General features: G+C 46.6%; 2 protein-coding genes and 1 pseudogene across 6 annotated transcripts; 1 reads left to right on the plus strand and 2 right to left on the minus strand.

Annotated features, from left to right (window-relative positions):
* Window positions 1-1348: 1348 nt before the first annotated feature.
* On the minus strand, window positions 1349-98996 carry Fam178b (family with sequence similarity 178 member B). Of its 4 annotated transcripts, XM_090336445.1 has the most exons (18): window positions 98770-98996; window positions 97641-97720; window positions 89331-89400; window positions 88763-89169; window positions 87131-87192; window positions 83338-83445; window positions 76276-76428; window positions 68152-68257; window positions 64525-64609; window positions 46921-47035; window positions 40673-40766; window positions 40183-40359; window positions 39875-39972; window positions 25903-25990; window positions 17990-18115; window positions 3480-3557; window positions 2983-3135; window positions 1349-1736 (listed from the first exon to the last, which is right to left on the minus strand). In XM_090336445.1, the coding sequence occupies exons 3-18, from the start codon at window positions 89374-89376 to the stop codon at window positions 1704-1706; spliced, it is 1929 nt and encodes a 642-aa protein (XP_090192571.1). In that variant the 5' UTR covers window positions 89377-89400; window positions 97641-97720; window positions 98770-98996; the 3' UTR covers window positions 1349-1703. The 4 variants fall into 4 exon arrangements, with proteins under 4 accessions (XP_090192571.1, XP_090192573.1, XP_090192572.1 ...); XM_090336447.1 differs by lacking the exon at window positions 97641-97720 and having other exon boundaries at window positions 88763-89130; XM_090336446.1 differs by lacking the exon at window positions 97641-97720 and having other exon boundaries at window positions 1349-1662.
* Window positions 98997-107899: 8903 nt separating this feature from the next.
* Cox5b (cytochrome c oxidase subunit 5B) lies at window positions 107900-110010 on the plus strand. Of its 2 annotated transcripts, none has more exons than XM_090336449.1 (4): window positions 107900-108059; window positions 108730-108803; window positions 108997-109096; window positions 109818-110010. In XM_090336449.1, exons 1-4 carry the CDS (start codon window positions 107957-107959, stop codon window positions 109928-109930), a joined length of 390 nt encoding a protein of 129 aa, XP_090192575.1. In that variant the 5' UTR covers window positions 107900-107956; the 3' UTR covers window positions 109931-110010. The 2 variants fall into 2 exon arrangements, with proteins under 2 accessions (XP_090192575.1, XP_090192576.1); XM_090336450.1 differs by lacking the exon at window positions 107900-108059 and adding an exon at window positions 108291-108491.
* A 2614-nt stretch (window positions 110011-112624) lies between these two features.
* LOC150060295 (small nucleolar RNA SNORA40) lies at window positions 112625-112725 on the minus strand (annotated as a pseudogene).
* Between the last annotated feature and the right edge of the window lie 7233 nt (window positions 112726-119958).

Raw genomic sequence — 119958 nt, forward strand, 5'->3', positions numbered from 1 at the left:
GAGTAGGCACAGGCTAATTTAACAGGGTAATTTTTAAATTTAAAAAAAATTGGGGGGCCTGGAGTTTGGCCTAGTGATGGAGTGCTTGCCTAGCATGCACGAAGACCCAGGTTCGATTCCTTGGTACCACATATGTAGCAAAAAGCCAGAAGTGGTGCTGTGGCTCAAGTGGTAGAGCCCTAGCCTTGAGAAAATTCAGGGACAGTGCTCAGGCCCTGGGCCCAAGCCCAGGACTGGCAAAAAAAAAAAAAAAAAAATTGTCAATCATGGGACTTGAACTCTGGGCCTAGGCATTGTCCCTGAGCTCTTCAGCTCAAGGCTACTACCCTACCCCTCGAGCCACAGTACCACTTCCAGTTTTCTAGTGGTTAATTGGCGATAAGAGTCTCACGGACTTCTGTGCCTAGACTAGCTTTGAGCTGTGATCCTCGGATCTCAGCCTCCTCGGATCTGGAGCTAATAGGGAAATTGAAAAAAAATATTTATTATTATTTATTTATTTTGCCAGTCCTGGGCTTCAGTTTAGGGTCTGAGCACTGGCCTGGGGTTTTCTTAAGGCTAGAGCTTTACCACTTGAGCCACAAGCACCACTGCTGGATTTTTTTCTATGTGGTACGAAGGAATCAAACCCGAGTCTTCGTGCATGCTAGGCAAGCACTCTACCACTAGGCCAAACTCCTAGCCCTAACAGTAATTTTATGCCATTTTCTGGCCACTTCCTGCAAAATTCCGGCCCAATCCAGAAATAGGACAGATCAGACTAGCCAAGGATTCTTAAGAGTGGGCAGACAGAGAAAGTGGATGCTCAGGGGCTCCTGGGGACACAGAGGACACCCACTTGTCAAGGCAAAGATATCCAGTACCCTGCTAGGGATCCAGACCCATGAAACTGATCTCACCAAGGCCAAGGAAAGCAATGGCAAGATCTGAGACTGTAATAGGAAAGCAATGGCAAGATCTGGGACTGTAATTTGGACCCACCCCCACCCCCCACTCCTAAGTCTGGGGAATTGATTTCAGAGCTCTACAATAAATTGAATTAAGCATAATTACAGCCCTGACCCATCATCTCATTCCACATGGCCTCCCCAGTGAGGGTAGGAAGTAGTTTCAGACTATATTCAAACAAATGTTCCTCATCTCAGCTTTGAAGCTCCTAGCAACTCTTGGACCACAGGACTAAATGCTCCTTGGTGGGAATTTACAGTTGGGGGGTGGGGGAGGGGAGGCTTGAGGCCATCACATGAGTGTCAGAGGTGAGAATTCAGTGGTGCAGAGGGGTTTCAAGAGATGGGACACTGGGCAGTTAGCCCTTAGGACAGGGATTGAAGAAAGGCTCCTAAACCACTGATGCTGAAACAAGACTTTAATGTGCACAAAGGAACCTCACATTTGTGACAGGGAGAAAGGAAGGAGATGGGGGAACTGTGGCCAGTTAGGAACGCCTGGGAGGCCTCAGGAAGCCAGAGCTAGGGAGCCTTAGGGAAGCAGAGAGAGCTAGGTGGGGTAGGAGAGCTGAAGGGGGTTGGTCGAGCAGGGAAAGGCTGACCCCTACAGGGTAGGGGCTGGGATGTGGTGGTGGCAGGCTCTTGCTTCATCAGGCAGGTCAGCATCTGGTCTCCTCTGGCCTCCATTTTCTTGTTTTCTTCAGTTCCCTGTTCCCTAGTGAAATGAAGAGCTCTGGGCTGCCTTGCCCTTGCTCTTTATGTGCTTTTCCAGAGACTGACATACTGAGCCTAAGGAGAAAAACAGGCTATGATGTCTGATCCTGGGTCCTGGCCCCTGTCCCTGTCCATTCAATATCCATTCACAGCCTCTGCACAGGGGGTTATGTGAGCAAAACTAAGGCAACAGATCACTTGCCCACAGTGCCAAGAGGGGGCTGCCAGCGTGCCTTGACACACAGGTTCTGGGAGTATGGAAGGACGGTGCCTGCACCTGGCCACCAACCGATAAACCACTGCTTCCCACTGGATACTAGTTTAATCCAATTCCTAGAGGACTAGGGTTAGGTCTACCTTCCAGCACTATCAAGGACTGGGTGAAATGTGAGCCCTAAGCCACATCCTGTGGCTGATATGTCAGCCCCAAGTCAGAGGTTAGAGGGAAGGACAAGAGAAGAGGCAGAAGAGAGGCAAGCAGGGAGCCCTGGGCAGAGTGGCAGGGGCGGGGGAGAGGGGGGGAAGGGAGCTATGGAAATGGACCTGCCAGGCCCAGCTACTTCCATCAAAGGCTGGGGCCGTGGGGCTGGAGCACTCCCCAAGCCGGCCCACCAAGGTGCTGCTTGTTGGGCTAATGGCGGCCAGAAGGGAAGGTATGCGTGGAGACTGCACAGTGCCTGGGAGTCCAGCTGGCTCTGGGCCCTGATTCTGATACTCACAGGACGGGGCAAGTTATTCAGTGATGAGGGGCCTCTGGTTAGCTTGCTCATCTATATAATGGGTTTCTAACAACCCTTCTTTGTGAGGATCTTATGGACTCTTGTTGAAATGGCTGCTTATCCAAAATATTTTAGCAATACATGGTATTACCCCGAAAGTCAAGCGTAAAAGTTGCTGCTACCGTAATCAAAAAGTCTAGGAGTGTGCCTCCAACAGAGCATGCGGCTAGCCAAGGCCTGCAGGCTATGTGGGCGGGGTGGAGGTGGATAGCTGGAGCCCCAGCGCCCTTTACTGGTCTTGCTCAGGACAAAAGAATCCAGTCCCCGGAGCTCTGTTTCTGTTTGTATTTGCTCAGGAATAAGCTTCTCTCTATCTGCCACCTCTCCCCCACAGAGTACCACCACCCTGGGCACAGGACTCTTGATAAGCATGATGAAGGTCCCTGAGGCATTTCCATCCCTCCCCACCTCCTGCCCTGTCTGTCCAGTCCCTTTGGGGCTTAGCAGCTGCAGTGGGGGTGGATGTACTGCTGGCTCTGGCTAGCACTGCCCAACTGACCACTTCCTTCCTCTCCTAGGTCTAAGGGGTTAGGGGGTACCACCTGGGGCTGGCAGTGGGCCAACAGCTCCTGCCAACGGATGTAGATCTGGGTGGCCAGGTCCTTGAGTTTGGTGCGGTGCATGGCCTGCGGGCTCTCCCGGATATGGGTGTTGATGTGGCGGTCCAACTGCATACACAGCAGCTGCAGCTCTCCCTGTGGAGGTGGAGACTGTGGGGAGGGCACGGCAGGGACCAGGACAGCGAGAGGAGAGGACGGGCAAGAGGGACTGCCAAGGCAGAAAGGGAGGGGTGTCTGAGTGACCGCTTGGAAGTTGGGCAAGAAAGGGAGGACAGGGCTGCGACAAGTACTCAGGTCAGGTCAACATTTGTGGGATAGAGGGGGAGGAAGAGGCTCTGGCACCCTCAACATGCTCGACTCCTCACGCTGCAGTGGTTGAGGGAGGGATGGCTCCGTTCTGACCCATCCCACACAGCTTGGTGGAGCACACATAGCCGAACGCCCCACCCTACTGTGGCCCAGCATCTTGGGAGACTCACCCACTGGTCTGGAGTGATGTCCTGGCTGCTGACCACCACCCCAGCCAGTGTCAGGAGACTGTGGCACAGGTAGCAGACCTGGGGAGATACGACAGACGCATGCTTCCTTAACTTTGCCCTGGCCCCAGCAGGTTCCTCCTCTCAGTTCCAGTGACCTGAAGGCACTCGGCCCCTCAAGGAAATCCAGTCACAACTTCTGGGAAAGGCATCTTCAAAATAGACTCAAGGAAGTGGAGGTATGGCTCAAGTGGTAAAACGGCAGCTTTGAGCGATAAAGCTTGTGAGAGTGTGAGGAGCTGAGTTCAAGCCCTATCACTGACATGCATGCACATGCGCGTGCGCGTGCACGCACACACACACACACACACACGCACGCACGCACGCACGCACGCACACACACACACACACACACACACAGTGGGCTCGGGACTCACACAGAACAATGAATGTTTGCAGCAGATAAAGTCCAGAGAGGTCCTGCCACTCTGATTTCTATAGTTTTGTATTTGCTGAGACACCTATCCCCATGGGTGCTGCTGGGATACCACTGTTTCATATACAGCCATGAAGCAGTAAAAGGAAGCCCCTTTAGAGGAGGGGGATATGGCCCGCAGCTTCCAGCTTCTGCTTACCTCTCCTGTACAAACCTAGGCATGGCCTTGTCTGGCCAGGCTAAGACTGTGAAGGCATGTGAAGAGAGGGGAGGCTGGTGGGAGATAATCTGGGGTGAATATCCCCATACCTTTCCTAACAACTCCACCCTCGGGCTTGTTAGTGGATACTTCAGAGGTGAAACAGGACAAAATCCCATTCTAACTGATGAATGATTCACTCCCTGGGGAACAAGCCTTGTCTCTACTGGTACCCCTTCATCGAGGGGACATTTGTCTGCTAAGTTCCAAGAATGAGCTATGGGACGCATTCCAAAGGCAGATGCGGCTCCTGATACAAGAAGGCAGCCTTCCCCTGGCATTCGGAATTCCTATGGCATACCAACCCTCACCCAGAGGTTCCCGCTCCCTTTCTGCTCTGGCTCCTTAGGCCTGAGATAATGAGAGCAGCTGGCAACTTCTCTGTGACTGCCTGTGGCAGATAAGTAGCCCTGAGAAAGAACTAGGATGGGAAGAGGAGGCTCCAAGGACGGCTAGCAGAGCTTCAAACCAGTGGAAGGCCTCCTGCCCCCAGCCATCCAGATCTTATCATCTACCCTCTTAGAGCACCAGATGGTCTCCAAAGAATAGTCATAGACCCTTTGAACCATCCCAGAACTTCCCTAGACAAAGCTGGAATCATTTTGTGGGTGTGTGTGGGGGGGGGAGAATCAGTAGTGGTATTTGAATCAGTAGTGGGACCTGAGGGCTGTCCCTGAGCTCCACAGCTCAAGGCTAGGGCTGTAACTCTGAACTTTCTGGTGGTTAAAGATATGAGTCTCAGGGACTTTCCTGCCTGTGCTGGCTCTGAACCATGATCCTCGGATCTCAGCTTCCTACATAGCTAGGATTATAGGTGTGAGCCACCGTGCCCAGCTGCTGGAAACATTTCTGAGGGCTCCAGCTTTGGCACTGTGAACTAACTTCCAAAATCAAATTCCTGATGAAAGCTGCCACCCAGGACTCCCACCATAAAACCTTGCCCTACCCACATGGTTCAGCAGAGCCCACAGGGAAAGTGATCACTGGCTGACCAGATCAGGGGGCTCTGCACTTGGCAGGCTTCTAAGAGGGCTTCCCATAACCAAGCTTGAGATACCCAGCCTCTCCCAGCTCTGCTCTATCTGCTAGGTCCCCAAGCCACCTGTGTGATGGATGTCCAGCTGGTTTGTCAGCGTGTCAGAGCTTCCCCTGTATATTGGGTTCAGTGGATCCCTGGGTACCCTTCCCTCCAGCCTGGCTTTGCCCTATGGAGAGTCCCCAGCTCAGGGACTCCATCTAGCTCTTGCAGTCCTGGTAAAGAGTCATTGCTTGCTTTTCACAGCAGGATCACTCAACTGCCTCTTGTCTGACTGAGATACAGCCTCACTGGCTTAGGGAGCAGAAGATGCTTCAGGAAGACAATCCTTTGGTTAATGGATTTCACCTCTCAGCTTCCCTCTGAACTGGAAGAGGAAAGGGTCCTAGTTTTGGGGCTGTGAGGGCTACAGCTCAGAGGCATCAGGGACTGAGTGATGAAGACAAAGTAGGATTCAAAACCAACACAAGCCAGGCATCAGTGGCTCACATTTGTAATTCTAGCTGTTCATGAGGCTGAGATCTGAGGATCTCAGCTCCATTCGAGTCCAGGCAAGAAAGTCCACGAGATTCTCATCTCTAATTTAAAAAGCCAGGTGTTGAAGCATGGCTCAAGTGCTAGCCTTGAGTGAAGAAATGAAGAACAGAGTCCAAGCCCTAAGCTTAAGCTCCCAGGACACACACACACACACACAATTTGAGGGGGAAAAAATGGCCCTATGGAGGCAGAGGCTATAGATTACAACAGCAGGAAGATCCTAAGAGTTGATGGAAAAACAAAACAAAACAAAACAAAAACAGAGGGAGGCAGGGCATCCTGGGGAACTGAATGGCCAGGTAGCCAGATGGGCTGGCATGGGAAAAGGAAGCAGCCTAGGACAGAGAAGGCAGTGGAGTCTGGGGAAGGTAAGGTAGTGAGAGAAGCTGGTGATACATGACAGCCAATAGGTGGAATGCCTCACCTCTCAGACCTTTCATTTTTACTTGTAAACACCCTTGTCCCGTAAATAACCCAGGCACTTGAAAGGACAGCCCAGAGCTCCTTGCAGGAGGTCTCTGGTTGCAGTGGGGCTATGGAGTTCATCTTCTTAGGAGAGGCACGGCTAGGAATGCCTGGGAGGAATACCATGGAGGAGGAAAATCTATCAGTGGTATTTACGCAGTGCTTCAGGGATTTGCTGAAGGAAAAAAAGTACACCAGCTCTGGTTTCACAACTTCGTTCTTAGGCTGATTCCCACAATTGCATTTGCAGGGAAAACCCCAGAAAAACGAGTGTATTTAAATGGAAGGAGGGCTGGAGAAGAAGAGACAAAAGTCCAAAAGAAAATCCTCTAACCACAATTTATAAGCCATTTTTCTAAAGAAGACAAACCTGCTTCAGCCTGAAGGCTGGCACAGGTCTTCCTTCTCTGGATGGCACTCCCTAGAGAGGAGTCTACATGAAGGAAGGCCCCTAAGACAGGGCTAGGGTTCTAACGATGCACAGGAATCATGGCTGATGCTGGGGTCCCTGGTAGTGCTTTAGAAAAACTAGTTTCCATCTAGGGCATTTGCTCAGCGGTATAGAATTTGCCTTAGCATAGGCAAGGCACTCTCTAGCTTCAGTGTTAGCACAAAGCAGGCCTGACCTCCAATTCTTTTTCTCACTGAGGATCTTAGGGGGTTATGAAAGAGTCTCAATCTGTTTAGACCAAGTGCAGTAGGCCTGCCTCCTTCCAACTGCTCTCCTCTGAGTGCAAGTCAGAGAAGTGCCCCATTACTTGGGAACTGGGGGGTTCTGGGATAAAAGCAGGTTGAACCTAAGCCTCCTCTCCCACTGCTTGGGAAGACTTGAGGCAGGCCAAGGGTGTAGAGGGCAGCCATGGTAGGCAAGAGAGGGGCTGTCCTGCAGTATGTGAAGTAAACAACAGACGTGAGACAGTGCTTCCTGCTGTGTCACAGTGACCAATTTTTGAACTTAGCAAGTTTGCTCCTGTCCTGGCTGGCACCACAGACACCAGGCCTCCTCCCACCTTTCTCTCTCTCTCCCTCTCCCTCTCTGTCTCTCTCATTCTAGTACAAAGCAGTGGCCATGGAGTGGTCCCTGTTATGCTAGTCAGATTTCAGCTTTTGGGAAAGTAGTGATGGCTTCAAGGTCAACTCCATGCAGGTAGATGGAGCTATGCTATTCAGGCCTCAGGCCCTTGTCTGACGTCAGACAAGCTCAGAAACTCAAGTCCTAGGTCTTCGCTCATTGAAGTAGAGGACAGAAAAACAAATGGGAAACAGCACGCAGGAAACCTCAGTACGGACTTAGAAGACAGAATGGAACATGCCTGGACCCAATGCTGCTGAGCCCAAGCGGGCCGTCCTCTGGCTGCAGGCCTGTGTTTCTATTTCCTGGGTCTCTCCCCAGAGCCTGGTGGGCTGGCTCTTCTCAGAAGTGCATGTAGTGCATTGCTTCATTTCTGGCTCTGGAGACCTAAGGCAGGCCCTCCCCATGCTGGGAGGATGACAGGGGTGAGAGATGGCAGACAGCCCACTGGACTTGTTACCCAGCAGGAGAAGGGCAGCTTCTCTGTGTTCTGCTCCAGCTAGCTCTGATCCCAGGAACCACTAGCCAAATCATCCCGCTCAACTGCGTGCCACCCATTCGCAGCACTTGGTTTATGAAACAGAAGGGAAAATGGGTGGACATTTCCCAGGAACTTCATCCACAGGAAACCCCCTCTAGCTAATGCCAAGGGAGGAGCCTATGGCCTGGTTACCGCCAAAGACAGGCAGAGAAGAGGGGAGTTCTCAGGATTCTGTTTGCCATAGCAGAACAGTACAGTTCCTTCCAAACTCAGGTCATGACAAGTCTTCAAATGGAGTCCTCTCTCTAGAGGCTGTCAGGCAGGAGAGGAGGGCAGGTGTTCTATGTGCTAGAAGACTGTGGGAGCAGCTCCAGTGAGGCTTCAGGACAGCTGCTGGGGTTGAAAGAGGACAAGGCTGATCCAGGAACACCTGCTAGGGGGATGAGATTGACTCACAGGCTGTGGTGCTTCAAGCCACAATGCTAGGGCCTAGGAGCTCACTCCACAGATGTCTGTGCTCCCTTACTGGGACACCAGGACCCAGTGCAGCCTCAGAGGCGTTAGGTGGTAGCTGCCCTTGGGAATATGCATTCAGCCTGTCCTTGAAGACCTGAGGTCTAGTCCAAATTGACAACTAATCTGAGAAAATAATTCTGTCTGAAGCTGTCTAGTGGCTCATGGCTGTAATTTTAGCTTCTCAGGAGGCTGTGATCTGAGAAGGCTCAAAGCCAGCCCAAGTAGGAAAGTCTGTGAGACTTTTTTTTTTTTTGGTGGGTCATAGGGCTTGAACTCTGGGCCTGGGTGCTATCCCTGAGCTCTTCAGCTCAAGGCTGCCGCCCTACCCCTGGAGCCACAGCACCACTTCCTATTTTCTAGAAATTAATTGGAGATAAGAGTCTCTTAGTCTTGGGGCCAGGAGTTTGGCCTAGTGGTAGAGTACTTGCCTAGCATTCATGAAGACTCAGGTTCAATTCCTTGGTACCACATACATAAGAAAAGCTGGAAACGGTACTGTGGATCAAATGGTAGAGCTCTAGCCGTGAGAGAGCCCAAGGACAGTGCTCAGGCCCTGCGTTTAAGCCCAGGTGTGGCAAAAAAAAAAAAAAAAAAAAAAGAAAAGAAAAAGAAAGAAAGAAGGAAGAAAGAGTCTCTCAGTCTGAGTGCCTGGGCTGGCTTTGAACCATAATCCTCAAATTTCAGCCTCCTGAGTAACTAAGATTACAGACCTGAGCTCTGAAAAGCATATCAAATTAACTGCCAAAAAGCAGGAAATGGAGCTGTGGCCTAAACTGGTGAAGTGCTAATCTTGAGCAAGAAAAAGCTCAGGGACAACACCCAGATCCTGAGTTTAAGTTACAAAAAAGAAAAATTCTGCCTGAGATGGGAACAAGTGCTCTATAATCAATCTAGTCTGTACTGACTTGCCTTGGGCAATTTTAGACCTAAGGTGAGAGTGGGCCATGATGCTTTTGCCTTTATATATAAATTTTAAAATTTAAACTAGCCATCAATTTAAAATGTACTGACCCAGTAGGGCATGTTAAAAAAAAAAAAAGCCTGGTGACCCCACTTTTTAGCAGAATGGAAGCCAAGGTTATCCTGGCATGGTTGGGGATGCTCTGCTCAGCCTGTGCCCCAGGGCATGGCCCATATGCTTCTCCACGGGCTGGGCAAACCAAACAATAACAATAGTCAGTAGTAATGAGTAATCCTGAGGTAAGGCTACTCTCGGGCCCCAGGCCAACGCTTCAGCCTGGGGAGAAAGCCAGGGCTCTTCTGGCTAGTGAGTCCAGAACACAAGATTAGAGGGCATGCATTTTTCCAGGTGTATCTCATCTGAACCTGTTCTGGAGAGTAGCACTTATCACTGAATGCTAAAATGTCACTTCTTCCTTGTCCTCAAGACCAAACTGATGACCTACTACCCTTGTCCATATCGCTTCAATTCTAAGGTAAGCAGGAAGCAGAGGGCTGCTTCCAAAGCTTTGTCCCTGAAGTAAAGCTGACTTTGGGAATGACTCTACCCAGAACAGGTCATCTGTCCTGTTTTAATGAGAAGGAAATGGCAAGGACACATGATCAACTGCTAGGAAATGAGGCACATGACATAATATCTCTTTCTAGCCCAAGGTCCCTGAAGACACAGGGTCAGAAGGCCAGAGAGCAGACGTCATGGGTAGAGGCTGCCAGATCCATGACAGGGTTTGCTGTGAGGGACACTCTTCTGTAAATGAAAGTGGCTGTTTGGGTGTGCAGGCGGGTGGAGCCCGAAACATGGAACAGGGATGAAGCTGCACTAGGGTGATGGGAGACAGGCTGGCAGCCTCTGGACAGGAACAGGACTTCCGGCTCAGCTGCTGGGAATGGTCACTGCATGGAAAGTTGCTCTCAGGGCCCCAGCTGGGTGGAGAAGCAGGAGGTCTCTTCCAGGCTGTTGGAGAGCCTTGGGAAACCCAACCTGCACCCACATACTTCTTTTCCTCACAATGTGAGCCCTGCACCTGCACGTGTAGTCCCCATAGAGTTCAGAGGCGTCAGGCTCTGTTACACTGGGATTCTCTTTGAAGCTCTGTTCCAATTTTGAAATTGAGCCTTGAGTAGCCCTAACTCCTACTGTGGATACAGAGGACAGAGTGGGAAATCGGAGGCCCTGATACAGAAGGCTGGGGTGGAGCAGTGATAGGGGCTAGGATAAAAGCAGGAAGGCTCAGGGCCTTTTCTCCCTGTACATGTGCTGTACAGTGGTCAGTGTCTAACCCACTCCTGCTTTGTGGGAACCAGCAAGGGGCTGTGGGCAATCCTTGAGAGAAGGTTCCCACCTAACCCTTCCTCTGGGGCTTCCTGCTGGTGGTGGGGATAAGCTAGATGACAGGCAAGGATACTAGGTTCTTCCTGCTTCTGCAGCTGGGCCTGGAGACCTGGACCCTTGAGGGGCCTAGACCAGAAAGTCCCAGCTCCTCCACTGGCCCAGACAGTGAAAGTAGATATGTGTGTGTGTGCGTGTGCGTGTGTGTGTGTGCGTGTGTGTGTGTGTGTGTATGTGTGTGTGTAGGTGAATCTGAGTATGAGAGTAAGTATCTGGGGCTGTGTGAGGAGAAAATAAAACCAGCTCCAAGGGTCTACACAACCACAGAGTGCCTCAAAACTTTCCTCAAAAGAAAAAAGGAACCCTTCCCTCCTTCTCTCTCTCCCTGTCTCTCTCTCTCTCTCTCTCTCTCTCTCTCTCTCTCTCTCTCTCTCTCTCTCTCTCTCTCTTTCTCTCTCTCTCTCTCTCTCAGTCCTTGGCTTGGGCTCAGGGCCTGAGCACTGTACTTGGATTTTCTCAAGGCTAGAGTTTTATCACTTTAGCCTCAGCACCACTTCGGGCTTTTTTCTATGTATGTGGTACTGAGGAATTGAACCTGGGTCTTCGTACATGCTAGACAAGCACTCTACCATTAGGCCAAACTCCCAGCCAAAATGAATCATTTCTTCCAAGGCCTTTCTTATTTACTGCAGTGTCTCACTAAGTGTTGGCATGGCTTGAACCTGGGAAGAACAGCTTTCCTAATACTTTCCAGGAGCCCCAAGGTGTAAGGCCATCACCTATAACTAAGAAACAAGGTGTGCTATGGAATCCAAGGTTTCTAGGTCCCTGGGATTTCTTAGAGCAATCCAGTCAGTCTCTTGTCCCTCAAGGCAGGTCTTCAGCTTCAAGTCCAGCCTTGGACACATGAACTCAGCTAGCCAATCACTCATTACATGCCAGCCTGGGTACCTAATTGGCAGGATGGGCATATGGTCCAAGCTAAGCCAAACCAATGAGATTCCACTCTGGGACAGAAGCTCTTTCTTTCCCCCCTAGCTTGGGTGACTGAGGAAAAGAGGCCAGCCTGGAGTTTCACACAACTATCAGAGGAAAGCCTAAGAATTCACCAAAAAGGCAGAGCAGAATGGTGGGGAGAATGATGAGGGCATGGTGGGAATGGGGGGTTCATGACCCTATTTAGCCCTAGATTTAGCTAAGCCTGATGGGTTGTCTCTGTATTTTCAGGACTTGTTTACCTCGCTGAAGGAGTCCAGCAAAGGCAAAGGAGAAGGGAGGAAGAGGGTGAATGGGCAGGGAGCAGAGAGAAGGGAGACAGTGCAGAGGGAACATTCCTACCCATCCTCGCCCTAAGTCAAAGCTACATAGATGCTACAGAGAAGAAGCAATCTTTTTTTTTTTTTCTAATACTCATATTGGTGCCTGGACTCAGGGCCCTATGCTCTTGCTTAGCTTTTTTTGCTCAACTGGAGTTCTACCACTTGAGCCATACCTCTACTTCTGGCTTTTTGCTGGTCAACTGAAGATAAGAGTCCCTTGGATTTGTCTGCCTAGGCTGGCTCTGAACCACGATCCTCAGATCTCAGCCTCTTGAGTAGCTAGGATTCCAGGTGTGAGCCACCAGAGCCTTGCCATCAGCACCTCTTGAGTAGATAAGCTCTAGGGTCCCGAGGACATACAGGCAAGCTGCGGACTGCAGGAAAGTGGCACAAGGCTAAGCCATGGTCACAGAATGCAGGGCTTCTGGGAAAGACAGTCATGGCTTGGATTCAAATGGCATTTGATTTGCAGGGATATAGCTCATAGATGGGGTAGAGCCAGCTGGCAAAGGCTGAGCACCGCAGGGCTTAAGTATGATGGGATAGGTCAGCACGGGAGGAAGGCAATCCACAGAGCTCTCCAAGAGGACATGAAGGCTGAGGAAACCCATTAGGATTGTTAGGTTAGAAGCAGATGAGTCAGCTACCCAGGGAGAGAGACCCTAAGGTGTCTGTCTCCTGGAACACTGCCTGGCTAGAGTGAAGTACAGAGCAGATCCCGATGTTTCATAGCCTCCAGCTGCCTGAAGAATTCCAGCCTACTTTCCCTTCATTCCAAGACCTGAGCCTCTCCTCTCTCTTTACCCCACAAGGTAAGCTTCTTAGAGGCCACTGTTTGAGGCTGAAGTCAAGATATGTCTGGTGCTCCTCTTTTTGGAGGAAGTTAGACAAAACCAACCACAGACTATGAAGGGGAGGAAGTCAGGAATCCTGAATGTCTATTTTCTGTTCCTCAAATCCAGTTTTTTTCTTTCTGTCCTTTTTTTTTTCTTTTTTCTTTTCTTTTGGTCCATCATAGGGCTTGAACTTAGCACCTCTGTGTTGTCCTTGAGCTTTTTTGCTCAGGCTGCTCCACCACTTTGAGCCACAATGCCACTTTTGGTTTTCTGGAAGATAAGAGATTAGAGTCTGGCCAGGAGTATGGTCTAGTGGTAGAGTATTTGCCTTGCATGCATGAAGCCCTGGGTTTGATTCCTTAATACCACATACACAGAAAAAGCTGGAAGTGGCTCAAATGGCATAGTGTTAGCTTTGAGCAAAGGTGCTTAAAGACAATGCCCAAGCTCTGAGTTCAAGCCCCAGAACTGGCCAAAAAAGAGTGGGGGCGGGGAGAGAGATTTGAGTCTCACAGACTTTCCTGCCTGAGCTAGCTTAGAACTTTGATCCTCAGATCTCAGCCTCCTGAATAGCTAGGATTACAGGTATGAGCTATCAGGGCCCAGCCCAAATCCAGTTTTCTAATCTGCAGCCCTGTAGGACAAGAGTCTACCCACTGTGCCAAGTAAAGACCAGAAAGACCTATGCTTCACCAGGTGGAAAGGCAGACCGCACAGGGGAGAGAAAGAGACTCCAGGCGCACTTGTCTTTGAGGGTGACACAGGGAAAGGGGCTTGTGTTGGAGCCAAGCCCTAAGGGACATCTACCCCTTTACTGGGGTTAAGAGTGCCAGAGAGAGCAGAGGCAAGCAGAGAGCTGCCAGAGGGCAATGACACCCTCTCTGTCCTGCCCTGCCCTGCCCCTGAAGTGAGAGTCAGCCTCGCCCCACCACAACCACCCATTAAAGCAGCTTCTGGCAGGGTCACCAGCACAGGGACTCACAGCTGCAGCCTGCATTTGCAGAGCAAAAGCAGTAAAACTTGTTCATCAACTCTCTCAATACACACACACACACACACACACACACACAGCACACTACAAAGATTTACAGTAGACGCACACAACACACTTGCACACAAACACACAGCAAGCCCCACACCCCATAGAAGCCAGACTGGTGGTTAACTGGAGCTTCAGAGTTTATGCAGCTGGCAGGGCTCAGGAGGCTCAGGAGCACACGCACTCCCACAAAATCACCCTTCACAAATAGGCATCTCCGTGAATTCATGGGCCCAGGCCTCCGCAGCTCAAAGCCAACCCAGGATCTTACTGAAGTACACCGGGAGGAAGCAGACTGCAGCCATGAGAGCTTAGCCCACGCTGACAGCTCCGCTGACTGCCAGTGGCTCATGGTTCTAATCCTAGCTATTCAGGAGGCTGATGTGTCTGGATTACTGTTCAAAGCCAGCTGGGGAAAAAAAAAAGTCCTTGAGACTTCACGTCCAAACTATTCAGCAAAAAACCAGACTGCAGGTATGATGGAGTACCAGGTGTGGGTGGGAAAGCTAAGAGGGAGAGGGAGCCAATGAGTTAAAGCCTTGGTACTGGCACAAAGCAGTAATCCCAGATACTGAGATCTGAGGATCCTGGTTCCAACCTACCCTGGACAGACAAATCCAAGAGACTTTTATCTTTAGTTAACTAGGAAAAAGCTGCAAGTGGATGGAGGCATGGCTCAGGTGGTAGAGTGCCAGCTTTGATTAAAAAAAAAAAAAAAAAAAAAAAAAAAAAAAGGCTGAACAAGAGCATGAGGCCCTGAGTGGAAGCTTCATTACCAGCACACACATACACACAAACAACAAACCCAAACCCCTTGACAAGCACGGAAAGGAGTGAGGCTCCTAGAGTCTTCCTTCTGTTTTGATTCTACCCTGTCTTCCCATTCTTAGTTTTCTTCTCCCACACGAGAATCAGTTAACTTCCTCTAAGACCTTATATTTAATCAACTGGAGAAAACCTTGCATTCTACCATAAGTATTCTGATTCCTTAGATCTTCCAGGTCTTAGTAGATAGCTCTATCAGACAGGACATTAGATTTCAAGTATCTTCCCACCAGACGTTCTCTGGGTGAACCCAGCCAGACAAGCCAGGGCCAAAGGATTCAGCACTTCTTTTCCTTCCGAGATGATTTCTTGCTATGTTTCCCAGTCTGGCCTTGAACTCCTGGACTCAAGAGATAGATTCTCCTGCCTCAGCCTCCTAAGTAGCCAGTCCAGATAGCTCAGTACTTTAAAATGCTAGAAGTATTCCAGTCAGCTTCTGGAGAAGCAGGAGATTCCATGGGAGCTCTTATTTTCTCTATATGATTTGCTAAGCAGCTTTAACCCAGCTGAGACAAATAGCCAGCTATGAGAACCCAGTCTGTCTGTTCCTCCTGACCAGCTCGTCCCCTACCAGCCTCTTTGCCTCCTCACAGAACTGAAGCTTGAGCATGCTGCTTCTTTTCTTTTTTTTTTTTAATTTTTTTTATTGTAATTAGTAAAAGGGTTACATGATATTTGCCAGATAGAAGGTGCATTAATTCACATACATTGATACCCTTTCACATGTCTTGGTACCCATTTCCCTCCCCCCCCACACCCCCTGCTTCTTTTCTTAAAGTACTCCATGGTTAGCTTTCCCATACAGGAACCTCACTAACATAATTACCAACAAAGCACTATGATTGGTTCTCTCAGCATACCAGGTAACACTGCAGAAACACCTAGGCCCTAAATGCTTTCAGCCTTAATTATACAAGGACATTAAGAGACCTGGGGGCCATTCCTGGTCAGAGGGCATGCAGAGAAGGAGGGCAGTTTCCAGAATGGGAACAGGAGAGTAGATGGCCAGAACAAGGTGGAAGAAAATTCAGAAAGAGAGAAGTCGGGGTGGTTACAACAGAATTCATTCATTTTGTTCATCAATTCATTCATCTAGTGACAGAAGTAGGATATAGGGCTAAGAGAGATGGCTGTGCCTACTGTCTAGCTAGGCAGACAAGGAAAGAAACAGGGTGCTTTGGGTCTCTTCTCTGGGAGGAGGAGGAGGAGGAGGAAGAGCAGGAGGAGGAGGAGGAGGAGGAGGAGGAGGCTGAGGAGAGCAGGGGAGAGGAGCCAAGCAGAAGTGTTTATTTGCAGGGTTTGAGAAGGCTGTGACCAATCCCCTGCAGTTTAGGGCAGGAAATCTCCCAGACAGGAGTGAAATGGCCAGGGGAGGGGGAGGGGGCTGAGCCTGGCAACTTCAGAGGCTGGGAAAGTGGCCACTTCCTCCTTGCTAAATCACCTCTGCCTGAACTGACTCTGGTCTCAGTTTCCCCACTGCACTCAAGGGGCAAAAAGGCAAAGACTTTGAGCTCCGTGGATGAAAGGCTTATCCCCAGCCCAGACCACCACTCCCTATAAAATAGGGCAGATGACGCCGCTGTGCTTTTTGGCTGGTGAGTAGCCCCATCTCGTCTTTGAAGATGAAACACACTCAATCCTAATGAGGAGTCAGACAGTAAGCTGAGGTGGGAGTGGAGCCCAGTCACCTGCCCTGCCTGGCCCCTCCCAGTCTGCTTAGAAGACAGAACTTGGTCCATTTCACCCCTTTCTCCATTCTCACTGCCTCCATGTACCCTCACTCTTGCCTTTGTCTGGCCTTGGGTACCTGACCCTCAGAGCCAAGGTGAAGGCAAGCCCAGCAAGCCCTTACATTGTAGTAGCAGGCCTCGGAGAGCTAGGTCAGCATTGCCTGCCCCTTCCAACACCACCGTTTGGGGCACTGAATGTCCCCCAAATGTGCAAGCCCTTCTCAGCTCACAGGCCAGATCAGTCATTTCCAATATGGCGGCCAACCAGTGGTTTAGCTTGGAGGGGACTTTCCAGAGCCAGTGAGAGAAGCCCTTCAAGTAAAGGATGCCTTTAACCTGCTCATCCCCACCCCCAAGCCATCCTGCAAACACCTTCTGCACCACTACCAGACAGACTCAGAAATGTAGTGAGCCAACTGGAGGCCTGGGGCTGGTAGGAGCCACATAACTAGTTGGTGAGGTCCAGGTAGCCTGGAGGCTACAGTCTCCACTCGGCCAGACCAGACACAGCCTCCTCTTTGTTCTCATCTCTCCCCTGCTCCCCCTGCCCCTAAGCCTCAGTTGTCCTGCCCAGACAGAACACCTCCCCAGGGGCTTACCCGGCTCTTTCCAGAGTCCCAGAACCAGCCTCTGTAACAAACCCCTGCTTCCTGGGAAAATATTTGGCACAGGGGAAGAGGCCATGCAGACAACTCACACGCTCTGGGGAGGCCACAGCCTCGTAAATGCACTAATATGAAGCATGCCTGAAAGATAGCCTTCCCTATATATTCTGGAAGAGGAATTTGCACCTGGGGATTAGCATATCTTCTTAATGGTTCATTTGTGTTCATTAAGTAATTGTTTATCTGATTTGCAGAGTGATGCCCAAAGGTTGGCTTTCTAGATCATCAGCAGTCAACTCCAGAGTGGTTTGGGAATGACTGCCTCCCTGGTTAAGAAGATTCCTATCTCCACGCTTCATCCTCAGCTGTGGAGATCTGCACTCCTCCTGGGCCCCCTGGAGCTGGGCTCGGGGCATCACTCCAGGGATCCACAGGTCTTCCTGTTCCTAACGCTGCAACCTCCTGCTTCAGGAGTAGCCCACTGGCCAACTCCCACCAAAGTCTAGCTTTCGGGAACGCTGGACCATGTCTGAAGAGTCCGTTAGGAGGAACTGGGGTCAAGCCAAAGGCTCAGCCTCAGTCACAGTCTGAGTGGAAACTAGGAGGGAGGCTGAGTCCAGCTCTATCCTACAACAAGGGACAGCAGGACTCCCCCCTAGCTACATGTTCTCTGAGCTTCTAAACACACTCCCTCCTCCCTTCCTCTAGCATATTTTGGCTCCTGCATCTTTCCAAACTCTACTTAAGACAGCTCGAGCAAGCAGGGCCAGGTGATTCAATGGCCTACATGCCTGTGCATACAGCCTTCCTTACATCCAGTGCATGGTGTGGGCAAGGGCACTAATTACACATTTTGGAAGGATGCTGAGTATCTCCTCTCTGCACAGAAGGCAGCCTGCTGGTCTCTGTCCTAGCATGGCCTGAGGTTCTGGGAGGACTGGCAGCCATGCTCCCCCCCACCCCCCCCCCCCCGCACCCCGTAGGCTGTGCAATGCAGACAACCCTGCCTTTCCCGCTACATGTAGTGGCACTGCCTTGGCGGAGGCAGACAGATGCTGGGCACTTACCTTGTGGTCTAGCTCAGTACTAGCTTTATGTTGTGGCTTCTGGCAGGGTGGCAAATGCTCAGAGACCAGGTACTGCCTGAGGGATGATGGCCTCATGAGGCTCAGGAGCTGACTGAGCAAAGACAGCTGGCAGGAGAAAGGATACTGTTACTCATGGAGTGAGGGCACAGGGGTTTGGGGACATCCTCAATGTGTCCCAGCACCAGTTTCTACCATCGGTGTCCACATCTCATTCAGGAGCTGGGTGGCCTGGTAGATGAGTATTCTCATCTGCAAAAATTTCCCTTTCTCATGCAAAGTCAGAGCAAGGTGTTCTCTCTCCCTAAGAAGGCCCTGCCTCCCAGGGCTTCTCCTCACCTGCCAGCCCGTTCTCCCCTCGGCCTTCTCTTTTTACTCAACTTGTCACTGTGTCATTTTTGACAGACATGAGGAGAAACAGCTGCCCCAAGCCCCTGTCTGTCCTTGAGTGGTGCCTACAGTTATCACTGTTTTGCCTGCCTGTTTCCTTTGCCCCACTCTGTCCCCTTCCTCCTCCAGAATTCCAAGCATCGAGCTGTTTCACTCATAAGGAGCAAGAAGATCCCTCCAATCATCCAACAATACCAACACCAACAATGCCATTTTCCTTCCTTCCTTCCTTCCTTCCTTCCTTCCTTCCTTCCTTCCTTCCTTCCTTCCTTCCTTGCACACCCCAACAATATCATTTTCATTAAAAAGAAATTTCCTTTTTTTCTTTTTCATTTTGAAAACACAATATCATGTTCTTTTTTGTGTATGTGTGCCACTACTGGACCTTGAACTCAAGGCCTGAGCACTGTCCTTGGGCTTTCTTAAGGCTAGAGCTCTACCATTTGAGCCACAACACCACATACGGCTTTTTCTATGTATGTGGTACAGAGGAATCAAAGCCTGGTCTTTGTGTATACTAGGCAAGCACTCTACCACTAGGACAAACTCCTGGCCCAATAAAATTATCAAGGAATCATTATCACCGCACACTTGTGTTCAGTTTTCTCCGATTGTCTTAAAAACCTCTCAGGAGGCTGAGATCTGAGGATCACAGTTCAAAGCCAGCCCAGGCACGAAAGTCTATGTGACTCTTATCTCCAATTAACCACCAGAAAACTGGAAATGGTGTTGTGGCTCAAGTGGTAGAGTGCTAGCCTTGAGCTTTGAGCTGAGGAGCTCAGAGACAGAGTCCAGGCTCAGAGTTCAAGCCTTACAACTGACCAAAAAACCAAAACAACAAAAAAAAACCCTCCTCCTCCTCCTCCTGCTCCTCCTCTTTTTTTTTTTTTTTTTGCCAGTCCTGGGCTTGAGCTCAGGGCCTGAGCACTGTCCTTGGACTTTCTCAAGGATAGAACTCTACCACTTGAGCCTCAGCACCACTTCCGGCTTTTTTCTATGTATGTGGTACTGAGGAATCGAACCCGGGTCTTCGTGCATGCTAGGCAAGCACTTTAACCACTAGGCCAAACTCCCGGCCCCTTCTTCCTCCTCTTATAGTAAGGCTGCTTATAGGGGGATTTTCTGAAGGTCCACACAAGCATTGGGCTGAAGTGTCAATCTATCTACCTCCCATTCAGCTGGGGAGCTATTACCCACCTACTCTGAACAAATTGGCTCTGAACTCCTTGGAAAAGCACCAGGTTTTGGGACAGCCTCAGATGAGTCCCAGCAAGGACTGCTGGCAGAGACAGGCAGGCTTCCAAGCCCCCTGGTCCCTCCGTGTCAAGTGTGATCCCGGGGAGAAGGAGCTGCGGGGCAGGGGCAGGGGCAGAGGCAGAGGCAGGGCAACTCACCCAACACTGTCTCATTTTACACCCAGCAGGTGCACTGTGGCCACAGGCTAGGCCCCTCAGCCCAGACTCCTGCTTGAGCCCAGCTGGGCTGGCACACCTGGCTCCCTCCTGTGACTCATTTGCCAGCACCTGCTCACCACCTCAGCGAGTCTTGGACTTAGACAGTCCACAAGAACAGCTGGGCTGGAGGCTAGGAGGCAGGCGGGCCTTGGCTCCTGGAGAAGAGCCAGGACTTCTCTGCCTAGAAGGGGAGAGGAAGCAGCAGGAAGGAGAAAGACGACTCTGGGCAAAGAAAGGCTTCATCCAGGGCTGCACTGCTTTGCCTTGCTAAGGCCTCCTGAGTCTGGGGAGTTTCCAAAAACAGCCTTGCCTGCTGGCTGGAGGCTCACAGCTGTGCAAGCACAGGGGCTGGCTCCCCAGTCCACACCCCCAACAGCAGCCTCTGGCAGGCTGGCCTTATGCTAGGCCAGGACGCTCCCTACCCTAAGAGTCCTGGGTGGGGCCTGAAAAGCCAAGCACACAACAGTGCTCACTTGCTCACTCCTGAGTTTTTCCTTTCACTCCTTGAAAGCAACTTCCTTGTGCTCAGCAAGCTGCTGCCTCTGCAATCTGACTGCTAATTTTCCTTTGTTTCCAGTTCAGCCCCTCCAGCCAGTCTCCTTCCTGGATTGGGGCTTGTTTGGGCCATGTGGGTCCCATCCAGGCCAGGGCTGGACCAGCACCCGCCCTGCCCTCACCGGCTCCCTGGATGCCAACTCAGCAAACACTCAGCATATTAAGGCAGACACCCGGGGCAAGATGATCAGCTCAGAGGACAGGCCTCCACCAGTCTTTTCAGCACCTTGGAAGACATTGGCAGCTCTAGTGAAGCAACGTCCACACAGCATATGTAGCTCCCATACACAAATCCTGGTGGTGGATCCTTTTTACCCAGGGAGGCAGCCAAGATGGCTCCAGCTCACCTTGCCAGGGGGCCTGTCTACCTGAACTCCTCATCCAACCTGTGGCCTCTGTGCCCATCACATTTGCCAGCCCCTCACTATGCATTTTGCTTTCCACACCACTCCCCACTTTCTCCCTACCAGGGAGCTTCTTTGCTTATGTTGCTAATTTTCTACCAACCCTGAGCACGAGCCAGAATGTACACTCTCTGCGGGCAGCTTTGCTCACTGGGTTAAGAATTTGTCAGGTGTCTACATGAACAGCTGGTCAGAGCTGCAGATCACTTCTTTCTAGGGCTGCTAACATTTATTCCCTCCGAGTTTTGCCACTTGAAGTCCGTGCTTGCCAAACTAGAAGACACAGTTGGCTTACTACAGAGTATGACACTGGGGGAGACAAGGAGGATGGGGAATTTTACACTAATCTGGGCTACAAAACAAGACTCTCTCTTAGACACAATGACAACAAAATTGGTTTGGTGGCTACTCAGGAGGCTGAGAGCTAAGGATTACAGTTCAAAGCCAGACCAGGCAGGAAAGTCCATGAAACTGTCTGATCTTCAATTAACTACCAAAAAAAAAAAATTCCCACAGAAGTAGAACTGTATCTCAAGTAGTAGAGAGCTAGCCTAAAGCAAAACAACTAAAACAACAGAAACCCAATAACAACAACAGCCCAAAAAAAACCCTCCGAAACAGTGCCTAGGTCCTGAGTTCAAGCCCCAGGACTAGCACGCAAGAAAAAAAAAAAAAAAAAGCAAAAACAAAATACAACGCACAATTGCTTGGTTGTGTTGCAAGAGGTGGCCTGGGATAAGAAACAAACTCCTGGTTTCCTCCCAAACCTGCTCAGCCTGTGTCTAGCCTGGCAGGGGAAATGAAGGGCTTTCTATCCAGTCCTGCATCTCCTGAGAGCTCTGGTCAGCTTCCTCTCTCTTCCTGCTGGTCATACTTGGGAAATGACCACTTCCCAAGCATGCATCACCTCCCAGGCCAACTATCCCTACAATTCCTTCCTTCACTACCCTGGACCATTTCATTTCAATGCAGCTGTCAAAGTAAACCTAAAACTTCACTCTCTCCCTCTCCCTCTCCCCCTTCCTCCCTCCCCCCCCCCCCCCCCCGTCTCTGCCGGTCCTGGGGCTTGCACTCAGGGCCTGGGCACTGTCCCTGGGCTTTCTCAAGGCTAGAGCTCCACCACTTGAGCCACAGCCAGAAAAACTATTAATGTGGTACCGAGGAATCGTGCATGCTAGGCAAGCACTCTATCACTAGGCCAAACTCCTGACCTAAACCTAAAACTTTTTAGAAATCAGATTTTGGCTATCCTCCATTCCAGATCTTCCAATGTGTCCATTTGTGGCCAGTGGCTCACATCCATAATCCTTGTTACTCAGGAGACTGAGATTTGAGAATTGAGATTTGTAGCCAGCACAGGCGGACAAATCCACAAGACTCGATTTCTTCTTTAACTGGCAAAACCCAGAGATAAACATATGCTTTCGTGGTAGAATTCATTAGGTATGCACAACAGTCCAACAAAAATGTGAGGCCTCAGTTCAAGTGCCAGTACTGGTCAAAATAAAACAACCACCTTAAGGCTGAACACCATGGCCTTGAGCCTCTGGCTCACTGAGCCTCCACTTGACCTGTTTGACCTCAACAGATGCTATTTATTCTACCCTCAGTCCTCTACTCTTACCTAAGCAGCCTTTGTCTGCCCCAGGGCCACTGCACTTGCTATTCCCTCTGCTGGGCTTGCTCTTCCCTAGCCTGTCTCATTTAGGTCTGTTCGTAATGCCTCTTTCTCTGCTCTGATAAAACTGCATCCTCCCAATACTCTCTCTCCTCTGTAGCTTGCTTTATTTTTCTCCACAGAATATATCACCATCTGGCACTTCATCCCAACTGTTACTTCTTTCTCTGGGCCTGTGTGTGTGCCTTCCTCTGACTAGGAATGTCTCAAGAGAGGGGCTGAATTCTGTTCTGCTCCATCTTCCATGCCCAGAGCAGTCTGTAGCACATTGGGGCCTGAAGCCAAAACATTGCTATTTCTGGAATAGCCCCAGTACTCAACAGAACAACAGGAATTACTGATTAGACCCTGGGACTCTCCTGGAAAATTCAACCTTGGGGTTGCTGCATCCCAACTACTTCCTGTTCCTTACATCCAGTTCTCTAGCTGGGGTCTGGGATTGCAGCGTGGGGCAGTCACAGGGCAAGCTGAGGACCCCTCATCCCAGCAGTGCTCTGGAGACCACCCTGCCTACCTCCAAACTACGCTTCTATTTCCACAAGAGTCTCTTTCACCTTTGTGGTGATCCTCTTCGCAGAGGATCGGCAGGGCACGTTCAGCACCAGGCCCCTGAGGTGCCCAGGCGGCACCCTGCAGTGGTCACAAATAGTACTTTCATCCCAGCTCATCTGTTTTTCTATTATGTAGCACTGGGAAGCTATCCTGCCTCAGTTTCCCCATCTACACAATATGGATTGGAGCAGCAATCCTTAAGAGTTCAGGGCTGCTACCAGGAGTCGGCACTGAAACCAGCACCAATACCTAGTCAGTGCTCCTGCATGGTGGCGACCTCTATTTCTAGCTGGGGCATGATGGGAGAAAGGAAATGGGGGCAAGTGCACAGGCAAAGCTGCCGAGGCGGGAGGGCGGGCTGAGCTGTGAGGAGGCTAGGGAGGTCAGCTGGCACTGGGCAGGCCAGCTAGAGTTGGGAATAGGGGCCTGTGGGCTTGGGGGTGGGATGAGAGGGCCCTGGAAGGCACGTTTCAAGGAAATAGGTCTGACAGACCAGACTGGAGAGCGCCTGGCAGAAGCAGAGATATGAGGCAGCTGTGGAGCAGCCGGGGCTTGTGAAGAGGAAACAACATAGGTTGTGGGCAGGCCCCTGCAGGTCCTTGCTGTCCTGAGAGCCACCATGACTGTCACTGTCTCTGCTCTTGGCAGTACAGGCATAGACTCATCCCTTTAAGACCCAGCTTCAGAGGCCATCTCACTGTCCTCAGGCAGATTTAGTCACCTGGCTGCAGCCAGGTTGCTCACCCATCTTTCAAGGTTGTCTGGTGCTGTCTCCCCACAGCCTGTCAGTGCCTGGTGCTTGAGGCAGAGCCTGGGAAATGGGCCGCCTAGCCACTGTCTAGAGAGCAGATGTGAATGTGGCTAGGCACTGAGTGGATGCAGGCAGATGAGTGACTGGTGCAGTGAAGGGCCTTGAAGCTGGGAGCCCGAGACTATGGTCCATCTTGTTTGTCTCCTGAGCATCCTCTATGTCCTGAATCCCTAGGGAGCCAGCTGATGAGCCTCCTCAAGCTCTCTCTCAGTGGGAAAGGCAGCATACTTGATGGGTCCTTGACAATTGCCTCCTCCTTTGTAACTCCCCTCCTGACCCTTATGGCTTCATTATGTACTCCTCAAGGAAAAACATGCAAGACTTGAAACCATCTGATCTCTTCAGTCATTTCCCACAAAGCTCCTAGGCAATGTCCTCCCTGTACTCTGCTTCCTGTGTCCCCTTCCCCACCCCTCTATTCTCTGTAGCCTCAGTGACACTCCTCCACCCCCCAACAATGCCTTAAATTGCCATCTGAGCCTCCGGAATGCCTCTGGTTTGTGTCCCATCACCAAATCTCTGTGGTTCCTCACTCTAAGTGGGGCCCCTGTCATGAAACCATTTGGTCTCTCTGTTCATGTACTGGCTATCCAGTGACCTCCACACTGATATCCCCTTCCCTGGCCTTCCCAAAGATAGCCAGGGGTGCACCGTCTCTTGTGTACCCTGACAATCCACCTTGATGTTTGCTCACCCCTCAAGCATAGACTGACTGCCTCCATGGTTTGTATGCAGTGAACAGAAACAAAGGATTTCCCTTCCTCAAAGATCTGGCACTGAAAGTACAGACACTGAACATTATCAATGGAAGACCCAAGGGATATGAACCATAATTACTCTAAGGAAGAGAAACAAGACTGAGGCATTGGGTTGGAAGGTCACCTCTGGAGAAGGAAAGACAATAGCTCCAGATACAGGGTCTTTGCCCATGTGCCTGCCTCTTCTAGTATGGCTGTACTAGGAGCTCTGTTGGATCCTACAGCTTTTCAGGAATTCCTGGGAAATTCCTGGGGAGATGAGACTTTTCAACCTCCTTAACCCATCCTTAGCATCTCTTGGGCCTCTGAGCTGACAGACAGCTCAGATACCTAATGTGAGTACCTAAGGGGCACCTGGAGGGAACAGCTTTCATTTGGTTGTGTGTGTGTGTGCATGTGCATGTATATAGCAGCACTTGAGCTTAAAACCAGGTTCCTTGCACAGCTGCTTAGCTTTTTCCTCTCAGGTGGCTCAACCACCTGAGCCACACTTTTACTTCCAGCTTTTCAGTGTTTAACTGGAGATAAGAGTCTCATGGACTTTTCTCTCTAGGCTAGCTTTGAACTGTAGTCCTCAGAGCTCAGCCTCCTGAGTAGTTAGGATTGCAGGTGTGAGCCACCAGAGCCCAACCATTTGATAGTATTGTTTTTTGTTTTTTCCAATCATTCATTATCTTTTTTTCTTTTTCTTTTTGTCTGTCATGGGCTTGTACTCAGGGCCCCGAGAGCACTGACCCTGAGCTCTAATTGCTCAAGGCCAATGCTAGTGCCACAGCACCACTTCCAGTTTTCTGGTGATTAATTGGAGATAAGAGTTTTACTGATTTTCCTGCCCAGGCTGGCTTTGAACTGTGATCCTCAAATCACAGCCTTCTGAGTAGCTAGGATTATAGGCGTGAGCCACCTTGCCCAGCTTGAAAAAAATTTTACATTATCTGACTGGGGCACCAATGGCTCACATGTGTAATCCTAGCTACTCAGAAGGCTGAGATCTGAGGTTCACAGTTCAAAGCTAGCCCAGGCACTAAAGTCCGTGAGACTCTTATCTCCAATTAACCACCAGGAAACTGGAAGTGGCACTGTGACTCAAAGGGTAGGGTAGTAGCCTTGAGCTGAAGAGCTCAGGGACAATGCCCAGGCCGAGTTTAAGTCCCATGACTGGAAAAAAAATTTTTTTTTTTTTCAAAAATAGGAAAATTCAGCTTAACTCTTGGAAGAGTCTTTCTGGCAAAGCTTCAAGAATGAGCAGGCAATCTGCTACTGGCCTTCCTGCTCCAGCTGAGACAGACTTACCTGGGTCTTCTCTTGCCAGGGAAAAAGTGTGTCTTGCTGGCCCAGCATCCGGGTGATGACAACGAGGCTGAGCTGGCTTCGAAGCTGCCTGGGAGAGAAGAGCAAGCAAACCTGAAAAGAGGCTAAGAGCTAGACTGGAAGTCAGGGAGCCAGTGAAGCAGAAGTCTGGGGATAGCAGGACACCCACAAAGAGGGTAATGTCAACTCTATATTCCTATGACTGTGTAGATATGATAAGCAAAGGATTGTTCTATTAAAAAATGATTAAAAGTATGTGATTCAAGTGGAAGGATGCAGTCTAGCAAGTTAAGGCCCTAGCACCATCACAAAAAAAAAAAAAAAAAAAAAAGGCTGAAGCTGGGCACAGTAGCTCATGCCTGTAATCCTAGCTACTCAGGAGGCTGAGATCTGAAGGTCATAGTTCAAAGCCAGCCCAGGCACTAAAGAATGTGAGACTTTTTTATTTTGGTCCCCAATCCTGGGCTTGAGCTCGGGGTCTAAGCACTGTCCTTGGGCTTTCTCAAAGCTAGAGCTCTACCACTTGAGCCTCAACATCACTTCTGGTTTGTTTTTTTTTTTTTCTATGTATATAGTGCCAAAGAATCAAACCTGGGCCTTCCTTCATGCTAGACAAGCACTCTACCACTAGGTCAAATTCCCGGCCCCAAGACTCTTATCTCCAATTAATCACTAGAAAACGAGAAGTGGCGCTTGGCTCAAAGGTAGGGCAGTAGCCTGGAGCTGAAGAGCTCAAGGACAACACCCAGGGCCAAGGGTAGGGCGGTAGCCTTGAAATGAAGAACTCAGGGACAGTGCCTAGACCCAGAGTTCAAGCCCCATCTCTCTCTCTCTCTCTCTCTCTCTCTCTCTCTCTCTCTCTCTCTCTCTCTCTCTCTCTCACCCCCCCCCCCACACACATGCTTAGTACTCAGAGGTAAAGGTATGAAGATTGTGAGTTCAAAGTCATTCTGGGCTACACAGTGAGACCATGTCTCAAAAAAAAGGGGGGAGGGTTGTGCTAGGCATAGTGACTCACATGTATAATCCCAGCTATCTGGCAGGTGGAGATCTAAAAGGTCTTGGTTTGAGGCAAGCCCAAGCAAAAAGTTAGCAACAATTTGAATAAAATATGCCAGGCACTATGGCCTGTGCCTGTCACCCGGCTACAGGGTGGGCTATGGTGGAGAAAGACTCTTAAAAAATAGCCTGAAAACAGGGCTGGGAGTGTGGCCTAGTGGTAAAGTGCTTGCCTAACATGCACAAAGCCCTGGGTTCGATTCCTCAGCACCATATACACAGAAAAAGCCAGAAGTGGTGCTTTGGCTCAAGTGGTAGAACATTAGCCTTGAGAAAGCTCAAGGGCAGTGCCCAGGCCCTGAGTTCAAGCCCCAGGACTGGCAGCAATAAAAATAACAACAACAATAATAACCCCAAAACAAATAGGGCTGGAGGCATGTCTCCAATGGTAGAGCACTGAGGTGAAATTTTAGCACTGCCCCAAATCTCAACTAACATCCAAACTGGTTCTACATCCCTGTCTCTACAGATCTTATACATATCCATACATCAAGAGATAAAACCAGGCTTGGAGTAGCTCAGAGGTAAAGTACTCTCTCCTAGCATGCACACAGGAGGCTCTGGGTTCCTTCCTCAGTACTACAAAACAAAAAATATTTAGATAGAGGAGGAAAACAATTGAAAGAAAAAAAAATGTCTTTAGATAGAGGAGAAAATCAGCTCAGAAGAATGCTCTTGGTTTGTGTCCTCCCTGATGCTGGTTTACAAGTAAGCCAGTGAGTAACCTGGCTCCATGGGGATATACTTTGTTGTTTCTTTTACTCAATGTAGAAGAACCTAGAACCTTTCCCTGGGAGATCCCACCTTCCCTACCCCAGTTTGTTTTTCCATGGTGGGCAAGGGAGTGACAGCTACCAAGATGTCCTCAGGGCCTGGCTAGACCACTGAGAAGTATGTCTTCCCAGTGGCACTGCTAATGTGACAGGTTACCAACCCACAGTGCTGGTGGCCATCTTGTTTCCAGTGGGCAGAGCCTGAAAACAACAGCAGGGAGGCAGACCCAGGACCACCCCCCCCCCCAACCGCCAAAGAAAAAAAGAACTGTGATTTCATTCAGGAGTTAGGAGAAAGGGAAGAGCCAGGCACTTGTGGCTCACGCCTGCAATCCTAGCTACTCAGGAGGCTGAGATCTGAGAAGCAAGGTTTGAAGCCAGCCTAGGCAGAAAATCCATGAAACTCTGATCTCCAATTAACCAGCAAAGACTGGCAGTGAAGGTATAGATCAAGGCATGGCGTGGCAGATAGAGTGCTGGGGTCCTGGGTTCAAGCTGTAGTATCAGCACAAAAAGATAAACAAGTGCATATATACCTTTCCCTGACCCTGAAATGCCATTCTAGGTAATAGGTAAAAGAGAAAGAGGTACTAGAACATTCATACAGGTGGAAGTACCTGCATAAACACACTAACTAGGCTAATCTATACAGATAACTCCCACAGGGAGTCATGGTTATGCATGAAGAATGATTACTTCTAACTGGGCCCATCTTCACAGTACTGTGGGAAAGAGGTTAATACACACACACACACACACACACACACACACACACACACACACACGCTCAAATGTAGGTGGTCTGAGATCAATTACCTAAAGTCCAAAATAGACACATTTTAGCCTGCTAGATACTGGTGAGAGGCTTGGGTCCTGTGTCTTCTCTTGACCTAAATGTCAGTTTCATATGTGTTTGGCTTTTGAAAATCCACTGAGTCATACATTTAATGCTCTGTGTGCTCTGTTGTGTTTATATGTTGCAGTTCAATGAAACTATGATTTAAAAAAAAAAAGAAGAAGAATTTCAGCTGGAAGGGTAAAGTAGACCTGGCTGATTTAACAAATCTAGATATAGGATGATCTATTAAATCTGAATTTCAGATAAATGATCATTTTTATTTTAGCACATTTGTTCCATGTGATACCATCCTGCATCTGGCAACCATAAGAGCAATCAATCATTCCCTCCATTCTCGACCATTGGCCTGACAGGAATATGGAGTCTGCACATAGCTTTGGTGGCTTCCCTGACATCTGTATACACCTGGGAAAACAGGGTGGATCCTTCACTATCTCCCTTAGCCATGACCTCTTTCTGCAGAGGGCTGCCAGGAACCCCCTGGACTAAGGACAGGCAGCCGCCCCTAAGGGATGGTGAGCAGGAACCTCCACCTCTGCTCCACTCCAGGCCTTAGTGGTGCAGGGCAGGCTTTGCCTGAATCCTGTACCCCCCACCCAGCAGCCTGTTCCACCTCCTTGCCATCAGCCAGGACTTGCTTTCCAGCTGTTTAAACAGCAGCTGGGCTAGGACACAGTGGGAGGTAAATGGCCCCTCCAAGCTGCCTTTGCTTGCTCTGAAGCAAACTGTGGGCCAGTTAGGAGTCCTGCATCTGGGCTTCGTTAATCCCCCCAGCCTAGGCCTGCAAGGGATCCTGGTCACAGTGGGCCTGGAAAGAGGGTGAGAGCTGGCAGGCCCACAACAGCACTGGGGGTGGTTCCAGAAGGGAAGAGGCGGGTGTAGGGAGGAGCGGAGGTCAGGCCAGGGCTGTTATCCAGAAAGGACAAAAAGAAACAGCACCAAGGGGGTGACTGGATGCAAAGGAACCCACATCTGAGGGAGGGAGCGCCTCCTTTCAACCCCATACTGCTGGCCAGCCCTCCCACTGTCTTTTATCCTAACAGCCCTCCCTGTCTTTTCAACACAGACCCTACGTTCTCAGTTCCCACTGGGACCTAAGGAGAGGGGAAGGACCACCTTTTTCATTTTACGAATGGAGAGCTCATTCTGCAGAGGACAAAAACAAGGGCCTCAGCCCAAATACCACCGTAACTGTGCAGCACACTGGCAAAGTGCCCAGTCCAGGCTGGCTGCGGGCTCTTCTTCCCCAGAAGTACCCGGAACCCCCAGCCAGAGTTCAAACCAGGCAGGGAAGAAAGATGCCGAAGCCACTGGAGCCCTCCCAGCCACGTCTTATAAGGCAAGGGGCTCTAGCACACAGACTCAGGGCAGGCCAGCCTCAATCTCCACCCGGCCCGCCTCCATGGGCCTCTGTAAGACCAGGACACTGGATTAGCACTCAAGGAGCCTAAGGCACAAAATCATTTGGAGACCACTTTTCGAGACCTAAAATACAGAGGATTCTAGCCTGCTGTCGCTCTGAGTTCCCAGAGGGCACCTGGGGCTGAGCACTTTGTAGGAGCCTTCAGAGAGGCAAAAGCATCAGCAAGTGTAGACAGAGAAGCAGATCAGGACAGCCCCACGGTGCCAAGGTCTTCACTCTCCAAGGGAAACCAGGGCCCAGCTGAGGCTGAACTGCCCTACAAGGCTGCCAGGCATCTGGCCAAAGGCGTGAGCTGCCTTTTCCACATCTCTAGGGCAGCTCAGGAAGCAAAAGCAGTGGCCAGTTCTGCTATGGAAATGCTGCCTTATGGTGTCTGCCTAACTTCCATCTCTGAGGAGATCTAGAAAACACCGCATGGTCCCCTTTAGAGATAAAAACAGGCAACACAGGGGCCAGGAGTTTGGCCTAGTGGTTGAGTGCTTGCCTAGCATACACAAAGACCGGGGTTCAATTCCTCAGTACCACACACATAGGAAAAACGCCAGAAGTCGCGCTGAGGTTCAAGTGGTAGAGCTCTAGCCTTGAGAAAGTCCAAGGACAATGCTCAGGCCCTGAGCTCACAAATCTACAAGATGGAAGGTTACTGGAAAGTGGTTTCCTTTGTCGAGGGGAGGGGCCATCACACACCCTCGCTTGTGGCTGAAAGGCAGTCTGCACTTTCAAGTGCACTGAGGCTCTCTACCTTGTGAGATGTGACCTTTGTTCTGTGTGTGACCATCAGCACCAAACATTACTTCTGGACAAATAAAACCTCCAATTTAGGGGATACCTTTTCTGTCCCCTAGACTAATGGCTTACATTTCCTCCCTTACTAGTATCCATTTTAACCAAAGAAGTGTCATGTCTGCCAAGGCAGCCCAGATCATTCACTGGACTAAATAAAGGAAGTTGCTCCCATACTGTGCCAAAATCTGCCCTTCTGGGACTCCAAACCAGAGTCTGGAGTCTGTGCTCTGGGAGCTTTCTGCTGCACACCAGTCATGCACTGGTGCCAAACTCCAAGGCTATTCCTTTTCTAGGCATTGCTGCCCCACTTTTCTATCTTTTGGCCATTTTCCTTGTGTCCTCCTAAGGCCCCAGGGCTGTCAGTGTCCCTCTTCAAATGAGCCATTCTGCTTGGAGGACTAGAATCTGATGCTCATTTTCTTGGCAGGCTGGAGATGCCAAGCAGCTAACAGATTGAGCTGGAGCCTTTTTTTTCACACATCTTGCCATCAAACCCCATTCCCCAGATCCTGTTTTTAATTGTATAGCTGGGCTTTTGTTTCTGACTCAGCCCATCCTTTTTGTCTGCTGAGATCTGCAATCTTCAGTTTGTTGTATTCTTGTGGCCTGTGAATCTGACCATTGTTCTACTAATGGCCTCATCCAAGATACTAGATCTGCCCTACCTCCCTAGTTAGGGAAGAAAAAACTCAGGCTGCCCCAGCTGCCTGCCCCGTGGGTGGATTCTCATGAGTCTACCTAATTCTACCATCTTTCACATTTTTCCATCCCCAGGATGGGGTGACAGCCTCATCAAATGTCCTAGAAAGCTGTAGACACACATACATACAGAACTCTCCAGACTGTACCTGATTAGCCTATCAAAAGATAAATTAAACTGGGAGAGAGTGAGGGAAGAGGTGACTTGTCAAAAAAGAAATAGACTCTTTACCTGACTTCCGTAACTGTAACCCCTCTGTACACCACCTTTATAATAATAAAGATAAAAGTCATCAAGTGGAAGTTCAGGCCTGTCTTTCTTAAGTCCAGGCTCAACTACTGCTCCCTGAGAATGAAGAGTTCACATGGAACACTATGGCCCTGTCTGTCTGAAGCTTTCCTATCTCCAGAGGCCATTGCAGGGTCAGCATCCCATCTGCAAATCTCCCAGCACATGAGTGAACACATCTGGGATGCAGGGACTGAGCTTTCCTCCCACCACCAGGGCCCAGACTCCTCTGAGGCTGCTGCCTCTGGTGGTCACTTTTGAGTCCAGGTAAAAAATCATTTCTCTTTCACAAAGTAGACAGAAGCAAAATAGGAAGTATAAGCTGCTGGTTTGTGTTGATATGTCACAGTCCGTTCAGAATACCTGTTTTTTGTTTGTTTGTTCATTTTGTCTATCATGGGGCTTGAACTCTGGGCTTGGGCCCTGTTCCTGAGTGCTTCAGCTCAAGGGCTAGTGCCCTACCCCTTGAGCCACTGCAACATTTCCAGTTTTCTGGTGGTTTATTCAAGGTAAGAGTCTCACGGACTTTTGTGCACAGGCTGGCTTTGACCTACGATCCTCAGATCTCAGCCTTCTGAGTAGCTAGGATTACAGGTATAGCCACTCAGTGAGCACTAGAGAGCAAAGCCACAGCTCCTGTCCTTACAATGCTCATAGCTAGCACAAGGTACAGCAAAATAAGCTAGCAAGGACAGATCAAAGTCCTGAATTAGGCAGAGGATGATAGATAGGAAGAGGCCTTCTAGGAAGGAGGAATGGACTCTGGTAAATCTGGGAAGCAAATGTTCTTTATGGGTTTAAACGGCTACCAAGTTTGAGATATGGACAACAGGAGAGGGGAAGCCTGCTGAGGGCTCAGGCTGGAGGAGAATAGGCCCAAAGGCCCTGGCACACTATGCTGGGCTGATTGAATTTCCTTTCCAGGATAAAAGCCTGAAGGACGGATGTACACTTACAGGATGGTCAGACTGCCAGACTGCACAGAGATAGGAGAGCTTGGAAGGAGGAGCTGGAGTCTCCGCCAGGAGTTCAGCACTCTGGAATTAGAGCCTGGTCTGGAGAAGGCAGAATTATCTGGCTCTAGAGCTGGGGTGTAGTAGACAGGGAGGAGGTGGGTCTGTGAAAGGCAAGGCATGGACACTGATGTTGGGAGTGCAGAGGCTTCTGTGGCAGGAAGTGTTGTGAAATCTAAAATCTGCTGAGGGCCTGAGACAGGATACCCAAAACCCCCAAAGTGGCTCCTGGGCGGCCTGAAGGGGTTGGGGCCTGGATATGGACAAGGGGAACTGCTATGGGTGTGTAGTTTCAGGGTGACAGATTTAAAGCACACGCTGGAAGGGAACTATATGGCTGGGAAAGAGATCTAGAAACGGAACCAAGGGTGAAACAGTGGTGAACTGGGAGAAAAAAGGCTGGGTGCTCTGGTCCTGCAGCAAGAGCCATGAGTGGGAAGGAAACGAGGATGGCTCTGGCATGCTCCCTCTGATCCTTAATGCACTAAGGCCTGATGAGTTTGAAAGCTGCTTCCTCCCAAGGTGCCTGAACTGCTACTCTACTGGCCAGTTCCTCCTGGTGGTCACACAGTACTTCCGTGGCTGGTAGCCTTGGACAGAAAAGATGCCGAGAGGACACCGGGGTCCAGGCAAGAGCCTTGTGGAGGGAGACACTGGTGAGGGCTGCTGTCCCTGGGTTCATGAGCTTGCAATTATATCTGGCTCCCAGGAGAGGGGACAAAGGATCATCTGCCATCACTGTAGTGCGGAACGGAAGGCCCTAGAAGCCATATCTCCCAACACAAGAAACATGACTATGTTCTGGGGACTCCCTTGTCCCCCACAAACTGTGCTCATTTCCATACACAAAAGCAGAGATGAGAGAGCCAAATACTGGCACTGATTGTTGCCCTGCATTTAAGGCTCTTGCTGATATTCTAGTCTCTAAAATGGGGGTCTCTTGTCAAAGTGGGATCAGCACAGGGAAAAGCAGTGAGCTGGGGCCACATCTTGAAGGTGTTACAAGCCATCTTTACTTTTAAAAATTGGATTGAATATAGAGATTCCCTTCTTGTTAAACACGTCATTTGAAATATGATGTAAAAATCAGTGTTAATAAAATCTTTAATAAAAAAATTGACAGTACTGGGACTTGAACTCATGTCCTCATGCTCATGTTGTTTTTTTTGTTTTGTTTTGTTTTTCTCATAACTAGCACTCTACCACTTGGGCCATGCTTCCTTTTTGGTGGTTAATTGGAGGTATGAGTCTCATAGACTTCTCTGCCTGGAATGGCTCTGAACTACCATCCTTAGATCTCAACCTCTGAGTAGTAAGGATTACAAATGAACCACTGACTCCGGATTTATAGCTCAACATCCTTCCCATTCTTCTCTTCTTTTTCCTCCTCTTTCTTCTCCTTCCTTCTCCAATCTCTCTCTCTCTCTCTCTCTCTCTCTCTCTCTCTCTCTCTCTCTCTCTCTCTCTCTCTCTCTCTCTCTCTTCTCTCCCCCTTTCTCTTTTTCTCCCTCTTTCTGGTGCTGTGGGCCTGGTGCACGCTAGGCCCTCTCTACCACACTACCATCTCTACCCCTGAACTGTATTGGTAGTTAAACAATCTGTTAAACAACTTTATCAATAAATAAATGTCTGCCCATTATCTATTTCCAGGTTTTGGAGTCATCTACCTGATTTTACCAAATTGTCTTCCAGAGTACCTGGGGCAAACACACAGTAAGCACAGGGCCTGTTTGTTCACACCCTACCAACATCATTGTATTATTCTTTACAATTGTGCTACTTTGACAAGCATACAGTGCTATCTTGTCTTTAGGGTCTGTTTTGTGGCTTTTCAGACTCCTCCCCCTCTTCACCATCTTCCCAGACTGTCTGTTTGATTTCTTTCTTTTTCTTTTTTGGCAGTAGTGGGGATTGAATTTAGGGCCTTCTGCTTGCTAGGCAGGCATTCTACCCACTTGAGCCATGCCCCCAACCTAGCCTTTAAAACTGGTTTCAGCTTTCCTTCTACCTGAAATGCCATTTGTGGCACTGCACACAGCATATTTATTAAGCAGTTGTGGTTGGGGAGGGAGGTGGGTTTTGAGATGAGCAACATCCCTAACCTCTTGATGGGGGCTTCTGTGTGTGGCTGCAGAGATTTGTTATAAGTGCTTGGGCATACACTAGGGACCACTCAGAAGCTTGAATGGCAGCTTCCTGGGGCCACTGGAGGAGAGTCACCCTTCCAGCAGGGTTCTCCCCAAGAGCCTCCTCTGCCATTGGCCCCATTTCAGGTGGTTTCTCTAGTATTTACTTTCACTTTTCTTGCTTCAGTTCAACTCTTTGTCATGATTGTAGTACACACACCCCCAAGTCTCCATGAACAAGGAAGGGGGTTGGGGGGCACATTTCACAATCGGAGTTCTTGCTTTGTGCTTAACAAGTCAAGTAGACCAAAAGTGTGACAGCCCCTGGCACAATAATCCGCCCTTCTTCCTGGGGTCAGTCTGGGCTCTGAGCCCAATGGGACAGCCACCAGCAAGGGCAGAATGAGGCAGCCAACAAGCGCCTTTATCACTACCACAGCAGGGTGAGGGCAGCGCTAGCTAAGACCTACACAGAATACAGCAAAGCTGTAAAAAGTATTAGAAGCTTTTTATGACCTGATTTGGAAGGACTGCCAAACATACATTGAAGTGAAAAGAACTGGCAGGGACCCATGCATGTACACGCATGCATGCACAGTGGCAGGCGACAGGCTGTGCCGCCAGGCCACAGGGCTAGGATGGGTTTTCAATATCTAGTCACTCCTTGAATTTTGTAGCCCACACATGCTTTAGCCATTAGAAAGAAAAAGTAAACTTGAATATCCTTCTCTCTCTCTCTCTCTCTCTCTCTCTCTCTCTCTCTCTCTCTCTCTCTCTCTCTCTCTCTCTCTCAAAGAAGGTAAAATCTCATTGCATAGCCCAAATGAGCCTGGACTTTGCAGTCTTTCTGGCTGAGCCTCCCAAGTGCTGGGCTTACAGACATGTGCCACCATAACTCAGCTAAACTAAAATGTCTAAGTAAATAACACCCATCCCAATGGGGAACCCTCTATCCTAGCAACGCTCCTGGCTCAGGTCATTATTATCCTGTTCCGGTGGCTGCCTCAAAGCCAGGTAAGGAATGTTCCATTTCATTCTCTCCTTAGCACTTAAAGGATACTAATCACAAGCTGTGAAACCACAAAGAGAACTTGAAAACTACTTCCCCAAATCACAGTTTACCAGGCATAGCAGATGGAGAAGCAAAGTCATAAATCTGGAGTACCACAAAGGTAGCTTCCAATCTACTATAGGAAAAGAGTGGATAATTAATATAAACAATTTGTGTGTGGTATACTGAGCCTTGGGGGTAGATATAAAATCAGCTTAGATCTTTATCTCTCATGCCTAAGAAAAGTAGACTCCAGATAGGGTTAAGACCTGACAGAGCTGGGTGCTAATGGCTAGCTACTCAGGAGGCTGAGATCTGAGGATTGTGGTTCAAAGCCAGCCCAATTAGGAAAGTCCATGAGACTCTTCTCTCCAATTATCCACCAGAAAACTGGAAATGACTCAGAGTGGTAGAGCACTAGTTCAGGGATAGCACCCAGGCCTGAGTTCAAGCCCTAGGACTGCCCCCCCCCCCAAAAAAAAGACCTATCAGGAACAAAATTCTAGATGTAAATTAAAAACAAATGAACAACTACAACAAAAAAAAGTCACCTTTTTTGTTGTAGTCTTAGGATAAGGAAGACCTCCCTAGTCAAAGATTCAAATCTGCTACTCATGACAATCTCCTACAAATCTGAAAATCATTGAGAATTTAAGGGTGTGGCTCAACATTCCAGCAGGTCCTCTTAGCATTTATGAGGTCTTGGGTTCAATCTCCTAGCATGGATAGGAGTTAGTAGTAGAAAAGCAGTCAGTCAGGGAATTGTGGCCTATAAAACTTGGAGAAGACAAGATTAGTTGATAAACCAAAACCTGCCTGACAACCAAATAGGGGTGGGGGTTAGGGGGGAAATGAGGAAATAAGAGTATGACAGTAAATCTTTTGCCTCACAACCTTACAGGAAACAGAAAGGAGACCTACCCATGAGAAGTCATCTGATTTTCACTAGGTAACCAAAGGCCAAGCTCTGTAACAAAGACGTACAAGATGGCTGACTTGAATCTTTCCTATAGCAAAGCCATGCCACGTGCTCTCTTTCTCTGACACTATAACAACACATTTCTCTTCTAATAAACTTTCCTATCACCTGTACTATTTTCATATCTTGCTTGAATTCTTCCCTTCCCAGACACAAGGATGGATACTGTTCAGCTTTCTTAAACTTTTAGCAATATATTTGGTGCATTTGCCAGCAAATTAGTGATTAAGTATGTCTTTTTTCTGACTCGACTCATCCAATAGTTATAACAACACTCCCCTAATACTGAAAAAGTGAAAACAAAACGATGAAAGACACCATATATAAAGACTTAAAAAGAACAATGTACATGGCTGTGCTTGCCTATAATGTAAGGAGGCAGAGGCAGGAGGACTTTTAAGTTTGATGCCAGCCTGTAGGCTACCTAATGTGACCCTGCCTCAGAAGAGGAGAAAGGGGAAGAGAAGGAGGGGGATGACAACAGCAACAACAATTTACAAGCACAGGAGAAAATAGTGTTCACAGCATATATAAATAGCATGTAAATCAACTGAGTTAATAAGAAGATAAATAAGTAAGGAAAACCCGATAACAATCTGTAGTAAAAGAAATACAAAAGGTCAATAAGCATGAAAAAACATTCAATTTCACTGGCTATCAGGAGAATGAAAATCAGAAACACAGGATGAGATCTTCCATTAACTAGTCTGATAATTAGTTAACTAGCCTGACAACAACTTAACAATGTTAATGAGAATGTGGAGAAACTGGCATGGTCATAACCCCTCGTACTAATCTTTGGTCCACTTTTGCTCTTTGGAGACCAAGCTTTGTATGTGCATACTTTAGGATGACAATTTCCTTTGAAGGAGTGGATATTTTTGTCTCTTAGAAATATTTATAAGAATACCCAAAGCTCCTACACATGGACTGAATGACCGGTATTGAATGACTGAGTCCTGCCTTGTTCCCTAGCGTCAAGTAAAGCACCAGGTGCATCTCACGTGCTTGTCTGCAGACAAGTCACTCTGACCTTGGCCTTCAAGAGACAATAGTCCCCACACCCCAATCAGAGCATTCCATTCTGGCCCTTGGACCAGCCAAATTCTATTTTCTGCTTCCTTGTTAAGTCCTATATAAGCCCACCCCTAAATCCAATCCCCATCCCCCACAACCTCCAATTCTGCAGGAAGGTCTGTGCCCCACGCTGTTCTTCAATAAACAGTCCCTGCCTGTTGACAATCCAGTCTGGCCTATTCCTTTTCCATTCTCCATTTTCCTAACAAGGATTAGGGGGTTGTTTTTACATATACCACAGGATACTATATAGCCATGAAAAGAAATAAAGGCCTATCTCATGTGCATGTGTGTATATGTCTGTGAAAAACCACTACAAACAACACAGCCTACATGGAAAATTAAACTGGATTACTAGGACTTTGGAGACCATGACCATGCCTGCTATTCAGGCAGTGGGCAGTAAGGTAAGGCAGAGGGGCAACAATGGTAGTTCTCTGCAGACTTTAGAAGAAGAGGGAGAGACTGATTGCCTTGCTCCCTCTACGTTTCATAGGGAAATGAAAGCAGGGAGGTGATAAAAGTGATGCATACAAGGCACCACTGTCTGAGGATTTTCTGAAGGCAGAAGGCAGAGGATCTGGGTTGGGAGCATGGCCTAGTGGTAGTCTGCTTTCCTGGCATGCATGAAGCCCTGGGTTCCATTCCTTGGTACCACATACACAGAAAAAGCTGGAAGTGGTGCTGTGGCTCAAATGGTAGAGCTCTAGCCTTGAGAAAGTCCAAGGACAGTGCTGAGGCTCTGAGTTCAAGCCCCAGGTCTACCAAACACACACACACACACACACACACACACACACACACACACACACACACACACACACACACGTAGACTTTGGAGGGCAATCTAGTTGGGGTTAGGGCCACTGAGTGTGAGCTAAGTTGGGTGAGGACCACAAGCACCCAGGCACTTAAGATACCTCAGACAAGGGCTTCCAGAAGTCTGGTTCTTTGAAATGCAGAGCAAAACCTTTCCTTTCAGGGCCAGATTCATAACAGAGAGCCTGAACCTGGAAACTGGGCTTGGCATGACCATCATAAGAGGAGAATTTGCTCAGCGGCACAAGTGCTCTGGCCCTGCACTCCACACAGCACATGGGAGCAGCTCCTGGGAGGGAGGTGAGCAAGGGCCCACAGAAGTCTTCTAAGTATAGGAATGGACAGTATGGGGAGGCAGAGGTGGGAAAGGGCAGGGATCTGCTCAGGGCAGCCAAGTGTTCTGGTCCTGTGGGCCAGGAGAAGGAAGGTGGAAAGACAAGAGAAAGCCAAGAAAGCCAAGTCCAGCCAAGAGGTCTCATCTCGAGTTGTTCAGCTCCTTCATCATCCAAACGCCTGTACCAACAGCCTGCCAGGAAGTGACCTGGACTAGGCACGTGCCCCAATGAAGTTGTGACTCCAGAAGCAGCCAGAAACTAGAAAACACATAGTAAGATAACTTCTGGCAGAGATAAATGTGCAGAAAATAAACAGATCAGTGAACTGAGAGCTGGGGAGGGCTAAGGGAGGAGGATGGAGCAGCTCAGCGGCTGTCTGAATGATAAAGGGGAAGCCAGCCAAAGGCTGGGGAGGAAGCCCCAAAGAAAGGCAGGCGGGGCTCTGCTCCCGGAAGATAATTGCACTAGGCAGTGTTTTGCTAATAAGACCATGTTAAGAAAATTAGGCTTTTTCATTTGTAAAGAACTCATTAGTGAACTGTATTTTTAGTTCTTCCTCTGAGGTTTGTTGGGAAGAAAATGATTCCTACAAGACTCCTTAGGGATGGGGGGGGGAGAGTTGGGGGGGAGGGGGGGAAGAGAAGGCAGAAAGGGAGAAGCACCCACCTGCCTCGGGAGGTCACATTCGGGAAGAACTGCACCAGGGCCAGCAGGTTATGGTGATGGTTGGACACCCAGCTGAGGGCATTGCACAGTGGCTGGAGCTGTGGGGACAGGGACACTGGTGGGCTGCCGGAAGAAAGCCACAGGACCTGCTGTGACTCAGCCACATGAGGAAACCAGGGAGTGGATCCTGGAGGTCAGGGACATCCTTATGGCCCACAACCAGGGCTGGCCTCATTCAGGATGTTCGAGGGGGTGCTGTGGTTTCCAGTGGCTGAGTGGCAGGAGTATTGCCCTGGGCTACACAGTACCTTCCCAGGCCATTCACAGATGCTTTCCAGGAGTAGGAGCAGGAGCTGCTGGAGATCCGTCTTGGGCAGCAGTCGCAGCCCCACATCCAGGCCTGAGTGGCACAACAGCTCTATCAGCTGCAAGAGGCTCTGGTCGGTATAGCAGCCCGGCCGCATGAGGACACACAGCGTCAGGAACTGGAAGGAAAGAGAACTAGGGGTGGGAGGCATGTGGTGGGGGAAGAGGGGACTGAGGAACTAGTTCCCTGGAAGATGACAGACAGGAAAGGACTTGTTCTGTAAGCCCCTTAGGCTGCACTAGGTAGAGGCAGAGCAAACCTAGCATGGCTGGACTTGAAGCCCAGATAGGGTGAGGGCATTGTGTAGCACTGTGCTACCAATACGGCAACAATGCTGAGCTCGCTGGCTGTGTGTGACTGGGGGAGCCGCACTGCTGACTAGGTCTGGATTCTGAGTGCCTGTGGGATGAGGCAGGTAAGGCTTGACTCACCTTGTAGATATAGCTCAGGCTGATGTCCAAGGCTACCTCTTGTGGGGAGTTCTCCTGCTCCTGAAAGCTCAGGTTGATTTTGTTTTCAAGCATTCTGGGGTAAGACAAAAACACCCATGGCACAGATGACAAGGGGATGTGGGAACAGAGCACAGAGACAGTGAGAGGCAGAGCCAGTGGCCCATGTGTGCTCAGGGGAACAGACAATGCACAAAGCACTCACTCCTCTAAGGCCACCACTGCCACGTGTGCTGTTCATCCACCGGGATATAAGTACCGCCCCCTCCACACACAAGCTTATTAAAAATACTTATTAAAAACTTATTATCTCAGGGCCGGGTACATGGCCTAGTGGTAGAATGCTTGCCTCGCATGCATAAAGCCCTGGGTTCAATTCCTCAGTACCACATACACAGAAAAAGCCAGAAGTGGGCAAGGGAGTTTGGCCTAGTGGTTAAAGTGCTTGCCTAGCATGCACAAAGACCCAAGTTCGATTCCTTGGTACCACATACATAGAAAAAAGCCAGAAGTGGTGCTGAGGCTCAAGTGGTAGAGTTCTGGCCTTGAGAAAGTCCAAGGACAGTGCTCAGGCCCTGAGCTCAAGCCCAGGACTGGCAAAAAATAAATAAATAAAAATGAAAAAATAAAGCCAGAAGTAGTGCTGTGGCTCAAGTGACAGAGCACTAGCCTTGAGCAAAAAGTGTCCAAGGGCAGTATCCAGGCCCTGAGTTCAAGCCTCAGGACTTGCAAACAAAACAAAACAAAACAAAAAACAACTTATTATCTCACACAATTTCCAAGAGCCAAGAACCAAGGGAAGCTTAGCTGAGTGGCTCTGGCTCAGGGACAGTTCTCAGAACTTTGGGTGGAGCTGCAACCATCTTAACCTTGGTCCAGCTGGGGAATGTAGCTCCAAACTTGCTCACATGGCCATGGATGGGCAAGCCCCAGTGCCTTGTCACATGGGCTCTCCCGGGCTTCTCAACGTGGCAGCTGGCTTCCCCAGAGAGAGAGAACAGGACAAGATGGAGGACAGGCAGGGAGCAAATGGAAGGCCCAAGGCAGAACACAGTCTTTCCTAACCCAACCTCAGGTAATATCCCATCACCCCTGATGATTCCTGAGTCACATAAGTCAGCCTGACAGGGAGGAGACCAGACAAGAATAGAGACACCAGTAACTAGAAGACTACTGGGGCATTGGCCTCCAATGCCTGCCAGTTTTAGTTTTCTGAGACATAGAAACCAGAAAAAATAGACCTTCAATTATCCCAAAGAGTCTTTCTCAAAAGCATTATGGGGGACTTATATGGGGCTAGTTTCTAAAGTCAGCAAGGAAAACAAACAAAAAACAATCCAAACAAAAACAATCTTGAAAACCCTTTCCAAAGGTGTTGTACTGGATAATACACATTGTCTATGGATGGACAGGTCCATCTGGCCAGTTCACTCAGGGAAGCTGAGGTAGTGAAGAAATCCCTCTCAGAAAGACCAGAGCCGCACACAGGGTGGTAAGATGGTTCTAGCAAGGGCACCAGTAGGCAGCAGTCACACCACCCCTCCCACAGGCTAGCCAGGCCACCCTGTGATTCTTTCAGGCCAAGTGGACATTGCTGATTTCAGTCACTGATGTGAGTCCTGATAAAGCCCCTTTGCTGTCTGTCTCATCTGCTGAGGAAGACAATGTGGAGATTTAGGGTGCCTGGTGGTCACCTGGCCACGAGCAGCGCAGAGCATTGGTCCTGAAGCTCAGGGAGAAGTCTCTGCACTTCCTCACTTTTTGTCCCTGTTGCTTCTCAGAGAGGAAGGAGAGCCTGTGTCTGGATGTCTGTGAAGCTGGTGCCAACAAACCAAAGCTGGCAGTAGGGAGGATGGTGCTGGACACAGCCCTTCTTCTGGAGTTTCGCATTTATCAGGGCCAGAGGCTGGTACTTGGGTGCCCACTGGACCTGTACCAGTGTGTGAGGAGACGTCCTGGTCCGTACCAGCCTGTGAGCAGGCACTTGGTGCGCAAGCATGGGAGCATGTTTTCAAATGTTCTCCAAGGGTGGGGCAGACACTGGCAGCTTTAGAGAAACAGTCTTTCAGACAGTTTGCTTCTGCCAAAGCTCAGAGGAGGAGCATAGAAAGTGTGAGTCCGTGACACGTGTTCTCAGAGCTAAGGGAAATGAAACTTTTCTAGCTCTTCTCCTAGGATCAGCAACGTAATGGGGGTTCTTCAGTCTCTGCCTTTCAGAGCTGTTGCTGGACTAATTCTTGACATCTGTGCCTGACGTTTGTATTTGTGTGTGTGTGTGTTGGTCCTTAGGCTTGAACTCAGGTCATGAGAGCTCAAAGCTAGAACTGTACCACTTGACATGCAGCTTTACTTCTGGAGCATTTAGTGGTTAACTGGGGATAGTCTCATGGACTTTTTCTGCCCAGGCTGGTTTTGAACTATGAGCCTCAGATCTCAACCTCTTAAGTAGTTAGGATTACAGGATTAGCTCCTGGTATGACTGAAATCCGAAGTGTAATTTAAAAAATATTATTTGACAATGCTAAGGATGCAACACAGCCTCATGCATGCTAAGCAAGCCCTTTATCATTGAGCACAATCCATTAGCTGCTACTCTAGCTGTAGTTATCAGCAGGCCCAAGGACTGCACCTATGCTTCTGAAGAGGACACAGAGCAGGAGAATTTGGAGTCCATCAATGCCACTGCCCTGCTGACATGCAAGGCTGAGTAAGCAGATGGTCCCATGGTCAGCTCTCCATTCGTCACTCAGTCCTCTGCCCTAACTGTGGATTAGATCCCTCATTCTGTGACCAGCATCTAGGACCTGGAGTTTGGATGCCACACTGACTACACTCAAATTATATGTGCTACATCACTGACCTCTACCTAGGGCTCTGTATTTGTTCTCCTTGAGGGTAAAAAAACATAATAAAGACCCCTCTATATAGTACTGCCACATTCTCAGAGGGAAGATTGTAAGTGTATGAGCACTGCTGCCACTGTAATTGGGAGACATCTGTTAAGACACAGGGGGTCCTCCCAGCCTCTACCCCAACACCAAACTAAAGCTTCCACCTCCTGCAATGAAGAGCATTTGATGCTGAGCCAACAGAAGAGGGCAAGAAATGAATTTTACCTGGAGGGAACTGAATCACACTGCTGTAGAAAGGTAGTTTCCAGGCTGGGAGTTTGGCCTAGTGGTAGAGTGCTTGCCTAGCATGCACAAAGACCCAGGTTCGATTCCTTGGTCTGCACACATAGAAAAAAAGCCGGAAGTGGTGCTGAGGCTCAAGTGGTAGAGCTCTAGCCTTTGAGAAAGTCCAAGGACAGTGCTCAGGCCCTGAGTTCAAGCCCAGGACTGGCAAAAAATAAAAAAGAAAGAAAGAAAAAGAAAGGTAGTTTCGAACTGTCTCCATACTGGACAGGATATCCTTTCAATGTGCTGTCATTTATTTCTGTCTTGACTCTGCCCAGGGTTATTCTAAGAACTTATTGAGCCACTGGCACCAGCCAAGAGCACCATACTTCTGGTTTTGAAGAGTCAGGCTGGGCATCTGAGCAGGCTCTTCAGATGAGTTTTTATTATGGTTTGGATAGGAAGTATCTCCACAAAATGCTCACATGGCTAGTCACGTGATTGGATCATGTGGTTAATCCTTCATCAATGGATTAATCCATTCAATTCATAGCTGGCTGGGTTTCTAAGGAGGCTGTGCTGATTGGAGGAAGAATTCATTCGGAGTGTCTTGGAAGGGTAGAGCATGGCTGTGACCTCTTCTGATCTTTGCCTGGCTTCTGAATACCACAAGGTAAATGACTTTCCTCACCATGTCCTTCCTCCTTATGATGTTTTTGCCTTACCACAAGCCTGAAAATAAGGGAGCCAGCTAATAACAGGAGACTAGACTGTGAGCCAGAGTAAATTTTCTACCCTTAACTTGTTTTTTCAGGTATTTTTCACAGTGATGCAAAACTCACAGATTTGTCATCAGGAAGCAGCCTTGAAGGAGTAGTCACAGCCCTATCTAAGGATGCTCTCGATTCCTAGGAAGCCTCTCTGAGAATACCAGTGCTTTAACTCCTCTTTTCAGTTCATGTTTCCACATGTTTCAGATGAGATGGGGATAGAAAACTGACATGCAGAACAAATAGGAAAAAAAAAACTATTTTTCTCACAAAAACTAGAGACAGATCCTGGGGTCACGTGTAGAGACATCTCAGCCCTTCATTTCTAGCCTTAGGAAGAAGAGCAGAAGGAAAACCGTGGCAACAGTCAGGCGAAGGCCTGGGGCCCAAGTACAAAAGTCCAGAGGTCAGAAGTGCATGTCTACGAATGAGACTGTGAGGCACTGGCCGCTCTCTGGCTCTGTCCTAGTGACAGCATGGCTCTGCCCTCTTGCCCTGGGCTTTGAGACACCTGGTAAAGCTGAAGTCTGAGTGCAGGTTAAGTGACACATTGAAAGGGCCCCAATGTCAATTCTCCTCATTGCCCTCTCCTACTCTGGAGACTGAAGATTTGTTCTGAAGCAATAAGGGCAGGAAGAAGCCATTCTTGGAAGAAGCAGGAAAGGTGAGAGAGGAAAGGGGCTTTTTAAAGAGTGGCTATCACTGGGTGGGAAAAAGCCCCCAGTGCCATCTCCTACTTTCCTGGTGTGCTAATATGTGTAGCCATCACCATGGCTCTTCCCATCTCTTCCAGCAGACCATTCCTCTTGGTTCTCTGAGTGCGATTCAAATTTCCCCCACTCATCCAAGGTGGAGGTGTTAGGAAGCAGCAAGTGGCTTGTTGAACTAGATATGAAACGCTGAGCTCCAGAAGGGAAAGGGGCAGGAGTGTGGCAGGCTGGCACATGCATGGGGGTATTTATAGCATAGCTGAATGTGGTTTGGCTTGGCAGACAGTTACTAAAAGCAGTCGTGGAACAGGTTCTTAAGAAAGCTCCAGCTTTCTCTGCAGAGGAACATCTGGCAGCCATCTATCAGGAAAAGGGGTCCTAGCACCTCCTGTGGTGAAGGGACTGCCAGCCAGAGGCATGGTGGTAGAGGGGAAGCTTCTCAAAGAAAACCTGAGATGTGCAATTCTCAGGAGAATAAGAATATATGACACTTTTCAAACCTTCGTCACGTCACCACACATCCAACAATAGTTATTTATGTATTATAGGACTCCATCCCTCGTGACCAGGGACACTGTATGTGCAAGTTGGCACTACCACACCAAACCCAGTCACAAAGGAGACACTTAGAAAACAACTCTAAGTATTATAGAAATTACCTATAATATTGTGCCTTGTGTCCAGGAGCTGGCCAAACAACAGACTTGAAGAGATTGGAGCATGCCCTGGGAAATACTCACTGAGTGAGAAATCTGGGTTTCACCAGTGAGAGAGGGCAGCAAAGCCTTGCTCAGTAGGTAGATGGGCATTAGATAAAGCAGAAATGTTCAACCACCTTGTTCTCTGAGCTTGGGAACATAGAGGTCCTTTTGCCACTGCTGGAATGATACTTGTACTCAAGAGGTAGACATGTGGGCTTGTTCTGTAATTTCTCCTTATAGGCTAAAGCCAGAGCCCATTAACAGCTAAACAAAAGAGAGTACTTGCTAGGTACCAGTGGCTCATGCATATAATCCTAGTTACTCAAGAGGCTAAAATCTGAGGATCAAAGTTTGAGGTCAAATCCAAAAGACTTTTTTTTTTTTTTATCATTCCTAGAGCTTGAACTCAGGGCTTTGGTGCTGTCTGAGCTTCTTTTATTCAAGTCTAATACTCTACCACTTGAGCCACAACTCCACTTTCGGCTTGTTTTTTATTTTTTACCTCATAGGTGTATTTTTCTTTTCCTTCTTTCTTTTGCTGGTCCTGGGGTTTGAACTCAAGGCCTGAGCCTCTTTGTGTTCAAGGCAAGTGCTCTACCACTTGAGCCACAGCACCGTTGCTGGCTTATCTCACTGGAGTTTCTGGGATTTTTCTGCCTTGGCTGGCTTTGAGCTTTGAACCTTGATCCTCAGATCTCAGCCTCCAGAGTAGGAAGGATTACAGGTGAGAGCCACCAGCTCCGGTCCCAAAAGGATCCTATCTAGAATCTGATTCAGGACTTGGGAAACGAAGGTGTGGCTTAATGGATAAGAGTGCTAGCCAAGAATAAAAGCAGAGGATAAGAACCCAGAGTTGAAGCCCAGTGGTGTGGCAAGGAGGGAGAGAGGGAGAGAGGGGGCGGGGAGAGGGGTGGAGGAAGGGGAAGTACCCACCTGCCACGGAGCCGTAAGGGCTCCAGTGTGCGGAGGCCAAGGCTAGGGGCTCCTAAGCTGTGGAATGCCTCTGCGACCTCCTCCAGTGAGGGACACCACAAATGCATGTCTTCATCTGTCAAGTCAAGGAAGGGCAGTGTTAGACGGGGAGAGGAGGAGAAGACTCGGAACCTACTGGGGTGGCTGGTGGAACAATCTAAGGCCTAGGTTTCTGAATTCTCCAGCATCATGGGTATTATCTATAAAAACAAAGCAACTAGTGGGGTTTGTTTTGTTGTTGTTTGCTGCTTTTGATTTCCAGATACATTGGAACTTTAGGAACAAGTGATAGTCTCTTCTCTCGTTCTTAAGGAATAGGTGTGCTAACATGTAAGGAGCTGAGGATGCCATGCCCTGAGCATGCATGTGAGAGGCAACTGGGTTTCTAGCTGCCCGAAGCTAAACAAGGTGAAGAATCCTGAGGCTCTCATCACCCTTGCTGTGACTCCTGGGTGCTCCCTGAAGCCACAGTCCTGCCTCCTCCTGCAGCTTGAGACCTGTCTCATTCAGTAGGTATGAGCTGTGGGTAAGTCTTTTTTTTTTTAAATATTCTAACAGAACATGAATGACAACCTGTCCACAAGAAAAACTGTGTACTCAGGGCTTTGCTTCTGTCAGACCATTTAAGGATATCTTCACATGAGATGGTGTCACACTGGCCTATCCCACATGGTTTTTTGGTGCTGTGGCTCCCCATACCCTCACTGGGAGACAATCTAAGTCTCCACCTTGTTATGATTTCTCCACGTTATCTTGTCAATTGACTTGCTTCTTGCCTGTCTTTCCCCATTAGGATACAAAATCCAGAGGCTAAGGCCACATCTGGAGGCCCAGGGTGCAGAGTAAACAGAAGGAATGAGGGAAGGAAGCCTGACTGAACTGGCAATGGTAAGCAGATGCTGTCAAATGTCAACAAGGCACCGCAGGAAGTAAGACCGGGAGGCTGAGGACTGCTCACTCGTGAGTAGTGCTCACTTGAACCTTTGCTATTCTAGAGGATGAGTGTTTCACCCTAAAGGCTCACTTCAGTGAACCCACCATTTCTTGGGCAGGAGTTAGCCAAGGTGAAAGGTTAGAAGGGATCTAATGGAACCCCTGCTCTCAAAGGAGATGGCAGCCCAGGAGGCAAGGAGTCAGGCAGAGGAGTACAGTCTGTGAGAGTGTACCTACAAAAATCCATGCAGGCAAAAGGTACAGAGCCTGCTCAGAGGAGGAAGCACTGAGTGTGGGTAGAGAGGGAAAGGTAAGGCACCTGCCACAGGGAGCACTGGTGTCCCCTTGACAGAGGGGCAGACTGTATAAAGGCAGGAGAGGATCAAAGAAAAACAGCTGGTCCAGAGCTAGGAGGCAACATGGAAGAGAAAATGTGGGCTGGGGGACCTCTGCATGAGTCGTTTCCTCAGATCCAGGGGAAATCAAGCAAGCCTCACCCGCTGTGCTGCCAGCAGACAGCAGATCAGTGGGCAGAGGGTCTCGGAAAGCTGTCCAAGGACATTTCTTCATCAAGCATCAAGTGTCTTGCTCTTTGGAAATGTATATGGGTCGGGACTCACCAAACGAGTAATTAGACTCTTGGAGAAGGAAAAACTTTCATTTGTTTTTGTTTTTTTTCTTTTTTTCCTCTGAGGGAACTTAACAAGTAAGAGAGCGGTAATGATAGCCTGTACAGATGAGATGGGCAGAAAGAAGTCTACATAACAATGCACATCCACTGGCAGGAGAAGGCTGTTTACAGCGTTCCAGAGGCTCATGTACGTGCTGGTCTGTGTGGGCAGTGGTGGACTGTCTAGGGAGGGGAAAGAATAGACCCAGGGCAGGGCAAGGCCAGGTTGAGGGTAGCCCAGCCCAGCTGGAACAGGCAGCCAGCTTTCAGACCCCAAAGGGGTGGTGAGCAGCCTCACCTCGGCCCACACAGGTGCGGGTCTGCTGTAAAACCCCTGGCTGGACAGCAGTGCCGGCCCTGCCACATTAAGCAGGCTGCTTGTCTCTTCTTTCTCCTACTTAGAAATGACTCCACACCATGACTGAACCAGGCTGAGGTGTCAGCAGCGGTTTCTGAAGAGGGGGCCCAGGGTGCCTCTGGGTATATCGGTCCCCACCAACAACCCTGGAAGCTGGTTACATGATGACAGGAAAATACCACCCCAGAGCCCATAATTAAGGCTGCCTATAAGTAGGCCATGTGCTCAGCTTTTCCTCAGCACTGTTTGTCCCAAATGAGGAATTTCTGGAGAGCTGACACAGAGGAAACCCAGATGGGCAACGGCAGGGCTTCCTCCCCCTAACTCAGTGTCTCCATACTCTGACACTGTCACTTTAGGCTGAGGTGACTCCAGCGTCAGTGCTAGCAGAATGGAGCAGAGGGGCCTCTGTCTAGAAGCTGGGGCTCAGGCCCTTCCTTGGCTCTCTTTGGTTAGAACTGATGCTTGGCGGTGGCGGGAGGGAGCATCCTGCTTAAAATAAAAGTGCCTCTTCCATCTGTGTCATGGAAGAAGCTGTTACATCACCACTATGGCCCCAGCCGGGGTGACAAAGGATGGGAAAACCACACACACCTCTGTGCCCCCACCACATTCTCCCCTCCTCTTCTGCTAGATCCTTATCTTGAGCCTGGCAGGTGTGAGGGCAGCAGGGTAAGCTCACAAGGTACCAGCATCTGTTCTTGTCCCCTTGCCCACTCCCAGGTGCAAAGGCTGAAGAGGACGGGGGGGGGGGGGGTGGCACCAGGAGAGCCAGGCAGAGCTGTCTGCCTAAGTTAGGGGCCCCCCAGGTGCCTTGGGGGAGAAGGGCTCCCCATCAGCTTAATCAAGGAGAGGTGGGTTCCTATAGGAAGGCACGCTGCACACCAGACAGCCCACCATCCTCACTGGATTGTGGGGCTCAGGACCTTCACAGGAGGCCTAACATCATCTCATCTGCTAATCCAATTCTAATTACTTAACTTCCCTTGGTACTTTTGTACTTAAATTTAAACTTGTTTCAATGTCCCTGCTTTAGTCAATTAGCTTCAGCTTCAGTTGTTTAAGATGGTTATTCATTCAGCAAATGTTAATTGAACTCTGGGCAGGAGCTGTTCTTTATGTGCTGGGGACCCAGCACTAAACAAAAGGGACCCAGGAACGGATGGGTTTGGTTTGGCTGGGGAAGGGGAGAGGCAAACAACGCATATGAACAATGAGCATAATGAACGGCACAGCCACGCGCTCACAGGCCATGGAGGAAGGAGGTCAGGTGAAGCTGGAACAGAGATCTCAGGGAAATGGTGACGGAAGACCGCATGAGCCTGGAGACTAAGGCTGGTCTCAGGAGCCCAGAGTGCTAGACTGGGCGCCTGGTGCAGAAGCCTGCGTGCGTGCGTGCGTGCGTGCGTGCGTGCGTGTGTGTGTGTGTGTGTGTGTGTGTGTGTGTGTGTACACAGGTGAAAGAGGGCGAGAAGCAGGGCAGGATGAGGGGCAAAGGGAAGGATGAGGGGTAAAGGGAAGTATCTGGCCTTGAGAGGAGATCATGGAATCTAGGCACTCAATGAACAAGGCAATTCCTGAATCAAGTCAATATTTTAGCTTCTTTTTCTGTTTTCCCTTTGGTGGGGGAGAGGGAACCAGGCCCACACATGCTAAGCACATGCCTTAGCACTGAGTTTTGAGTCTTCACAGTGAGTGCACAGAACAGCTTGCCCCGCTCCCCCAGGAGACTGAGGGGTCTTCATTCCCCCGCTCTCTTTTTTTAGACGGTCTTGGGGTTTGAACTCCTGGCCTTGGGGAGGTTCCTGCACATTTTTTTTTTCAGGGCTAGCACTCTATCACTTTGAGTCACATCACTACTTCCTGTTTTCTGGTTAAATGGAGATAGACGTCCCACAGGGACTTCTTGACCGGGTTGGCTTGAACTGTGATCTTCAGTTCGCAGCCTCCTAGGTAGTTAGAATTACAGGTGTGAGCTTCTTTTGGACCGTTTTTGTTTGTTTCACCTCTGCCCTCAACTAGCTCCAAACCTGCTTTTGTTTTCCCTTTGCTCTCCACTCAGCCTGGACTTGAGATACTCCCTTTGGTCACACACACACACACACAGCTTCTGCCTGTTGATTTTTGGGAGTGTGGCCAGGGTAGGTGATGCAGCCCTGCCGTCCCCAGGCCACCTCTCCTTTCTCCTGCCTTTTGTAACTCACACCACTGCCTGGTGTCACTTAACACTGACAAGTATTCAAGGCCCCCAGTGAGCAGGACAGACTTGCATTGTGCCCAGTCATAGAAACACTCAGTCCTGCTAGAATGAAGTTCAGGTGCGAACAACAAAATGCCAAATAAAAACGACAAAAACAAAAGGAAAACCAACCCAGGCTTAAAGAAGCTCAAAATGTATGCCTCCAATGAAAAATAAAGTCTAGAGTGGGACAGAGACCAGGCTGCATGTGCAAGATCTTGGGTGCCCATCTTTTGGTTATAACCATTTTCTGCACCCGCCTCTCATTTCAGGGCCCGCAATGGGTGCTTGAATCCAGTCATCACATCTCAACTCCAGGCAAGCATTTTCTTTGCTACCCAACCATGTACTACTGGGATAGCTTCAGTGTGACCCAGGAGGAAAGGACAAACAATCCTTCTACATCTGAAAATCCAGAATGTGAATCCAGGAGTGTTTTTAGAAGAGGCATGTCAAAAATTGGAAGCAATGAACAGATAAACAGATCAATTGTTAGTTGGTGCCAGTGGTTCACACCTGTAATCCTAGCTACTCAGGTGGCTGAGATCTGAGGATCAAGGTTCAAAGCCAGCCTGGGCATGAAAGTTCATGAAAATCTTATCTCTAATTAACCACCAGAAACTGGAAGTGGTGCTTTGGCTTAAGTGGTAGAGTGCTAGCCTTGAGCTGAGGAGCTCAGGGTCAGCACCCAGGCCCAGAGTTCAAGCCCCACAGGAACCAAGAAAAAACCAAAAACGAAACAAAAAAAACAGATTAATTGTGGTATACCCATATAATGGACATTATTTGGCAATTCAGAAAAAGAAAAATGGCCAGGTGTAAGTGGCTCATACCTATAATTCTGGCTACTCAGCAGGCTACTAGGATTGAGGTTCAAAGCTAGCCTGGGCTAGGAGAAGTGTTCACATCTATAATCCTGGCTACTCAGGAGGCTGAGATCTTAGGATCAAAGTTCAAAGCCATCCCAGGCACAAAAGGATCTGAGACTTTTATCTCCAACTAACTTCCTGAAAATGGGAAGTGGGGCTTGGCTCAAGGCTAGAGTAGTAGCCTTGAGCTGAAGAGCTCAGGGACAAGGCCCAGGCCCAGGCCCAGGCCCAGGGGTAGGGTGGTAGCCTTGAGCTGAAGAGATCAGGGACAGGGCCCAGGCCCAGTTCAAGTCCCATGACCCACAAAAAGAAAAAAGCTATCCTGGGCAGAAAAGTCTGTGAGACTCCATTTCCAATTAACCAGAAAAATGGTGGGCTGGAGGTATAGCTCAAGTGGTAGAGAGAGAGCCATGAGCAAGAAAGCCAAGGATGTATGAGACTGAGTTCAAGCTCTTGCACTCCCCCAAGAAAATCAAGGCAGTGAGGTTGAAAGAGAGAAAATGAGATCAAATGAGCTGGACAGAGACTCATCAATCACACTGTGATTGATGCTCAGGTAAGCTCAGCCTCCAATTATCTACAAAATAGTAAAATAACAGTATCTACTTATTGGGTAGTTGTGGCAATTAAATGAAATGGGCAAAATTGTGGTCTGGGAATCTTGTACAAATTAAGCTCTCTCTCTCTTCTCATGTGTAATTATCAGGTATTGGACAGTGATCTGTTACAGACAAGGGGCGAGATCAGTTAGGAAAAGGCACAAAAAGATTTCTGGGAGTGGGATGGATAAATTCATTAGCTTGATATTTTATGAGTATGGTATATAGATATGTAAAATGTAAATCCTGTGGGAGTCAGGACTAGTGGCATGCTGATGATTCATAGACTTGGAGACAGAAGGATCTCAAGTTCAAGGCCAGGATAGGCAAAGTTAGCAGGATCTTATCTCAGAAACAGTAACAACAATAAAAATACAAAAGCAGAAAGTCAGTGCTGACGGCCTGGTTGAGGAGATAGAATGATTACTTAGCATTTACAAGACCCTAATTTCAATTATACCTCAACAAAGGGTGTTTGTTTTTTTTTAAAGAATGAATCAAAATATAACTATGTACAAAATTTGATTTTTAATAGACTACTTATTAATATTTTTTGAACATATAGGTTTGAACTCAGGGCCTCAAGCACTTGCTCTGCTGGTACTCTACAACTTGAGCCATGTCTCTGGGGGTAATGGTTATTTTGGAGATGAAGTCTTGCAGACTTTTTTTTTTTTTTTTTTTTTTTTTGCCTGAGCTGGCTTCAAATGTAGGTCTCAGATCCTCAGGTTCTCAGTCTCTTGAGTAGCTAGGATTACAGACACGAACCACTATTACCCAACTTTTCTTTTTAGATGGGGTCTCACCATGTATCAGGTTCCCAAGTACTAGGATTCTATGGGTACATCACCATACTGTTCATTTGTGTTTGAGGTTGAGCCTTGCTGTATATGCCAATCTGCTTTCCAACATCAGGCATCAAATGATCCTCTAATTCCATCCCCTGAGTAGTTAAGACTACTGGAGTGCCATTATAGCAGATAAATCATTTTTTAAAAGAAAGATAAGCTAAAATGTAAATATAAGCATTTTCTTTTTGTACCCCAATGATTCATCTCCCTCCTACTTGGAGCTCTAGTCTGGAAGGTCTACTTGACCTTCTCTGTGCATGTTGTGGCCTTCCAGATGCTGAGGGAAGAGGATTTACAACTCCCAGCAGAGAAACTCCCACTGGTGGTAATTTCAGATAGACGTCAATGGGCCTGAGAAACACAGATAAACGCAAAAACATATATAAAATGGGATTGGGCAATCGTTGTGTTCCTGGAAATAATTAGGAAAAATTACTAATGAATCCTTAGTTGGTAGAAGTGGCTATGGGGAGAAGTACAGGGTGGTTGTGGGGGAGGGAGGAGGTGGGGTTCTGGAGGCAGGTTTTCCTGCTATTTTGGACTTTACTACTTGAAATTGCTAAAGCTGGTATATGGAATACTTTAAAATGCAACAACAAGACCTACCTAGGAAATAAGACTTTTGACTGTCTAGTTTTTATTTTATTGTATAAGAAGCCACTATGAACAGTATCTAGGAGGAAAGGAGTGGGGGAAGAAGAAAGAAGAAAGTGACTTGTGCAAGAGAGCCTCAAAGCCCCAATAACTCCCACAGGGGCAAAGGGATAAGTAGGGACCAGGAAAGAACAAAGTGGCCAAAGACTATGCTCAGGAAAATAAAACGAATGCATTCTTCTCGCCCACTTTCAAAATATCCAAAGAATGTACTGGACAGGGCCTCTCTAGTTTATTGTACCCCTTACTCCTACACCAGTACTGTACAGGCCACTGGAGAGTAGAATGGGTAGGTAAAAATGAATGTTTTCTCAGAAGCTAATGACAAAGAACTCTTACACAGTCTGTCCCTTCTCTAACATGCTTTGATCATAACCTAGCTGATTGGCACTGAGATTGGCAGTGTGGTAAAGGGCAGTCCTACCCTGACGAACACAGCCAAAACATGTTTGCTAAAGAAACATGAGGTAATTTCTTGCAAGAAGTTAATTACCCAAGAATATGTTTGCTTTCAAAACCTATTTTTACTACACACGTACAAAAACAACTATTAGAGCTAGTAAATTAGTTCAGCAAGGCTACACACACACACATACACACACACACATCTTTTGTGTTTTTACACACTAACAGTGAATCATTTGAGAAAGAATTTTTTTTTTTGCCAGTCCTGGAGCTTGAACTCAGGGCCTGCGCACTGTCCTTGGTCTTTTTCCTCAAGGCTAGTGCTCTGCCACTTGAGCTACAGCACCACTTTTCTTTTTCTTTTTTCTTTCTTTCTTTTTTTTTCCAGTCCTGGGCTTAGGCTCAGGGCCTGAGCACTGCCCTTGAGTTTTCTCAAGGTTAAAGCTCTACCACTTTATCTACAGCACCACTTCTGGATTTTTCTATGTATGTGGTACCAAGGAATTGAACCTGGGTCTTCATGCATGCTAGGCAAGCACTCTACAACTAGGCCAAACTCCTGGCCCTTGAGACAGAATTTTTAAAAATTCCATTTGTAATTGTACCAGAAGCTGGATATACCCAAGCACTTGGGAAACTTGAAGTAGGATTGAGTCTGAGGCCAGCCTAGGACACTCAGTGATAACTTGTATTGACATAAACAATGCTGTTATTATAGCACCAAAAAGAATTAAACATTTGTGAATAAGTTTGATAAAAGAAGTATTAACAGCCAGGTACTGGTGGCTCATGCTTGTAATCTTAGCTACTCAGGAGACTGAGATCTGAGGATGGAGGTTCAAAGACAGCTTGGACAAAAAAGTCCATGAGACTCCTATCTCCAATTAGCCATCAAAAATGCAAAAAGATTTGGATCAAAGACCTCAATGTCAAACTGGAAACCATGAAACTGCTACATGTTAGAGTAGGACAGACACTGGAACTCATAGACACAGGCAAAAGATTCCTGAACAGAATCCCAGGGTAACAGCAGATTGGAGAGAGACTCGATAAATGGGACTACGTAAAAATAAAAAGTTTCTGCCCAGGTAAAAGCATAGTCGCAAAAGTAGAGAGACAGCCAACCAACTGGGAAAAGATATTTACCAATAATACATCTGACAAATGCTTAATATACAGTAGCTACAGGGAATTCAAGAAACTAATCCCCAGAAAACCCAATAAACCATTCACTAAATGGGCAAGGGAACTAAAGAGAGACTTATTGAAAGAAGAGATTAAAATGGCAGAAAAGCTTATGAGAAAATGTTCATCATCCATGGTCATAAAGGAAATGCAAATAAAAACAACCCTAAGATACCACCTTACCCCAACAAGAATGGCCAAGATTTTGAACTCAGACAATGACAGTTGCTGGCGGGGCTGTGGAGAAAAAGGAACCCTACTACATTGCTGGTGGGATTGTAAACTAGTTCAGCTACTCTGGAAAGCAGTGCGGAGGTTTCTTAAAGAACTGAAAATTGACTTTCCCTACTATCCCACCATACCACTTCTGGGCATCTATCCTGAACATCAAACCCAAGATATAAGGACACCTGCTCAGCTATGTTTATCTCTGCACTATTTATAATAGCCAGGCAATGGAAACAATCCAGATGCCCTACTGCAGATGAATGGATACACAAAATGTGGTATATATATATACACAATAGAATTCTACAATAGCCAACAGACAAGATAAAATAATGGCATTTGCAGGGAAGTGGATGAATCTAGAGCGAATCATGTTGAGTGAGACAAGTCAAGACCAAAGGAACAAAAGGGGCATGGTATCCTTAATATGTGGCTATTAGATCCAAACAGTACAAGAGAGAGGACTCAATATTTGCATACCCAATGCTATGGACATGGTACTGGAAATATAAACATAACTACATAGACATAAAAACCTATGACTCTATAGCCATAATGTTTTATTTCATAAATTAATATATATCTATGATATACAAACCCTTAGCCTAATTTTGATCATGTTCTAAAAACTAAGTGCCAGTGGTTGTATATAGATTCCCTTCTTGAACACTTGTTAAACATGTCATTTGAAATATGATGTAAAAATAAATGTTAATAAATTCTTTAATAAAAAAACTGAATGGCAAAAAAATCAGAGGATGTAAAAAAATGCAAAAAAGTGGCTCAAGTGGTAGAGTGCCTTGAGCTTTAAAAAGGTCAAGTAAAAGCTCAAGGTCCTGAGTTATAGCCCCAATATTAGTACACACACAAAAAATGTTAACATGTATAATGAAAATGGCAAACTACTGTTGAAAGAAATAAAAGATCCAAATAAATGGAGACCTATCCCATGTTCGTGGACTAGAAGATTTAGTATTAAGATGGTGTTGTGGTTTGTATCTACCACATGTCCCCCAGGATCTACATAATGGAAAGTTAATTTATATTACCACTATGTGGTGATTGATTAAGTCATGAGGGCAAAGTTCACAGGGGTGGACAGCTTTGCGCCTGTGGAACTGACTTATTTCAAAAGTAGGCACCAGATAAAGAATGAATTCAGCCCAATTCTCTCTAAGCGTTCTCGCTTGTTATGTAATCATGTTCTGGGGCAGGGTGGTAGCCTTAACTGAATAGCTGATGGACAGTGCTCAGGCCCAGAGTTCAAGCCCCCAAACTGGCAAAAAAAAAAAAAGAAAAGTGATTCAATATTTTAAAAGAAAGAAAATATAGAAATGGCAAGTGAAAAGATGCTCAGCTTAGATCTACAAATCTAAAAAAGAATGAGGGGGCTGGGAGTTTGGCCTAGTGGTTAAAGTGCTTGCCTAGCATGCATGAAGACCCGGGTTCGATTCCTCGGTACCACATACATAGAAAAAAGCCAGAAGTGGTGCTGAGGCTCAAGTGGTAGAGCGCTAGCCTTGAGAAAGTCCAAGGACAGTGCTCAGGCCCTGAGCTCAAGCCCAGGACTGGCAAAAAAAAAAAAAAAAAAAAGAATGAGATACCACTTCACATCTGCTCAGATGGCTAGTGGAAAAAAAAAAAAAGAGGGAAGAAAGCAGATATGGACAAGAAAAACTAGTACATTCATATACCAATGATAGGAATGCAAAATGACACAGCCACTCTGGAAGACAGTTTGGCAATTCTCAAAAATCAAATGTAATGTGATTACTGGATCCAGCAAGTCTACTATTGAGAGTATGGTAAACAGAACTGAAAATATGTCTACATAAACGTGAATGCAAGCACTCATAATATTTGATAGTTCAAAGGTACTCATGTGTCCATTAACTGATACATAGGTAAGTGCAATGTGGTATATCTATACAATGGAATATTATTTAGTCATTAAAAGAAATTTCTGATATATGCTAGATCATGTACAACTTGTTAAAAAAAAACAATAACAACAGCAGCAAAAAAACATGCTGAGTGAGCACTGATGGCTCACACCTACAATCCTAGCAACTTAGGAGGCTGAGATCTGAGGACTGTGGTTCAATGTGATTGGGAAAGTCCAGAAGACTCTTATCTCCAAAATCCCAAAAATGAAGTTGTGGCTCAAGTGGTAAATATGCCAGCCTCAACTGAATAATCTAAGGGACAGGGCTTAGGTCCCGAGTTCAAGTCTTGGTACTAATGCACATATACACTCAGGTGCATACACACAACATGCTAAGAAGCCAAACACAATAATCACATGGCATATGTTTCCGTTTATATGAAATATATTCAACAAATCAATCCAAAGAGACAAAAAGTAGATTAAAGGTTGCCATGTTGGGGAAGCAGGAAATAACAGGATGTGCCTGTTGATAGTGTTAGAAGTATCTCTGAATATTGGGTATGGTAGACAGAAATTCAGAAAAGAACTCAGGTAGGCAAAGACTACTTCTGCCCAGAAGGCTCATAAAGCCAATCACACAGGTGTGCGGGTGGCGGTATTCTGCCTTTATCCTACCACATTGAGCCCCACCTCCTTATCTGGATTGGTCAGCTTCAGAGCTCATAGTCTCTCATGACTGGGTAATACTCAATATTTAATCCAAAAGGGCGGGGGTCTTTTTAAAGAGCAAGGGGTCCAGCAGGAAGGATCTGGGCAAGTCTCCTATGCTTTATACATTGGTGGGTAAGTTTTACAATATAAGAGAGATGGGGCTTAGCAAAGCAAGAATCTGGAAAAAGAACCTGAAACAGGGCACATGAAACTGGAGTGTCACACAGTTGATGGACTATGTGCTACACTGGATAGAAAATTTCTTTTTGGAATAATGAAAATGCTCTTTAGACAGTAGGAATAGCTGAATAACTCCATGAATGTCCTAAAGAGCTATGGACACACACACCACAGAAAGATTATATGGTATGGGACTTACTATTTTGTTGGTGGTGGTAGTCACGAGTCTTGAACTCTGGGTCTGGGAGCTGTCCCTGAGCTCTTCTGCTCAAGGCTAGTGCTCTACCACCTTGAGCCACAATGCCACTTCCGGTTTTCTGGTGTCTAACTGGAGATTAGAGTCTCACATACTTTCATGCCCAAGATGGCTTTGAACCATGATCATCAAATCTCAGCCTTCTGAGTAGCTAGGATTACAGGAGTGAGCCACCAACACCTGGCTTTGATTTTTTTTGGGGGGGGGTCGGTCCTGGGAGTTGAACTTTGGGCCTGGGTATTGTCCCTGAGCACTGAAGTTCAAGGCTACCACCCTACCCCTTGAGCCACAGTGCCACTTCTGATTCTCTAGTGGTTAACTGGAGATAAAGAGTTTCTCAGGACTTTTCTGCCTGAGCTGGCTTTGAACCTTGATTCTCAGATCTCAGCATCCTAAGTAGCTAGGATTACAGGTGTGAGCCACCGACACCTGGCTTGAATTAAATATTTTTAATAAAAAATATTGTATGTGTGCCAGTCCTGAGGCTTGAACACAAAGGTCTTTGCCCTGTCCCTTAGCCTTTTTCACTCAAGTCTAGTGCTCTTCTATCAGAGGTATAGCTCTACTGGCTTTTTGCTGGTTAAATGGAGGGAAGAATCTCATGAGCTTTCCTGCTTCAACTGCAATCCTTCTGAAATAGCTAGGGCTTGAACTGAGTTTGTGTGCTGCCCTTGATCTTTCTGGAACCAGTGGCCCACTTCCAAGGTTTTTTTTTTTGAGTTTTTTTTTGGTTTTTTGTTTGTTTGTTTTGGATGCTTAAGTAGAGAGTTTGTTTTGGATGCTTAAGTAGAGATAAGAGTCTCACAGCAAAAACCTGGGCTGGCTTCACTTGTGATCATCAGATCTCAGCCACTTGAGTAGCTAGGATTACAGGTTTGATCCACCAGCACTTGGGCTTGTATGTGTTGGTACAGGAAGCTGAACTTAGGGCTTCTTTTACTTGCTTACTTTTTTTGCTCAAAGGTTAGCGTTCTACTACTTGAGCCATAGCTCCACTTCTAACTTTTTGTTGGTTAGTTGAAGTTGAATTTCTTGTAGGTATTTATATAAACTAGCTTTGCATCTTCAACTTCAGATAGATAACAGCTCCTGCGTAGCAAAGATTACAGACATGAGTCACAGGCACAGAGATGAATTGTATCTTAAAGAAAAAAAAAAAGCCCCAACAATTACATCCTGGTCTCACTGAATACCCCAACTATCTTGATGGCTAACATAACTTTCAGTCTTATTTCCTACGACTTGACCCACAGTCTTTTGTTATGTCTTTTGTTTGCAACACTGGGGATTCAACTCAGATCCACCTGCTTGCTAGGCAAGTGATCTAAGCTCTATCACTTGAGCCCCAGCCCCAACCCTTTTGTTTTTACTTTGTTTCTCACAGAGAGTCTCACACTACCACTTTGCTCAGGCTGGCCTAGGGCAATGAGCCTCCTACCTCTACCTGCTGAGTATCTGGGCCCATAGGCATATATTATACCTAATTTTTTTTTTTTTTTGCCAGTCCTGGGCTTACGCTCAGGGCCTGGGCACTGTCCTTGGACTTTCTCAAGGCTAGCACTCTACCACTTGAGCATCAGCACCACTTCCGGCTTTTTTCTATGTATGTGGTACCAAGGAATCGAACCCGGGTCTTCGTGCATGCTAGGCAAGCACTCTACCACTAAGCCAAACTCCCGGCCATACCCATTTTTTTGTTTACTTTCTTAGTTCTGGGGGCTGGACCCAGGACTGAACATGGGTTAACACCAAGCTGCTCCCCGCTCAACCTAGTCTGCACTCCCTTTTATTTGTTCTTTTCAGGGTGTGGAAACTAGGGATTGAAAACCGGCAAGTGTTCTAACAGGAGTGCCAGGCCCACAGACCTTTTAGGGAAGTTCTGTTCTCCCTTCTTATGTTATTGTTGTTTTAACTCAATTAGTTCCAAGTGCAGATTTCACATAAACATCCATATTTGGCTGTAGCAGATTCTGCTGGCTGTCTCTGGGACAACCATGCACTCTTCTACTGGTTTTGTGTTGGTATCTGCACAGGGAGACAAGTTCCCCCACTTTCCCCCAGAACAAGAGCCACTATGCTCCCCCTACCTTTACAGAGACTGATCTAGTCAGAGCTCTGAGCCTCTGGCAACAGAAACAGTGTGGCTACATCAGCAGGAAGCAGGTTTAGTACCTGCCAGAGGCCATCTTACCAGAAGGCTAATAATAAGCCAGGGCTCCTGGGCACCTTACTCAGCTAGTCCCCTGTGAAGAAGGAAAGGCAGGGCTGTCATCACCTAGTGTTTCCTTGTGTGCACGTTTGGAAAAGAAACCCCTCCGAGGGGTTTATTATTTATTATTTCTTTATTCACTTCAAATAAATGCTCACTTTTGTACTGAGTCCCTCATGTAATGAATTAAATAACCCAGATGTTTGAATTGCAGACAAGGATGAAACGCAGCTGTTACGGCAACTATGCTCATGGTGATAAAGAAAAAATGAACAATCCCTTGGTATGGAAAAGAGAGGTTGGTTCCAGGATCCTCTGTGGAGGAGCAAGATCGGAGGATCTGTTTTATCTGTGTCCTTTATATAAAACAGCATGGTGTTTGTCTATCATTTGTGCAATCCTCCCATGTTCTTTAAATCATCTCTATGTTACTTCTAATATCTAACACAATGCCAAGGTTATATCTGTATTGTTTACAGAATTAGTCAAAAATGAAAATTCCAAATATCTGAAAGTAGGCTGAGAAAGTGCGTTTCTTTGTTTCTTCTCTGGAAGGGGAAAGGCTCAGGAGGTTAGGAATCTTTTCAGAGATAGCCAGGGTGTTTAGAGGACAACAACATCAGACAACATGGCAAATCGCCAATCAGAGTGTCTTGATGGCAGTAATAAAGAGGAGGATGAAAAGCAATGACTGTCATGCCCTCTTGATCCTGGCTGCCTTGAACTGTGTCCCCTCTGCCTGGTGCTCCGGCAGCCATTCTTCATGGTTGGAGAAAATCATGAGAAGGCAGTCACAGGAGCCAGGGCCCTGTCACTGCAGATCTGTTTACCACTCCGTGGTGCCACCCACCTCTGGTGTCTCTTATTGTATCAAATGATAAACGGCTCCTTATTGGAAATTTGCTACTGGTAATCAAAGTATAGTCTAATTAAACAAGGGTAGAAACAGAAAATCTGGTGATGCCAAATCTGCATTTACCACATCAAAACTGGGGTAGATGGCCACTTTAGGCAGACAGGTAGGAGTTGTGTCCGAGCCTGCTTCCTCCCTGCAGGCAACTGAGTTTACAACCCTTGTCCTGCACATTTTCCAGAGATGTCTCAACTGTTCTCCTCCCTGCTTCCTGCCTCCTGTGGGCTAGCCCTGCTCAGGACCCTTCTTCTTTCCTTTTTCTTTTTGTTTCATTACTGGGGTTTGAACGAGGGGCTTCATGCCTACTTTACTTACTTACTCTGCTAGTTATCACTTAAGCCATGACTTTAACTTTTTGCTGGTCATTCTGGAGATGGAGTTTTGTGGACGTTCCTACCTAGGCTGGCCTCAAACCTAAATCCTCTAGATCTCAGCCTCTGAGTAGCAAGCGTCACAGGTGTAGACATCAGCACTCTGTTCTTCCCCTCATCTCTGATGGCAGTTGCTGTGGTCATACTGTCCACCTTGGGCCCAGCTCTCAGAGGATGGAGCTGTGTCTCATTCATGCCAGTTCCCTGTTTTCCAGCCAACAGGTACTTGGAGACAGGCGATACCCCATGCCTCTGTGCTGAATAAGTGAGTGAATACTCCCTGAGCAGGCGCATTGTTTCAGAATATTCCATTCTCCAAGCTTACTAACACCTTTACATTGGTTATTTGTGGCACTTCTCATTCTAGGAAAGTATTTGCCATTATGGGCCCTCCCTTCTGTACATCTGAGCATTCGTGCATCTGACTTGCTTAGGCCCTCAGTTCCAGTCACTGCTGGAGCATTTCCATAATAGGTGACACTCTGACACAGGTCTCATGCTCTGGGTCTTGACTCAGGAAGTGGGCTAGCATACCATCAAATGAGCTGAGACTGTGAAAGCCTCTCTTCATGACAGTGACAGTCATAAGGAAAGAACTATCAGTTACCAGAAATTCCAGAGAAGAATGAGAGTTCACAAATCTCCCTTGTTCCTCCTCTGTGGTAGGTCAGATAACTCGAAAACATACAAACGCATGCACAAACACATATGTCTTGGGTGCAGACGAAAGGCAGGACAAAGTTCTGCTGTCCCCAAAGACATGCTAAGAGCACCCAGACTGAGGGAGAGCCCTATGGAACATGGCTTCATCTGTGCCTGGCCTCAGGCATGAAATTCTCCAGACCAGGCTCCATTTCCCTGGGCCTGGGACAGAACCCTAGGGTGACTCTTAGGTATTGTTTACTGGTTAGAGATGAGCTGGACAGGAGGCCTGTAGGGGGCTGTTTCACAGCCCCTCCAGACAGAGGGTGAATCAAGGGCAAAGTGGCAAGAGGCCAAGAGCAGGGCGGGGGAGACACATACCACTGCACAGAGGAGAAGCTCAGACAAGAAGGCTTCTGTTCTCCAAAGGGCAGGCATGCTGCACAGGCAGCCCCAGGGGCTCAAAAGGGCTGTGTGGGCTGCAGGGGCAGAGGTTAGCAAAAGGAAGAGCACGTTGTAGGACTGTGCTTAGAAGGGTTGGTGGGAGTGGCCCATGGGCAATCTAGAACACTCTGATTTGATTGATGGCTCCCAGTCCAGCCAGTCCCTGAGCAGAGAAGCACAATACAGTGACACAGAGGGCTGAAGTCTCATGGTGTCCACAACTGTGGCCTCAGAGCTATGCTTGCATGCTTCTGCCCTAGGGTGGGCAGACCCTGGCTAGGCAAAGGGTCTGTCCAGCCATCCATGAATCCCTCTCACCTCTGCTATCAGAAACTTTCAAGTTGTCACATGATATATATTTTTTTGATGTTGATCTGTTCATGCACCAAATTAGTTCGGCCACTAGGGAGAAATGAATTGCTCCTGTGGAACTCTGTGTGAAACGCAACTGCTTAAATGCTATGGTAAAGGCACATACTCAAGGTTCACTCTAGATCAGACCAAAGTCAGGGGTAGTGCTGATGTTTGATGGGCTAAGGACAGCTGCTGGTGGGAACTTGCTTTGAGGTCCTTACTCTTGGGGTGACTCCAACCCAAGTTACTACCTGATGTGAGCTCTGAGGAGGAACCTGGAGCCAAGCCATGCTCTCACACCCCCTGCCAGCCTGGGTCTCAATTCACCTGCCTAGACTGTTCCTAGACTGCTTGGGGATCCCAAGAGTCTGTGAGGTCAGCCTGAGTTGCCACGGTGACCTGGACCTGAGGCCAGATAGAGGTGCCAAGGAGCCTGACAGCTCAGCTTTTTAATAACACTGGAGCCAGGGCCAAAGATGCATGGCCTGATGTCTCCACCATGGATGATGCCATGTCCTGCATGCTGAGTTCCAGGGGGCACTGAGAGTCATGCTCTATATTCAAGATTAAGGGTTGGAATGCTTTACTCTGCACCTTAGGACCTACCGGACTGACAGAAGAGCCCATCCATACTGAGATCCCAAAGGAGACCAAAAGCTCTTGAAGAAGTTTCTGGAGGCCACGTTAAAAGCTAGAAAGAAGAACAAAATTTTTAAAGGTTCTTTCTATGAAATAACAGTAGCAAACTTTGTCTGCATGCATGCATATACATTCATGTATGTGTACATGTATATACATACACACATATATATAGCTATTAATTAAAAATGAAATCAGCCCTCCCATATCGACACAGCAGAAGGATATGCTTATTGCCATCACTTTACAAATGATGAAATCATACTTAGGAATGTCAAGCAACTCCTTTGGGTTCACACAGCTACAAAGTATAAAAGCAGGATTCAAGTCCAGGTAGTGAGTGTGACTTGAAATCTGCTATATCCATTGGTATGGTGTTTTTTTTTTTTTGTTTGTTTGTTTGTTTGTTTTTTTTGTGTGTGTGTGTGGGTTATGGGGCTTGGGCGTTGTCCCTGAGCTCTTCAGCTCAAGGCTACTGCCCTAGCCTTGAGCCAAGCCCCACTTCCCGTTTTCTAGAGGTTAATTGGAGATAAGAGTCTCAGTTCCTTTTGTGCCGGGGCTGGCTTTGAATCTTGATCCTCAGATCTCAGTCTCCTGAGTAGCTAGGATTACAGGTATGAGCCACCACATCCAGCTCGGTGTGGAGTTTTGTCTTTATGTCCTTCATTTCCTGTGTTGATAGCTATGCCTCCACCGCCAGGCCACAGGCCAGTGTGGGAAAGCAAAAGGGCTTGCAAGCACTGACCATTCAGCTGGATAACTAGTGTTGATCCCATTCATGATCCTCCCATCATTTCTAGGAAAATGCCTTAACTTATGTCATCTGAAGGGGCTTGGTACCTGAGCAGATGTTTGGAAAAGTAGAGGGGTAGTCACCAACCCACCTCATTCACTTTTTGAACATTCTCTGAGGGTTGTACACTGGGGACTGGAACAAGGAGAGTGTGTCACATGGAGATGAACTGTGGGATAGCATCTGCTCACAGTGCCACCTGGTCTGAGAATACTTGGACAAAGTCAGGCCTCAGTAGTAGGACTCCTGCCCACAGCCAGTCATGCTAAGCATTACCCACCTCCTCCTGAGAATGCTGTTGGGGGGGGCAGGGCCATACCCCCTTTTGGGTATACTCCTGGCAATAACCTGGGGGACTGGGGGCTGGCTTAAGGTTGTGCCCCTCTCCAAGTCTGCATCCAATAACTGGCAGATGCTGTGGTCAGGATCCCCTGCCTCAACTGCAACAACTCTAAAGGTCACTTGCTCTAGTGCATATTTCTTTCTCCAACTATGAAACTGCCTGGGGCCTTCTTAGGTTGCAATGAATCACTAGCTGTTCAGCCTCTACCTCTTCAGGGCCTCCCTTTCTCCTTCCTTTTTTTTCCATATATTTTTATTGTAATTAATAGAAGGGTTACCTTATATTCACCAGAAGGTGCATTACTTCACATACATTGATACCCTTTCTCATGTCTTGGTCCCCATTTCCCTCCCCCCATCCCTTTTTTTTTTTAATCACCCTTTCTCTCTCCTAAATGTGGTTTCTGAGAGCTCAGCCCAGTGAGTCTTCAAAAAAATCTTTGCCTCAGAATCCATCACTTTGCCTCTCTCCTCTACTCCTAACTTGCCACTTTTTCAGAGTTGAATATTTTTAAAGTCTACCTGTTTTTGTCTACCATCCCTGGAAAGGCCCACCAGTAGGTGTACATAAAGTGTCAGTGACCAGCAGTGAGGCCAGAACTTGTCCATCCGGGCCCCCTGGCATGCTCGGGAACAGAATCCCTGAGGAAGGAGGTGGCACAGGACTCAATCACCATGAGAACCAGGATGTCCTCTCCAGTGGGACAGGCAAGTTATCAGGGTTAGTGAGACCTGACTGTCCCAGCCCCTAGCATCCAGAATAGACCTCAGGCACACATGTAGCTCCAGCAGCCCTGTGACCTGCATACTTAGCTGCCTTTCATTGTAGAGGTCCATCCGGCCTGTTTTAAGTTAAGGACCTTGTCCTTTCTGGGCATTATTCAGGTTTGGGAATAATGCCCTGGCCATGGAGCCTAAGAAGGAGACAAAAGTGGAGACCTGTCCAAGAATCCTGATCCTTCTCCATTTCCGGCTCCAGCTCCTCCCAAGGCCTTGCTGCATCCTTACCTGGAGTTTCTGAGCCACCCTGAAGCTCTGTGAGACCTCTCTCTCTGACTGGTAAGTCTGGGAAGACGCTCAGGATTTCTGCTTCTCACTAGAGTGCACCTCCCAGGAGGCTTCCAAAACCTCATTACTCTGGCTACAGCAGAGAAGGGAGGGAGCCTCTGTATGCACATCATTCCTTGAGGACCATGCCCAGGCCCTACGAAAGCCAGGGCTATAAGGGGCCATGGGGCCAAGGCAGCTTGCAGAACTTACTATCTAACTTCTCCATTGGACAACTGGCTCCAGCATACAGAGATGACACTGACTTGCTCAAAGCAACAGTACTAAGAGGCAGAACCAGTGCTGGCATCTGTTCTCTGCAGCTTCAGGCTGGGTTCCCCAGCTGCTCTCCTCTGTGGGGCTCTTTCCTCCTTGTCAGAAGGATGAAGGAAAAGAAACAGGGAAGACTCGCCCATATCACTTAGGGCTGGGGTTTTAGAACCTTGTAGAGACAGAGCCACCAACGGGGCAGGCACTCCATGCCACGTCAGGGTCACACAAGGACCCTCTGTAGGCGATGTCTTAGAGGAGCTCTTTGTGTCTCCCAATGCCTAATTGTGTGTTTTGCCATATACTGTGCAAGGAGCAGAGAGAAACTGCCCCAACTGGGTGGAGAATAAAGGCCCACTGTTCCCTGATCCTCATCCACTGTCTCACCAGCCCCAACCCTAGGCCTGGGTGGGGGCAGGCACAAGTGTCCCAGAAGCCTGGCACCCTTCTTTGGGCCAAGGAAGAACACGGTGGATGAGCCCAGAGGGAGGCAGAGAGTTTTGGAGGGCTCTTTCTGGAAGATGGCCAGACAGCACAGGCTGAAGAGTTCTTTGAATAATCCACCCCACATGGTAGCTCTTATTTACAGCTGGGCTCCAGGCCCCAACTGGCAGTACTGGGACCAGCTGAAACTTGTGACCTGCCCATCCCCAGACAGGGACAGCCCTGGGTGAGGGCCAAAACTAGACTGGCATGCTGGGCCATGTATTCAGACCCAGCATTGGCTCCTGGGATGTCTGCTTTGCTTCTCACAGTCTCTCAGTGCAAAAGTTTCCAGCCCTGGAAGAATGTGTGTTTACCCCAAGGCAAAATGTTCCAGCAGCAGCCAGGAAGTAGGAAACTGGGGCAAAAGAAGCAGCTGCTCTAGGCTTTTTCAGCCCATCTACAACCACAGAGAAGGAAGTGAACAATCCTATCCCAGAGCACTCTCATCTCTGAATTCATGAGTTCCCAGCTGGCCACAACCAGTGGTGTCACAGAGACCAAAAAGGACCAGGCAGGACTGTGTCTCCCTGACCTTGATGTTCCTAACATTAGTAAAGACCTCCTTCCCTCCTCTGGGCTGAGTCAAGCCTCATAGCTTGCCTGGACCAGTAGGCTGCACTACTCCTGCCACCTAGTGGTTGGGCTGTGGTTCTCACCTTGAACAGCCACTGGAGCAGAGGCACAGGGCAGTCAGAAGCATGCAGGTAGAGGTTGTTCAAGAGGCCATTCTGAAGGAAGCAGAGCTGCTGGTCTGGCCGGGAGCTGTGAGACAGAGGGGCCATGTTAGGGCAGGGTCTACACTGGAAACACTACAGCCTTTCATAGTAGGAGTCTTTGGTATACCTGTCTCAGTGACACCTCAGGAGACTGTCCTGTTTCAGCCTTAATCAGATCGCTGTGAATATGACATGATGAGAATACGACAGGCAAGTCTAGTTTTAGAATCTTCAACATGAATTACCTTCAGAAGGAAAACTACCTCAAGACATCATTAGAGTTGTTTGCTTTACTTAGTGCTTTCTGTGAACATTCCTCAGGATGTTTGGTGCCAGTCCTGGGGATGAAATCAAGGCTGTCCCTGAGCTGTTATGCTTTACCACTTAAGCCACAGTTCTACTTCTGGCTCTTTTGTGGTTAAATACAGATAAGAGTCTTACTTCTCTGCCTGGGCTGGCTTTGAATTGTGATCCTCAGCTCTCAGCCTCTTGAGTAGCTGGGATTACAGGTGTGAGTGACCAGTGTTTGGCTCCTTATGATGTTTTAAATACATGACTGAGCACATTGTTGATCTTCCCATTTGACAAAGGGAGAAATCAAGGCATCTAGCAGGGGATCCTGGCCAGGTGAATGGAAACCCTGGAGCCAGGCATGCCAGGCTGGGGCTCTGGGCTGGCTACAGGGGGGGAACAGGATGGCCCACTGGTGCCACTATCTTTGAGTATGGTTACACAGAGTGCTTCCACTTTAACTTGTGTTTTTCTTACTCAAAGAGGACACCTGAAAGGATGGGAAAATAACAAAAAGGGGCCGGTACAGGGAAATTCTGGGAAGGAAATACCCATCAAGGGTTCTATGCAGACACCACGTGAGTCCTTGTGGTGAGAAGGATGGTGATCAGACTGGCCATGTGGCCATAATCATAGCCTCAGTGTGTGTGTGAAAGAGAGGGGAGAGAGAGGGGAGAGGAGAGAGGAAGGGAGAGAGAGGAAGGGAGAAGAGAGAGAAGAGAGGGGGGACAGGGGGAGGGAGGGTGAGGGAGAGAAAGAGAGATAGGGAGTGAGTGAGTGAGAGAGGGGGACAGGGAGAGGGAGAGGGGGGAGAGAGGGGGGGAGAGAGGGAGAGAGAGGGAGAGAGAGAGAGAGAGAGAGAGAGAGAGAGAGAGAGAGAGAGAGAGAGAGAAACACACGAGCAAGCCAGAGCACAAGCTCTCACACCAGGCTCCACTCTGTAATGGGAGAGCACCTCTGGCAGACCACCTTGACCTATATAAGCCCAAGACATACCCAGGGACAACACCCAAGCCCCTAGTTCAAGCCCCAGGACCAACAAAAACAAAACCAAGGAGTTCTGTACTCTGTACAGTTGTAGCGCCTCTAGTAGAAGCCAGTATGGAAGTCAGTTGGGACACCTTCAGAGAGACCAGGGAGATCTCCAACTCCCTGTACATTTTTTCCTTCTCTCTAGGAAGGTTCTGAAGATGGTCATGTGAATTCCAGGAAATTAAAAAGTGATCCTATGTTTGTTCTTTGTTTCAGTTGCCAAACTAAAAGAACACACAGATAGCACTTGTGGTCATGACTCTAGAAACAAGTATCTTTGGCCACTTCACTCTCCTCTTCCTTCTTTTGAAAAAAGAGACATCATACTTTAATCTGCCAGGACCAAAATGCTCCAAAACCAAGTTTTTTCTCTGAGCCAAGCTGCTGTCTTTTTGAGTACGCCCAGGCAATTTTACAAATTATGTATCTTTTCGTAAGTTATTTAAGTTTAGAAGAGAAAGAGGCTTTGTTCCCGAGGTGATAAGGTTTCTGGCTCTGACACAGCCCTTCTTGTGTGCAACACACACAGGGACACATGGGGCTGCCGGCTCTACTCCACATGTCTGCTCACGTGGATGTGCTCATGGATGGATCCTGAGGTGCAGAGTACAGGTGCAGACACGGCATCCTAAATACAGATGATATCCCCAAGGAACAGCAATGTGGGAGGAACCCACACGGTGCACTGCAGGACTCAGAAGAGCTCTGGCTCTGACAGTCTTCCTGAGGGGAGGAGGAGGGACTGCCAGGTTCTCAGTGGGTGAATCGACTATACAAGCCCCCTCTGGCCTCCAGTAACACATTTCTAACTGCAGTTCAGAAGGAGAGATCCCTGTGGTTGCAACGTCTTCCTTTTGTTATCCTCGCCATGCAGTGCAGTTTCAGCCAGACAAATGACAGACCTGCCTTTGAGTTTATTGCTGTTGATTTCATTTGTAAGATGAGGAACACGATAGCCACAGAGGGCATCTTCCTGCTCTGCTTTGGAGTAGATGACTTTCAAGGAATTATGAGCTGCAGAATGGCACATGAGGCAAGTGTGGGCACTCGCTGCCTGAGGAGTACTGCTGCTCAGGTAACCTGAAGCCTCGAGCAGGTACAGACACTTCCCTGCCTTTGGGGAGAAGAAGAGGCTTCTTATGAGCACCCCAGCACCCAGGCAAGAGAGTATGGGGGGGGAAAGGAAAGATGGTAGCAGGTGCACATGGTGAAAGAACAAAAATCCTTAGAATTATCCATTGTCAAATGTAGGAACTCCTGTGTGACAGCTCCACATCAAGTACAATGATGTGGGGTCAAGTGGTGACTTTGCCAGCGCTGAGGACAGGAGTTACCCTGAGAATGTCTGAGAACTCTTACGGAGAAGGGGGAGGCTCAGCAGATGCCATGCTGCCCAGCTGCTGGCTCGAGTCCCCTCCTTGGAAGGTTCCCAGAGGCCCTAAAGTTGTGACTGAAGATGAGAGACTGGGCACAGCCAGAGTTCCAGCACTGCTAATTCCCAGCCATGGAGCTGTAACTACGTCCACCCTCACCTCTGGGATAGAAGGAAGGACAAGGAGGAAATCTACAGAATGAGTGGACACTGGGTGCAACTGGCTGGGTCAGCACGTGGGGCTTTCAAAACAGAATACCACCCTTGGAATTTCTGGTCCTAACAATGTCCAAGGGAAGATTCTTGAAGCTTCTAGCTCTTCATCCATTTTATGGTCATCCGTCCCAGCAGCAAAGTCTAAATGCCTTGCGAATCCCAAGTGACAGCAGGATAAACACCAAGGACAGTTATTAATATAGCATTGGCTTCTGGGCTCTAGCCAAGTTCTCAAATGAAAGTTTCAATAAAATGCCTGAACTGCCAGGTACAGTGGCTCAAGCCTATAATCCTAGCTACTCAGGAGGATGAGATCTGAAGATCAAGGTTCAAAGCCAGCCTGGGCACAAAAGGACCTGAGACTCTTATCTCCAATTAACCTCTAGAAAAACTAGAAGTGGGGCTTGGCTCAAGGGTAGGGCAGAAGCACTGAGCTGAAGAGTTCAGGGATAGCGCCCAGGCCGAGTTCAAGCCCCATGACCTACACACACACACAAAAATTGCCTGAACTGAACAGAACAAATAATGATTGAAGCCTTTTCCCATGCTATCCTCCCAGAAGCCCAGGTATCCCAGCATTTACCCAGTTAGTCATTTTCTCTTTATTCTAGGGGCACCTGCAGCCAGCTGAACAGGTGTGCCTTGTCCACACTCCCAACTGGTGGTTTTATTTCATGTGGCTTCCACCTGACATCTTCCTCCTAGAAGTGCACAGGGCAAAGCAAGAGCTGGGTCTGCAGCGCCTCAGTGGGATGCAGGGCATAAGCACTATTTAGGCAGAGGAAGCTCAGGCTCACCCACCTCCTACTTCTTCCTGCCAGCTTAAGTAGATGCAGAGGAATGTCCTAAGGGACATGTGTAGCCCCTGATACCTCAGTGGTCACCCACGAGGTCCTATAAACAATGCAATAAGGCATTGCTTCCCTTGGAGCCTGCTTCTGCTGCATGTGGGCTCCAGTCCTTACTCTCTTCCAATCCTGCTCACTCTGGAGGATCAGATTTCCTTTTGAACTGCTGTCAAGGGAGCAGAAAAAAGTTCAGCCCCTGATATTTGCTGGAACCAGCTTCTGTCATTAAGTCACATAACTTTGATCCCAGAAAAATGACCTGAGGTCACACCAGCAGCCTGGTGATAATCAACAGAGGCTTATCTAGTCCAGCTCCAGTTGCATAGCCAGGGCCTAAGAGGAATCTTCCTGCGTGCAAACCTGTGAACTTGTGTAAGACCAACGGAGGAGGCCCCTTGAACGCCCTCTGTACTTGCTTTGCTTTGTTGGAGATGGACAGTTTGCTTGATCTGGGCTGACATTTTCCACTTTTAGGAAAGAAGGATTTTTTTTTCCCTTCAAAGGGCAAAAAGTGAATCTCAAGAGGTGATTTTTAAAAAAAATCCAAAAAGTAAACCAAAAAAAAAAATCCTCACCAAAAAAACAAATCCAGGTCTAGGAGTTTGGCTTAGTGGTAGAGTGCTTGCCTAGCATGCATGAAGACCTGGGTTCAATTCCTCAGTACCACATACATAGAAAAAGCTGGAGTGGTGCATTGGCTCAAATGGTAGAACTCTAGCCTTGAGAAAGCCCAAGGGCTCAGGCCCTGAGTTCAAGCCCTAGGACTGCAAAAAAAAAAAAAAAAAAAAAAAAGCCACATTCTTTTTCTCTAATAATGAAAACGATACATGTTCATTGTGGAAAGTTTGCAATATGCAGAGGACTGCAATCAGGAAGATAAAAATGACTTATAAGGGGGATGGGAGCATGGCTTAGTGGTAGAATGCTCACCTAGTATGCATGAAGGCCTGGGTTCGATTCCCTGGAACCACATACACAGAAAAAGCCGGAAATGGCACTGTGGCTCAAGTGGCAGGGCACTAGCCTTGAGCAAAATGTGTGCAAGGGAAGTGCCAGGCCTTGAGTTCAAGCCCCAGGACTGGCAAAAATAAATAAATAAAAAAGAAAGAAAGAAAATGACTTGGAAGCCCTATAAAGCATTCTTTTTTTTTTTTTTTTTGCTAGTCCTGGGGCTTGAACTCAGGACTCAGGGCATGAGCACTGTTCTTGGGCTTTCTCAAGGCTAGAGCTCTACCATTCGAGTCATAGCACCACTTCTGGCTTTTTCTCCATATGTGGTATGGAGGAATTGAACCTAGGTCTTAGTGCACTCTACCACCAGGCCAAACTTCCAGCCCCAATGCATTAAATTTCTGTATGGCAAAACCTAGTGTCTTCTTCCAAGGCTATGTTCTTGGCCAAATACTGCAGGAATGGCTAGACACACTTGTGTCTAGACTTGAAATCTTTTGACATAAACAGGAAATGGAAGATGACTCAAAGCTAAATGATAACTTCCCAGAGGTAGCCTTTCCCCCTGCCCAGCAGGAACCTCCTGACAGTGTCTCATAGTGCTGTTATGTGGTGGCCATCCCTCCAGAAAACTGCATGCAGATTCCCAAAGCCTCATTTGAGTGACTGGCAACACCAGGTCTACTGTGCTCATTAGCATATCTGAGGGAGGAGGGACTGAATTCCTCCCCCAGGGAAGCTAGGCAGCCACCTGGCCCTGTTTGGCTGAGCTGCTCGGATCCCAGGTCACGCCTCCATGAGCAATCTCATCTGTCAAATACTTCCTGCCAGTTAGCCAGTGCATGGTAGAAAACCTGCTGCTGGCACCAACCCTGAGGCTGAGGCAGCACAAGAAAATGTCCTCCTTTTCTCCTTAGTGCCCTGATTCTGCCCAGTCCATTCTTCATTCTTTTCCTTTCTCAGTTAAACTATCTTTTCCTTCCTTCTTTTATCTCCTTGTCATCAAGTTCTTATTAAATCTCCTTTCACTAGAATAAGGAGAACCTTTGCCAGTGCTCATATATTCACACTTGATAATCTTACACTGAAGCTTGAGACATTGTCTAGACCTCCAGACAAGTATTTATGTGTTGTTTATAACAGAGAAGATCTGGAAGTAATGTGTATGTCCAAAAAAGCCTAGGAAAATGGAAGAAAGAATTTTATGTGCATAAACCAGTACAGTGCAGTATTATTTTACTGATAGCTGTCTAATTGCAATGCTTGGACCTTATTCAGATTCTGATTGGAAGGACCTGCAAAACACATTTATAAGGCAGCAATCTGAACAATAATGGAAATGAATAATACACTACTATTTTTAGCTGTAATAAAAGTATTGAGCTAATCTAAAATGAGAGTACTAGGTTTTAGAGACCAATTCAACATTTAATAATTATTAAGCAAAATATTTATAGATTGAATTATGTATGTCTACTTTTACCTAATCCTGGGGGGATAACACTGCTTAGCAGTACTAATAAGAAGACTGCCTTTGCCGGGAGTTTGACCTAGTGGTTAAAGTGCTTGCCTAGCATGCATGAAGACCCGGGTTCGATTCCTTGGTACCATATACATAGAAAAAAGCCAGAAGTGGTGCTGAGGCTCAAGTGGTAGAGCTCTAGCCTTGAAAAAGTCCAAGGACAGTGCTCAGGCCCTGAGCCCAAGCCCAGGACTGGCAAAAATAAAATAAAAAAATAAAAAAAAAGAAGACTGCCTTTGAGTTGGTTCTGCTGATATTGAGAGATGGATAACAGAGGTAGGTTATGCTGTTCACTTAATTTTTACAGATCCTGCACACGCCTCTTTGGTTGGGCATTGGTAGTCCTTTGCTCACATCCTCAGCCTGTGAACACCAGTAAAAGCTACTGCGCAGAATCCTGCAGGTGTCTCGTTCTCTTATTCTTGGACCTACTGCTCACAAGTACAAGTGTTAGAGAGTATTATGGTAAGGCATTTTCTTACAAAGTAATCTAGTAGTGATTATGGGATCATTATCATGAATTTACTTCCCAAACGAAGAGAAACAGAAGAATGTCTTAATGTTACTGAATGTGCTTTTGTGTGGGGACAAACTTTTCACACAAACTGAAAAAGTGTCATGATTCCAACAAACATAGTGGGCCCTCATCCATTCGGACAGAAGACTTCCAATGGACTTCTGAAATGGTGGACAATACCGATAATATTCGAACGCCTTTTGCAACTTAACTAAGCAGCTATTAGATATTATGGTTGAAGTTTTTGAAGGTACAACAGCAAAATTAGCATGAATTTTTTTTCCTCCTCCACAATGAATGACACAGATTTGATTTTTACCTTTGATCTCAGCCATTCAAGCATACACTTTTTTCTTTCTTTTTTTTTTTTTGCTAGTTGTGGGCCTGAGTGCTGTTCTTGGACTTTCTCAAGGCTAGAGCTCTACCACTTGAGCCTCAGCACCACTTCCAGCTTTTTTCTATGTATATGGTACCGAGGAATTGAACCTGGGTCTTTGTGCATGCTAGGCAAGCACTCTACTACTAGACTAAACTCCCTGCCTCCTTATTAAGCTAAGGCCATTTACCTTTTCATTGAAAGGAAGCCCTTTATGATTTCTCTTTAGCATGTCTGGGTTCTCAGAACCACTGTACTTGATCACTACAGTCATTAAGTAAAATAGGGGTTACTTGGACCTAAGCACTCTGATACTGCATGCCAGTCAGACAACGGAGTGACCGATGGATGGGGAAGATAAAGAATGTGATATGCAAAGACGATGCCTCCCATCCCAGCATATACAATGGCACAAGATTTATTATATTACTTTAAATGGCACACAAATTAAAAGGAGTTATTTGTGGATTTTTCCATTTAATACTTCCAGATCACAGTTGACTTCAGGAACTTAAAACCACAGAAAGTGAAACTGTGGGTAAGAGGTGCTACTAGTATAGATGGAAGCAGCTATCACGGGCTCTCAATGGCCCAGAGATTGCCCTTGGTGCAGATGGAAACACACACCTAGGCCATGTTACGTTCTCAGGTTATGCTGAGAAACTGGGGTGTGGAGACGGAAGAAGCCATGTGAAACTGTAAATGCACAACCTGATATTTGCTATATGTAGAATTTTTAAAAGTTTGTACACCTAAATTCGTAATTGTGTAAGCATACACACAAGACTATGTGGCTTATATACTTAAAAGGTGCTCTGTTCACGTTGGGTAGAACACAGTTTTGGGTTTCTTCATTTGGGGTAGTCCTTTTCCTTGGACTCCAGGAGGAAGGGAGCCTGGCCAGGCTGCACTGTTACCCTGTCCTCCCCTCTCACTTACCTGAGGAACAGCTCTTCCAGGTGGCTGTGTGGCTTTAGGTGTGAGGAGTTCAAGATGCAGGGCAGGGGCTGATGCCTGGGCAGAAACACAGTCTCACCGGGATGTACTGCTGGGATGACCTTCAGGGACACGGAGAACTTCTCCACCAGGACTCTGGCAAGACAAGAGCAGAGGAGTAGGGGTTAGAAGCACAATAGGTCTGGAGTACAGCATGAGGCATAGGAAGGTTGGAGGTGGGGGGGAGGCGGGACAGGTATACCCTGTCTGTCCCCAGTAGACCAGGAGATACAGTGCCACCTGCTGATGGAAGAAGAGCTCAGCAGCAGAGTGGAGAGTCCTCACTTCCGTAAGTCTCAGAATCCCTCCTACAACACCCCTTTCAGGGCCAGGAAACTGGATCTTAGCACAGCTCCACCCTGTTGGCTCTGTTCAGGTCAAACTTTCACTGCATGTTTTCAATGCCAGTTGCTAAACAAGAGTCAAGCATAGGTCATTTAGGAAAAGTATTAACAAATCATCACAATAACCTCAGGTCAATGGACTGACTCACTGACAAAGAAGCCTAAACAGTGCTAGGAGAGACCCTGGGGAGAGGGTTGGGTATGGTGAGGGCCAGGGAAGATATCCTGAGTGAGGTGAGGAAGCACTGTGGGAGAAGCACAAGATGGCAGGAGGGTTCCCATGCCAGCTGAAGGAGCCGGCAGTCCTTGATCTCCAGAGCACTTGAGGACCATCCAGACAGCCTGATAAATGTAGCTCCTAGCCAACCATGCCTGGAATCTGATCTAGCAGATCTAAACTGGGCACATGACAGGGAAGATACAGGGAAACAAGGGAATGCTTTTCAGTTATATCATGACTCTATGAAATGGGAATAGAGAAACAAATGCAGTTATGACAACTCCTAAGCCAAGCACCAGTGGTTCATGTCTATAGTCCCAGCTACTCAGGAGGCTAAAACCTGATGACTATGGTTTAAAGCCAGCCTAGGTAGACAAATCCAAGAGACTCTCATATCCAGTTAATCAGCAAAAGGCTGGAACTGCAGGTAGGACAAAAGGTAGCTCAAGAGGTAGGACAAGAACTGGCATACACACATAAATGTGTACATATGTATGCACATACAAATGAGTACTTAGCAGCTAAATCTCTACACAATGAAATAAAAGTGTGTGTGTGTGTGTGTGTGTGTGTGTGTGTGTGTGTGTGTGTGTGTGTGTGTGTACAGTGACCCCTCTACTTTTCTATGGGGGATATATCTCAATACCAAATGCCTGAAATTGAAGGTAGTACTGAACCCTATAATATAGTGCCTCTTCTAAAACTTGGTACTTAACTAATCACACTTTGGCTGTTACTTATGTAGTTTGAGGTGTGACAGCAAAACTAGCACAGATTTCTTTTTCCTTCTTCACAAATTCACAGATAGAAGATCTGTTCTTCCATAGGTCTTGGCAACCACAGTTTACAGTTTTTTTTCTTTCCTTAAATCAAGAATGTTTAGCCAGAGCTGGTGGCTCACACCTGTAATCCTAGCTACTTAGGAGGCTCAGATCAGAGGGTCATGGTTCAAAACCAGCTCAATCTGTGAGACTCATCTCCAGCCAAAAGCCAGAGGTAGAGGTGTGGCTCGAGTGGTAGAGCTCCAGCCTTGAGTAAAAAAGCAAGCAAAAAATGCAAGGCCCTGAGTTCCACCAAAAAGAAAAAAGAAAAAGAACTTCCATCCTTTCATTTAAAGGAAGCACTTTACAGCTTCTCTTACGCATATCTGAATTTTTCATATAACTATTCTGCACGGTGAGATCATTATTAGGTAAAACAGGGATTACTTGAACCCAAGCACGGAAGCTGTTAAAGTCTATCCAGACAACTACCTAGTTACTAATAGTATATGCTAATAGTAGCATATACAATGGACAAAAGGATATTTTAGGCAAGATGAAGCAACATTATAAGATTTCATCACACTACAGTACTCAGAATAGTATACAATTTAAAGTGCTTTTTTTTTTTTTAACTTTCCATTAAGTCTTTTCAGACAGTAGTTGATTATGGGTAGCTGAAACAACAGAAAGTGAAATCATAAGTTAAGAGAGATTAAACATTTCCCCCCACCCAATATACTTAAACACACTATGTTCTAAGGTCATCCTAAGAGATAGAAATAGTGGGAGAGAAGAATAGACATATTCTGTTTGCTTCATATGACAATCTTCTGTTTGATGTTTTGGAAACAATAATATATATTTTCTAAAGGTATAAATACAGCCTCCTTTTCTTTCACTAGGAGATTACCCATCCTGGGTTTCCATTCTGGCCCACTGTCTGAGATATGAACAGCTGGCATTGGAGGTATAATAGCATAGCTGGTGGCCCACTGGCTGCCCAACCATAGAAACACATCTTACTTTCTGACAAATGACACAAGGCAAGATACTACACAGGACTCTTCCTGAAAATGGTTCAACAAATGGAAATAATGATAGAAAAACAGAAAAACTCTGATCCTGCAGACTTCTGGAAATAGTCTTAGCAAACCACCACACAGATGGTAAAAATATTTTGTTTTGTTCATGTCTTTGCCATTAGAACTCTGTATCTATTATAGCTCCTTTTGTTACTTTTATAGAAAATAAAAATGTTCAAATGATCCAAAATCGGATGAACTAGACTCATCTGTAAGGGGGTCATAGCTCTGTCTCCCAAACCATCATTCAAAGGGACTTTTGTAAGGTTAACTATAATGTATGTACATTATCAGGAGTTCTGAGACACTCTCACATGTCTAATTGAGGATTTCCTGTACAGCCTAGAGCTGAGAAGAAAGGATGATGTTGTGATTTAAATATCCATCTCTCCCTGCCCCCTCTGGCCACTGCCTTAGCACACACATAAGGTCTTGTAACTTAAGAAAGAGACAATTTAAAATGTCATCTCTTCAAGATACAAGCCAATTCTTAGGGCACAGGCAGACACTTTGCTCAGGATAATCAGAGCCCCTTCTGTACTAGGCAGTTGTAACAACCATGTGACGTCTTGTCTGGCAGAGGTGCCTAGCCCGCTCCTCAGTCCCATCTCTTCCAGACTCACATTGCTCCCCGGCCCCCACCATGACCCCATTAAAACATGAAATAGATCTGTTGGCTTCATACATCAGAGTCTTTTTTTTTTAACACAAGGTTGAACAATCCCATCAAAATGATCCCACATCAAAACAACCACCTCAAAGTGGCTGTTGTCAAAGACGCTTTCTCTAAGCACTACCAGAGAATATCATGTGCTCAGAAAATGAGCCGTGATTTCAAAGCCAAGCACACCTTCCACAGGAAGCCAGCTGGATAGATAGCCATGATTTCAGAATCCTGGGATGTGTTTAGAAGAAAGGTCATGAGTGACAAGAATTATTCTTCCAACAGAAATTTTACAAAGGTTTTATTCCAAGGCCAGCTGTTCAGTGAGTGGAGAACTCTGAAGTCTCAGCCCAGGGAGGACTGCTCTCATCCCATGTACCACCACCAACAAAAAGCCTCCCACGATTACCTTATCCACCCACAGGCCTCCTGAGACATCTACACTTGGGGGATTTGAGTGCAACTTCACAGCAAGCCTACTGTTGGTTCCCAGGTTCAAGGCGCTCTCTCTCCCTCCTGTTTCAATCCAGTTTCCCAGAATCATGGTAAAACTGAGAGAAAAGTTGAAGAAACCTCTAACTTCAGTTGATTTCAGCTACTTGCTTTCATTAGTAATTTCAAGTATCAGAGAGCTAAGTAGCACATTCCCATCAGTGACAGTAATGGTTACCCAAGTTGTTCTGGAAGTTTGAGATCGCTCTTATCTGTCTCAGAGCAGTTCAGGTCACTGTTTTGTAGGGCCTGAACTGCTAGCCAGTGAGTGATCTTTTATTATCAGAAGGCCAAAACTTCACTCCCAGAACACTGATGGTGACATTTTCTGAACTTGGTCTTACGAAGAGCCATGATGTCAACTACTCAGGTACAGACCACCAATTACTTCATTTTTGCATGCCTCCAATCACCTCACCTTTGTCTCAGACCATCTAGTTGGTTTTTGGTTTTTTTTTGCCAGTCCTGGGCTTGAGCTCAGGGCCTGAGCACTGTCCTTGGACTTTCTCAAGGCTAGAGCTCTACCACTTGAGCCTCAGCATCACTTCCGGCTTTTTTCTATGTATGTGGTACCAAGGAATCGAACCTGGGTCTTCATGCATGCTAGGCAAGCACTTTAACCACTAGGCCAAAATCCCGGCCCCCCCCTTTTTTTGGGGGGGGGTCATGGGGCTTGAACTTGGCCTGGGCACTGTTCCTGAGCTCTTTAGTTCAAGGCTGCCGCCTTAGCCTTGAGCCAAGTCCCACTTCCCATTTTCTAGAGGTCAACTGGAGATAAAAAGTCTCAGCCCTAGCTGGCTTTGAAACTTGCTAGGATTACAGGCATGAGCCACTGCACCCGGCTTGTTTCTATTTTTAATTTAAATTGTATAGTAAAGGTGATGTACAGAGGGGATACAGTTATATAAGTCAGGTAATGAGCACATTCCTTTTAAAAAAGTGTCACCCCTTCTTCATTTTCTCCTCCTGATCCCCTTCCTGCCCCACTCAAGTTGTATAGTTCATTCTCAACATAGTGTCTAGGATCACTGCTGAATTGGTTTACCTGTTGTCCCATCACTGTTTTGTTTTTAATCTCATAAATATTCCTAAACCTTCTTCTTGATGATGTTTTTGTTGTTGTTGTTTGCTTATTTGGTTATTTGTAGGTTACAAGAGATAAGAGTCTCATAGATTTTCTTGCCTGGGCTGGCTTCAAACTGCCATCGTAAGATTTCAGCCTCCTGAGTAGGCATGAGCCACCTATACCTGGCTGGGAGGTTTTATAAGCTCCATGCTCTCCATGTCTCACTCTGTACATTTTTTTTTTTTTTGCCAGTCCTGGGTTTGGGCTCAGGGCCTGAGCACTGTCCCTGGATTTTATCAAGGCTAGAACTCTACCACTTGAGCCACAGAACCACTTCTGGCTTTTGCTATGTATGTGGTACCAAGGAATCGAACCCGGGTCTTCGTGCATGCTAGGCAAGCACTCTACCACTAGGCCAAACTCCCAGCCCTCACTCTGTACATTTCTACACCCACAGCCTTTTCATATTTTTTAATTTACTTTTTGGTAGCAGTACAAGGTCTTGAATTCAGAGCCTTGTGCTTGCTAGCCAGGGGCTTGCTCACTTGAGCCAAGCCTCCAGGACAATTTTTTATGGATTATTTTTGAGGTAGGATCTTGCTTTCTTTTCCAAACAGCGTGGCTGCAATTCTACTTGTGCTTAGCCATTGACTGAGATAGTCTTAAGAACTTTTTGCCTGTGCTAGCTTCAATCTATGATTCCCCCATTTCTGCCACCCAAGCAGCAAGGATGAGTCACCACACCAGGCTCTTTTATCTTTTATAATAAACGGATACCCATATATCTGTTAGTTCTGTGAGATGCTCTAGTAAGTTCTGTAACTTGCATCTGAAGTGTGGTAGGGAAGCAGTTAAGGGACAAAGCCCCAATCTGTGGGATCTGATGGTCTCTCTAAGTAGTGTCAAAGTACATTGGATTACAGGAGCCTGGCTAGTGTCTGCAACAGAACTGCTTGCTTGCTGATAGGGAGAAGGCATATCCTCTTCTAGGATTATAGAAGTCTCTTGTGTTGATTGTGGAGTGAAAGAAGAGGAAAAATAATCACCTCCAATCCAACAGCCAGAGAATGCCGTTCCATGTGTATCATGTCAGTGGTGGCTAGATCATTCAGAGGAAAAGCTCTCAAGAGACCTGGCTACCATCCTGGATGGAACTGGCTCTCACTTCCGTTGGGATCTGTTTAAAAATCACTGTGGCACTGAGCCCTGGCCAAAGCCTGATACCTCTTCCCCCATTCCTTTCGCCCCCTCCAGATTTTCTCCTAAGCACTTGTCACATAAATTCATTTATCTTGTTTATTGTTCATCTTCCCTGATCTGAAAGCAGCATCCTGAAGGTACACAGCCAGGCACAAACTGATACTCAATGAACTTCTGATGGATAGATGGGTGAATGAACAGATAAAAAAAATGGATGGATTGAATGTCTCTGTTCCTCTAAAATTCAATGTTGAGTCTTAATCCTCAAGGTAAAAGGTGTTAGGAGGTGGGGCCTCAGAAGGTAATTAGGTCACGATGTTGGAGCCCTCATGGATAGGATTAATGTCACATTATACAATGGATGCCAGAGAGGTCTCTAGCTCATTTGGCCTCATGAGGGCACAAGGTATTGGCACCCTACAGAACTCAATCATGCTGTCATTGTGATCTCGGGCTTCCATTCTGCAGAACTGCAAGAAATTGATTTTTTTTTGTTGTTTCTATTTTTCCTGTGCCAGTACTGGGGCTTAAACTCAAGGTCTCAGGCTCTCACTTGTTTTGTTTTTGTTTTTTTTTTGTTGTTGTTGTTTTGCTCAAGGCCAGCACTCTATCATTGAAGCCACAACTCCACTCTGAGAAACAGACAACTGTTATTCATAAGCCATCTACACTCTGTCATAGTAGTGCCCAAAGACAGATGGAAAACAGCATACCCTAAAGATAATCTGACTGTGGTCCCCAGCATTTGAGACCCTTGGTATAGATAGGCTCTGGATCTCCCTCCATCCAATGACTTATTAAATCAGTGTCAAAGGAACTCTGACCCAGATGACAACACTGACAGCCATCTTTACATGGGGCAAGATTTTTTTTTAATCCTATGGCCATAATATCCCCTCAAAAGACGGTTTTCAATTTGACTATAGTTATGTATGTAACTAAATTTCATCGAGATCTGGGTTTTCAAACTTGGACAAATAATTGCACTGGTTTTTGACTTCTATATCTTCAAAAGCCAGACTATACCCAGGTGCCAGACTACAGCAGGGGATAGGCGATTTCTTGAATCAATAAGTAAGTGTGACCATAAGAGGAGGAAATAGCTTTAGAACTCCTAAGTGGTACACAAAGTGCTGGCTGAATTTTGTCCAATGGAAAGGCCACATGAATTACCTCTGCTCTGGCATGAGAAGTACTTCACCATTCTCGGAATCTGAGGAATCAGGATCAGGATGGCCCTGCAGCAGCAGCTTCTTCCACTTCTGCTCCAGGACCTGTTCCCTGTGGAAGACAAGAGCCAGAATCAGGGAACTCTAGGTTGCAGAGATTCCCATGGACGTGGCAGGACTAGGAAGAAGCAAGCTGTGCTTTCTCTGTGTGCAGTCTCTCTGGACTAAGACTTCTGGAGGACACTGCCTTTCCTAGATGGGCACTAAGCCATCCTAGGGCGTTCTCTGTCCTTTACTCTGCAAACTACTGAGGTGATCACGCGGGCTCTCCAACCACTATTTGGCCACTGAGCACCAGGGATTCACCAAAGCTGCATTCACAGGTCTCAGATCTGAAGTGTTTACAGGCCCTCAGTTCTGAAATATACTGTCTTCAGCCCAGGCCTCCTGCACTCAGATCCTATCTGCTGCCAACGGGATGATTTTTCAATTCAAAGTGACCCAGTCTGTCTAACTGTGCATTCCTCTTCTGCACACAGCCCAGTGTCTCAATCACTGAGGTGATCAGATAGTCAGGAGCCGCACTGTCCTCCTCAAAAGAGCCTCCCAGGTATCAGCTCCACCCCAAGCCCTACCTCACCCTCTCGATCCACCTCATCTCTCATCTGCCCCACTCTTTCTCTAAATGCAATCTCCCCCCGACCCCCAGTACTGGGGCTTGAACTCAGGGCCTAGGCACTGTGCCTAAGCTTCTTTTTGCTCAAGGCTAGCACTCTACCCTTGAGCCAGAGTGTTACTTCCAGCTTTTTCTGCTTATGTGGTACTGAGGAATTGAACCCAGGGCTTCATACATGGTAGGCAAGTACTCTACCACTAAGCCACCTTCTAGCCCTAAAGGCAGTCTTTTAAAACATGGGATAAGGGAGGAGGAAAATGGGGACAAAAACATGAGAAACTGTAGCAATGTTTGTGAAGTAATGCACCTTCTATCTGGTGAATATTGTAACCCTTCTATTAAGTACAATAAAAATATATTTTAAAAAACATGGGATGCTACATCTCTGACTGCAAAAAACCTCTTCTATGATTTGATCTATTTGTGGGGCCACTCACCAACCAGACTTCCTAGCATATCTGGGCTGAATTTGCTTTTAAGTCACCCCTCAGCACCCACAAGCCCTGTCCACGCTAGGAACAGCTTGACCTGTCTATCTGCCTTTATAGGGTGGTACACTTTCCACCTCAAAACAACAAAAGAAGCTGGGCACGGTGGCTCACACCTGTAATCTTAGGTAGTCAGGAGGCTGAGATCTGAGGATCAGGGTTCAAAGCCAGCCCAGGCACTAAAATCTGTGAGACTCTTTTTTTTCCCCCCTGTCCTGGGGTTTGAACTCAGGGCCTGGGCACTATCCTTAGACAGTTTTTTTTTTTTTCCTCAAGGCTAGCACTCTGCCTTTTGAGCCCAGTGCCACTTCCAGCTTTTTCTGTGTATGTAGTTCCAGGAAATCCAACCCAGGGCTTTGTGCTTGCTAGGCGAGCACTCTATCACTAGGCCAAATTCCTGGCCCATTCAAATTTTTTTTTTTGCCAGTCCTGGGCTTGGGCTCAGGGCCTGAGCACTGTCCTGGGACTTTCTCACGGTTAGAGCTCTACCACTTGAGCCTCAGCACCACTTCTGGCTTTTTTTTTTTTCCTATGTATGTGGTACCGAGGAATTGAACCAGGGTCTTCATGCATGCTAGGCAAGCACTTTAACCACTAGGCCAAATTCCCAGCCTGTTCAAATTTATATGCTGGTTTGGGAATAAGTATCACAGTGCGAGGGCTCTGATCTTGTAAGACTATTGTCCTGATAGAAAAAGACAGCAAAGGGCCAGGAGTTTGGCCTAGTGGTAGAGTGCTTGCCTAGCATGCACAAAGACCCACGTTCGATTCCTTAGCATCACATACATAGAAAAAAGCCAGAAGTGGTGCTGAAGCTCAAGTGGTAGAGCTCTAGCCTTGAGAAAGTCCAAAGACAGTGCTCAACCCCCGAGGTCAAGCCCAGGACTGGCAAAAAAAAAGAAAGAAAGAAAGAAAGAAAGAAAAAGACAACAAAGGGATGCATTCTCTATCATTCAGCACATAGCAAGAAGGTGGTCAGATCCTTGATCTTGGACTTCAACCCCCACCTCAAACCATGAGAAATAAACATCCCCCACTTAAATAAACATCCTAGTTAAGCCCAAGGTGACTTAGACAGCAAAAACTTCCCAATGCTAGGCATACTGATAGCAAAACAGCTGCCTACAAATGCACGCTTTCCTACCACATTTTCAAGCACTTAGTTCATAACAGTGCTAGACACTGGGGAAATAATGTAGACACAGCCACTTTCCTTACTTATAATCTAGTTTTGGGTAAAGAAAGTTAAGCAATAAAAGCCTCAGAATATTAAAATTTAGAGGAGTATATCAAGAAGATGAACTAAGTCTGAGAGGTCAGAGGGCTATGTAGGACAAAAACAGAGTAAAAAGTAATCATTTTATTAATATATCTAATGCCCTCCTGTGGGCAAGAATGCAGGGCTGGGAGTTCTGGGGGAAGAAATACAACATAGGGAGGCACTAATCTTCCCAGCAGGAGGAGGCAAATTAACTTCTGCACATGTTATATACACACTGAGCAAACTTGATACCACAAAACAATAGAAAAAGCTGGGCGTGGTGGCTCACACCTGTAATCATAGCTACTCAGCAGGCTGAGATTTGAGGATCAAGGTTCAAAGCCAGACGAGGTTCAAAGCCAGCCAGCACTAAAAAACTAAAGAACATGACTCTAATCCCCAATTAATCACTAGAAAATGGGAAGTGGGGCTGTGGCTCCAAGGGTAAGGTGGTAGCCTTGAGCTGAAGAGCTCAAGGACAGAGCCCCGGCCGGAATTTAAGCCCTGTGACAAAAAACAAAAACAAAAACAGGAGGAGAGGGGACCAATGAGTGTCAGGTCATGTTAGCAATCCGCTCACATGCCATCAAAGAGCAGGCCAACAAAGATGACCCCAACTCGAGCAGCTGTTCTCAGCTACCTCACAGCATGATCAGTCTGCAGTGGGCAGCAGGAATCTGGCATTTCCACCCAGAAGGGTCCCCTCCTGCAGGCCAGCCTTCTCATCAAGCATTCACTCAGATTAAGCACAATAGGTGCTGGGACACCATCTGCAGCTCACTAAGGGACTGCCAGTCACAACCAATGTGATTTCTGCCTTCAGAAACTGCCGAGGGAGAAACAAAAGTTGGTTCAGAAACTGATTTCTCCAGAAACAGAGTTCTCCACAAGACGTGGTTTAACTAAGAAACCAGAGATAAGGCAAGTGTGGACAGACGCCGTGCAACTGGAGCCAGACATGCTTCACCGCTAGAGAAGAAGGTAGCACAAGTACAGAAGCGTCTGTCTGCCCAGTGTAGACTTCCAGGCCACAGTCAGAGTGGATGGCTCAGCACTGTAGCTGTTGGCTTTTCCTCTTTCCTATCTAATGGAACACCTGTAAAGTGGTATAAAATGGGTAGCATGGAAGCCAAATAAGGGAAAGGACCCAGGATGAGAGTTGGCAGTGGATAGCCTGCGCCTCTGTGTTTAGTAATGTCATCCTTGGACCTAGAAATCATTCTCTGTGCTGATTTTTAATTGTAGCCCACAGGATGAGCAATGGCTGAGTGGAGAACAGTATTTCATTTGGACAGCAATTCCCTCTGGGTCCTAAAACTGCTTCTGACTTCACAGAAATGAACATTCACGAGGGACCGTCTTCCTCACTCACCTCTTCTCTTGCAGTAAGTAATCTAGGCTGTTGACATAGTGCTCTGCACTCCTAGAAGTGTCCTGGAAAGACAGGACATGGGAATGGGGAAGAAAGAAAGACAAAGATACAGATTTAGATTCCATCTATATTAAACCCTAAATTACACTGTTTATTTTTCTGAATAAATTATTCACATGATTTAAAAAAAAAAGCTGGGCTGGGAGCATAGCCTAATGATAGAGTGCTCGCCTAGCAGGCATGAAGTTTGATTCCTCAGTACCACATACACAGAAAAAGCTGGAAGAGGCGCTGTGGCTCAAGTGGCAAAGTGCTAGCCTTGAGTAAAACGTGTCCAAGAACAGTACCCAGGTCCTGAGTTCAAGTCCCAGGACTGGCAAAAAAGAAAAAAAAAAGCCAGGTGCCAGTGGCTCAGGTTTGTAATTCTAGCTATTCGCAAGCCTGAAATCTAGGGTGACAGCTCAAAGCCAGCCCAGGCAGGAAAGTCCAATTAACCAGCAGAAACCAGAAGTGAAGCTCCAGACCGAAAAACCAAACTACCCACAAAGGTATTCTCTCACTTTCATCCCAGCTTCCAAATTCCCTTCCCACAGGTGACTTCCGTGTGTGTGTGCGTGTGTGTGTGTGTGCATGTGTGTGTGCACGCGTGCGTGTGTGTGTGTGTGTGTGTGTGTGTGTGTGCGCGTATGAGTGCGTGTTTACCAGTCCTGGGCCTATGCACTAGCCCTAAGCTTCTTTTGCTCAAGGCTAGTGTTCTGCCACTTGAGTCACAGCACCACATCTGGCTTTTTTCTGTGTATGTGGTACCAAGGAATCAAAGCCAGGGTTTTGTGCATGCTAGGCAAGCACTCTACCACTAGGCTACATTCTTGGTCCCCGTCCTTGTGTTTCTACAAGGAATATTTAGTACATGGACAGCAAGCAATATATTATCTCTGCCCCCTTTCACATAAGCACTAAATCCTATATATCCCATCCTGCACTCTGCTCTTCTCAATAAAAAATGTATCTCAAGAGTCATTCTGTATCAATATGAAGGGGAAGGGAGGGTAAGGAAGAGAGATAAAGTGAAGGAAAGAGGGAAAGAGAGGAGAAGAGGGAAGAGGAGAGGAGAAAAGAGAGACTGAGTAAGAAGATCCTGTGTATGGCTGAAATATAGTTTATTTCCCTAGTTGTGATAATCTTGAACTACTGCAGACAACTGAAGCCATATGTTTTATGTATTTCTTTATGCCTTACATATAAGTCTCCATTTAGGTATAATCCCAATTACTGGACCAATGACAACCTGAGTCTCATCAATCCCAGAACCTGGTGCTTGTTCCAGGGTCATAATCCTACCTTTCACTATGAAAGCCTTGAGAAGCCTTGAGTCTGATTACTACCACCAGCTACCCAGTCAGAAAAAGGAATAGAAACAAGGGGAAAGATCAGCCTGGCTTTGTGCCCAGGGTCTAAGAGCTGGAGAGAGGCATGGCATATAGCTGAGCAGGATGTCAGATGACCAAAGAAAGGGTAGATGGGGCATAGCTGAGCATATAAGGGCCCAAAAGGAATGGCCTTGGAATAACTGAGAAGGGGTAACTGGAGAAGGGTAGTCAAGAGGAGAGGCTGATATGAAGAGAAGCTTACCAAAGTGTGGCTGTCCTTTTTTGGGGTCCCAGCTTGCTGGCTTGGGCTTCCCATATTCCAGAACAGCTCCTCCAGTGAGGCCATACGCTGCTTTGAGTCCAAATCCAAGGGCTTCTTCTCCAACTCCTTGGGCAGTTTCCTCTGGCCGTGAGAGCCTGCTGCCCCCACCCACTGGGTCTGCAGTGCCTTTGGGTTTAGGAACTCTACAGGTGGTGGGCTCCAATCGGTAGGGAATATGTCCCCAGCCATCTGCATCTTGGGCTTCTTTGGTGACTTGGGAGTTGGAACCAAGGTGGGAATACAGAGTTGCTGGGCAGGGTAGAGGAGCCCCTGGTCTGGGGGATGGTCCAGTAAGGTGATCTTCAGGTCTGGAAAGAGGATGCACAAAGGGGTTGCTGCCTGGACCCCTGTGGATGTGACAGAGCGAAAGTGATGTTCCTGTGCACCCACCACCATCCCAAGCCACACTGGATGAGCTGAGTGGCAACCAGGGATTGCCAAAGGAAACTCCCAACCAGGGGATTTCTAGTCCCTCTTGACCCTGCCCTCATTAGTGAAGAACTCTTACCTTGTCTCTGAGGAAGAGGTAGTGGAGTCTTCTGGGGTGTGGACATCTGCAAACCATGGGATGCTCTTTACTGAAAGGAACGGCCTGTCAGGACTGGTGAACATCTACAAGACAGCTAAACACCATACCTCCCTTTGTTTCCCAGAAAAGGAGGGAATGGACTATTTGTGCCCAGGGAAAAAATTGCTTTTCCGGGTCCATCATAAAAAGTGGCTGAGGTGGAGGTGCTACCTGTTCCCATTTCAAGACACAAGGGGCAACTGGAATAACACCAATTTTTTTGTTGCTGTTAGTCATGGGGCTTGAACTAAGGGCCTGGGCACTGTCCCTGAGCTCTTTTGCTCCAAGCTAACATTCTATCACTTTGAACTACAGCACCACTTCTGGTTTTCTGGTGGTTAACTGGAGATAAAAGTCCCACATACTTTCCTGCCCTGGCTGACTTTGAACCCTGATCTACAGATCTCAGTCTCCTAAGCACCTAGGATTACAAGCGTGAGCCATCAACGACTGGTGACACTATCATTTTTTAAAAAATCTCCATAAAAGTAAAACCAAGGCAGGCATTGTGGCTTGCGCCTGTAATCCTAGCTACTGAGGAGGCTGAGATCTGAGGATCATGGTTCAAAGCCAGCCTAGGCACTAAAGATCGTGAGACTCTTAATCTCCAGTTAACCACTAGAAAACTGGAAGTGGTATTGTGGCTCCAGAGGTAGGTGGCAGCCTTGAGCTGAAGAGCTCAGGGACAATGCCCAGGCCCAGCGACAGGACAATAGCCTTGAGCTGAAGAGCTCAGGGTCAGCCCCCAGGCCCAGTGTTCAAGTCCGACGACCACCGAGGCCCAGTGTTCAAGTCCCACGACCAACCAAAAGAAAAAAAGAAAAAAAATTCTATCAAATCACCAAATGACTACAAAGTTAAGGGAACAGAGGCAAGTGACTATCTTCGATAAAATAGTAGACCATCAAAACAGTTTAAAAATTATTTAAGCAACTATAACCTACAATAAGTGGCAACAATAAATCCTAAGAAGAAAGAAGAATCTGATTTCCAGTCACTATATTATAATATTCAAAATATCCAGTTAAATGAGATTAAATGCATGCAAAATTTGACAAATTAAATCAATTATCTTCAAAGAGTTAAGGGAATCTATAACAAAGAATAGAAACTAGAAACATAATGTCGCACCAAGTAGAAGAGATTATTAATAAAGAGGTACAACTGAAGTGAAAAACTCAGTAGATGGTCTCAGTACCAGATCTGAGCAGATAGATGAAACAATCTGTTCATTTTTAGATAGGTCAGCTGAGATTATCCTGAGGAATATAATTTTTTTTGTGGGTCATGGGGCTTGAACTGAGCCTGGGCATTGTCCCTGAGCTCTTCAGCTCAAGGCTACTGCCCTAGCTTTGAGCCAAGCCCCACTTCCCATTTTCTAGAGGTTAATTGGAGATAAGAGTCTCAGGTCCTTTTGTGCCTGGGCTGGCTTTGAACCTTGATCCTCAGATCTCAGCCACCTGAGTAGCTAGGATCACAGTCATGAGCCACCATGCCTGGCAGGAATATGATTTTAAAAAAAATAATGGAAGACAAACAGAGCCACAGCTTCCAGCATCCAATCAAGCTTTATTTTCCGCCACCCCCCCTCACTGGTACCGGGCACCTGGGTACATTATCCCGGAGCTTTTTTTGCTCAAGGCTGCTGCTCTGTCACTTGTGGCAGACTTTTTGCTGATAATTAAAGATGCATATCACTGTCTTTCCTGTCCCAGCTGACTTTGAACACTGATCCTAAGATCTCAGCCTCTTAAGTAGCTAGGATTACAGGCATGAGCCATTAGCATCTGGCAAGCATATTAATATATACATAATTAAAGTCCTAGAATGAAAGATAAGGAAGCAGAATGAAATAAAGTCAGAGACTTTCTGATATTTGATGAAAATATTAATTTATATTTCAAGGAAGCTAAATGAACAATAAGCAGTATAAACTCTAGGAGATCCACAACTAAATGCATCATAATCAAACTATCAAGAGATAGAGAATATTAAACACAAAAAGGGCAAAATGATTATCACACACAAGTAATACTTAAAGAGATTAATAATGGTCAGCCAAGCAACTGTGGCTAGCACCTGTGATTCTAGCTACTCATGAGGCTGAAAGTCCATGAGACTCATTTCCAATTAGCCACCAAAAAGAAGTGGATCTGTGGCTCAAAAAGACTACTTGCCTTGCGAAAAAAAACTCAATGCCAGCACCCAGGCCCTGGGGTCAAAGCCCAGGATGGGGTCAATTTCTCATTAGGTAGGAAGGAGGGCACAAGGCAAGGAGATGAAATACTCAGAGGGTATCAACCAAGTATATAATACCCAACAAAAGCATCTTCTAATAAAGGCAGAGAAATTAAAGACATAATTAAGTAAACAAAAACTAAAAAGTTTATTGCTAGCAAATGTGCCATATTAAATATACTAACATAAATCCTCATGCTGATATGATAGGATAATAGAGAGTAACTTGAATTCATATGAAAAAACAAAGTAGCAATAAAGATAATTACATAGACAAACATAAGAAACATTAATATATGATTTCTTTTGTTTTTTTGTCAGTCATGGGATTCAAACTCTTGGTCTGGGCACTGTTCCTGAGCTCTTCAGCTCAAGGCTACCACCTACACAAAAAGCATAAATATATTATTTTTGGTAAATTTTTTCTTTTATTTTATGTAAAAGATAATTGCAAGCAAAGGAAGGGGTGGCCAGGAGCTGGTGGCTCATGCCTGTAATCCTAGTTATTCAGAGGGCTGAGATCTGAGAGTCGCAGCTCAAAGCCAGCCCAGGCACAAAGGTCTATGAGACTCTTATCTCCAATTAACCACCAGAAAACTGGAAGTAGTGCTGTGACTAGGCACTAGCCTTGAGCTACTTGACAGCACCCAGGCCCAGAGTTCAAGCCCCATGACCGATCAAAAAAAAAAAAAAAAAAAAGGAAGGGATGACATTGTCCAAGAAGAATTGTACTCATTACCTGACCTATGGAATGGTAACCCCTCTGTACAACACCTTAATAATGACAATAAAATTATAGTAATAAAAAAGATAATTGCATAACACAATGCTCATAAACCTGCTTTGATGGATTCACAATAAACTTATAATTTATATGACAACTACAGCACAAAGGAGTCAGTGGGAACAGAGGTACACAGAAACAAATTTTATTTTTTGTTTTATTTATTTTGTTGGTCATGGGGCTTGGACTCTGGGCCTGGGCACTGTCCCTGAGTTCTTCAGCTCAAGACTACTGCCCTACCCTTGAGCCACAGCCCCACTTCCCATTTTCTAGTGGTTAATTAAAGAGTCTGTAGGTCTTTAGTGCCCAGGCTGGCTTTGAACCTCGATCCTTCAGATCTCAGTCTCCTGAATAGCTAGGATTACAGGGGGTCAGCCACTGTGCTTGGCCAATGTTTTTTATTTTGCTGAAAGTTAGTTGTTATTGTGGTTTTTTTTTTTGTTGTTGTTCTTTTTTGCCCAAACTAAAAATTAGTGAAACCTCATCTAACTTATTAAAAATGTTGGATGTAGGGGCTGGGAGTTTGGCCTAGTGGTAGAGTGCTTGCCTAGCATGCACAAAGACCAGGGTTTGATTTCTTGGCTAACATGTACACAGAGCCAGAAGTAGTGTTGTGGCTCAAGTGGTAGAGCGCTAGCCTTGAGCAAAAAGAAGCTCAGGGACAGTGCCTAGGCCCTGAGTTCAAGATGCAAGACTGGGGGGGGAGCAAAAAACAATGCCAGGGGCAGGGTGATGAGGGAGAGCAGTGGAGGTGGGAAGTTGGTTAAGGTACGTGATCTGCATGTGTGGACATGTCACAGGAACTCCTCTGGTGCAACTAATGATGCTAAGTTCAAAATAATCATGAGAGTGCCAGGAGTTTGGCCTAGTGGTTAAAGTGCTTGTCTAGCATGCATGAAGACCCGGGTTGGATTCCTCGGTACCACATATAGAAAAAAAGCCGGAAGTGGTGCTGAGGCTCAAGTGGTAGAGCTCTAGCCTTGAGAAAGTCCAAGGACAGTGCTCAGGCCCTGAGCTCAAGCCCAGGACTGGCAAAAAAAATAATAATAATAATAATCATGAGAAGTGGAGCTTGGCTCAAGTAGTAGAGCAACAGCCTTGAGTGCAAAAAGAAAAAGCTAAAAATAATGATGTTCAGTCATGTTTCCAGAAAATCTTCCTGTGAGTTACAACACTTTTTGAGGATTTATGGATGACAGACAGAACAAAAGTCTTGAAAATCTTAAGATACCAAGTAAGTCTGGAACATTCTGCCAAAGACAAAACTACCAACTAAACCAGCAAATGCTTCCATGTGCAGAAGTCCATAGAGATGATAAAACCAAGAACAAAAGGGAACTGCTAATGCATTCATGAAACCAATCCCATGAGGCAAAAAGCTGAGCAGTAGAGGAGGAATGGGAGGAAGAATGTTTTCTCCTTTTTAGATTGGTTTCTTTTCTGAGCACAAGTGCTCTCAGTGTCTCCCCAGCGCCCCCCCCCCCCAACAACTGTAGTACTAAGTTTAGGCAACATAATACCAGCCTTTGTTCCATTCACTGTGGAGTAAATGGATTTCACTATTCCGGTTTTGATGGCTCCTTAACTTCCCCAGGCCCAGTAGTGTCTGGCTTTGCAAGTTCAGCATTCACTGCTTAGAGGAGTGGGGGAGGAAATCTTAAAAGTGGATCAGAGGAGAAAATGTGTCACAGCTGATTGGAAAGAAAAAAAAAAGGATACAATTTCTCATTCCCTCTTTATCCTCATGAGAATGCTTTGTGCATCTTTACCACACTAATGAGCTGGTTCTCTTCCTGAGTCATTTGAGGGCACAGATGTCTCTGTGGCCCAGCACCCGGGGCCCAGCTTAGAAAGCATTTCCAGGAAATGAGGGGATTGAGACCACTGCACATTAACATGCAATGTGCCAAACACTGGGCTGAGTACAAATCAAGTTAACTTGAAATTAATACCACTTAGCCGGGCGTGATGGCTCACACCTGTAATCCTAACTACTCGTAGTTCAAAGCCAACCCCGGGCACTACATGTGAGACTCTTATCTCCAATTAACCACTAGAAAATGGGAAGTAGGGCTGTGGCTCCAGGGGTAGGGTCATAGCCTTGAGCCGAAGAACTCAGGGACAGCACCCAGGCCCAGAGTTCAAGATGCATGTCCCACCCCCACCTCCCAAAAATTAATACCACTTAAAAACTGGGGCCTGCTCAAGTGATAGAATGTCTACTCAACAAACCTAATGCCCTGAATATAAACCCCAGTATCATAAACAAACAAAAAATATAGCTCAATGAATTGTTACCAAATGAACCCATCTAGCCAAAGGGGGAAAAACTGGCATATTATTAGCAAGTCCAAGTTGTCTTAATGGGGCAGGAATGTAGCTTAGCGACAAAGTGCTTGCCTAGCAAGTGTAATGCCCTGGGCTGGATCCCCAGTACCTAAAAAGAGAAAAGACAAAAAAAAAAAATCTATCTTCATCTCCCTCCCAGTCAGTATTCCTGCCTACTACACAAAGTAAGACCTCAATAACATACATTCGTTTTTCATATTTTAAAAATACTGCACACTTGATTAGCAAGCTTACCCTGAATTCAATCTCAGTACTAAGGGAAGAAAAAAAAAACCTACCTGAATGGAATCACACAATATAAATTCTTCTGTATCTGATTTCTATTGTACCTGCTTACAAGTTGGAATTCTCCTGCATTTTATCTCACTTGGTGAGTTGGCTTTCAAAGCACTTGACTCCTTAAGCTGCAGGGTATCAGAATCCCAGACAACATACCAAGCTGTCTATGCCAAGTTGGGTATTTAAACAGGTGAGTCCGTCTCCCACATAGAGGAAGTGAGAAAGAAAGAATCTTCTGGAAACCTAAGGCCAAGGATATGTGCAGAGAAGACCTGAACTGGCCTTCAGGGTCTGCTAGACTTGACCTCTATTCCTACTCTTTCACACTAGCTGAACTTAGGTGCTCCTTCTAGAATTAGACACTTTCAACATGCAGAAAGCTTTCTAAGCCTGCAGCTAAGATTGTTTGATGGTGTGTACAGAAGTAGAGACTTTTTGAAGCCACATCATTCTTCTTCTGGAAATGGATTCCCAGGCTCCCAGGGAAGGCACACCACCAATGGGCTGACTTTACTTTTTTTACTCTTTGTGGATGACTTTGGGAATGTTTTTATGGTAAATGTCTCATAGTCTTCTAAATTTCAATTTGATGTGGTGGAAGTCCTGATTGTCACCACAGAGTTTTGAAAAAGAAAACAAAATCAACTGTGGTGTTGGTTGAATAATTACAGGTTTCAGAATTAGAGACTCAAGGAGAAAAGATGATCTGCTATTGGACTGTATTCTACTGTCCTTGATTACGTCCTCCTCCTCCTCTGGCTTGAACTCAAGACCTGGGCACTGTCCCTAAGCTTCTTTTGCTCAAGGATAGCACTCTGCCACTTCAGCCACAATGACACTTTCAGCCTTTTCTGTTTATGTGGTACTGAGGCATCAAACCCAGAGCTTCACGAATGCTAGGAAAGCACTCTACCACTAAGCCACATTTCCAGCCCTGATTTCTTCTTCTTTTTTTTTTTTTGCCAGTTCTGGGCTTGAGCTCAGGGCCTGAGCACTGTCCTTGGGCTTTCTCAAGGCTAGAGCTCTACCACTTGAGCCTCAGCACCACTTCCGGCTTATTTTCTATGTATGTGGTACCAAGGAATCGAACCCGGGTCTTCATGCATGCTAGGTAAGCACTTTAACCACTAGGCCAAACTCCCGGCCCCGTGATTTCTTCTTTTATGATTATGCTTATGTATGTAAGGAATGTGAGGGAAAGGATGGGTGAAAGCTTAAAAACATAGGTATCTATATGAAGAATATCTGACTCTAAGGGTCAGAGCAAAGAAATATCTGGCAGATGTGTCTCCTTTCCAAGTAAGATCAGAATGTCACATAACCTCTGGTTGATGAGTATCTTGCAGTGAAATATGTTGGAGACAGCCAAGTCATCTGTCCACTCAACAAGCAACCCTGGTCCATGTGCTTCTGAAGCAGCTTGTCTGAATACATTGGTTGGGTGGGTGGAGTGGGGGGCTGGGTCTATTTCATAGTACAACCTTCCCACTGCTTTTAGTTTTTCCAGAACACAGACCCTTCTTTCTCAACCTTGTTTTCCAAGCACGCAGCACAGTGCCTGACATGTGAGAGATGCTAAATAGGAGTCTAATGAGCAGAAATATGTTGACCAGCCCTAGGTAAGTTGTTTTCCTGGTCCCCAAGACAATGTTTTCATCTCATAAGTTTTGTGTTCTGAGTCTTTACTGCTTTGTGACTTGCTTTTTCTAAATAACAAGGACCCTCTATCCCAAGCCTACTTATTTCTAATAGCTGGCCTGCCAAATGTGCTTTCGTGGTCACGTTATCTAGCTTAGGCTGGCCTCAAGCTTACAGTCCTCTTGCCTCAGCTTCTCAAGTGCTAGAATTGCTGTCATGTACCACCACCTGGCTTGACTATTCTTTCTTAGAACTGAGATGCTGATTATCTTAATGGTGGTAAATTGTGCACCTAAGACTGATAGCTGCCAGCTGACAATGATAGGAAAAACCCTGGGACCTAATCCAAGCTCAGAACAGTTACAAAGTGAATAAACAAGTATCCCAGAGTCAATAAAAGGTGGTAATTTGGCTTAGTCAACATGCCCCAACTGGGCGCATTACAGGTGTCAAGACCAGAGCACAGGAGGACAAAGAGATCCTCTATAGTCAAATGGAGAGACAAAAGTAACATTAAAAAATTGACTTTGTGAGCCAGAGTTTGGCCTAGTGGTTGAGTGTTCGCTAGCATGCACGAAGACCTGGGTTCAATTCCCCGGTACCACATACTTAGAAAAAAGATGGAAGTGGTGCGGAGGCTCAAGTGGTAGAGCTCTAGCCCAAGGACAGTGCTCAGGCCCTGAGCTCAAGCCCAGAACTGGCAAAAAAAAAAAAAAAACCCAAAAATTGACCTTGTGATGGGCACCAGTGGATCATACCTCCAATCCTAGCTTCTCAGGAGGATGAGATGTGAGGATTACATTTGAAGCCAGCCTGGGGAGGAAAGTCCTTGAGATTCTTCTCTCAACCACCAAAAAGTCTTAAGTGAAGCTATTACTCAAGTGAATGCCAAGGTAATAGTCTTTAACAAAAATACTATGGGACAGTATCCTGGTTCTGAGTTCAAGCCCCAACACACATACCTAATCTCCTTCCCAAGCTTGTCCCTCTTCAATGTGGCCCAATTGAGGCTCCCTCTGACTGGTTAATGGCTCTCCAAATCCTGCAATCCAAATGTATAACCTTTGCTATATAGCTTCCTTCCTCCAAGCCTCTGCCTCTCCATCACTGTCTCACAGTACAGTTTCAACATGTCACCTACCTTTTTGCTCTACTTTCCTGGCTACAAGAAAAATGAAAATCTGTCTTGAAGTGTAGCTTATAAGGTCAAATAATTATAAAATTCAAAATGCATTGAGCCTTGATGTAAAAAGAACCAAGACAAATTCACATTATTATAGTTGACTTGTTTCTGTGAATATTTCTTTTGCAAGATGCCTTATTCCTCACACCATATTTTGTATGTTATTTAAAAAAATATTTAATAGCTGAGGAATGCTTCCGCAGGCAGTGGCTCTGATCAGGTAGGACTTAATTTGAAAGATGAGAAGATAGGAGTTCCACTCTCAAAGAAAAACAGTCTCCTCTCATAAAACCTACATCAAAAGGAGCAGGGATAAAAACAGAAACTTTCTGGGAAGAGAAACAACAGCTGGGTGCTAGTGATTCATATCTATAATCCTAGGTACGCAGAAGGCTGAGATATAAGAATCTTGGTTTGGAGTCAGTCTGGGCATCAAAGTCTGTCAGAAAGAAGAAAGGAGGAGGAGGAGGAGGAGGAATTGGAAGTAGAACTGTGGCTCAAGTGGTAGAACCTGAAGTGAAAATGCTAAAGGAGCAAGAGGGCGAGAGGAAAAAAGAAGTATCCTTCGTGTCCTTGAGAACATTAATAACAATAAAACAGGCCAAGTTCATGGAAGCATAAACCATTTCTCAAATTATCTTGATGTCCGTTCCACCAGCCTGGTCGTGGTGGGTGGCAAGGAGGACTCAGCTCTCTGGGTTGGGGACCCCTGTGCCCAGCACACTGCCTGGCTCAAGGGAAACCACCCTACTAGGGACGAAGGCCTCCATGGACGCTAAAACGAGCCTCGGGCGGCCGCGTGCTGACAGGGCCGTCAGGCTCGGGGACGACACAGGGCCCACTTTGGGCTGTTAACTACTTCCTATCCCACCAGGGGCCCTGAGGTTCCTCAGCCCAGGTTTCCCCACCTGTAACGCTGGCTTGCGGCCCCAGGCCGCCGTTGGAGGTGCAGGGGCAGCAGGGCCAAGGAGGACGGCCTGCGCACCCCTCGAGGATGGGGGCAGTCGACGAGGACAAGAAGGTGATGCGGACTGCCAAGTCGGGGGGCGCAGGACGGCAGAGAGAAGGCCTTCTCTCTCCCCCAGGCTGCTAGGCCCGAGTCCCCAACGTAGCACCCAGTGGTGAGGGCCGGGTGTCCAGTTCGCACCGCGCGCTGCCGCAGCGTCACCTCACGTTGCGTCCGCGTGGCCACGTGGCCACAACGTGCCCGCCACGCTGCAAGGCGCGCCAGCGCCCCCTGGAGGCTGGGCCTGCCCCGCAGCCTACGAGGTCTGAGCCAGAGCTTGGTTTCTGCACCACCCCTTCTCCCCTGCACTCCCCTCCCCCGTCCCAGTTATAAGGATTAAGTCACACGCACCTGAGATGAAGACTTCATTCCACAAAGACTACTCTTCCCGAGGGCATACAGAAATTCAGTGGTTTAGATACTCAGATCTTTCCAAATCTGAGACTCTGCACTCGTGCATACGAGGGAATCTGTTGACACTTCCCATGACTAACACTGGTCATGTTTTGCTTTGAGAACAGATCTTCCCTGAGTATGGGTGCAGGAGCACCAGTGTGTGCATGAGATTTAGGGGATGTTGGCTCTCGATTCACTCCACAAATTCTAGTTGATCCTGGGCACTGTAGCTAACACTGAGCTAGGCCATTTAAACAAATGATTTCACTTGAGCTTTAGCCAGCTCACTAATGAATGAAAATCAGTGCCCTACACTTCTGAGGAGCTGGTGTGTTTAATTAGGCACTGTGAATGGCTAATGAAGGGTCTGCATGGGTGATTCTTCAGGTCAAACTGAGCTGAGGTTTGCAGTTAGTGGTTGGGAATCTACCAAAGTCAGTTCCCTGAAGAAGCCCCTCTTTGGAGCCAGGATAGGATTATTGAGAAGGAAACACCCTAGTGTGTTGTTGGCATCCTCCCAATTACTACTTGGTTTTTACTTCTTTTGATGAAATTTTCTAGATGTCTGGACAAGTTAATTATCTGATTTCCAGTATCATGAGGAATGCTGGAGAAGTTGACAGTGTCTCTTTGGAACTTATTGTTCTGCCATTTAAAATGTTTAGGCAGAGTCGGGTACAGTGGCCCACACCTGTAATCCTAGCTACTCAGGAGGCTGAGATCTGAGGATCAAGGTTCAAAGCCAGCCCAGGCACAAAAGGACCTGAGACTCTTATCTCCAATTAACCTGTGGGACTTGGCTCAAGGCTAGGGCAGTAGCCTTGAGCTGAAGAGCTCAGGAGGCTGGGAGTTTGGCCTAGTGGTAGAGTGCTAACCTAGTATGCACAAAGACCTGGGTTCAATTCTTCAGTACCACATACATAGAAAAAGCTGGAAGTAGTATTATGGCTCAAGTGGTAGAGCACTAGCTTTGAGAAAGCCTAAGGACAGTGCTCACACCCTGAGTTCAAGTCCCAGGACTGGCAAATACAAGAAATTTTTAGGCAGGTTCAGTTTAATGAATTCCATAATACAAAGAGACAAAGCCAATTACAGGCAAAATAAAAATAACTTATAATTTATACAAGTTAGAACTTATACAAGTTATACAACTTATACTCGCAGAAGCTCCCATTCCTTTAGATCCTTTGCCTTCCAATCAGGGGATTCAAGAAGGAGCACAAAAGAAGAGGCAAAAGGGGAAGCTTCAAGGAGCTTACATCCCCAGGTCTGCCCTAAAAAGGACTCCTCCCTACCCTTTTCTGTCTTTCCTCACGTGGTTCTCTGGGGAACCATATGGTGTGTGTGCTCACTTCTGATGAGTTGATCTCAACCCCTAGCATAATCCTGTACCCCAGCTACTTGGGGAAGATTACTTGATCCAACTATAAATTCAAGACCAGTCAAAGCAATATAACAAAACTTTATATTGAAATAAGGGTGACAGAGTTAAGAAATGGCATCTTGGCATCTTAATAAAAGTTAATGGAAGATGGGGACATTCTGAGAACTCGAGAGGTTATAGAGGAAATTCTTTAAGGGTTCTGATTGCCCCTTATTATTCCCCTGGATAGGTTGCTCTGCCTATGTATAACACTTTTGTTGGAGTTAAGTATCTCCATTTAGCTTGCTTTGCTTTTTAATGTTATTAAGGTTTAGTCTCCACCCCAAGCATGTGGTTGTCTTTAAGAGCTATAGGCCAGGAGTGTGGCCTACTGGTAGAGTGCTTGCCTAGTACACACAAAGCCCTGGGTTTGATTCCTTGGTACCAAATACACAGAAAAAAGCCAGAAATAGTGCTGTGACTCAAGTGGTAGAGCATTAGCCTTGAAAAAGCTCAAGGACAGTACCCAGGACCTGAGTTCAAGCCCAGGAAGAAAGAAAGGTGGGGGGAGGGAGAGAGGGAGGGAGGGAAGAAGGAAGAAAGGAAGGAAGAAAGGAAAAGAAAAGAGGGGCCGGGAGTAGCCTAGTGGTAGAGTGTTCACCTCGCACGCATGAAGCCCTGGGTTCAATTCCTCTGTACCACATACTCAGAAAAAGCCAGAAGTACTGCTGTGGCTTAAGTGGCAGAGCATTAGCCTTGAGTAAAAAGTGTCCAAGGACAGTGCCCAGTCCCTGAGTTCAAGCCCCAGGACTGGCAAAAAAAAAAAAAGAAAAAAGAAAAGAAAAGCAAAAAAGAAAAACCTATGAGCTATCTCTCTTCTGGGCTGCAGGTCAGTGGGACAGGAGTCTACCTCATAGGTGCTGGCTTTCCAATACAGACTCCCAATTTGACTTCTTAAATTGTGGAATTTCAGTATCTCCCTAACTGAATTCCTGTACAACATTTTGGAGGCCCCAGCAAGCTCCCAGTAGCAAGGAGGGCATCTGGGTTCCTTGAAGCCAGATGACTTTGGAAAGCAGGCTGCCAAGGGATGGAAACCCCCCAGGGGAGGTGCCCCCTGACATGTTCCAGGGCCCTAGGTCTTTCTGCTGCTCTGACAGCCAGCTGGCGATGCTGGACTTGATATCCCAAAATCTTTTTGGAGTCTCTTAGATATCTTCCAGAAGTAAGCCTCTGTTTCTCTATCCTGTTTTCGGTTTGTATGTTTTCCTATATTCTGGGGATCAATCCATCTGGAAATGGAAGAGAAAAGGGAAGCATGTTAGGTGTGCCCAGGAAAAATGGCCCCTTCCCCACTACTCTTTCTGGGTGCATATGTGGCATCTTCTCAAGGAGCCCTCACCCAGCATTCATAACCCCGGTAACTGGCATACCTGGGGGGCAGTTACCTCCCCTTTCTCCCAACATCACACCCTGGAGGCCTCCTTCACACCAAGGGAGTTTCCCATATGCTGAGGTCACACCTGCATCCACTGTAGCCATTTCTCCTCCCTGCCCTTTCCCTACATTAACCCCAATCCTGCCAGAAGGCATCCCTGTTTCCTTTTGCACTCTCTGCATGCCTCCATCTTGTGCAAACCTCCATCTTGTGCAGGCAGGCAGAATGCTCTCCCCCCAAAAAACTCTTCTGCCTGAACCACGTGGCAGTTTCCTTTTGGCAAATCTTATATCTGGTGCTGAAAATCCAGGAGTCAGGAGTTGCCAGGTCCCTTCCTCTTCTCTTTCCGAGGTCCAATCCACCTCCTTGACCAAACTTCTGAAAGCCAGAGGAATCCCACCTTGGACCTCTCACCTTTACCATGGCTAACTACGCACGGGCCACACCATCACCTCTCTACATCTGGAGAGTGACTGTGATTTCCCTCCTCTTTATGTCTGGTGAGTGCCTACTTTGTCTCTCTAGATGTGGCACTACCCCAGAGGGCCCCTATACCTCTTAGGCCGGCCACTTCCTGTTTCAGGAATGCCTGATTAGGGAATCTGACACTCATTCTAAAAGAAACTCAGATGGACAGGAATACCTTCCATTCATAACCTCTTAACACTCACCAAACTCTGCCCTTCTACATCCTATGGGATTCCTTCCTTTGGGACTTCCCCTTCTTTGTCCTCCAGTACTCCTCCCTCTCCATGTCCTCACTAGATTCCCTGCCTACATTTCTGGTTCCAGTGGAGTGCCACCAGTCATGTCTGAGCTGGGATACTCCCTTGGGATGTCACCTTTGTTCTTTAGACATCCTCCTACTCAAGCCAGAATGCCTTATAGGCTAGAAAATCGGTCTTAATGGCCCAATCTTTTGGCTTACTCCCTTGAGAGTGAACTTCAGGCTGGGTCCCAGGGATGACCCCCCCACCCCACATTACAGACATTTTGGGCTTGAAACCAGCTGCAAAATCAAAAGAAACATATCTGCTTAGAAATTTGGCCCTAGTACCACTTGGATAATTGCAATCACTGGCCTGGATACAGCACTCCTGACACCACAATATTTCGAGATTTGGACAATTTCTTCCAAGGAAATAGTAAATGGTCAGAGTTTTCATATGCTCAGGTTTTCTTTGCTCTCTTTGCTTATACTTCTCTGTTTCTCTAAGCAAACGCCCTCTGTCTTAACTCTTTAAGAAAAGGGACTTTGAAGCTGGTACGGTGGCTCCTACCTGTAATCTTAGCTACCCAGGAGGCTGAGATCTGAGGATCGCAGTTCAAAGCCAGCCCAGCACTAAAGAACATGAGACTCTTCAGTTAACCACTAGAAAACCAGAAATGGTGCTGTGGCTCCAGGGAGAGGGCAGTAGCCTTTAGCTGAAGAGCTCAGGGACAGTACCCAGGCCCAGAGTTCAAGCTCCATAAGCGACAAGAAAAAAAAGTGTGTGTGGGGGGGACTTTGAAGCCAAACTGCATTTTGTTCTTTTTTCAGTGCTTGTCTGTCTATAAAGCCAGCTTCCTCTGCTGAATCTAACCAGAGCCATCCTGGCAACATCATAGATGACAGGGAATTGGGTTTAACTGGTGCTATCTTGTCTTCATGGTGGAAGCAGGAAAGTCCCACCTCCCAGGTGACAGGCATGCCTGAACTCCTATAGGTAGGGACAGGAACTTGGACAATGTTACTGGACCTGCTAGTATTGAGTCAAGAACTCTCAAGCTCCCAGTGACCTTGCCTCTTGACCGGAGCCTCTGTAGGCCTGGACTAGCTTAGGTACGGGTTGGCTATGCCTCCTGTCTCTGTGTCTCCTGGAGTTCCGCCCAGTTAACATGGCAACCCACTTCAGCTCACCACTAGAGCTGATCTGGTTTGTTGGTATTGTTTTTCTGCCTTTTCTTTTCTCTCCAACTCTCATGGCTCAGTTTTCTGACAGTGTGAAGTGTATTCCCAGGGCTGCAGTCTTTGTGACAAGAATCCACCCGCAGTCACTAGCCTTTTAATAAAGACTGCCAATACAACCTCTCAAAATGTGGCTTCTCTGTATCTTGCTGACTAGATTTACCTTACAAGCTCATTTGATTTTATGCACTGAGCTGCTGCCCACTGCTTCAGAGAAAAGCCACTCGAGATCTTTAAAATAGATGTTGTAGTTTTGTCATTAGTTATTACAAAAGGGACGGTGGGGATTTAGAGAGGTTTAATAAGGTGCCCAGTTGCATTCTTCCATATTTTTTAGTAACTGCTTCCAGAAAAGTTACTTGTTGGAAATATTGCTGAAGCAGCAGCAGCAGATTATGAGAACTGCGGGGAAGACAGCTGTGTCAACTCAGGATAAACCACATTCATTAGTAAGGCCAGTGGACCCAACTGAGTTGCAAGCATGTCAGTGACATGGTTAAACCGCAGGAGCAGGAGCTTGTCCCAAACCAAGAACAGTGCTGGCTTGTCCTTCTTTTTCTTCCCCTCTCTCCCTAACAGCTACCCCCTGGACCCTTTCTGCTCTTGGTGTCAGGGGAGTTGTCCTCCACTCTCAGATCTAGGGACTACCAGGCCCTCTGGCTGTCAGCTGGGTTTGCTGGCAGGAATTGGGGGAAGGGCAAGGGGCGGGCCTTTATCTCACACCTGTGCATCCTAGCAACCTTAGCATAGCCCTCACCAGAGCCAATCCTGCCATATAGGTAAGCTGGGATTCATGGCAGCCCCATGAGAAGGGTATCAATGTTCCAGAAATAATGCGCCCACTACCTGACCACTGTAACCCCTCTATACATTACCCATACAATTAAAAAAAAAAAAGTCTCCTAGACTTTCCTGGGGTTGAGGATTTCCTTCTGCCTCCTATCGTACACCTTCAGAAAGATGGTGTTCCACTGCCTTTGGCATGTTCTGTGGTCTTCCTTCACAGGGCCTTTGTATGGTGATTATTGTCATGATTTCTTTTTCAAAAACATTAATTCCTGCCAGGCTTGGTGGCTCACACCTGTAATCCTAGCTACACAGGAGGCTGAGATCTGAGGATCTGGGTTCAAAGCCAGCCTCAGCACTAGAGTCCACTAAAAAGAGCTCCAGTTAACCACTAGAAAACCAGAAGTGGTGCTTGGCTCAAAGGGCAGCCTGGAGCTGAAGAGCTCAGGGACAGTGCCCAGGTCCAGAGTTCAAGCCCCATGACAGAATAATAATAATAATAATAATAATAATAATAATAATAATAAATTCCTTGTACTGACCTGTACAGATCCAGGGACTTTCTTCTCTCTCTCCTGACTTAAGATTTTGTTGCACTCAGAAGACAGAATCCTCTTTAACTGCCCAAAAGGATCCAGAGCACTTTTTTCCTTCTCCAAAAGGGAACTACCCCAGGAGGTGGTTTTGCCCCCAAGAGATATGGGACAAATATATGTCATACTGGAATACTAATAACAGAGCATCTAATCTTATTGCCCACACAGGACAATCCTACCTTCTCCCCCCTGCAGACAATTTCTGGACCCCAAATGTTAATTGTGCCCAGGTTGAGAAACTGGCTTAGAGGAAGGAAAAAAAGAACTACCACCAAGCTTATTCCTTATGACTTAATGAAATATGTATTTATTTGGGCAGCTAAAAATTATCTTATAAAGTCAAATATTCTCAATAAAGGTTTATTATTTTGGCAAAGATGATGGTGAAACAAAAGGTGATGGACTTTTCCTGCTCCCTCACCATCTAACCATCCATTCCAGGCTATAAAGTGAAGAATTAAGTTGAGGCTTATTTCTCACTCATATAGATTTCCCTAATAACGGCAGAGGCACTGGCCTAAGTCCATTTTGTCCCTTTCTGTGTCTTAAACTCCACCTTCAGTCTCCCACAATCACCTTAGACTTTCAGGAAGGACAGGATTAACAGATAAGCATCTGTGACTGCCCTTTAAAAATACAATGCTTCTTACTAGGGCATAACCTGCATAGGATAGATAAGGACAACTGGAATGACAGTCCTCTTCAATTTGCTTTGGGTCTGTAATCCTAGCTACTCAGGAGACTGGGATCTGAGGATAAAGGTTCAAAGTCAGCCTAGACATAAAAGTCTGAGACTCTTATGTCCAATTAGCCACCAAAAAACAAGATGTGGAACTGTGGCTCAAGTGGTATAGCACCAGCCATGAACAACGACGACATAAACTAAGGACAGCACCCAGACCCTGAGTTCAAGTTCCAGTATGCTGGTTGTGGTGCAGTTGTCCTTTGGGTATCTGGCATTCTGGCTGCTCAGGCTCCACCTAGCTGCCTGCAATCTCAGTGGCCCTGACTTGAACTGACCACTAAGTCAACCGCCCTCCCCAATCAATTTCCTGTACACAAAGCAGAGTCCCACTTCCCCATTCCTATATGTTTACTCCCTCATTCCTACAGGTCCACTCCCTATAATTACCCCCTTAACTTCATGGCAGTTGCTGCTCTCTGTCCCAGTGGAAGCATCCTGTCAATCTCTTTGACATAAAACCTTTTTTTTTTTTAACCAGTCCTGGGCCTTGAATTCAGGCGTTGGGCACTGTCCTTGGACACTTTTTGCTCAAGGCTAGCACTCTGCCACTTAAGCCACAGAGCCACTTCTGGCTTTTTCCTGTGTATGTGGTAGCAGGGAATCGAACTCAGGGCTTCATGCATGCTAGGTGAGCACGCTATCACTAGGCCTCTATCAGCCCCAACATTAAACCTTTCTTTCCCTGGCCGTGTGGTATGCTTTACTCATCCGGACTTCTAACACAGTACTACCAGAATAAATAAATAGACAAAAGCCATGTGGGGTGGCTCACACCTGTGATCCTAGCTACTCAGGAGGCTGAGATCTGAAGATCAACGTTCAAAGCCAGCCTGGCACAAAAGAACCTGAGACTCTTATCTCCAATTTACCCCATGAAAACGGGAAGTGGGGCTTGGCTCTAGGGTAGAGTGGTAGCTTTAGGCTGAAGAGCTCAGGAACAATGCCCAGGCCAAGTTAAAGCCCCATGACCCACAAAAAAATAAAAATAAAACAAAATAACCTCTTTGGTCTGAAGCAGCCTTATAAACGGGGCCCAGGTGTTCTCTCCAAAAAGTAAATGTACTAAAAATTACCTGATGCTATTACAGAGCAATGCTTGGTAAAGGCAAGGTGAAAATTCAACCATTAAAATACAATTGAAGGAATTTTACACCCGGTAAGGAAAAGCTTCAGGGACGTGCTGACAACGTGAAGAGACAGGGACTTGGGCAAGGCCCAGGCTTCGGAGGTTTTGCACACTTGCCTCCAGCGATGAAAAGCTCTGGAGGATATTTTCTGTTTTAACAGAGAACTCACTGGTCACAGCGCGTTCCAACTCTGCTTTCCACAATACCTCTCCCCCCTTGCCTCGGCTCATGGCCTGTCCCCAAAGGCAGGGGGCTCCCGCCGACCAACAAGCCTGCAGGCTTTAATTGGTAAGGGTCGGGCCCCTCGTCCTGGTGGACAACCAGCACCCCGATTGTCAATCGCGACCGCGGACGCCGGGGTCTTCCGGCGCCCACTCCCAGCTTTGTATTGTCTGCGGTCCAGCAAGCGTCCAGGCAGGAGACTTTCAGCAGCGCCCATGATTAGCGAGCTGGACTGCCAGCTGAGACGGACGGCCATCGCAACGCCGTGGGGACGCTGAGATCTGTCAGCCACGCTCCCCCTCGCTGGTGGCCAGGTGGGAAGGAGGCGAAGCCCGGCCAGCCACGTGAGCCGCCGGGCTCCCGGCGGAGGAAACGGAAGCTGACCGAGAGGTGAAGCAGCCCGCCCCCGGAAGTCACGCCCATCTCCCGAGCGTGTTCCCGGAACTGCCGCTGTTTGTCGCGGGCGCTATGGCTTCAAGGTTACTTCGCGGAGCCGCGGCGCTGGCCGGGCAGGCCCTACGGACCCGTGGCCCCCATGGAGCGGCAGTGGTGCGCTCCATGGCGTCTAAAGGTACTTGGTCCGTCGGGCGCGCCAGAGACCGGCGTCGTGGCCCCCGTGGGTGGTTGGTGGTGGGCCAGTAAAATGGGGCCGGCCATTCACCTCCTCGGGGCTCCTCCGACCAGCTCCGGGCCCCGGGAACTCTGAGCCCCACCGGCGCTCGCCGCAGATCCGGGCTGTAACCGCCGCCGCCGCCGCCGCCGCCGCCGCCGAGCCCACCCTCCTATGGAGCTTGCCCGAACTAGAGGGTTCCGGGTGACCTTGATGGGCTGGGACTGCAACCAGAGCCCGACCGACCTAACGGTCCCTTAAACCTCTGCTCATCCCAAACGGAGGGGACTCTGATTGCCTTGATGATATGTAGGAAAAATTGGTGTTTAGTGTTGGAGAACACAAGTGTCCGCCACGCCTGCCACTAGGGAATTATGACTTAGAAAACCATGGGTACATGAGTATCCATGGCTTCTTTTTTTTTTTTTTTGTCAATCGTGGGGCTTGAACTCTGGGCCTGGGCCCTGTCCCTGAGTTATCGCTCTACCACTTGAGCCACAGCGCCACTTCCATATCCCTGGCTTTTTAAGAGCTCATGGGCTCACTAAAACGGGAACGCTTATGACCTTGTGTATGTGTGTGTTTAAATCTTGTTCCTGTCGGTTGGTATAATTCACATCTCTTCCTTTAGGTGGTGTTCCTACTGATGAGGAGCAGGCTACTGGGCTGGAAAGGGAGATCATGATAGCCAGACAAAAGGGACTGGTGAGGACAAATTCTCTGCTGGGTCCTCTGTGGAGCCCACAGGCCTTGAGTGGGATAAACAGTAGTGGTCTCCTTGGGAGCATATGATCCTAGAAACCTGATTTGTAGGAGCAGCCTCCCTGTACTTCTGGGGAGTAAGGGTGGGCAGGGAGTATTTACATAATTGCTCAATTCTTTTTTTTTTTTTTTTCAGGACCCTTACAATATTCTGGCCCCTAAAGCAACTTCAGGCACCAAGGAAGACCCTAATTTGGTTCCATCCACTGGTAACAAGAGGATAGTGGGCTGCGTTTGTAAGTACCTCACATTTTTCTGCTTAATACAGGATGTTTAGAAGCTATCTCAAAAGTTTTGTGTGAGGCCAGGTGCTGGTGGCTCCTGCATGTAATAGTAGCTACTTAGGAGACAGATCTGAGGAGTGCAGTTCAAAGCCAGTCCAAGCAGAAGAGTCCATGAGACTTTAGTCTCTAACCACCTGAAAACCAAATGTGGTGCTGTGGTAGAAGAGCACTCATTTAGAGCAAAAGAGCTCAGGAACAGCGCCCAGACCTCCAATTCAAGCCCCATCACAATAAATAAATAAATAAATAAATAAATAAATAAATAAATAAATGTATGTATGTATGTATGTATGTATGTATGTATGTATGTATGTATTCTGGTCTTTTGAAGCCCCATCAGGCATGAGTAGATCATCTTATTGGAGAGGTACAAAAGTCACAAGAATGACTTGAAGTGGATCATGAAGAAATAGTCATCGCATAATATTTATGACTGTACTTCTGTACCAGGCATAGAAGGATGCATACCAGTATGGACCTTGGTTTAGGCGAGACTACACATGCAAGGGAGTTTAATTTTCTAGTGGTCCTGGAAGAAATTTAGTTTACAGAGTCTGCAGTTTCTTCATTCAGAAGAGGAGATCTTGAACTGTGTGACAATCGTATTAAGTTTCTGCAAAGAAGAGTTTTCTAAGAAGCTGGGTGACCTTCAGTTAACCTTTTTTCCTTTCAGGTGAAGAAGACAACTGCACTGTCATCTGGTTCTGGCTACACAAAGGGGAAACCCAGCGATGCCCAGGTTGTGGAACTCACTACAAGCTGGTGTCCCAACAGATGGGCCACTGAACCCCATACTATTGTTCTCAGAATGCGTTGTGAAATTTCTTCTTCCAAATAAAGGCTAGCCATTGCATTGGCTCCTTCCATAGGTGGTTATTCTTTTGATTTTGGGGGTAGGCACACATGATTTTTATATTGTAAGTTGCTGTCTTTCAATACTAGCTTGTCACCTAGGAAAATAACTCAGTGGTAAAGTTCTTACCTAGTGTACATGAGACCTTTGGTTCAATTCCTAGCACTGCTAAATAAGTTACTTTTAAAAATAGCTTCAACTGGGCAGGGGCAGCGCTCATACCTATAATCTTAGCTACTCAAAAGGCCGATATTTGAGGGTCACAGTCAGAAGCCAGCTTGGGCAGGAAAGTCTGTGAGATTCATCTCCAGTTACAAAAAGCAAGAAATGGAGTTGTGGTAGAGTGCTATCCTTGAGCACAAAAGCCTAGGGACAGCATTTAAGCCCTGAGTTCAAGACTCAGGACTGGCACACATAAAGATTGGGTTTGGGGATATAGCTCAATAGTAGCATACTTAGCATGTATGAATCCTTTGGTTCAATCCCAGCATGCCCACAGACACAGGCAGAGGAAAAATACGTAAACAGCTTGGAAGGTAGTAAGTCCTCCCAGTATCATGGGGACAGAGTGGCCTTGCCAGAAATGCTTTGGGCACTTGGAAATCTTGAGAGATCATGTTCAAAGCAAGAGTTCTAGGCATAATAGCAGCAACATCCAGAATATGGATGGTTCTAAAAACTAAAGACCAGGTTTTTTAAAAAAAAAGTAGAAGGGGTAGGTGGGGAAGTGAGAAGAGAAAACAAATCACAGTGTGTGGATGATTGGATCTTGATTGTTGTGCTGGGAATTGAACAACAGGGTCTTCTGCATGCTAGGCAAAGGCTGTGCTACTGAGCTGCCTCTCCAGCCTTGATTATTGATTCTAACCTCCCTACAGCCAGACCTCATTGCGGATGCCTATACTGTCTCCATGACTTGTTGAGTAAATTCTGGTTTGTCAAGTTAAAAAAGAAATGAAGGAAAAGAAAGAAAAACAGAGCTGCATATAGTAATGGCTTCTGTAGTTGTAGTTACCTGGGATGCTACTGTGGAAGGATCACCCAAGATCCTCCCAGTAGTTTGAGGCCAGCCTTGATAACACAGACCATGTCTCACAAGAAGAGAAAAGGGAATATTATATAATATTTAGGCATTAAGCTTTAGTGTATTTATAGAAGGCTTTTTCTATTTTAGAAATACATTTTTTTTAATTTACTGTATTTGTGGTATGGCAGACAAGTTCTCAGTTTTTTTATATATCAAATGGAAATGCTCTTTATATTGGTTGTGGAGCTTGAACTCAGGGCCTGAGTACTGTCACTGAGCTCTTTTGCTCAAGGGGCCTTTCCTGCTTTGACTGGCTTTGAACCATGATCCACCAGCACCTGGTGCAAATAGCTTTTTATTTTGTGTGGAGATTAACCAGAGGTGATTTCAGTTACCATCTACAAAATTGGTTCAAACTGGATGTTTTTGAGTTTGCATTCATGATAAGAGAATGAATTGAGACAGGCCCCTTAATCTTGCTTACCTGTCTTAAAAGTAAGTCCAAGCTACTATTTCCATTCTTTGCTGTCATCTATACTTTCAGGAAGTGCCCAAGCATTGCTTTGTCCCGAGGCCTGTTTTTCTCCCCTCCTAGAAGGATAATCCTTAGGTAGCTGTTGAATCTAACTCATATTGCACCTTAAAACCTTAAACACTGGGTGCCAGGAGTTTGGCCTAGTGGTAGAGCGCTTGTCTAGCTTGCACAAAGACCCAGGTTCAATTCCTTGGTATCGTATACATAGAAGAATCCAGAAGTGGTGCTGTGGCTCAAGTGTTAGGGCTCTAACCTTGAGAACACCCAAGGTCAGTGCACAGGTCATAAGTTCAAGCCCCAGGACTGGCAAAAATAAAAACAAAACAAAAAACCTTAAATACTATTGTAAAGTTTTCTACTATCTTGAAGATTACTTTATGCTATAAGGCAGTCTCCCCATGTAGTCCCAACTGCTTATGATGAGCTTTAGACTCCCATATCATTAAACTAAACTAGCTCCTTCATCTCAAAAGTCTTCATTTCCCTCTCAAGATTTTATTAGCATATATTAGTCCTATATGGGGGCAATGTTTGAATATAACATTTACATACACACATACAATGTACACCTATCAAGTTCACCCATCTTTCTCCCTCATCTTTCCCCCACTCTGAACATTTTTGACAGATTTATTATTGTTTTACACATGCTATAAAGTACTACCATAGGGTCAGGAGCGTAGCCTAGTGGTAGAGTGCTTGCTTAGCATGCATGATACCCTGGGTTCAATTTCTCAGTACCACATACATAGAAAAAAGCCAGAAGTGGTACTATGGCTCAAGTGGCAGAGCACTAGCTTTGAGCAAAAAGTGTTCAAGGACTGTGTTCAGAGCCTGAGTTCAAGTCCCACAACTAGCAGGAAAAAAAAAAAAAGATAAAGTACTACCATATTCACCCTCATTCACCCTCTCCGTTGACCCTCTTATTGGGGCTGGTGCCTGTCCTACAACATACACAGCCTGTCTTACTTTTCTGTCATTTTTTTAAAAAAAGCTTTTTCATTAACTTTATTCTCAGAGTCAACCTGTGAGTTAACAAACCAAATTGCCAACTGCTGTAGGAGTCATATTCCTTCTTATATGTACCAAAACCTCACATTCAGCAATGAGTTCTAGATTGCAAAAGGGAATTTACTGTTTGCAACTATCTGTAAGGCTTTGTTACAATCTGGTTCTTTTTGTTTTTGTTTTTTTGTTTGCTTTGGTTTTTTTTTTTTTTTTTTTGATCGGCAGTGGGGCTTGAACTCTGGGCATGGGCACTGTCTATGAGCCCTTCTCATCAAGGCTAGTGCTCTAGCACTTGAGCCACAACACCACTTCTCATTTTTTGGTGATTAATTGGAGTTTCCTGCTGGGGCAGACTTTGAATTTGATCCACAGATCTGAGCCTCCTGATGTAGCTAGGGTTATAGGTGTGAACCATTGATTCCCACCTAATCATTTATTATTTTTCTACGTAAAATGGGCAGTTTTCATCACAGTAATTCACACATGCATACATTAAAATTTAGATTAACCTCATATTTTGCTATTTCCTGGTGTTCTCCATCCTTTTTTTTTTCAGCAGTTTTCTATAAATTTCAGTTAATATCCCTTAAGTCTAGATTTTGCAAACGAGTGAAAAACCTGCATAAATGCTGGTGAGGACATGGGCAAAAGAACTCTCATATACTGTTGGTGGGAATGTAAACTAGTGCAACCACTGTGGAAATCAGTATAGAGGTGTTGCAAAAAAATGAAAATGGGCTGGGTGCCAGTGGCTCATCCCTATGGCTACTCAGGAGCTACTCTGTGAGACTCAGCTCCTATTTAAAAAAAGAAAAAAAGCTGGCTGGGAGTTTGGCCTAGTGGTAGAGTGCTTGCGTAGCATGCACTAATACCTGGGTTTGATTCCTCGGTACCACATATGTAGAAAAAAAGCCAGAAATGGTGCTGAGGCTCAAGTGGTAGAGCTCTAGCCTTGAGAAAGTCCAAGGACAGTGCTCAGGCCCTGAGCCCAAGCCCAAGACTGGCAAAAAAAAAAAAAAGCTGGAAGTGGTGCTGAGCACCCAAGTTCAATGCCAGGACCAGAAAAAAAGACAAAACAACAAAAACTAAAATGGGTCTACTTTGTTATGACCTGCCACGCCATTCTTTGGTATATATTGAAAGAGAGAAAGTAAATGTATATGAAAGCTCATATTTACTGCAGCTCTGTTTACAATAACTGAACAGCAGAATCAGCTGACATGTCTTACAACTGAGGACAGAAAAAAAATAATACAGTAGAGTGGAGACATAGCTTAAGTGGTAGGGCACCGACCACTGCTGGAAGAGAAAAGCCCAGCAAGAGCTCAAGGCTCTAAGTTTAAACCCCAGTACAGGCTTGGCATGTGTACTATAGCTAAAAGGAATTATAGCTACAGATAGAATTGAGGTTGCTATTACAAAACATTCAGGAATTTCTTAATTAAATTACTCAAGTTAAAAAAAAAAAGAATTGAGCTTGCTAATCACTGACCCTAAAATAGGGAGCCTTGGATTATCTAAGTAGTCTCAATAACCTCAAAGAAGGCAGAAGAGAGAAATATGGCAGCGTATACCACAGAGATGTGATACTGCTGGCTTTGGAGACAGGAAAGGGGACTTGAACTAAAGAATCCAAGTAGCCTCTGGAAAAGGCTGAGACAAGCAAAACAGAAGTGAAGCCCTGAAGTGTCTTGGGCTGCAAACCAGGGACACTCATTCTGGGCTTCTACACATCTATACATTTACATCTTAAACCACTATATTTGTGATTGATTTTTATAGCAGCAATATGAAATTAACAGGGATCAATAAATTCACCTCTCACTTCCTGGGACATTAGGTCTTCAAATTTAGCTACAATTTAAACCATCTTTTACAAATCCCAGTCTTCTGGCATATCCAGGCCACTGAAGCAGAGGATCAGACATCAGAACTTTAGATCCATCCCCCCCCCCCATGGGTGCTTCTAGTCTTGAAACTCTATGCCTTCACCATCATGTGCACCAAATAACTCATTTCCTTTCTTTTCAATAACTGACAGTCTCTGAATCTGAGAGGAAAAAGAATATACCCCACCAGGGAGGACAAAACCTTTGCTCTTGTGTGGAAGTGAGCTCTATCTGAATTTTGAGCCTTTTACAGTTTAGAAATTGGATACCATTTCCCCTCACCAAGGAAGAATACAGGCCTTAGTCTAAAGGTATTCAGTAAATGATGGGCATGTACAGAATAAAGAATGTTTTTCAAGGACCACTTGAGAGAAAGTTGATCAATACCTCCATCACGTTCAAATGTGTATTTCTTTTTTTTTTTTTTTTTTGCTAGTCCTGGGCTTGAGCTCAGGGCCTGAGCACTGTCCTTGGGATTTCTCAAGGCTAGAGCTCTACCACTTGAGCCTTAGCATCATTTCTGGCTTTTTTTTTTTTAAATATGTGGTACCAAGAAATCAAACTTGGGTCCTCATGCATGTTAGGCAAGCAGTCTACCAGTAGGCTAAACTCCTGGCCTCAAATGTGTATTTCTTTTTTTTTTTTTTGCCAGTCTTGGGCTTGAGCTCAGGGCCTGAGCACTGTCCTTGGACTTTCTCAAGGCTAGAGCTCTAGCTCTTGAGCCTCAGCACCACTTCTGGCTTCTTTCTATGTATGTGGTACTGAGGAATTGAACCCGGGTCTTCATGCATGCTAGGCAAGCATTTTAACCACTAGGCTAAACTCCTGGCCCCTCAAATGTGTATTTCTTAAATTCTCTCAATCACCAAAGTATGACCATCAAAAGTACAATTGACACAGAACTCTAGGCACCTCTAGGCATTCACACACAGCAAACCAAAGGAGGGGAGGAACACACAGGCACAATGCCTCTGTTCCTTTGATCATATAAACAAGTATTTATCAGCTGGGTGCTGGTAGCTCACGCTTATAATCCTAGCTACTCCGGAGGCTGGGAGCTGAGGATCATGGTTTAAAGCTAGCAGAGGTAGAAAAGTCCACCGATACTTTTATCTCCAACTGATCACCAAAAAAAATCCAGAAGTGGAACTGTGGATCAAGTGGTGGAGTGCTAGCCTTAGCACGAAAGCTGAAGGACAGAGTCCAGGTCCTGAGTTCAAGCCTAGGACTGGCACAAAATCAAAATAAAACTATTGAATTCCAGGGAATGAAAATAAGACTTTTTGTCTTATTTGTTTATCTGTCTTTGGGAGAGGGATGAGGAGGGCACAGAAATGGAGGGACATTGCAGCAGTGGTACTCACTAGACACCATGCTGAAAATGAACTATGTAACTTGTAGACAGAGACAGGAGAGTAGAAGAGGGGATGACATTTTCCAGAAAGATAGCTCATACTTGTAATCTTAGTGTCGCAGGAGGCTGAGATCTGACAGTCAAGGTTCAAAGCCAGCCTAGACTGGAAGGTCTGTGAGACTCATCTCTGGTTAATCATAGAAAAATCCAGGAGTGGAGCTGTGGCTCAAGTGGTAGAGTACTAGCCCTGGGGCTAGTAAAAAAAAGTATTCATTACTTATGAAACGGTAACCTCTTTGTATATCAACTTTATTATAACAATTTAAACAAAGTACAGTTGATATATTTCAATCATCTAACCATCAGAGCCTATTTAAGTTTCACTAACTGTTTCAGAGTCATTTATAGCAAAAGGATCATGTGTGTCTTTAGTTGTCATGTCTAGGCCAGCTCCATCCCCTGACCATGACTCAACAACTTGGATCTCTTTCTTTTGTGAATAGATTCAGGTTCTGCATCGTGGACAAGAGTGCCACTGCGTTGTGCCTGTGTGTGTGTGTGTGTGTGTGTTGTACTGACACTGGGGCTTGAACTCAAAGCCTTGGTACTGCCCCTTAGCTTTTTGCCTCAAGGCCAGTGCTCTACCACTTGAGCTACATACAGTTCCATGTCTGGCTTTTTGGTTAACTGGAAATGAGTTCAGAACACTCCCGCTCAGGCAGGCTCCAAACTGATAACTCAGCCTCCTGAGAAGCTAGGGTTGTAGGTGTGAATCACTGCACCCAGCTTCCTGCCTGGATTTTTGCTGGTTATTTTGGAGATGAAGTATCAAGCACTTTTCGGCCCAGGCTGGCCTTGGAACTTCAATCCTCTGGATCTCAGCCTCCTCCATAGCGAGGATTGTGTGAGTCACTGGTATCTGTCTTCTTTTTTTATTGGGAGAAAATTTTAGATTTATAGAAAAATTGCAAAAGTAACTTCCTATTAGTTACAAAGCATTCCTATTTACTCTCCACCCAGTTTTCCCTGTCTGCATTTCAGATATTACCATAGTACAATCACTGAAAGTAGGAAACTAACATTGATACATTGACAGAAGACTTAGTCAAGATCTCACATTGCACTCAAATCCTTTCTCTTCAAGACCTGTCACTTTGGAATAAGAGGGAACTGGTCTATAATTTTAGTCAGGTTTTGCTCACTGCTAGTAAGCCCCTGGTTAATGTGCTCTGCACGAATATTATAAGGAAATCTAGGCTCCTCTGAGTGTAGGAGACAAGAGGCTTTTAACTGGAACTGTAAATTTTGATCATTTGGTTAAGGTAGTGTCTATTAGGTTTCTACACCATAAAGTCACCATTCTTCTCTTATGTAATAAAAATAAGTACTTCATGGAGAGATAATTGGAGACAGTGCATAGTATGTTTTTTTTAAATACCAATTTTTGTATCTTTTCTTGATTGCAATGACTTATTTTCAAGCAAAAGTTTTTTTTTTTTTTAATGTAGTAGTGGGGCTTAAACTAAGGACCTAGACACTGTCCCTAAGCTTTTTTTGCTCAAAGTTAGTGCTCTAATGTTTGAGCCCACAGCTCCAGTTCATGGACTTTTCTGCCCCAGCTGGCTTTGAACTCTGCTCCTCTGATCTCAGCCTTCTGAGTGTGAACTACTAGCACCTGGCTAAAAGCAGCTTCCCTCCCTCCCCAAAACCATTTCTTCATTAATTTGTTTTCTACTAATAGGAAAGATGTTTCTCTTCACCCTGTGTAATTTTTTTTTTTTTGCCAGTCCTGGAGCTTGGACTCAGGGGCTGGACACTGTCTTTGGGCCTTTCCTCAAGGCTAGAGTTCTACCACTAGAGCCACAGCACCACTTGCAGCTTTTTCTGTGTATGTGGTACCAAGGAATTGAACCCAGGGCTTTATGCATGCTAGGCAAGCACTCTACCACTAGACCTTTTTGTTGTTGTTGTTGGTCATGGGGCTTGAACTCTGGGCCTGGGAGCTGTCCCTGAGCTCTTCAGCTCAAGGCTATCGCCCTACCCCTTGAAACACAGCACCAGTTCCCATTTTCTAGAGGTTAACTGGAGATGAGTCTCATGGACTTAAGTGCCTGGGCTGGCTTTGAACTTTGATCCTCAGATCTCAGCCTCCTGAGAAGGTAGGATTACAGATATGTATATGTATTTTATTTTTTTGGTGGGTTATGGGGCTTGAACTCTGGGGTTGTGTGCTGTCCCTGAGCTCTTCAGCTCAAGTCAACTACCCTACCCCTTGAGCCACAGCCCTACTTCCCCATTTTTAGAGATTAATTGGAGATTAGTCTAGTGTTCTTTAGTGCTTGGGCTGGCTTTGAACTAGGATTACAGGCATGTGTTTATATTTCTTTAGCCGTTTTTATCAGTAAGTCTTGGGCGGTCCAGCTCACTTCTCAGCCTCCCTTCCTAACCTCTCTGAGCTGAGGACTCTGGACAACTGTTGGCACAAAGCTCAGTTCATCTGAGCAGGGCATAAACATGTGCTTAAACATGATCTGTGGATAATCCACTACAGATTTCTGTATGTGCATTCGTTTAACTTGGTCCCCATCCTATACACAAGTTCTGTTTTTGTGCCAGTCCTGGATCTTGAGGTCAGGGCCTGGGTGCTATCTCTGAGCATTTTTTGCTCAAGGTCTCAAGGCTAGCACTCTATCACTCAAGCCCCAGCTGTACTTACGGCTTTCCAGTGGTTAACTGAAGGTAAGAGTCTTACCAACCTTCTTGCCTGGGCTGACTTTGAACCTCTATCCTAGACTTCAGCTCCCTGAGTAGGTATGAACCACCAGTGCCTGGCCAACTTACATTTTTTCCAGCACTTATAGTGCCACAAAATATCCTAGGCACATCTTGTATTTCCTATTATAGGGAATTAAAGAACAGTATTCAGAAACTAAAACCAGTATTTGGTGCTATTGGAATGCTGTGCTTCTAGGCTCTTCTAGCACAGGGCTAGGAAATGCATATATTTATCTTTAATCCTGGTGCTCACAAATAGACGTGCATTTATTTCAGCATCTGTTTGTATATATAAAGAATCATGACTTGATACTGCTTCCCATTCTACTCCAACACAAGGTTTATTCCAGCCATTTACCTTCCTAGACTGCATGCTTTTCTTTAGTAGCAGCCAGGCGGAGCCTGAGCTCTTTGAGCAGGTTATCCCTGGTGGAAGGTAGAGGCAGGATGCTTTCCTTAAAAGATGGGACTCTGACAGGGAAGGTCAGGAAAGGATGGTATGAGCAAAGAGGGGCAGGCAAAGCAAGACACAGGACGAGAAGCCTAACGAAGGGAAGGAACAGGTTTCAAGGGCCCAGATAATATGTGTTAAGTTCATGAAGGTGATTTTACCAGCATCATGCCAATTCAGTGGAGAATTTCTTGACTGATAAAAGAAGGGGGAACCCGGGTATGAGGTGTGAAAGCAGGCAGACTGGAAGAGCGAGAGAATGGCCATGGTCATGAACTGGGTTGGTAGAAGCCCTGACAGGAAAGCATGGGTAGAAAGGTCTTCTACTGGACCACAAACCTGTGACAGACACAGTGTGGGGAAAAGGGAGGCTTTAAGTGGAGGTGGTGGGGAGCTAGTGATAACTTGAGCAGAACCCTGCGGGGGCTAGTCTATAGGCACCCCTAATGTAGGGGTCTTGCGTAGAGTGACTATACTGTGATTACAGGGCTTCACAAAAGTCCAGCACAAAACTACCTGACTCAGTAATTTCTCCCATTCTGCCTGACCTCAGATCTAGACCCTTCCTTACCCCCCAACCCAAATGACTTAAACCTAGCTCATCCCTGGACCCTTTCAAGGATCTGCCTTATTTAAGGGCTTAGATGCCTGTGTCTTCTTACCTCTGTACTGGGTTAGGTGGGCAAGAACAGATTCTTGCTTACCACTGGCCCCCAAACACATGGTACCTTCTCAGTCACACTGTAGGTGCTCACAATTAAGAGCACAGCCTCTTACAAATCACTTGTCTGCCTTCAGAACCCTTCCTGCTTGTTTCTCAGCCTTTTTGTGGAGCAGGCTCACCCCCAGCCCACTTGTTGACACTAGTTGTCTCAACCATCTGAGCAAGTGCTCAAACAGGTGAAGGTAAGATGCACACAGC

The sequence above is a fragment of the Megascapheus bottae genome, chromosome 7, assembly GCF_031878675.1.
Source record: "Megascapheus bottae isolate mThoBot1 chromosome 7, mThoBot2.hap1, whole genome shotgun sequence".
Taxonomy (NCBI): domain Eukaryota; kingdom Metazoa; phylum Chordata; class Mammalia; order Rodentia; family Geomyidae; genus Megascapheus; species Megascapheus bottae.

Bases quoted from the DNA above. Each gene is read 5' to 3' on its own strand.
- Fam178b (XM_090336444.1), bottom strand. From the start codon at position 89,376: ATGTCCACACCCCAGAAGACTCCACTACCTCTTCCTCAGAGACAAG. The intron at 87,193-88,762 runs GTAAGCTTCTCT...CTGTCTTTCCAG, and splicing joins AAAAGGACAGCCACACTTTG to GACACTTCTAGGAGTGCAGA. The intron at 76,429-83,337 runs GTAATTCATGTG...TTGTCTTGCCAG, and splicing joins CTTCTCATGCCAGAGCAGAG to AGTCCTGGTGGAGAAGTTCT.
- Cox5b (XM_090336449.1), top strand. From the start codon at position 107,957: ATGGCTTCAAGGTTACTTCGCGGAGCCGCGGCGCTGGCCGGGCAGGCC. The intron at 108,060-108,729 runs GTACTTGGTCCG...CTCTTCCTTTAG, and splicing joins GCGCTCCATGGCGTCTAAAG to GTGGTGTTCCTACTGATGAG. The intron at 108,804-108,996 runs GTGAGGACAAAT...TTTTTTTTTCAG, and splicing joins TAGCCAGACAAAAGGGACTG to GACCCTTACAATATTCTGGC.